Here is a 116744-nt window from a genome sequence, read left to right as displayed (position 1 = left end):
CAAAACAAAAACACAAAGAGTCCAAAAAACAGAAAAAGTCCCGGTAGGACGTGACATATTTTCTGTGTTTTACAGGAAAACTGAAATACTGCCACACACATGACTTAAATGCATCACTCGCCTCCCGCTGCTGCCATATTTAATACTATACTAATATACTATACTAGTATCTGCAGTACAAAGTATGGAAGAGGCACATTTAACTATGGATGGTTAGTGACGTCTCTTCTGAGCTGGTGTAAGGAGACCATGTGATACATGTCGTCATGTTTTTGTATGGTGAGATATTAAAATTTGATTCATTGTCCCGTCCCTAACATATGCTGGTTATATGACAGGGTTAGTGATGGACTGGTGCTGTGTGATCATAACATCACTGGTTTGATTCCTGATGCTTCACGTCCGTCATTGCTCACGTTTTCTGTATTTCTGTCTTTTCCTGCTGTTCACTACTCAAAAAAGCCAAAATGCCATAAAAGAAAACACTTGTTTGAGTTTTTCTTGCTGCAACTTATGATTTGTGTGGCTGATTCCCTTTTTTTTAATATTTAATGAATTTAAAACATGCTTCACATCACTTAATTTATATATTTACATGAAAATAAACATTTTCCGCTTCATTATTCTCCTGATCCTGCCTGCTGATGGGAGGACGGTCGAGAGCCTTCCTCTCATTTCTGACATCACATGGCTCAATGAGGCTGCGACGGTGGCGGCGTTTAATGAGGGCGAAGGGGTGAACACGCATTTACACGATGGATTCATTAGAGACATATTGCAACATTTGGTAAATGAAGCCCGACCGGTGCAGTGTTGCTCTGCTGAATTCGAGTATGAGTGTGTGTCCGATGTGGCCTCAGGTCTCCAATTACAGACCAAACTTCTCATCTGGAACAGAGGCCGAAACACCTGCTCACAACATCTGCTGAGCTCACTGCAGGAAGTGTGTGTGTGTGTGAGTTTAAAAGTGTGTGAATGTGAATTTGGTGAACGTGTACAGTAGACTGCCTTGTGTGTCTCAGGTTTGTAAGTCGCTGCTCTGGAAGGACAACAGGACAGTTTCTGGCAACATAAACATATTTTAAAGGAGACTCACTTCATCAATTTATCTTCAAATGATTGTATCACTTAATAGTACTGATATATTGTATATATCAGTCTGAAGAAGGGTTTAATAATGATTTGGGATGCATGATATTGGAATTTTTGCTGATATCCGATATGCCGATTGCCGATATATGCACATATTTATTTCCAGCTGGCTGAGGAGATTATTATGTATGCAAGCATAGATTGTACTAAGTATGATCAAGAAAGACAATATATGAAGGAAGAATTTAGGAAGCTTTAAAACTTTAATGAACCTGCCAAGTGGGAGCAGCAGTAGAGTTTCCTTTGAGTTTAATGTGTGGATTAATGTGTAGGATTTAATCTCTGGTTCACAATCCGGAGCAGAAGGTGGCGGTAATGCACCTGATACGCTGGTTGCCAACTGCTGTTATAAACCAAACAGAGTGGTACATCCTGTCAGCTGAGGTGTTTCCTATCTGTGCAGCCAAATTTAGCAGCTCCTCAACGGACTGTTTCACCCTGACGGTCCCGGTGTTTCCTCCACAGGCTGCACTTCAGTCAGCTGCCCATCAGACCCGCTGCTTCTTCCCACTTTAACCTGAATAACAAACTGGGGCTAACATTAGCTGAGAGGCTAGCAGAGGCTAGCTGGCTGTGCTTCCCTTCGGTCATGCTGCGGCTAATGCTCCGCTAGCCTCTCAGCTAACGTTAGCCTCGGCTCTCTATGAGGATACAACCGGAGCACCGAGCCCCAGTTTGTTGTTCGGGTTAAAGTGGGAAGAAGCAGCTGGTCTGACAGGCAGCTGACTGAAGTGGAGCCTGTGGAGGAAACACCTGGACTGTCAGGACCGATGCCATTTTATTTCATTTTAGAGCTTTTATTGGCCGATACCAATGACATGCCGATAATATCATGCATCCCTAATTATGATGTTTTGTATATATGGTATTTATACTGGTTTGACAGTCACATGACCTGCTTTTGTAACACTTTGTAAGTGCTAGAGAACTGAAGCCATGATGTTGTCGTGGAAATTGTCTGAAAACACTAAACACACATATGAAATAATACACAAAACACTGCTGGGTTGAAGATGAACAATTATTATTGTACAATAAGGAGACAGAACACACAGAGATTTGCATCAGTTCGTCTCTGTGAACAACAAGCAAACTTTATCTCTTATAGCTGAAGAAGGAACAAAGAAATGATCTGTGATTGGTCAAATCATACAAACTTATAGATTACAGCCAATGGTAAACAGTCACGAGATACATTTACATGCACATGTATGTTAACTAGGAGCCACATCACCTAAAGACACAAATCAAGGAAGAGCCTCAAGCCATATGTGACCTTCGACCCCTAAACATGTGCTGTTTACTACAAGACAAGGAATGGTAGCTTATCTAGGCCTGAGCCAGGATGGAAAGTGAGGAGTTTGGGCCTCCTAAGGCACATTTCTGCTCTCAGTAACATGCACACATTAGCAAAAGAGCAAAGTGATCACCCATACACGTTAAAATGATAAAACAATCCTTTGGTCTTTGATTACCTTTATAACGTCACTTCCTGTCGACCCTTTGTTCCACTAGCTTCTGTAACTCAACACAGTCTCTCTGTCAGCGTTTCTTTCATCGGTCTTTCAAAAAATTGTTTTGATAGGGAGGACAGATGGTTTGAAAGAGGAGTGAAGGAGGAGATCTGTGTCCAAGTAGAGAAGCCATCTCAACAGAGGAGGAGGAGGTCTACGACACCACTTACCCCCACTGACAACGCTGTCCTCTCATCTCTTCACTTAACAACCATTCACATTGACTCTAATGATCCAGTGACTCCAACGACTGTCTTTACAACAGACAGGAGCACTAACGAACCGAGTGACCTTGATAATAACCCCACAGAGGTTAAATACCCGGGACTCCCCACCAGTCAGAACAGAAGAAGCTCCTTGGATGAGAGGCAGGACGTCTACAGCTTCTCTTGATTCAGTCCTCCTTGGATAACAAGGACCTGGATGACTGAGAATCTTCACACACAGAGTTTATTTTCCATATTCTCAGGCGGCTCAGCTCCAACACAGCAGCTGCTATCAGAACAAAAAGTTAAGTTTTCATTGTACACACAGAAAAAAACTACAACTCCCATTGAAAGAACTACAAGTGCAGCAGCGCGAGTACTTAGGTCACTGCTACTTTGTTTTGCTTTCTTCTAAAGTCATTGTTCATGTTTCTAGTTGTAATCTGTGTTGTGTAAAGACGTGTATCTCCTGCTCTTCCTGCTCCCTCTTCTTCCTCTCTCAACCCAACCGGTCGAGGCAAATGGCGTCCACCTAGAGTCCAGTTCTGCTTGAGGTTTTTCCTCATCGCTGTCGCCAAGTGCTGCTCATGGAGGAATGTTTGGTGTCTGTAAGTTAAAGAGTTCAGTCTAGACCTGCTCTGTGTGGAAAGTGCCCTGATATAACTTGTTATGATTTGACGCTATCAATAAATAAAATTGATTTGACTTGAATTGAAATGATTACAGACATGTCTGAACTCCACTCGCTCATGGACTCGTCTCCTCTGTCTGTGACGTTTAGCCTGCAAACCTCTAGGACTTATGGGAAATAGTGTTCCTTAAAGGCAGCTAAAAACCATAAATGTTGAAAAAACAATATCAGATAGATTGATAGTTTTTCCTGAAAACTCCCGTCCTTACATAAAGATATGAAGTGAACCAAACATCACACTGAATGGTTTTGTTCTGCTTGATTTTTACTTATTAGTGTAGTTACGGGGGCGTCGCTAGGCCTATTTTAGGGGGCTTTTGTTGATCACAACGCAATTTTATATCCCTCAATTCCTCAACCTCTAGATGGATGCACAAAATTTCTTCCGAAGGCCGGTCAGGTGGGAATATTTTGCCAGTTCAGTAAATCTGAGTTTAATAAAATAACATGTTACTGAAACCAGGTGAGGAGAGGAAGAGGAGGAGGAGGATGGAGGAGACTGACAGAGATGAAGGAGCAGGTTTGATGGAGGTTTAGTGATCAAGAAGAAAGCGAGCAGGAGTTGTTTAAGCTTTCAGTTAAAATTAATATTGAATTTTATGACATAGGCCTATTACTCATACAAGGCATAAACTAGCCTAAATGATTTTATGACATTTTAGTTTTAGTTCAAACATCAGTCTTTATATGAATAACATACTGAGGACCTGCAACTTATCTAAGAGAGAGGAGACAACATTCATCGACTTCAGTACCTTTGATTGATCTGTGCCTGTTGTTAGTGGATGGAAAGCATTTAAGTCATATTAGATCTGTGCCTATTACAGACTATGAAGAGACAGATCTATTGTGTTGATTTTACACCTATTGCTACTATAAAAATTCATGACAAACAGACATTCTGGGGCCATTTACTCCCCCCAGCACCCCCTGGTAAAGGCTCAGCCCCCCTGCCCCCCCTAACCATAAATCTCTATTGACGCCCCTGATAGTTAGAAATGTCTGTGGGATTATTATTGAGGTTTTCTTACTGCTAGAACAGAATCCAGAAGTTCCCGTTTGGCTCTTCATATCCTAATAAATGTGAGACAAAGTTTACTAAAAAGTTTTCTAAAAAGTTGACTTTTCTGGGACTGATGGATTTTAAAAAGAAAGTTGGGAACTGAAAGCAAACAACTGAATAGATTTTTTTTTTTTTAATTGTTCAGACCACAAATTCAAGCCAGGACTTAAATCAATGGAAAAATAATTACAATTTAATTGCTCAAAACAATCACAATGATTCACCCTCCTCCTGTGTGGATCGTGTCAACACTTTATTGAAACTATTATCTTTCCAGTCTGGTCATTGACGGTTAGTTTGCTCACAGTGGTGTCTTTTCTAGTCTGTGTGACTTCATCATTACCAGCCTGGATTACAGTTATCAACCCAAACTCTCCAGAGACCCAACAGTCAATAAAAGAGACAGGACAATAACCAGCGCAGAGTAAATATGATAGATACATCACTGCTCTTCCTCTGTGAGCCTAATCACTGCTGAGAGAGACAGAGCGTTAGCCTCCCCTTTATCGAGCTGATGGAGAGGAGAAGAAAGAGAGCGAGCAGTTATTGCCATTGATCTGAGGAGGAGGAGGAGGAGGAGATCTCTGGGTTGGGTTGGTTTTGGTTGGAGCCACATTGATCCTGCCTCAGCTCTGACACTAATAATTGGCCTATTCCCGACCCCGGTCCCCTGACGCCTCCGTCCGTCACTTCCTCCTGCTCGACACTGAACACAGGCCACCGCTCCTGTCAGCCGGCGAGGGACCAGGAGGGAACCTGGATAAACCCGTCAGAGTAGAGATGAGTCCTGGAAACATACGAGCTCCAAGCTTTGGTCCAGACTGAAATATCTCAACAACTATTACAAACAGGATGAATCCTACTGACATTAGTAACCCTTTTCCTCCAGCGCCACCAGCACGTCAAATATTATAATAGATATTCAGTTCTGTGTTTAGATTCTTCTCCATAATGCAAAACCATCAGGGAGGCGTCTGATCATCTGCAGCAGGACAACGAGCCCAAACATCCAGCCAGAGTCATAAAGAACTATCTTCATCAACAAGAAGAACAAGGAGTCCTGATCTCAACATCATGAAGTCAGTCTGGGATTAACATGAAGAGACAGAAGCAGCAGAAGAAGAACTGTGGCAACTTCTCCAAGATGCAGGAACAACCGACCTGCCGAGTAGATGAAACACTGAGGAGAACTGCTGCTGTTTTAAAGACAAACTCACAGCAGATATTGATTTACTTTCACTTTCTGCTGTTTACTGAACTTTGTTTCGAGTTAACTGATCACTAAAAACTATTCATAACATTATTTTAGTGCCTAAAACTTTTGCACAGTTCTGTATCTCAACATCTACCAAATGGATCAGCTCAGATCAGACCTTCATGGTTCCCAGTCGATGTTTTCTACTGACTCTGCTGATCCTCTGACTTTTCCTCTTGAGCCGCCATAAAGTTGACTTTTTAGTTCTTTGATGAAACTATTGGATGGATTGCTGTGAAATTTAATTCACACATTCATGTCCCCCAGAGGATAAACTATAATAACTTCCCTCATCTGGTCAACATCTAATTTGTCCAGCACTTTAGTTTCTGACCAAATATAAAAAACTACTGACATCAGCCTCAACTGTACTTTGTGATTAGTGTTAAACAAATGTTAGCATGCTAACATGCTAAACTAAGATGATTAACAGTATATCTGCTGAACATCAAACAAGTTAACTTTAAAATTATGATACTGTTAACATGCTGATGTTAGCATTTGCTCAAAGTGGCGCATCACAGAGCTGCTAGCATGACTGTAGCTTCTCAGTCTTGTGATGTTATTTTCTAAATGTTTTTGGAGGATTGTTTCTTGGATGTATTAGAGTTTTGCGCATCTACTGTGCAAAACTAACGACGTTCCCATCATTCTCGGCTGTACTTTGTGATGCTGACCTGATGTGACCCGCTAGCTATCAAATCAATAGCATCATCATTATGAGCTCGTTAGCATGCTTTAGCTCAAGCACAGCCTCGCTGCAGACTGAAGACTGAATGTGACGCAAGCAACAAAATCAATTTAATTACTTTGTTTTCTATTGTTTGGAAATTAGTCAGACGTTAGCTTGCTGTTAGGAGACGGTGTTAGATTCATGTTTCTGCCATGAATTCTTGTCACCACTGGAATCCAGTTTACCTGCTGTGAATCCAGGCTGACTGCAGCTCTTTTCTTGTGTGAGGAGGCAAAATTTCCTTTCAGGTCGTCAGACTCAAATCTCAAAGGATCTTTCATGAATTAGCATATTGTACTGTAGCCGCAGGGTTAACCCTGAAGTTAGTAGTTGATTTTACTGCAGCAGTGTGTGTGTATGAAACAGTGAACGGTGGAAGAAAACATTCAGAATGCCAATATATATATATATAAATGTAAGAGTGGTAACCCTTGAGCATGCATCACAGTGATTAAACTGTAGAGAAGATAGAAGAGGGGAAGTAAACAACAGGATTTATTCCTTAAATCTCTAAAAATTGGTTTGAAAACAGGCTGAAAAAGCTTCTTCTGCTCAACAACAACACATCAGCTGCTTTCTGCTTTAGTGAGCGTGGCGGTGGAATCGGGAGGCTTTTCTCTTCCAGGAGATGATTATCACAGTACCTCCGTTGTTTTTGCAGATATTGGAGATGGAGGTGGATATGAGGAAATGCTTGACTTCACAATTTATATTTATTTATTTATTTTTTTTATATACTCTGTTTTGTGAAAGAAAACTGGGAGAACGAGGCCATTATTCACACAATACATCGACAAGACAATTCAATTTCCAGGCTTGTGGTAATAAATGTCAGAGCAGGAAACTGTTGACGGAGGATTGTTTAATCTGGTTTGTTCTTTTGTGAAGAAGTGAGTGTGTGTGTGTGTGTGTGTGTGTATTAAATATATTGTGGGGACTCACCTCTAATATATAAAGCTGGTTCCCACAAGGTTAACCGTTACATTTCAGCTACTAAATATATTACACTTGATATTAGGTGTTTTGTAGCTTTCAATCATATTTTCTGATCTTCATCAGCAGATGGATGTTTGCCAGTTGTTATGGAATAATAAATGTTTAAAGATCCCCCTCAGATATGTTTTAAAGGGTGGATCCATTATTTTTTGTTTGTTTGTTTGTCCCAGTAGTGTTCCATATGTATTCAAAAACTAAGATTCAAATGTTGGTTGAGGTATTTATGTTTTAGTGTCAAAATGACGTTTTCCTGAGTCTTCTAAAAGCTTTTCCCCACATGACTTTCTGCATGATGACGTTACTACATATAAACTGATATAAACCCACCAGTCCTCCCAGTGAGTAACCACAGAGACAGACGGAGAAATCACTGCTGCTGCTGTTCAAAGTTTAAATTAACTCTGAGTTCTCTTCCCGCCAGTAAACGGCTCCGGATCAGAGCAGAATCCAGTGTGACCTGCAGGTGTTATTCAACCTGAGGCTCCGGCTCTACTCCCAGCTCATCTCAGCGCTGCGACATCGCTCCCAGTATATCTGGACAACTTTTCGTGCTCTAGTGAGCGGGCGTGTTGGAAAGACACTGTCAGTGAACTGCATGTATGTTGTTGGGAGGCCGTCAGTGCTCAATAACTAGTGTCTGATATATTTTTATATTCTCAGTGTTTGTTCACTGGAGGCTTCAAACTGTTGCATACTGGACCACGATTGGCTGCAAACCTGTTGTGATGTCACAAATCCTGCTTGTAGTTTTACGCTTTAAACTGATATTTACAGTGAGCTCAAAGAAACTTTCCTCCTTCAGCAGATGAATATAAAACTCAGCGGAGAGAAAAGAAGAAGAAGAACATCCAGCTGAAGGAATGAAGGAGTGGAGGGAGGCTTTCATTTTATTTTTTTACAAGCACTTAATTGACTTCTCATCCATGGTAGCTTCAAAGTTGAGCTTCAAAATGATTCCTCGACATTGTAAATGACAATTAAAGGCTTAAGAGTTGGTTGTGTGTGTGTGTGTGTGTGTGTGTGTGTGTGTGTGTGCTCTTGTACATTCAGTATATCTTTGGTAAAACCAATTTGACTTGTAAACTTTGAGTCTTACATGTGAGGTCAAGTGAGGTAAAGTATAGATGAATAAACATTCATTGTTTCATATTCAAATAATACTAAGTATTGTATCCAAAGCCTGATACGTCTTATTCCTCTGTGCTGTAGAGCTTTGTCGCACCGGTTGACTTGTTCCTTCATCACCATGAACACACACACACACACACACACACACATCCTGCTGCCAGAAACACTCACTAGAGCACCGAACGTGGATTCATCTGCAGCTGAAAATAATCCCCAACAAATTCACTGTTTCCTCCTGTTTGTTAAAAACTAGAGTGACCAGTAGTTTTAGGAAATTACTGACTCTACTCTATATTTAAAGATCTTCAGTAGGAACCAGTGGGTTTGGAGCTGAGAGCCACAGAGTAGTGAAAAGGTCTTTTCATGGGATTTGTTGACAATAAGAAAAAAATATAGAAAAACATCAGATTTATCCTTTAATGTAGACATAACTTTTGCTCTGTTAGATCCGTGAAATGATTCTTTATCTGTGTGGAGGCTTTAATGAATGAACGTTCAGTCTGTCTGGTGACACGTTGTACATATGGGGTTGCTTGGCCTACATGCGGAGAGGCTGACTAATAATTGATAAGCTGTCGCTAAGACCCCGGAGGTGAAGAAGTGGATGTATTCCCGCTGTGATGAAGATGAGGAGCTGCAGGGCTGCTCCACTTACAGACACACACACACATACACAACCCTGAAGATCAGCACTGTGTCACTGAAGGTTTACAGTCTGTACATACGGTGGATAATAAAGACATGTTGAAGGTCTGGGGTTCATTTAGAGCTGCAACAATTAGCAGCTGTTTTGATAATAAAGCATAAAGTTGTTTTTTTTAAGCAAATGTGCCAAAAAGTTTGCTGGTTTCAGCTCAAATGTGATGATTTGATGCTTTTTTTTGTCGTTCGTTATAGTAAATTGATTATCTTTAGGTTTTGTAGTGTTGCTGAGACAAAATTAGACATTTAACAGCTTCACCCTGGAGTGTGACATCAAAAAACGATTACTCAATGAATCGACAAAGTGATCAGCAGATGAATCAATAATGACAATAATTGTTAGTTGCAGCCTTTGATTCATTGAATAGTGACGGTTGTTTCATGCCATCAAGCTTCTCTTTGGTTCACAACATGTTTGGCTTATTATACTCTATTAGCACATTATTTGTGTTTAAAGGAATATTACAACATTTTAGGAAATCCTTGCTTGTCTTACTGGGAATTAGATGAGAAACATTAATATCAGTTACATCTGTGTGTGTGTGCAGAACAAACAAAGACAGTAATAAACATTGTTTCCTTTAGATTTATTAAAGCGACTATAATTGATATTTTTTTTATAATGTCAGTGTGTAATGTGTTGGTTATGAACCTACAGAGAATTATCAGTGACTCTGCAGCTCCTCTCGGCTTTACGGAGCTTTATAGTGAGTTTCAGCTCATTGTTTATCTGTCCGGCTGCAACTTTACTGTTCTGGTTCACTCTCAGCGTCTCATAGCGTCGTTTTCAGAGAAAAATCTGTAAAAAGTCACTGTACACTACCTGCTCAGCACCAAACAGACACAGTTAGCTGTAGACTAGCTGGTGAACATAGTGGAGCATTTAGCAGCTGAAGAGTCAGATATTTCCCTCAGGAGTTGGTGGAGAGTAAAAATCACAGAATCATCAGTGAAACTGGAAACAACAAATAATGTTTTATCATCAGATTATATCTTAGTCTGAACCAAAGTGGTGAATTGCCGTCACACCTCACCTCTGTGGCTAAAAAGTGTTATTTGTCTTATTTACATGTTGTATATCTAATATATTGAAGTGGTTCTGTTTACAGAGCTTTGCTAGCTCATTGTGCTACATATCACAACCTCTTGACTTTGTACTACATCATACATTTCTCAAAGAACTTCAGCTCACAGTCAGGAGGTTGTGATATGTAGCGCAACAAGCTAGCAAAGCTCAGTGGCGGGTTACTATCTTATCACCGGCTGTTGCTAAACGAGTTACTGTAACCACTGTTCTAATAGATGAAGGAACATGTCACCTGGTGCAGCAGTGTGACTCACTGATGTGTTTTTAATAAGAAATATCAGGCTTTGATACACACACACACACACACACAATACTGGTTAGTAGATCAGTTCATTGTTGGTTTAGATCCAAACATGAAATTTGTTGACAAGAAGAAAAATAAAGAAAATTGCTGCCAAATCCTTTACAAGCTCAGATATTTTCCAAGTCTATCTTAATACAATATAACACATTCTATATGTGCATCAGCACCCAGATACTGGCCTACAGGTGACCCCTCTTTACAGGACTGCACTCTGAAAGACCTAAACCCTGACCTGCTGTTTTTACAGAGCAGCTACAGATGAGAGCTGCAGGGTTACATATCTGAAAAGGGCTTGAGATACTTTACCTCAGCAGGGTCTTTGTCACATCTGCACAGAGTGGAGGTCTTCTGGGGGCGGAGGGGGGGGGGCAGGTTTAATGGCCGCCTCTTTGTTGAGTGGATCAAAGCGAGTATTAGAAGCAGCGAGGACACAAACTGACGCAGGTTTCCTGTATTTGGGTTCGAGTTGAGGTTGTTTTTCCAGTCTTTTGCCCACTTTCAGCTTTTATTCTGTGTCTCAGCTCTTCATATATATTCAGGATTCCTGATTGAAGAAAGATTTTATAGTCTCTGGTGTCACCGTATCATCAACTGATGCTGATGTAGAGGAAGTCAGTTGCAACACAAACCTTTTCTCTTGTAATACTGAAGTCAGACACATGCTGTGAATCAGTTTTGCCAGAATTTGCCAGAGTGTTTTGGCACGTCCTTTTGATAACGATCCCGTGGATGAAGGTACAGCATTACTGCGCAGAGAATTAAATATTCATCAGGAGATGGTTATCAGACCGCGTGTAGATGTTCTAGCATTTCCAAGACAATTATCTTTTTGAGCGGTACCGTTTCACGTCACAGTCCATCGTCTACATACAAAACCTAATCCGTCCTTACATTTGCAACATTACTAATCGTAGCCATGCTCTCACATCACAGCAGATATTGTGTGTTTGTAGAAGTGAAAATATGATGAGCGTGTGGAACTGTACGAAGTAATACACAAAACATTAAGGGTTGCACAACACCAATGGATAGACGAAAACAATCTCCTTTAAAAAAGGAGTTGTTTTCGAAAGTTCTGGTTATAATCTCTGGGAAAACAAAACTTTTACCAGATCGGCTTGACCTACGCCGGTCATTGACCCATCTAAAAAGCATTAGGCCACCAGACAAACAGGAGACACCTGGAAATATTAGGAAAGGGGGGAGCAAAGTACACCACACACACACACACACAGCAGAAATTAAGAAATCTCCAAATGATGCAGAGACATCTACTCCCATTGGTCAAAGTCCAAGTGATCATTTTTCTCACGAAAGTGCCAAAAAAACACAGGCAGGAAGTCACGTCTGCTTTTGGTATAAATAGGTGTGAAGTTGAAGGAGAGATGCATTGATGGTTTTCTGAGTTTTGTATGTTCGTGTGTAATGAAATAAACTCCAGTTGCTCATCTCTCTGGTCTCAGCGTTTGGTGTGCACATCTTTAATATAGCCCGATTTGAAACCCTTATATGTTGCGCTGCGTTTCTTTGCAAATGGAAACAGCTTTTACTCATCTTTGTTGTTTTCCCTGGACATAAACCTGTCAGAGCCATCAGGGAGGAGTTCCACAGGATTGCAGGTGAATGATGTAGAGATCTGTTAAATTAATTTTAAATTACATTCTGTTAATGACATTGTGCTGCAACCTCAGACTGGGATTAGTCATTTTAATTTCTTTTATGATTTCCCAGTGTGATTGGCTGCACACATTCCCATCACGGCTCCCTCACATGATATATGAAGCTGATTATGTGAACAGGAAGTCCGGTCACAGCCGCAGCGGTGTTGCTCTTCTTTTTGAAAACGTGTTCAAACTCGCTGTATGAGCGCATTAAGATCTCTAATTCTAGTGGGGTGAAAAACGCAGCCCTCTTCTTCCCCGTTGCCGTGGTGACTCGTCGAATCGGGGGCTCCATTGATGCTGGCTTTTTATAGCTGTGGTACACACACTTAACTCCAGGTGAAACTACTCCGGGTTAATTAAACTGACTCAAATCAGCTGTTGTGGAACCAGAAACTCACAGTAGATCAACTCAGAGTTTGTTGAACCTGCTTCATGAAACGGACCCCTGATGTGACCTGAAAACAAACAACAAACAACCAAAGAACAAGGAATAAATGTTTGTGCACCATCCATTGTTGTGGATTATTTTTAATTTAGGCTGATGTTCTGTATTAGATTAATAGAGTAACTTGCCTTGAGTGAAGCTTTACTGGTCTGTTTATTCAACTGATTATCTTTGCTCTAACTGTCCCTGCTGTTGATGAAACAGAGGAACATGATTTAGCGTTGGCGTGCACGTGATGGGTGACGGTTTAAACATCTTAAATTCCAGCTCAATGTTATTCACAACAGAAAATGTTGATGATGCTTTAAGGTTTGACTCATCGGACCAATTTCATACAATCACAACATTCAACATGATAAATTGATTTGAGACTAACATGGTCATTTGCTTTGAGGATTAACTGAAGCATTAATCAGCTTATATGTCAGAAATATTTAGTAGTTAGTTGTTTTGTAGTCGATTTATCCAACTGTTACTTTTGTTACGTGTCTGTGTTTCTTTCGTCCCGACAGAGACAGAAAACTAACGATGTGCATCGTCAGTTTCCATCCTAATTGCATCCGACTCATTTATCCAAGATTTTAGAAAGTGGTTGGTATCAGTAGAGGACGTGTATGTTGTTCAGAATAAATTATGATTACTCTAAATAAATGCATCTCTGTGCAAAGAGGGAAATACAAAAAAAGTTATAATTTCATCCCGGCTCCTCTACTGTATGTTGAATCTATTTTAAATAAAAAAGCTGCAAACTCACAAACTTTTTCCAGATTTTTCTGAGATTCCCAAAGATTCCCACCCAGAGTAAATCCAATATTATCTCTGCTCTTAGCTACTTCCTGTCTGATGTGCTCCTGCGGCTCGCTGGTGGCCAAAAATAATCCACAGATTAATTGATAATGAAAATAATCATTAGTTGCAGGCTTATATGATATATAATACTGTTTTCTACTTCTTGCAACTGTTATTAAGCTGCTCATTGGAAACCATGTTGTGCTTATTGCTTCTACAAAACAATTATTATTAAATATAGATACAGTATGTATTCTATGTTTAAATGTATGTTACATCAAGTTGGTGAATAAGAGCATCAATCAGCTTTGTTTTCTGACAAAAGTGGAGAAAACAGCTGACGACGAAGAACATTTCTAAACAAAAGCAACAGTTCACTTTTAAACACACTGCGGAGCAACTGATGTGTCCAATTAATTCTTTGTAATTTGCATTTAAACAGGACAAGAACTATCAGGGGGACGTCTGTAGTCATCCAGAGTAATTTAGTTTGTACTGGACGTCTCTTACTTGGACCAATTACACACATGGAAGCTTCTCACAGGCTTAAAACCACTGATCTTGGTCAATATTATACATTCCTGGATTATCACAAGGTGAAGTCCAAGTAATCACAAAACATTGTTTCATTCAATGAAAACACTGCAGAGCTTGAAGTCGATGTCACGCTGCAGAAAAATCAAAATACTCCAGACAAAGTGATAAAAAAGGGCAAATTTATTTAAAGCACTTACATAGAAAAATATGATTGATTTGAGTCAACAATAATAAATAGAGTGCCTGACTTTCCCCAGGCCCTGTCGGTACAACAGTACAATCAATATCCAGTTTCACAATACAGCAAAGGCACTAGCATTTACCACAATCAACAACAAGTCAATGGAGGCGGCGTGGATGGCGGCGGGGAGGGAGCAGGGCTCTTCACAGCACGCTCGCTCGCTCCTCACCAAACAACCTGTCTGAGCCCGCGGCCGTCACATAAACCCGTCACTCGAGATCCGACGCCTTCGACCGGCGTTTAGTGCCCCTGCTTTTTCTCTTTGTGGACGTTATTCTTAGATTATAGAGTCAATTCTTCTTTACTTGCCTTTTTTTGTCCAAATGCAGGTAAGGATCAAAAAATAAAAAGGAACACTGTGATGGATAACAATTTAACAGAAATGGAAGTGAGGAGGTTAAAGAAAAGATGAAAAAACAAAACTTTAATCTTAAACTCTGCTGGCTGCTGCGCCAGAAGGCTGCAGTGTTCATTAAATACGTTTACAACCAGCAGTGGAGATTATTAGAGGAAAAGACATCAGAAACATCATGAATCTTCCTCTGGAAATATTGAATTTACACTGAAATAAGTGTAAATCTGGCCAATAGTTTTTCAGATTGGTTGTCGTGGGACATAGTTTTAGACCAAAATCATTAGGTTTCATTCTTTAGGGACCATTAAAATCCACATTAAACATGTAACAGAGATAACAATGATAATCCATTAATCCTTCAGTCCATCGACAGAAAATCTTCAAGTCATTAAGTCGTTTTCGGACAAATGTTTGATGGTTCCAGCTTCTCAAATGTGATGATTTGCTGCTTTTCTTTGTCATGTATAATAATAAATTGAATATATTAACATTTTAAACTGCCAGACAAACAAAAACAAGCGACCTGAATAACGGGGAACACCATTTTTTCAGGGGTTTTTTTTTTAGTTTTGCCTATAAAATGTTAAATTATAAAGGTCAAATTGAAAGTTCAGTGTTTTGTCAATTAAAGTTGGACTTTACAACAAAAAAAATAAATAATAAAAGTGTGTATGGGGTTCAGTAGATGGCACATATATCCAGTGAATCAGACATATTATAGATGTAATGGCACAGAATACCAGAAACTAAAGAAAAGCTCCTTCCCTTCGCTCAGAGCTGAAAGCTTCATCAGTGTCAGTGTTGGTCGCGTGAGTTGGTCCCAATCAGTGATGATTTCATCTGTAATTAGTTAATAGATTTTTTTTTGCTTCGTTCAGGAGGGATGAATGACGGCAGAAAATAGAATAACGTACATGTGGTGCAACAAGTTTTACATGCAGGCAAATATATGATTGAGACAAAAAGCGAGAAAATGACATCGACGACGAGCAGAAAGCGTGTTGAAGCCATCACACACACACACACACACACACACACGCGCTGACATACCGATCACATCCCTGAAGCCCAAAAAACCAATCTGAACTAACTCGACTGGGACATGATGGATTTTCTTTGAAAGAGGTCAGAAAATATAGAAAGAAAAAAAATAAACTGATTGTTATGTAAAGTCGTAATCAAATGTTTGTTATTCATTGGTTCTGATTGACACTGAAAGAAAAAAAAAAAGGAAATTAAAATATTAAATATCTTAGTAAATACTGTGGAAAGTGATAAGGCTTAAATCTTTCTCCAGTTCGACTTCTTCTCTTTTTTAAATTTAGGTCCCCCCCCCCTCCCAGAATGGCACGGGTCTCCTCGTTTCATGTCCTTGAGCTAAGTGTCCCGTTATCCATGCGGACGGATTGGTTCATGTCTTCTGGAAAAAGCCCTGATTGTCAGAACAACTTATAAGAATATGGTTGTTATTTCCCGGCCTTAAAGCTAGTCCCGTCAGCATCCGTCAGCCCAGAATCCTGCCGTCTCTCTCTGTCCTGTCCTCGTCCTCCGCCACCTTCAGGTGGAGTCGACTGGTGAATTAATGCACAGGAGCCCGAGAATGTCCAAAAAAAGGGGGGCTGTAAAGCTTTACCGTCATATTCGCACTCGGACGCCGATGGCGGCCACAGCGGAGCGCCGCGTCAGTACATGTCCCGAGCTCTCGGGGGGGTCTCGCTAGCTCTCAGCAGCTCCTGTTTTTTTTTTTTTTTTTAGATGTTCCTCTGCGCGGTGAGATACTTGAGAGCGGCCGAGCCATACTTCCTGGACAGGTCCTGGTGGAACTCGTCCTTCAGGGTGTTCAGGCAGTTGCGGTAGCTGGAGCTGGAGCGGAACTTGGAGATGTCAAAGCTGGGAGCGTGCGGCATGTGGATCATGAACGCGTTCGGGAGGACCATCAGGTCGTACTCCTGAGAGAGAAGAGAAACAGGTTTGAGACAACAGAGAATGGAAATACTGAAAGCAGGAGACTGTTGGACTGTCGACGGACTGCTACGACCTGCAAGTCATGTGACCTTGTTCCTGATTTACATCTTTAGAAACATTAAGAATCATCAACTATGTACATCAAACTCATTCATCTCAACCTTTGTTCCTCAGGTCAGAGAGCTTCAGTGTTTATCAGGCAAAACTACAGATTAAGATAAAATAAGATGTAACGTTAGGGTTAGGGCATTAGGGTTAGGCGTCAGGGCGTTAGGGTTAGGGCATTAGGGGTTAAGGTTAGGGCATTAGGGTTAGGGCGTTAGGGTTAGGGTCAGGGTTTGGGCATTAGGGTTAAGGTTAGGGTGTTAGGGTTAAGGCGTCAGGGCGTTAGGGTTAGGGTTAGGGCATTAGAGTTAGGGCGTTGGGGTTAGGGCATCAGGGCATTAGGGTTAGGGTGTCAGGGCGTTAGGGTTAGGGCATTAGAGTTAGGGTGTCAGGGTTAGGGCGTCAGGGTGTTAGGGTTAGGGCATTAGGGTTAGGGCATCAGGGCATTAGGGTTAGGGCATCAGGGCGTTAGGGTTAGGGTTAAGGCATTAGGGTTAGGGGGTCAGGATCCTACAATCATCAATTCCACAATGATTCCACTTGAAATAACTGTAAACTCAGACTCAAAGGTTCAATCATATGGACCCTGCAGTAGTAATGAGTCATTTTAATTTTATTTTAATTACTTTGTGTACTTGTATATATGGATGTTTACAATCTTATCTTTTGTTTTCTGTCTCTTTTCCATCATTTTAATATTTTTTCTCTTTTTCTAATTGAGTGAGATTCAAGCCTCTTTGAGGGTTTTTTTTGCACATCATCACATTTTTCTTTTGTTTCTTTCTATATCAAGTTGTTTCTTTTGCATATGTGTAAACAAAGCACTCCCGCTAGTGAGCTAATCTGCTGGCATGTTTACTGTTGGGGGTTTGACGGTGTTGTTTTTGTTTGATGTGTAATATGAAATAATAAGAATTTGAGGGAAAATTCTGTGATAATAAAACTTTAAGATGAAAACATTTGAAGGATCCTTTAAATATTTATTCATTATGGATATTATGTCACATTTTGGAGGGAAGTTAGTCTGTTTTTCTCATGTTTATATTCATATGTTTGCTCATCAATAAGGTTTAAAGTTGTTTTTTTTTCAAATGCTGAATTATCTCCATTTTAAAGCAGCAATGACTTAACAGCTACATGTATCAGAAAACTACATGTTGCTCCTTACTGTCTATATTTAGTGCTAATTTTAACGGAATTTCCAGAATATCAACAAAAGAAACTTTGTATTAATGCTGCATTTGGATCCTGTCATGGTGCACTGGTACCTGTGCATCCAGCTCCATGATATGGGACACCTTGTTCCAGCCAAAGCCCACAAAGCGCTGGTCGTACTCCGGACAGTCTCGTCTCACCACAACGTAAGGCTCGAAGTCCGGCTCCCACTCCACCTTATATGGTGTGGTGGCTGTTCGCCATTTGGCATAGTTGGTAGGAGCGTGACCTTTGGGCCACACGTGATACCTGGAGACGCAGGTGAAGAAAACAAAGAAGATCATTGGTTGGATAAATGCCTTATATCAGGAACTAGGAGATAGGAGAAGCTAATTAAAGAGGATGTGTTGTGTTGATGTTGGATTGGTGTTCTGGTACCTGAAGGTGTAGAGAGTCCCCATGTCCAGCATGGAGAGCAGCTCGGCTTTGGATTTGGGGAAGGACAGACGGTAACGAAGCGTCTCGAAAGCTGGAACCACCAGAGCCTTCTTAGTGTGAGCCATGTCCAGCTGCACCACCGACTTCCTGCACGAAGGAAACAACACGAGGACGTCACCAGACAGAAGTTTCTCTGTATGTACTTGACTGTTAATCCCATGAGATGAGCGTTTTGTTTGTTGTGTTTATGTGGTTATAGTGTGTTTATTTAAATGCATGTATTTGTGGTGAACTGCTGGTGAGATGCAGCTAAAAAAAGGATGTTTGTTCTGTTTTACCAACAGACTCAAGTAAAACTGAAAAAGATGAACATGGTTCTCACACTTTAATGTTACATGCAATTTTATCTTAAGTGCAATATAGGTTTTACATAATAACATTGATCACAGTGTCTAAAATTCTGAGAAAATGTAGTTTATCTGGGAGCTGCAACGATTATCTTCATTATCAATTAATCTGTTGATCATTTTCTCAACTAATCAATTAGTCGGTTGGTCTTTAAAATATCATAAAATGGTGAAAAATGTCAGTTTCCAAAACCCAAGATGCAACTTAAAATGTCTCGTTTTGTTGATATTCAGTTTATTGTCATAGATGATCACATTTAATCAACTATAATCAGAGAACTTTAGCATTTTTTCTTGAATAATGACTCAGAATAGTTGTTGATTTATTTTCTGCCGATCGATTAATTAATATTGATTTAGGTCTTACCTGAGGTAATCGTAGAGACCGTACATGGGCAGGAAGTCCACATCAGTCAGGAACACGTACGGCGTGTTGGCGTTCTTCAGGGCCACGTTCCTCACCAGGTTGACCGGGTAGAACTGACCCTCCTTGTAGACGATGTGGTATCCGACGTTCTTGCGGTTCTTGAGGACCTCGGAGGCCTGAGCGTAGCGCAGGAACTGCTGAGCCTCGGCGTCCGACATGTAGAGCGCCAGGCTGATGGGACCTTCCCAGTGTTTACAGATGGCCTCCAGCATCTGCAGCCTGCGAATAAGACGACACGGAGGGAGAGAGAGATGAGAAAGCTGCGTTTATATTTTATCAGATAACGTGTTTCAGGGTTTTATAGGGTACCTGTCCATGGAGAGCTGAGCCACCAGCGTGATGTCGGTGTCGTCCTCGGTGGGCGTGTACTCGTACTGCAGGAAGTACAGGTGCACTCGGTGGACGGTGAGACGCTCGCGGCGGAAGTCGTAACACTGATCGTCCTCGTCCAGATCCTCCAGAGCCGCCTGCAGCTGGAGACACGACGCAAAAACAGACACGACGGTGCACAAACTTTATAACAAAGAAAACATTTCAACATTTGTTTCTTTGTGTTTTTAGAGACTTTTGTTCTCTTTTTCTCCTGGAGTTCATGTTTTTCTCTTCAGTCCAGTTAAAAGTTTCTTCCAGACAGACTCGACTATAAAAACAAAAAATCTTGTTTGAAGATTTGACAAAATGTGGGCTGAGTTACCACGGCAACCGCAGTCTCTCTGTACTTTTTTACTTCATAATCAATTTGAAAATGTCACTAACAGTATTTTGGCAGATATGCAGTTTCTGTTGTAATATATTATTATATAAATGTTGATCATTTAATTTCAACTTAAAATGTGTCGACTTTGATAATAAAGAAAACAAACAATTAAAGCTGCAACGATCAGCTGATGATCAATTAGTCAGTTGACAGAAGATTAATCTCAAACTAGTTTAATTTTAGTCATTTTTCAAGCACAAATGTCAAATATTTATTAATTCCAGCTTTTCAAATGTGCAGATTTAATTATTTTATGACTGTTATGATCCCTCAGACTTCTTCTCTGTTTATTAAACTGCACTCAGAGGATGAAGATCTTTGTCCAGGACACTGACGTTGTTTCTGTAGATTTGAGTAATTTGCATTTAAAGCGTCTTTGTGCCACGTTTGAAGAACTGCATCATCATGAAATTGTTTGCAGGTTCTAGTTGTTCTTGTGCATCTTCATGTTTATTCTTAGACGGGTGAATTATGAAGAGGATTATGTTCTTTGTTTTTTTTTTTGCTCTGTGGTTTTTTCTTGTTGGATCCTCTGTTCTGTTCTGTTTCGCCTGAATCTCCATTAAAGAGACGTTCTTCAGTTCATTCTGGCTGCTTTCGTCCTGCATCTCCTGTTTCTCTCCTGACAAAAGCTGGATAAACTGAATATTTGGTGGTTTGGACCGAAGAGAGAACATCACTTTTTTTTTACAAGTTTTCTAACATTTTTTAGACAAAACAATGAATTTATTTAACTGAGAAAACAATGAAGATTATTGGCTATGAAAATAATTTATGTATTTTGATTCATTAATTTATTTTTATCTCTGAAAAGTCAATATTGGCTTCAGAAGTTAAACACATCCTTTAACCTCTTCCTGTAACGCCCGCTGGCAGTTTCTCATTAACCAAAAACGACTATTGTACAAATACGGGTCTCAAAATTATAACTAATAAGCTTCAAATATGTGAAATTAGAAGTTGCTGCTCTGAGCGTCTCACCTGGACGGTCTCTGGACTGGCCTGACTCGGGCAGCCGAACAGCTCTCGTCTCAGCAGGTTTCCGTCGTATTCCAAGAAGGTCAGATAGAGATTCCTGAAAAACTCCACGTGCTTGTTCTTCACTCGCAGCTTCTTGGGAGAGTTCCAGTGGATCACCTGAAACCACCACAGGGACGTAAGTCAAAGTTTTAAAAGACAAATAATTATATGGACAATAAACTTAAAGAAACTATCTGGACTCTGCAGTTTTTATGTTGTAAAACAAGAGAAATGTGATGTTTTCTGTGAAGCTTATTGCCTTTATTTATTAGTTGTTGTAATTGCTATATAATAATCAATTAGGGGCCGGACTGTTAGAGCTGAAACCTGCTACACATCTGTATTTCCATTGTGGGAAACTTTTTACTTTTCCTCGACATTTTAGAAGAAAGTTTTGTACTTTATTCTCCGCTTTGTTTTTATTACTTTGTTTTATCTCTAACATTTTATTGTCTTTTGCTTCATTTATCTTGAGTATAGTTGCTTTTCTGATTCCAGTTTGACGTGAGATAACTGTTGTGTGTAGCCTGAAGACATCTATGCATCAGATTTATCTCACTCCTAGAAGAAAAAAACATACAATCAAACTCATATCATCCCTGAATTGAATTGTATAAATTGTCTTTAAGCAGCGTTTAAAGTTTTAAAGGTTTTGAAGACGTGTCAGAGTCTGATATCGAGATACCAAACTGTCCTCAACTGTTCTGTCTGGAAGGACAGAGGGTTGCTAACTGGTATCACAGATGCTAAAACTGGCAAGTCTTCCGTTCCCTCACACTGGAAAAATCTAGATATTATTCTTAGTGGTTAGAACAGAAATTCTTCGAGCTCCGTTTTTAGCCTTTATTTTCAAACAGTCTCCACTGAGTCTGCTGAATCAGCTGTTAGCAGCTCCTGTCTGCAGTGGAACATGATGTAGAGACAAACTATCGCTGATTTACTGCAAGAAAACTTCAATGTGATGATTCTCAGACAAGTTCTGCAGCATCTCTGGCTTCTAAGTGGATTTATGGAGGTTTAGCAAGCAAGCAAAGTTTATTTATACAGCACCTTTCACAAACACCGGTTATAAAGTGCTTCACACAAGTAGAGCAGATAAAATGGACAAATTAAGATAAAATAGCACATAGTACCCAAACGCCTGTCTGAACAAATGGGTTTTTAGCTGCTTTTTTAAAGGAGTCTACATTATCCAAAGGACTGTTCCAAAGCTTAGGGGCTGCTGACTGGAAGGCATCATCCCCCCGGGTCTGAAAATGTGTACGAGGTACATTTAGAAAGCCCTGAGCGGAGGATCTAAGAGCTCCACTAGTGGTGTAGGGGTGCAGAAGGTCACTAATGTACTGCGGAGCCATGTAGGGCTGCTATAAGTGAGCAGCAAGATTTTACAATGAATTCTAAAATTTACTGGAAGCCAGTACAGTGAGGTTAAAATAGGAGTTGTATGTGACCATCTGTTGGATTGTTTATTGTTGGACATGAGAGATAATGATATCTTTGAGACTTCTCTTCACTTCACACAGTATCTTTACCTTCAGCTCTCCGACGGCCTCCTGGGAGGTTTTGTCCTGCTGAATTAATCTCCTCATGGTAAATATTCTGTTCCTCACCTCCCCCTGTCATGTTAATGCTGTCTGAAAGGGGCTTTAGTGCCAACAGTTACAGGTGTTGGTGGTTTAATCTCAGAATGATCTAGTCGGTGTTCCTCAGAGTGAGCGAGCATGTCAGGGTTCCTCTCTGCTTCTCCTCAGCAGTAGATCATTGACTGACTGTGTGTGTGTGATCGTACCTTGAGGTCGGACACCTCGGTGTAGCACTGTTCAGAGCGAGTGTGATCAGACAGCTGGACGTTCCAGAAGCAGGGCAGCTGGTGAACCAGGACCGGGTTCTGCTTGATGAAGGCGTTGAAGATGTCCTGCACACAGTGAACAGACGACACACACAGGTTACACTCAAAGCAGTTTGTGGTGCAGTGAGGATATAATAAAAACAGTCTCTCAGTCCTTGGATACACAGACATGGTTCATTGTCGGAGATGTTTCTCAGATTTCTTGAAAGCATGAGTCACCGCGGCATTAAGGTCTCGTCCTGGTTGGGAATGTAGCGGTTCAGCTCTTGAAGGCATCGGAAAGATGAACTATATTATCTCTTTGTGTCTCTTTGTTGGTTCCCTTAGCAACATCGGCTTTTATTTTGCAATCTGTAGGATTGTCCACAAAGGCAGCCTCTCTGTGAACAGGCTGCATTGTGTCTTTTACAACACAATCAAGGTCGCCGGTCGAAGCTCAACACAACACTTTACTGGATGTACGACTGTAAACAGACTAAAAGCAGTGAATCACAGAAATATCACATGTTTCTAGAGACGATGTTGATGCATCAACACTTTTTAACTGTAACAACAGTTATGGAAGTTACTTCTTCTGTAGTCAGATGATTCCTGACTGAAATCTAAATGTTGTAGATTTTAGACTGTACTTTATTTATCTTGTAGAAAATAAGATTATTTTCATGCAAATTATTTTCTTGATTAATTAAGTAAAAAACTCAGAAAAAATAGTTTCTTAGAGCCAAATGTGACGTCTTCAAATGTCTTGTTTTGTCCGTTTGTCAGTTTACTGTCATGAAATCTTCACATATGAGAAGAAGCTGCAACCAGCAAATGTTTGCCATTTTTACTTCAGGAGGAAATATTCTGCTTTTTGTGGTTTTCTGTTATTTATATCCTCTTATGATGCTGGATTCAAGTTTCAAAACTTGAAGTGAATATATGTAGAAATGCTGCCTGCAAGTTAAAAGTCAGGGCTTCAACCTGCTCTTTGTTTCTGATAGTTTTTCTACCTTGTCGACAAGCTGATGTTGGCTTGTGGCTCATGTCCATAAACTGCTGTCCGTTCAGTAACCTTGGTTGCTAAGGTGGTTGCTAAGGTGTTTCCATGTGTTGTTCAGCTCCAACATGTACAGCTGGATTTGAGAAGTTGACATTTAGAGTAAAGAAGGAGAAAAAGAAGTGAAATCCTGCTACTATAGTTTGTTTACGTAGCCTCCGGAGCCGGAGGAAGCTTCCTGAAGCTGACCAATCAGAACAGAGTGGGCTCATCAGGAGGCGGGGCCTTAAAGAGACAGGAGCTAAAACGGCCTGTTTCAGACAGAGGCTGAACTGAGGGGCTGCATAAAGGACCAGTAGAAGATAAATAAGGAGTTTTTAACTGGAAATCATGCAAAAATATTCCAGTAGAGCACCAGAATATAAATATCGAGCTGGAAATATGCAGAATATGTTTCCTCTTTAAGGTCCTCATATTCATTTATCAAAACAGTTGCAGATACATTTTCTGTTTATCTATAAAATGCCAATCACAGGCACATTTATAAAGTTAATTAATTACTTCATTACTTGAATCACTTCATCATCAGTCTGCTGTAGAGATTCATGATCCAAACAGGATGATTTGTAATGTTTTTGTTGACTCTATTAAACGTCTTCTCTCTGTTTCCTCTGGCAGATTATTTGACAACTCTAACAGCAGACCAAACACAGGAAACATATTTCAGCATCTTCGGTGCGTTGGAGGTGTTCCTGACCTGATCAGCCAACGACGTACTGAGCATGCTCATTAGCTCGCGCTCCGCCGTCAGTCGCCACATCTGCTCCCAACCGATTCGCCGCAATCTCTCCAAGTAGAGAAGGATGACTCCTGCAACATATTTCAAATTAAATGTTATTGGTGTCTTCAGGTAGATTTAAAAATAAGTCCAGTTTCATGATGTATTTTACCAGCTGCAGAAATTCAAACATCATCAGTCAGAATAAACAGTTACCTGTGTTGAAGCCTCGTCCCAGTGCAGGCCAGGGTTTGTGGTTTTTCCACAAGTTCCCCAGATACCAGTCGCTCTGGTTCTCCACCAGACCAATCACCTGTTTATCTGTCAACAAAACAACAACAGTCAGTAAAAATGTTTCAGTCATTTTTCTTTAACATGTTGGATGAATTTTTGCCTGCAGAGTTTCATGAAAAATTCTGAAAACGATTCTAAAAACGATGAGCTCATGTTTAAACATCATTTTTTTTACCATCAAATAAATAAACAGATTGTTGGTTTTATTTACACATATTAGACAACAACAGGTTAATAAATATCCAAATAAAATCATCCTCTGATAATGAATACTGAATGAAAAGAGTATGTCTTCAGTTTGTCTCATAATCTACTTTACAGATTTACAGATTTAAATTAAGAAATAGCAGCAATATTTTATTTTTTATTCCTATTCCTTTTTTCAAGATTAGACCCTTTTTATATTCTTTTTTTACAACTCTAGCAAATTTCATTCAATCTTTATCCAAATTGTTGCATATCTGGATGACCCCAAAAATATGTATTTGTCAGTGGATCTCTCGCTTGTCAAGTTTGACATAAACCACCTTGAGCACATTGTGCAACTGCAGCCATGTTTAATTGACATGAATGAATATAACTCAGCAACATGATCAACTTAAATGGCCTTTGTGGTCATGAATGTGCAACAGTTTTGCACAATTTATCCAACTGAAATGAAATTGTATTGTTTTTGTCACTACAGCAACATATCTGCTCTGTAAATCACTTTTTCTTTTGTTTGTTTTGTTTTTGGTTTCATGATGGCGTCTCCTAGTCTTGCATTCATTCGTTGGAATATCCTTCTGTTATCACTCTACATAGCTGGAGTCATTATTTTGAGACAGCAGGTCAAATCTTTTCATAAAGCGATAACGTGACGCTCTATCATCGGCAGAGCAGACGGTCACACCGAGCCTGATTGCATCCTGCTACACAACAACAACCCACATTAGCTTTCCTGCTAAAGTCTCCTTCTTATCTAACTTACAAACATGAACACGTCTTGTCCTGCAGCTTGTTGAACGAGCCACCAAACAAACATTCACCGCTAACGTCGGTTAGCAGCTAGATAGCTAATTAGCTGTTCAGCTGCAGCACATTAAACAGCATGTAAACATACCTGCAAATGTCACTTCAGACCTGTTAGATGCTGGTTTGGTTCTTATTCTTCAACAACACTGCAATAAACAGTCTGTCTGTGACTTGTAGCTACAGCAGTTTGTTTACAGTGTAACACCGATAGCCTGCTAGCTGCTGTCAATCAAACACAGACACCAACACGTCCCTCCAGCTGCTGTCATTCAAACACAAACACCAACACGTCCCTCCAGCTGCTGTCAATCAAACACAGACACCAACACGCCCTTCCAGCTGTTGTCAATCAAACACCGACACCAACACGTCCCTCCAGCTGCTGTCAATCAAACACAGACACCAACACGTCCCTCCAGCTGCTGTCAATCAAACACAGACACCAACACGTCCCTCCAGCTGCTGTCAATCAAACACAGACACCAACACGTCCCTCCAGCTGCTGTCAATCAAACACAGACACCAACACGTCCCTCCAGCTGCTGTCAATCAAACACAGGCACCAACACGCCCCTCCAGCTGCTGTCAATCAAACACAGACACCAACACGTCCCTCCAGCTGCTGTCAATCAAACACAGACACCAACACGCCCCTCCAGCTGCTGTCAATCAAACACAGACACCAACACGCCCCTCCAGCTGCTGTCAATCAAACACAGACACCAACATGCCCCTCCAGCTGCTGTCTTTTTTTCTTACTTAAATAATAAAAAACTATTAACAATACATTTTAAAACCACTTTGACATTATTTTTGACTCTAAAAGGAATGACTAAATGTGATTTCAGCTGGACTTTAACACTTTATTCACAGAGCTCATGTTGACTGACAGGATTTAGTTGATAAGGTATAAAATTCAAAAGGTCTTACCTGTGAATTTCCTAAAAATTCCCCACAGCTCTGCGATGTCAGTGGCGAAGGTGATGTCCGTGTCCAGGACGATGACCTTTGACAGGTCGGAGGGCAAAGCTTTGGTTAGCGTCAGCTTCATCAAGCCGTAAATACCTGAGTAGTGCTTGTTGGGTATCCACGACACCTCGGACTGAAACGAGAAGGCAAATTGTCGGTTAGTTGGTTTCATTTCTTAATTATATTCCTTTAAAAACAGGTAAACCAGGACTTAATGGAAATATCCACCAGTGTTCATTATGTATGAGCATCGTTCTGCACGTGGGTTAACACAAAGCTACATTCAGCATATTTTGTCAAAGGCTCAATGTGTTTTTTTTTTTTTTTATCTGCACATAGTGTGTGTTAATTAATTCTCTTGATTCAGTGTAATTGGATCTGCATAAGTGCATCATCTGCAAATATAATCGGCTTAGAGTCTGGGCTGTTTTTCTGCACTTTAATGTGAGTTAATGGAAAGAGAAGCGAGCGACTGCAGGTCGAAGCATCTGACAGCACAAAGGACTCATTGTTCAGCACAAAGACTGTGAGGGAGGAGAATGTGATGATGTGAAGGAGAGGGATGCAGGTTGGAGTCACACACACATACACACACACCGATTCATGCTCGTTCTTTACATTCCCGTCACTCTGAGAGCACATTCATCAACTTGGAAGTTAAAATAAATTATTTTGCTGTTTTGTGCTGAAGTGTCACTTGACTTTTGGAGAAAAAAGGGGGTTTCACCAACTCGTCCAATTCAATCAAGTGTTGTTGCTGTCGAGTGAAAAAACCTTGTAACCACCTTTTGTGTTGATTGTCGAGGTTTAATTTCAAGGAACAGCGTGTACAATGAAAAACCGGTGAGGTAAACACGTAACTGCCCCGTGGTCAAGATGTACAAGGTTATAAGATACAAGGTTTCACCAGGAAACGTGAAAGAAAATTTTACTGTTGTCAGGTAAACCTTTTTTTACACACATATTGGCTATTTTTCTGACTTTTTAAGTGTTAACTGAACACACTAGTGAAAGAAGCTTTGGTTCTTTCAATTTTTTCAACAGGACTTTTTGGCAAAATTCAAAGCATTACTTTAGTGCATTATGTCCTTTATATTTATTGGCCTGAGATAAATCCTGTAATATTTGCTATCAAGACATCTTTCTGTTTTTACATCTCAGCGTGGCGTTTTCAGAGACTATAAGAAACATTATACATAAATCCTTTATGTATCAGTTTTATACCACACATATTTTTATGTGAACTCAGCCTGCAAACTCAAGCGGAATGAAAAAGGTGACAAATGCTTGTTATTGTTGCTTAGACATCTGCAGAGTCAGACCTCTTCTCTTCTCTCTGCTGTAGGTGAGGACGGCTGGCTGTTAAACTCCGCTGACGGCAAGACGCAGCTTTGCATCACTAAATGACGCCTGTAGCACATATCGATTCAGGAAATCTCACTGAGATCAAGATTTCTTTTGCAAGAGAGACGTGAGAACAGGTTGCACACACACACAGGATCACAATAAGACGGTTCATTCACACTAAACTATCATCACACACACTAACAATCAAACATTATGAAGAATATCAGCTAATAAAACTAGAAAGTCCCTCAGTGTCTTTAACTTCAAGCTCTTTTGCAGCTCATTCCAGTAGTGATGTGCACAGTACTTAAAACCAGTCTGTCCCTTTTAAAGCCAACCTGCTCTGTGATCTGTTGTCATGGTTATCAGCTCTGAGCTCAACTAAGGATATTAAATATCTTGGCAACTTACATAGCAAAGCCTTATAAATGAAGACGCAGGTCTGCTGCTGCCTTCTAGATGACCCTCCTACCTTTTCATTAACTATAAAGATAAATGTAGCAGTAGATGACGTGTCTCATCATACCACTGCTGTGTGGGACTTTACATAAGAAACAATAAGTGTTTGTTTCCTAAAGAAAACAGACAGGAGGGAACTTTGCTTCTTGACGCGCTGCTTTCTGTACGTCGCTGCTGTCGCTGGAGCAAACAAGCTAACATTAGCTCAGTTTAACAGCGACTGAAAACACAAAGACTCATCTCAGTTTGTATCACAAACATGTGTTTGGTTCAACTAAACGCCATATTTGAAACTGAAGACGACAAATTCTGCCAAAAGATGGAGTTTGCAGCTATGTGAAAATGTGTTTTTCTTCTTGCTCCTACAGTTTGATGTTTGAGCTTCTCTGTGCAGAATGATGTATTTGTAGAGTTTGTTTTCATGTTCCGCTGCTGAAAGTTTCTCTGAACTCACTAAAAAATCAGATTTTTCTGATCAGACACTGAGGATGGACTTTAAAGTGAAGCAGGAGACATCTCGTGTCCAGACGTTAAACTTCTGAAATGAAATTTATTTGCATATTCATAGATTCTGGAATTATTGATGAAGGAGAGAGAAGAAGAAGGAGGAGATGTGATTTCAAGGATTTTAACGTGATAATTATACATATCAGACACATTTCTGCATTATTGTTCCAAGCAGAGTATTTTTATGTCTTAATAAATGTCTTTAAACTTGGTTGTCAGTCTGAAAACGAAGCTAAACTGATGATTGACCCTGCGGTGACATCCAGGTAACACTCAGGCAGCGTTAAGAAGCCTCTGATCGCTGCTAATGTGACATATTGTGATCTGACAGGCGCATAAAGAGACGGGCTGTGACCTCCTGTCTCGTCATTAGCGATGCGTCTGAACCGTGCAGTTTTTGTATTGATGTCTTTCACGCTTTGACGCTCCGTAAACCTGCTCTGAGGTGAATCTCTTCTGTTAGAGGAGCTTTATAAATACGTTTAACTCCACTCGTCTCTGTATCCACAGACGGCAGAGATCCTTTCATATGTTAAATAAGGTGTTTGACTTTGACTCACCTTGTCCAAACGGGAGAGCAGGAAGCAGGGATAATGTAAAGGAGTTTGGACGAGGACTGACGTGAGAGAGTCTGATGCTCTGGTGTTTGGGACGATGAGTGTGCTCTTACCTTGAGTTCATCTGCATCGTAGAAGCTGACTTGCACCGACGGGACCATCCAAGACTGGAACAGAGAACTCAGGATACGATTGGCTACTGTGTCGGTGATGAAATGAAAGTGAAGAGGGTTTCTCCTGAAAAATGGGAAGAAAAACCAAACAGACGTCAAGGTCAAGAAGGTCCTGCTGGGAAGAAAAGCTGGTTATGTTTTGCTGACGCGGCTCTTTTTCTGACTCTCGTGGCTTTTGGTTGCAGTTCAGTTCATATTTTAAGCTGATTTTGGCTGGTTGCACCTGCTCCAAGTAGACAGGATCAGTCCTTTATGCAAGTGTCCCAAAATGACATGTTTACATCCAGTGACAGCGTCCTCTAGTGTAGTAATTATGACGAGAGCAAAGGAGGAAATCAGATGGCATTATAGAGCAACAGAGTCCACGTAGAGAGGAGGTCGGGGTGGATGGATGGATGGGTCAACCAAACGGCAGTCAATCATTGTTTTCAATGAGTCATTCTAATCTTGATCTCTAAATTCAGACTCTCTAATAAGTGTGCTGGTGGTCATTTTGGAAATTATTGCTCCGTTAATAATATTTGAAGACTTATAGTAGCTTTAATGTCCGCTATGTGGGTGTTGATTGACAGCTGTGATTGACAGTTGGCTCCGGGACTCACACTGAGTTGGACTGTTGTTGCAATATTTCACTAAGTTTAATGTTACTTGATTACGATATCTTCCCTGTTAGCACAATTTAGCTAAACTAGCTAACGTTAGCCTGAGCGTGCAGTGCTCAGTGATTCCAGTAAGCTAACGTTAGCTTGGGTCTGAGGTAGCGTTACGTGTTTCCAGAGTGTGAAAGGCAACACATCTGGAAGGTCTTGGCTCCAAACAACGACAATAAGCTGCAACTCTGGACTTCAAACTGGCTCCAGTGAAACCAGTGGGTGATGTCACACCTCGCTACGTCCATCTTTATATACAGGATATGGAATCAACAAAACATCGGACTTTAACACGAGAGATCGCTGCTCATTTCACGTTTCCCACTGAGAGTCAACAGTTTTTTTGTTTTTTTTAAACATGAACACCACATGAACCACAAGGTTACTGATGTAACCATGACAACAAAGTTCCCTTAACCCTAATAATGTACTTATTTGATATTTTGTCCTTGGGTAAACACTTTTAGGCAAGACAATAAAGCTTTAGAGACAGAAGGAGCCGTCGTACAAACTCTCAATTAGCTGACAAGGTGTGATGAGAGAACGCTAGAAGTTGTGTTTTTGTAAGAAACAGCTGGAAATACACAAGTGCATAAAAAACACCTTAAAAAGAAGAAAGAAATGCAACAATCAACAAAGTGCTAAAAGGTTAAAGTGTTGACGTGTTCATGGAAGAGCCATGATCTTTCCCAGACTTTAACCAGAGCGCTGTCACGTCATAAAACATATTTATTTGGTCTTATTTTAAAGCCTCATCCTTTAAAATGAGCCTCGTCTGTGATGGAGTCAAAGAGAAAACTGGGCAGAAACATAAAACCTCTACTGACAACCAATAAAAACACCTGACTGGTCTAAATCAACACCGTGTTGCGTTCACTGACATGAACATTTTGCTTTGTGAAGTCTGGATAAAAAGTCGGAAACGTCTCCTTTAATGTATTTTTCTGTACTTGCATGAGTTTGATCTTTACTTTAGGACCTTCCTGTAAAAAGACTCGAAGCCGCTGACAGTCGCAAACAAAAAGACCCAAAACAACACAAACACATGAGGGAGAGACAGACATGGACTCTGAGCCTCACTGAGCTACAAACAACGTTAAAAAAAGCATTAAAATATCTCAGATAAAAGGACATTCAGCTTCGCTCTGAAGAGGAAACAGTCAGAATTTCATTTGCAATTACAATGGAAAGATTACTATTGAAATGAGTTAAAAATATGTCTAAAAGAAAAAAAATCCATCCAATTCATCCTCAAACCAGCAGCACATTTAATACGCTGGAGGGAAATATACTGTGGGGGGAAAAAAATAACTTAAATTGATGTTGGGAGGTTTAAAAGCATCTATAAAGGGAACAAAAGCACATGAGCAGAGTCGACTGAGGTCAGTAGAAATCCAGACAAACAGTAAGAAAACACTGAAATCCTCTCAACGTTTAAATGGAGCTTTAAAAAACAGGAAAACAGTCATGAAGAGAACAGCTGAATCCTCACAGTATACAACTTTAAATATGACTGTAATGTCCCGAAGAGGAAGAAGTTCTCACCTGTGAAAGAGGACGGACTTGACCAGCGTGACCACGTCTCTGCTGGCGTTGTGACCGGCACAAACGCACGCTACATGGATCAGCTGCGGAAACACGAGACAAGAAAGAGAGTTTCACTTCACTTCATCTACACATTTACACTCCTGGTGGTGCTGACAAGTTTCATCAGGAGCTCACAGCGTGCTCCTCTCTGCAAATCTGTCTTTTTTTTTTTAGCAGCTTCTAATGACAAGATGTGACCAAAATCTTCAACACTTTAACTGTGCATTTTGTCAGTTTCATCACTTTTACCCTCAAAAATCTGAAGCTTAACAACTGAGACTATACTGGTCAGGAGATGCGAGCGGTTACGCCGACAACTTCACATAACAGCAGGACTGAATCCTGGACGTTCGCTCGCCTCTCAGATGTGAAATTTCACATTTTACCTCCTCAAATATGTATGATTTTCAACGTCACTGTGCTTTTCCAGCAGCAAAGTCTTTGAAAAGTTGGAGCTGAAAAAGGCCTGAAACCACATCAAAGAGCAAAGTGTGTGTGTGTTTCCTCGGATTTTTGGTCCCTTGTCAACTTCCTCCTGCTTCCCCTTTTTCATGGATTAGTTTGTGTGAACTGTTGTGATGCGCTGAGGTCACATACAGATAAACACAACATGATCTCTCCTATCAGCACTGTTAAAGTATATCTAAAATATTATTATATTATATTGATGCATTTTCTAATGATTTTTTAAGTGTGTGAGTCTTTCCCAGGGACTGCAGATGGAAATTAAAGCTGTGAGCAGTGTTGGTCGGGACCTCGCACTCTGGCAGCGTCGGGATCAGATCATTTTATTTATTTCTTACAAGTGTGGTGTGCTTTTATTTTGAAAGTTTGATTGACATGTGTACTGTCAGGTGTGTAGAGACAATAAGTAACTGCAGCTGGACACAGAAAAATACTCATATATTTGAATGGAGAGTGTGAGTGAACCCACACCTTTTTGAACATTTACTGCTTCCACATAGTTTTAGATACAAACTTCATTTGAACTTTAAATGAGTCACGAGACTTTGACCTCCAAATCTTGAATTTACATGTTTTTTCTATCTTTTATTGTTTTTGAGATATTAGAGTGTGAGTTTTAAAGTCTTTTCTTGCTCCTCCTGTGATTTTATAATGAGTGTGTATTGCGGAATGTTTCACAGCACTGAGGGAGTGACATCACCAGGAGCAGTTGGAGAGGAGGATTTTAGAGTACGCTTCTTGTGAAATCTCCTCATAAATCTCATGACTTTGGCCAAATCTTACATTAAAAATCATATTTTAGTAGGAAATTTCGCTGCAAATCCATTGATACAGGTTTGAAAGTGGTCAGACTTATAGTTTAGATGTCAGCAGCCTCTGTTTGACACAAAGTTCATGCCCATAGATTGCCTCCCCATTGGTTTACATTGTAAGGTGTGATGTGGCACTGCAACTTTCAGGGCTTATAAAATCCAAACCGTTCAAGTTATTTCAAAGTTTTTAACAACTTTTTTCCAGCACAGTATCATAAGTCACCTATTAAAGTTTGAAGCCGATACCATTAACACCCTCGGAGGAGATAGCGTTTGTTCGGGGTCCAAAATTGGGGCAAAGTCTTATTTTGAAATTGAGATTGCAGACTTCCTGTTGGATTTAGGTCAGGGGTGTCAGTGTATGATTTGTAGGTCTTGATGAGTTTTTTTACAGTAGTCCTCTGCCTTTTGGGCTCGGTCCCTAATTAGCTGTACTGTAGATAAATCTGTAATGTAATAAATGATGACAAAGACAAAAGCAGCATGTCGATGTTTAGTAGCAATAATCCAAACATTTGCTAATTAGCACTAAAACATAAAGTCCAGCTGAGGCTGATGGCCTTCAGTATCTGCTGTATATTTCATGACGGTGGATGAAATAATTTACAACCGATGCTAAAAGCTCAACACTCTGGTTTCCCTGACGACGTTCAGATCTCATTAACAGCACGATGTCTCTTATTTATCTGATGTATACGTTGTAGCAGTGATGCTCTTCAATAACACATCGATGCTCAGATGAATATTACATCTGATTTCACCTTCTTTTACATTTTTTTTTAATTTATTATTATTTTCTTGTAGAAGAGGGCTGCTGTATCTTAATGTCTTATACTGAGAGTAAATAGGTCAGAGGATCAGTGGAGTCATTAGGATTCATCCTCTGGGGAGATATTTCACTCTGGACCAGAGTGACTGACAGTCCAACCGGCTGCTAGTTTGGCTGAAGACTGAAGTATATTATAATGAAGTAAAAATGGCAGAATCCAGATTAAAATGTTGAGTTTGTTGATTGCTCAAAATTAAAAAGGACGATCTGCTCGCAGCTGGACAAAGTTTGAAAAAAAGTTTGAAAATAGTTTGCAGCTGCTTCATCTGCAGCTCAGAAAACAAAGAAATCTCAGTATTTGTAAAGCTTTCAAATTCTTGTCCAACATTGTATTTTAAATTAAATTAATTTATTAAACGCTTAAGGCTGAAATACCTGCAGGATCAGACATTTTCCTGCTGTGGGTTAACACCTTAAAATCATAAAGATACATGATAATGTGACTCAGAAACATCATCGTTTGCATATACATGTGTTGTGATATGATGTCATTGATGAGATATTTTATATATTAGATCCGTCAAACACGTACAAATCATGTAAGAAACAAAAAGTTCATTTTTGTGGATTTTTAAACTACTGTGTTTGTTTGTTTCTATATTTAATTTCACTGGGAAAACACACGTTAATCAACATCACTGTGAATGTTCACGTTTCAAACAGCTGTGTCTCAGCCAGATGTTGATTTAACCATTAAAACAAAAGTAAAGCAAATGTGATTTCTGCTACTACACAGTTCTCCTGTTTGTGGGAAACAGAAAGTGTGAAATAATAAAGTGATAAATCTACTATAATGAATAATGTAACAACACGTGAAGACTCAGCCTGTATCAGCCACCAGCAGCTGCTGTCTGCACTGTAACCATGGATACAGACAATCATCACATGAAGACTTTTCATAGTGAAGAAAAGCTAAAATGTTTATGATTATGAGACAAAATCTGAACTCCATCTTTACCCTTCTTACACTGTAAAGAGTAAAAACGTATTTCCTGTTCTGACCTCACACTTCTGGACGGTGGGCGAGCGGGGACACTCGGTGTGGTTGTTCTTCTCCTCCGCCGTGTTGTCCCCGTCCTCCGGCCCCGTGTCTGCGGACGCCCCCCACTGCTGGTTGCCGTAGTTACCGTCCGGCGGCTGGGCGGCGGTGCCCTGCGATTGGCTGAGCTGCAGCCGGATCTGCCGGTTCTCTTCCTCCACCTCTCGGACCCGAGACTCCAGGACGGCTCGCTCCAGGACCCGAGACGCCGGCGTGTCGGCCAGACAGGGAGCCAGGAGCAGAGAGCGACCATCTGAGGAGGGAAGAAGAAGAAGAGTTCTGTTACTCGTTAACGTTCTGACTGACGGGACGACAGGAAGTAAACCATCACTTCACAAACCGCACGGTGACATCACACACAGCGAGGTCGTGTTTTTGTACTTTATGGTACAAACATGCTGCTGTCCTCTGTTTCTGACGGACCGGGGGGGTTAATATTCCCAGAATGCCTCGGGGGGGGCGCCGTGTGTTGTTACAAAGATGTTCCAGCAGTAAAAGTCTCATTCATGCTTCTTATAGACGAAGTTAGTAAAGAAAAAAAACAAAACTAAAAGCTTGTGGACATAAAACTTTGGGGGTTTAGAAGTTAACGACTCCTAAACTGCATTTCAGCAAGAAACGTCCAATCACAGAGCTGCTGACGGCGGACTGGAGGTGAGTTCAGTCTGTAGAGAAAACTGAACACAGTCTGCAGCTTAAATCAGTTCACTGTTAATGTCTGAGTCAACTCTGTGTGAAGTGTTTCGTATTCGCTACTGACCGTCTCCTTCTCCAGAGAGGCTCATGGGTATCGTAGTATTTTGAGCAGCGATCGACAGAACGAGTCAAACAACGAGGTTTCACAGCGTTTAACACTCTCAGCTTTCAGTTTCTACAGAAATCAGAAAGTTTCAGAGAGAAAAAAAAACAAAGAAAAAACTAATTAATGCTCAAATTAATAATTTATGCTCACAAATGACTAATTTTGTTAAATTACTTAATTAGTGTTGCAGAATTATTTGCATGAATAATGTGCATCAAGTAACAGAACATATTTCTAAAAGTGTTGCTGACATTTAACAATATGTTTAAAGCAGCTGTGATTAATATTTTCATAATAATAATAACGTATGAAGTCACAGTGTGTGATGTGTTATTGGCTCATAGTGATGAATCTACAGAGAATCATCAGTGACTCTGCAGCTTTACGGAGCTTTATAGTGAGTTTCAGCTCGTTGTTTATCTGTCCGGCCGCAACTTTACTGTTCTGGTTCACTCTCAGCGTCTCATAGCGTCGTTTTCGGCCGCAGCAGGCAGCTGTTTGCAGAGAAAAAGCTGTAAAAAGTCACTGTTCACTACCTGCTCAGCACCAAACGACAGACAGACTCTCTCTCTCCCTTTAGCTCTTATTTTCCTCCTTTGTCTTCATCTATCTCTCTGTCTTTCTCACCTCTTTCTCCTCACTGTCTCATTTTCCTTCTCTCTCTCTCTCTCTCTCTCTCTCTCTCTCTAACCCCCCCCGCCGCCCCCGCCCCCGCCGGAGGAGCGGCAGCTGGCCCACAGCTGAAGTGAGGCATTCTGGGAATGTTCACACCCTCGTCTGAGGCAAAGTGAAAGGAGAAGAGAGTAAGAAGAGAGAAAAGCACCTCCAAAATCTGCCTCCTCCTTCTGGTGTTTATATCAGTGGTTCTCAAAGTGGGGTCCACGGACCCTCAGGGGTCCTTGAGGGGGTTCCAGGTATAGTAATATGATCATATACTGTATATAACGCAGCAGTGTGAATCTGCATTTGTTGTCTTTTTATCTTCTCACTCTGAATTATTATTATAATCACTTTTTAAACCTTGTAAACCTGATTTTTTTCTTATATTCGTGCCACTAAAACACATCTTTAGTGTTTAAGAGCAAGAAGGCGAGGAGGAGACGGAGACGGAGGAGACAGAGGAGACGGAGGGAACTCGAGACCTGAATCTGATCTACAGTCAGACATTTAGCAACAGAGACGTCGGTTATTTCTGCAGCTCAGAGCACAAAACACTCCAGAAAGTGTCTCCGTCTCTCTGTGAGCTGCTGAAATAGATACAGAGCAGCATGAAAACTCATCAGTCATCCATGTTGGAGTGGACTGCTCTTCTACAGCTCCATTTACCCTCCAAGAATCACTGTTAACCTCAACATGAGCGTCAGATATTCATATCTCTCTGATATCTTTAAACACAAGTAATGTCATTTGAGATGCATTGTGGGTATTGTAGGTTTTGACGAGGAAGAGGAGGAATGTGTCTCTCTGGTTCTGCTGCATCCATTTTTAAAAACTGTCCATCATGAGTCCGACAGCGTTATGACAGCAGTGTTAAATCACACAGTAATACAGTCATAATGTCTCAACTACAACAAATCAGAGCGATTATGAGACTTTAAATTAAACATTAAAGTTTAAATCTGCCCTGAAAGAAGAAACAATCATCTCAGCTAAGCAGCTTCTCACGCTGAGCCTCGTTTTCATCAGTTCAAATGAAAAAAAAAAGCAGATGGCAGCAGATCAAATTAACCTTAATCCTTTAAGTAAGTTGACAACAAGCCAGAACGAAACGTGTCTGTTGTTGCTTTGTTTGTCTGACCAAAGCTGGTTTATGAGTGAAGATGATCCACTCTGTTGTTGTTTCTGTAGTTCCAACAACGTCCAACTTTCATATTATATCATATCAATCATTTAAGTGTCAGATACATATTAGCTGCTGTATAAATATAAATATTGGCAGATACTCATTATCATCTACATCAGGACATTCATAATAAAAACTGTTTTACACGACAAGATACATATTCAGCAGTTTTTGTTTGGTGGATCAGCATTAAAACAACCTCAAAGACTCAGACTGGGCCAGTGTGGCATCAAAAACACCAGTATAATATGCTGGTCAGAGTTACCAGTTTGGTTTTGGCGTAATTCATCTCATATCCTGTTAGTCTGCATTAGTCGTTATACAGTAACCCTGCAGCTCAGGCTGGTGTGTGTGTGTGTGTGTGTGTGTGTGTGTGTGTGTGTGTGTGTCTTATAAAAGCTATTCCAGGAAGCAGCAGGCAGCGTTGTGGCAAAAAAGAACATTTCTCTGCGCTGACCCCGGCTGTTGTGATCCAAACAAAAGTGCTGACTGTGTCTCGGTGTTGTGGGGCCGCGGTGGTGTCTCTCTGGTGGGACGTCAGAATGAGGAATCAGACCGAACAGAAAATGAGCTCCGTGTGTTTAAAAATTAAACTTAATAGTCAGATTGAAAAGGAAATTGAGCTGACTTGCATAAAACGTCTGGTTAACTGATGTTTTCTGTTCTCCGTCTGACCCAAACCACAGCTACAGCCTTTTATTATGAATCTGCTTCACATCGATTTTGGGGGTAAATGTTTCCCCGCTAACATGCACATCTGCACGTTCTGCACATCTGCACATCTGCACGTCTGCGTCTACTCACTCTCCAGGTTTCCAGCCAGCAGGTAGAGCCAGGTGAGCAGGACGATGGCCGTGAGAGACGCCGCCAGCAGCTTCAGGCGTCCACGGCACAGCAGGTTCATGATGGGACGGCGGCGGCGTTGAGGGCTCTGAGGGTCAGGGGAGAGGAGGAGGAGGAGGAGGAGGAGGAGGAGGAGGAAGGGGTGGAGGGGGGGAGGAGGAGGGGGTTCAGGTAGGGCTCAGTCCCTCGTCGGGCCCCTGCAGCATCTTTTCGCCTGAGGAGGAACAAAGGATGATAGTTTAAAATCGCTAAACCGTGAAAAACTAACCAAACAAACAAGTAACTTTTGTCTGTTATTGAGTCCAAAGTCTCATTAAAAATAATCATGAAGCTGCCGGCGCTGCTTCCAGAACAAATCAACTTGATTAATTTTCTAGAGCCAAGCGTCTGTTTGTCTTTTCACAGATCCAAAATGTTGAAACAGACCCGAACAAACCAGATGAGCATCATTTCAAAACAAAATGAATAAGTAAAAGTGCTGTTGAACTGATCCAATATTCACATTTATATCCAACTAATTTAAGACAGTAAACACATTCTGAAGGAAACATTCACATAAATGAAGCTTCACTCACTCGAAAAAACATCTGCAAACATCATTTCAATTGTAATTAACCCTTTAACATCACATTTTTTATAGAGTTTTCGCCTATATTTGGCAAAAAGCTTATAACAGAAGAACTGATGAATGTATCAGGCTTCATCTTCTACTTTCTGGAAATGTGTTTGTTTAGCATGTGGCTAAAACACAAACAAAACTACATCAGTTAAAATAAGGCTCAAAAAAGTGTTTTTGGTCCTCGTCTATAATGAGTCATATTTGAATAACATGCTTTATGCCAGAACTATGCAGACATATCACCATAAACCTTCTACATCTTGTCAACCTGTATAATATTCCAGACCTCGAGGCCGAACCTTAAACCTTAAGGGAGTTTTTAGTTTGTGGTGTCACTGGTGTCCCTGAACCTCTCCAAACATCTCAAATTGTGGTGGATTTTAAGAGATTAAGTTTGTCACCGTAATGTAACTGAGTAAACAATTAAAAAGTAAACATCATTTCCAGGAGACAGTTTGAAGAGAAATGAATCCTGACAGGCAGAAACACACAAACATGAAGGAAAAGTTATTTCCTTCAGGAACAAACTGATTTCCCTCCTCTGGGTCATTCATCTACGAGCAGCCTAAAGTCAAAATAACATGAACACCTTTGCAACAACATTCAATCCAACGAAACGTCTTCTGCAGGTTCAAAAATAACCAGCAGCTTTCTACACAAACTGTAAATCCAGAACATTTTCACTCTGCAGCTCTACGGTGATTTTTAGCCTCTTTTAGATGCTAGCTTTGGTTTTGCGGCACATTTCCTGTCAGGTTCACACTGTTCATACCTGAGAGCCCAGCTGGTGAAGAAAGTAGAACATTTAAACAGCTAAAGAGCAAAAGAGAAATTTTAAATGTGTGTGCTGGATGTATAAATAAGCAGCTGTTTGCTAACATGTTAGCTAAATCAACTTTATAAGGTGATAAAATGTTGTTTTGACCCTTATTAATAGTGTGTTATAGTGTCAGTCAAAAATATATAGAAAACTGTGCTTTAATCTCCATATAATTAATAATAAAGTTAAATTTCACATAGCAGACATCATTTTTCTAAATGAGTAATTTCAAACTAAACACTGACAGAACTTTTGTTTTGTTTGTCCATCTGACAGATCTGGCTGCATAAAATATATCAAATTAAATTAAATAATTTTTAATAAGAAAGAGTTTCAGTCCAGTGAGAACAAACTGTTTCAGCCTAACGAGGAGGGAATCGATAACGTCACAGTTGATACATATTAACATGAAAAACCTGAAAAGGGGAAAATCCTGAACAAGCTGTAGCAGCTTTCTACACGCCACCGCCGCCGCCGCCATCAGTCCATCTCCCTCCATGTGTGTGTGTGTGTGTGTGTGTGCGTGTGTGTGTGTGTGTGTGCTAAGCCTGATCAGAGCGGGAGGTTGGTCTTTGTTTTACTGTGAGATTCATTAATCCCAATTTAATTAGACAGAAGCCTGAAGGAAACGAGTCCAGAGACGAGACGCCAGCAGATAACAGCAGAGTTAGTTTACACTGAATCCACATCGAGTCTCATTTGGTTTCTGTTGACTTGTTGGATAAATATGAAGCTGGCAGTCTGCAGTCTGAGAGTAAAACCGCTGAGACGCAACAAAACTCTGACAAATGTTCAAGATTAATGATGGATTCACCAAACTGGAACCTCCAGAATAACAAAAACCAGACTTTCTCTCTGACGAAACAACAACACAATATAAAACATGTGAAAAAACAACAATTTCACCTGTAATATCACACATGAAGCACATTATCCTTATGAAATATGATCAAGTGAATAAATTACATGTTCATTGTAAGTGATAATTAGTAGAAACTATGGAGCTTTTTCCCTATCTTTATTCAAGAGTGTGGTATATCAATTTGAGAGCATAATTGATTGATTTCATGTTCAAATATTGTTTTCCATGTGTTTGTTTGTTTCTTTCTTTATTATTACGCCACTTAAACCCATAATTTGACCCCTAAACATGCTCAAAAACTCACCAAATTTGGCACGCACATCAGGTCTGGTGAAAAATTTGATAAAATGTAAAAATTAACCCGTTCGTCTCATCAAGACCCACAAATCATACGCTGACACCCCTGACCTAAATCCAACAGGAAGTCCGCAGTTAGCCTTTCAAAATAAGACTTTGCCCCAATTTTGGCCCCCGAACAAACGCTATCTCCTCCAAGGGTGTTAAAAACTTTGTAATAACTCGAACGGTTTGGATTTTATAAGTCCTGAAGGTTGCAGTGCCACATCACCCTTACAATGTAAACCAATGGGGAGGCAATCTATGGGCATGAACTTTGTGTCAAACAGAGGCTTCTGACGTCTAAACTATAAGTCTGACCACTTTCAAACCTGTATCAATGGATTCGCCACGAAATTTCCTACTAAAATATAATTTTTAATGTAAGATTTGGCCAAAGTCATGGGATTTATGAGGATATTTCATAAGAAGCGTACTCTAAAATCCTCCTCTCCAACTGCTCCTGGTGATGTCACTCCCTCAGTGCTTTGAAACATTCCGCAATACACACTCATTATAAAATCACAGGAGGAGCAAGAAAAGACTTTAAAACTCACACTCTAATATCTCAAAAACAATAAAAGATAGAAAACACATGTAAATTCAAGATTTGTAGGTCAAAGTCTCGTGACTCATTTAAAGTTCAAATGAAGTTTGTATCTAAAACTATGTGGAAGCAGTAAATGTTCAAAAAGATGTGGGTTCGCTCACACTCTCCATTCAAATATATGAGTATTTTTCTGTGTCCAGCTGCAGTTACTTATTGTCTCTACACACCTGACAGTACACATATCAATCAAACTTTCAAAATAAAAGCACACCACACTTGTAAGATGTATCCCTCATTTTTAAAAAGCAAAATGATCTGATCCCGACGGGCCAGAGTGCGACGTCACGACCAACGCTGCTTGCAGCTTTAATTAAATGTACTTCCCTTGCTTTATTTATGACTTTCAGAATAAAAGGACGCTTCATTTATACCTGTGATTTTAACTACAGTAGCTGCATACAGTATTATAGTAGCCGCATGGCACAGCGCCCGCCTGTTGGTGTGCTGGAGGAGAAAACAATGTCACCTTCATCATAAACGTTTCTATGGTTACCCCCGTGTGAGAAGGCGAGATGAAATTTGAACGTGAAATCAATAAATTATGCTCTCAAATTGATATAGTTAGTTAGTTTCCAGTCATAACAGATGAAAGTCTGTAGTTATTAGAGTTTAGTTTGTTGTGTTGAGTTTATTTCCTGCTTCATTTAAACTAAAAGTCGATATGACTCATTGTGAATTTATGACTAGAAACTTTTCATCATTATATACATCATTATATACTGAATTATATGACTTCCTGTGGACAAATTTCACATCTTTGCATGCATGTCTGACCTGCACTGAAAAATAGACTGTCAGTGTTACCGTGCAACCAGCTGGAAGGAATTAATTGGAAATGTACCAACTGGACAACCGGTCCACAGTATTTCACTTTTAATTAGTAGCAGATTATGTTGTTCTTTTTCAGGAAACCTCAGAGGAAATGATTAAGAAATACTTGGCGAGCTTTACTCATTTTTTCTATATGAGTAGTGTTTTAAAACTTTCTAAATAAGAAGCAACAACCTTGTGAGACCTTCAGTGTTTCACAGATACTTGATGAACTTTAGATGATGTGTCTTGTTTTATTTTAAGAGCGGTTTGAAGAAGACGTTGCCGAGGAGACGTCTGATGGAAAACAGCGAGACGAGAAAGAGAGACGTTTCTTTTTTTTTTTGAAGTGAAAGACAAAAACACGGTCGACCTTCAGAGTTGAAATGAAACGGTGTGAGAGGACGTGATGACAGACGGAGAGGTGAGACTCCAGTCAGGAGGGAAACCTTTCAAAACAGGAACAATTCAAACTAAATAAAGAACGTAACGGATCTTCTTCTTGTTTAAGAGAATCACATCATGTTGGTCTGTAGACGGAGAGCGTTTCGAGCCGTCGGTCCTTCGGCTGCAGGATGGATGTGAACGTGGATCTTCTATATAATGATTTGACTCTGGAGGACACAGACCTGCGTCATACGTCTCTGTCAGGACTTTCTGCCGTCGCGGCTATTTTCTCTCGTCAGCAGCAGCTGAATCAGCTTCATGTTGAAACACAGACCCTCGTCTTCCTCTCGCCGTCTGAACACAAACTAACTGTTATCATCATACTTACAATGTTCACCTTACATTTCACCAATTAGTTTCTAAAACTGAACTACAGCTGCAACTAATCATTATTTTCTCTATTAGTTGTTTAGTTTATATGTTGAAAAATTGTGTATAAATGGCTTTTACTGTCCTTGATTCATTGTTTTGTCCGACCAACGATGTAAAACCTAAAGATTTTTAATTTACTGTCAAATATGATGAAGAAAAGCAGCAAACTGTCTCATCTGAGAGGCTGACAGCAGAGTAGATTTGCCTTTTTTTGGCATATTTGGTTTGAAAAATGACAGAAACGATTATTTAACTTTATTTAAATGTTAAAAAAATCTAATTTCATGATATTTTCTGCCAAAAACAAAAGTTGTAAATCAAATAACTTCATCTCTCAGGTCTCATCTACGAGCTTCTTTAAAGTTTTACTTGATGAAAAACTGAGTTTGGAAAATCGTATTCATTTAGTTTGCAGTAAAATAACAAAAATCAGCTGGTTTAATAAATAAAATAGGTTTATTTCTTGTGCTGTTGTGGCCGTCACTTATTCCACAGACTGAATATTCTTCCTGTTTCTAATATAAATGTTTATTTCATGTGTATTTTTATCTGCAAGTGTCTCTTATTTATTAGATGTTGATTATGTTGAGAGGAAACATATTTCAGCCGTCATTACACTTCTAGAAAAACACATTTCCTGTTGAAACGTCGTCGTATAAAAACATTTATGAGAACCTGACAGCTGATCTATTAAACCAGCAGTAAACTGTATGATGTTAAAGCTTCAGATGTTTGTGTTTATGTCAGTCTGATCAGACCTTTAAGATGCTTCAACTGCATCTAAACTTTTGACCTTTTTGTAACTTTTAAGTTTTCAAACTTTCTACTTGAACATTTTATCCTGGAGGAGAAAATAACAGCTGATTGATTATTTACCAGAACTTAATCAAACTAAATGTTGAAAGTTTCTGGTTTTGAACGTGGATCAAACTGCAGGAAACAAAACACGACATTTAAACTTTCCAAGAACATAGAAATGATTTATAAGTTAATTAGTGAGGTTGATGTGTTCGCTGTACGTCGTTAAGAGCGACGAAAGGAGCTGAGAGAGGAAGAAAAGAGAGAGGAGAGGAAAGATAGAAAGAAGGGAAAGAGTCAGGATGAAGGGATGTAAGAGGAGAGCAAAGAAAAGATGGGAAAAAGGAGAAGAAGAGATGAGAGAAGAGGAGAGGAAGAAAGAAAAGTAAAGAAAGGATGAAGGAGAAGAAGAAAGGATGGAAAGAGGAAAGAAAGGGAAAGCTAATTAATGAAGAGGAGGAGAGGAAGAAATGAAAGAAAAAAGGTTAAAGAGAGGAAAATAAATTATATGAAAAAATAGGAGAAGAAATGATAGAGGAGAGAAGGAAAGAAAAGAAGGAATGATTGGAAAGGAGGAGAGGAAATGATAGTAGAAAAAAATAGAAGAAGGAGGTATTTTGAGAGGAATGAGGAGGAAAGACAAATAAAAACGAGAGGAAATGATAGAGATAGAAACTAGAGGAAGAAACGACAGGAAAGAGGAGGAGAAGAAACTATAGAGAGATGAAAAGAACAGAGGAAGGAGGAGAAGAGAGGAAGAGGAGAACTGGGAGGTAGAAAGGAAAGTGGTTGAAGAGACGAGAGGAAAAGAAAGAAGAGAGGAAAACAGGATGAAAATAGAGGAGAGGAAAAGAAAGAAGAGAGAAAAACAGGATGAAAATAGAGGAGAGGACAAGGAGGGAGAACAGGAAGGAAAAGAGAGAGAGAGGTAAGAAGACGAGAGGAGAGATAGAGTAAATAAGGTGAGGTGTGGAGGTGTTTTGGCCTCTGAGGATATAAAAGTGAGGGACAGCGAGACTAAAGAGGAGTTTTAATAGGCGACTTTCTGTCGATTCTGCACAAAACGCACTTCTGGAGTCTAATTACAGCCGTAAAAAAAACAAAGAGGAGGCTCGGCCGGCGACTCCGTCATCTAATCAGAGCTGAGAACAGCTCCGGAGAGAGACGGCGGCGGAGGAGGAGGAGGCTGCGTGGGCGTCGCCGGGGACGACGAACAACCAACACATCATAACTTGATCTAATGGCTGTAAATTAAAGGATAACACAGCAGCGAGCACAGAGAGCCAACACTCTGAAACACTTTCAGTCTTTACTGACCTCCACAGCAACTGTTCACCGTCATCCAGCCGCAAACTAATCACAGCTCAAGTTTCTGAATTCTGTTTTCTGTAAAGAGGAAATTAATATATCTGGAAAACAGGCAGTGACAACATATTTATTTGTTTTTTTTTCCATCTTGCAGTAAAATATCTGCTGGTACTAAATATTAATCTGTTTTATGGTTAATTTAGACACTGGCAGCATTTAGTTAAAGAGGACATATTCTGCATATTTCCAGCTCTATATTTATATTCTGGGGCTCTACTGGAATATCTTTGCATGATTTCCAGTTAAAAACTCCTTATTTATCTTCTACTGGTCCTTTATGCAGCCCCTCAGTTCAGCCTCTGTCTGAAACAGGCCGTTTTAGCTCCTGTCTCTTTAAGGCCCCGCCCTCCTGATGAGCCCACTCTGTTCTGATTGGTCAGCTTAGCATCAACCTCAGCAACAAAGGCTATGAATGGATGGCCGTTTATGGTCGTGCACTACGAGCCGAAATCAGCTCGTCAGCAAGGCAGAAAAAACCGTCACAAACAAAGCGTCCAGATCAGGTCGAAGCCCTGACTCTTGACTTGCAGGCAGCATTTCTACAAACGTTCATCTCAAGTTTTGGAGCTTTGACCATGTTTAACATCCGACATCATAACAGGATATAAACCACTAAAAGCAGAACATGTCTCCTCTTGGTTAGAGAGAGATCATCTGTCTTTGTTTAATACAGAAAAAGTCTGAAGTGACTTGAAGCACAAGACAAAACAAATAAATTAACATTTAACCTAAATCACCATCAGGTTTCACTAAAACATGAACACACACAGGATGTGAATCTCACTGTCTGCTCTCAACATCCTGCGTCTTAAATGTAGCACTTAAATAAATAATAAATAAATGCTTTTTATGGTTTGTTGTTGTGCTGTTGTATGTTTTTTTGTCTGGGACTACAGATGCAAATTAGCTTCAAGCTAACTCTGGTGCAGTGCATCTTTAATGTTTCAAACTGCACTCTGTCCCAATCAATACATCAATAAATTAATAATAATGTAATTTCTATGAGACATCGTTGTTCATGGGTCATCAGAGTCAGCAGGATCCATCCTGAAGGAAACATGACCGTCTGTGGAGACGTTTCTGTCTGTAAACGGTGGACCGACAGATCAATATTTACATCGATAATCAGCTGACAATCAAGACAACCGATGCTGACTCAAGTGACATCATTAGAGGCGTCAGACTTCACACGACACCTGGAAACACTCAACATTGATGGAGTTCACCTTTAAACAAATGTTCCTTAAAATGCTGAGCAACAACTCGGATGCTTCGACAGACTCTTTTTTTCTGGAGCTTTGGTGACATTTAGTGACCTTTTTCTGATTGGTTTAAACTGATTTCAGCTGGATTTAATGTTCCCAGGAAGTTCAAAATTGTTTATAAAAAGTGTTCCCTGCTGCCAGAGGACATAGTTTACGGTAAAAAAAAAAAAAAAAAAAAAAGGTCCTGGTGGTGGTGAGATTAGCTCAGAATAAGCTTTAACAGGCTGAAAGTGAAAAAGGGAAAACGGGAGAGTAAATCCCTGATAAGCAGATAATTTCCTTGGTTCCTGGTTTGTACCTGCAGGGAGTCTCTCTCTCTCTCTCCTCTCAGTGAATCCTGTCAGTCAGGGCTGCAGGGGGAAAACGTGCTCTATGATAATGCAATTAAGAGCTGAAAGCACCGCTGCGGTCCGTTCGGCTGCTGCTCCCCGTTCAGACTGAAGGGCTTTTTAGCACCGAGCTAATCACAGAGGGGACAGTCCTGATTAAGGGGAATAATCAGCCGGCGCTTCCTGCATTAGAGCGCAGAGATAAGAGTGGAGACGGGTAATCAACTCTACTCGCTCTCTCTGTTGACCTCACTGTCTCTCTAACACACACACACACACACACACACACACACACACTCCACAGCACACTTTCAAATCTGTTCATTTTGTGAAATTGTCCTAAGCAGATTAGCGTCTGGAGATCTCCTGGTTTCTGCGGTTAAATCTGAACGAAGCTGAAGTTCTGGTGATGGGTTTCGATAGCTGGGTTCCCCTGTTCAGATCCATTAAAGGATAAGTCTGGCAATTTTCTATATTGTTAACAAATCTCATGTTTGGATCTGCTGCAGCTATAATAAAGTTCATCCTGTAACTAGAATAAGAAGTGAGTGAGGTTGTTGTGAGGTTAATGTATTGTGTGTTTCAGAGTGAAGACTCTCCTGATCAGCTGATCATCTCACGTCAGTCTCTCAATCTGAATCTGGAGCTTCAGGTATTTGGGTCGAGCCAGATACGAGCTCACAGATACAGATTTAATCAACGTTTCATGATGCTGCTCATCTTGTTTTCAGGTTCTGAGCATGAATAAAGGCTGCAACTAAAAACTGTCCAGTTTCTCCAAGCTGATTAAACATCTCTGAGATGTGGTTATTTAAGCCTTTAGCTGAAATAAACTCACTTAAATGACCACACAGTTGTCCAAAACTTCACCAACAGGTTCAATCAACAATGAACTGAATATCCTCAACCTGACGGATTATTAAAAGAGTTCCTTTAAGGGTTTGATGCTTCATATTCTGCATGAATAACCATCTAAAAACACAGCTGTTTGTGACCTGCTGGGTTTACAGTTAAACTTTGATCATGACTGGACAGGATCCTGATCTCTGGCGCCTGATGTCTGGATACAGATATTAATATTATCTACATGACTAAGCAGTTAAAGTTAGTCATAAAGAGCAAACAGAAACTGTCTCCTTAACAACAGTGACTAAGCACCTTAAACTCAAGACTTTAAACTTCAGGATCTGTCTCGTCTCTCGTCAGTGGTTTTTTTTTTTATCACCTTCAGGATTGTTTGTTCGGTGTTAAAACTCAGAGAAACTGTCTGATCTTCATCATCTGCCCTCCAGAGATTATGATGATGATGATGTTTATCATGTTTCAGCATCTTCTGCTTTCACTCATCGCTTCATGACTCTCATCTAAAAGGTCCGTCAGCTTCTGCAGCAGCTTCTGGAAAAATACTCTGCATGATCGGCCAAGAGACACATGATGAAGACCGTTACTGCAAACAGGAAGCTGCACCGTCGCTGATATTAAACCAAATTATGAGTTTAAAATGTTAGAACGCAGTGAAGAGAATAAAATCTAATTACAAGTAGAAAAGAGTAGAAGAGACAGCAGGAGATAATAACTGATCAACTAATGTTTCCTACATCGCAGTGGAAGCAAGAGACATACAAAAGATCCAAACCGGTCATACCAGTTCTTCATACTGGTCCCAATATGATACCAGAACAATACACTCTGAAGAGGGAAGTGTGTTTCTCCAACTGTAGATTCTCATTTTAATGTTTTCTTTTAAAGGTGAACTCGCCTTTTGTCTGCTGGAGGCTACATTAGCCGCTACTAGCATCACACGCCAACAATATCTGACTGAACTGTCAGCAGATGAGTTGCATTGTGGGTAATGTAGGCGCCGGGTTTTGACAAGGAAAAAGAGTTCGACTTCATTTCTGAGTTATTATTTTTTTCTGTAAGTTAGGTGGATGGTTATAAATACTACAATACTCATGAGTTCAGCCGCTGTTGCCATGGAGACGAGGTCAGTCAGAGACGTAAGAAAGTTTTGAGAACAAAACATCTCTAAAGTTGTTTAATTCTTCCAAAACTTCCCCAGAATCAGATTTAAACTGCTGAATATTTTATCAGGTTTCTACAAAGTGTAATATTAAGCTTTCTGTGATTGAATGTTTCTGACTGAAATGCATCCTGGGAGTCATAGTTGACTTCTCTACTTCTGCTTTTTTGGTTCTTTAGAACCAGATATTTTCTAACACAGTTGTTCATCTTTTGTACTGATGATTCAGAAGAGTTTCATCCAAAACTTGAGGAGAAATAAACCGACTTTTCTACAAAAACTTTTGTTATTTCACAAAATAAGCAAAACTTCTCAAAAACAGGGATGCAAGATATTGGATTTTTTGCTGATATCCGATATGCCGATATTTCCAACTCATTATGGCCGATTGCTGATATATGCACATATTTTTTTCCAGCTGGCTGAGGAGACTATTATACATGCAAGCATAGATTGCATGTATAATTTTTCTTTTTTCAAACAGAGTGGTACATCCTGTCAGCCAAAGTGTTTCCTATCATAGCAGTTTCTCGACGGACTGTTTCACCCTGACGGTCCCGGTGTTTCCTCCGCAGGCTGTACTTCACTCAGCCGCCCGTCAGACCCGCTGCTTCTTCCCACTTTAACCAGACTAACAAACGGGGTCTCGGTGCTCCGGTTGGATCCTCATAGAGAGCCGAGGCTAACGTTAGCTTAGAGGCTAGTGGAAGGCTAGCTGGCTGTGCTTCTCTCTGGTAAGCTAACGTTAGCCCCGGCTCTCCATGTGGATCCAACCGGAGCACCGAGCCCCGGTTTGGTATTCAGATTAAAATGGCGGCTGAGTGAAGTGCAGCTCGCGGAGGAAACACCGGGACCGTCGGGGTGACACAGTCTGTCGAGGGAAGCAGAGTCAGGCGGCGGAGGAGAAGGCGACATATCGGCCTCTTGTAATCGGCAGAATTCGCAGATGCCGATATTTAGAACTTTTATCGGCCGATACCGATGACGTGCCGATAATATCGTGCATCTTTACTCAAAAACGCACGAGAATGTTGTCAAAAGTAAAAAGTAAAATAAAGTCTGAAATGCAGAAAATTATGATTTTTTTTTTTTATCAGAAAATATCTGAACTTAAATAAATGAAGAAGAATCTCTACTCTTTAGTTTCTGATAGTCGATGCTTTGGAAACATTTCAGTCAATACTCGACCAGTACTGAGGTTCAATAGCATCTCATCAATACGGCCTCCACTGTGTGATGAAATATGAACCACGATACATATTTCATCACACAGATTCACAAGTCAAATAGAGCTGATCCTTCTCTCTCACCGTCCGACATTTCTTTCCTCTTTGAACATTTCGTGTCGTCAGTTGCTTTTTTTTCCCTTTTTCTTCTGACAGGAAGTAGAGTGTGTGTATGTGTGTGTGTGTGTGTGTGTGTGTGTGTGTGTGTGTCAGGTCGACTGTAAGGTTCGCTCCACCTGTTCGCTTCTGTGTTTTAATTTGATTCCTTTAGGTCACAGAAACACGCTCCACGTAATCTGCTGCACCGTCGTCGGCGTGTCGGCCTGCTCTGTGAGGTCGACGGTATTTCTTTGTGATTTATCAGAGTAAGCTGAGGTGGGATTAGTGGGTTTGTGACCGGGGTCGACCTCTTCATTTCATTTCCCTGCAGTCGCACAGATACAGGCAGGAATTCACAATGATACTCTCTGTTCTCTCTCTCTCTGGGAACATATTCCATATTTTACGGTGCTGTTATTACTGGAGTAGCAGAGAACAGAGGACGCGTTATTTTTAAACATATTATTGTCTTGAAAACAGCACATATACAGTTATATAGAGCACAGTGTAAGAATACTGAATGATGATACTTTTAAATAGAGCTGTGTGGTTTATAATAATAATAATAATAATAATAATCAAGCCACAGTGATTGTACAAATACAATGAAATATCATTTGGAGAAAGCCTATAGATGCCTAATTAAGAATAAATTACCATAAAAAATACAAATCACTGTACATACTAGGTGTGTGCCCGAATACAAATACATTATTCGGCAAAGCACAAATAATATATATATTTTTTCACAAATATTTGTTTCATACAGATATTTGTATGAGACCCCGGTGTGGGGACCTCCTTCATAAGATAGTTTATTTATGAACACTTATTGTAACACTTTAATTTTCTAAAATTAAAAGCCTCTGTCCACTTTTATTCAAATACAAATACAAATAATTTTGCTGCCTCAACAAATACAGATACAAATACAAATACTGGGCTTTCTGCACATCCCTAGTACATACACAGAATAAAAAAGTAAAATGCGAGTGGATCTAGTAATGCAGCAGTTTGGAGAGATATTATTGCACAGAACAGATTATATTTAAGGGGGGGGGGGGGGGGGGGGAGTGAAATAAATTAATGTTCATGCTCTTTTATTGAAAATCACTGGGAGGATGGTCTATATATAGAGTCACAGGATTGTAGAATAATCTTCCAGATTCTATGTGAAACATGAATTTTAAGGCTTTAAGAGGCTTAAAGTGAAGTCAAACTTTCACATCATGATGTAAAAGTAACAGTTGAATAAAACAGCTTTATTGTTACTGACTGTTTTTATGTTGACGACTGTTAATTGATAAAAAATGATGTAATCACTGATCTGTTGGCCTGATCATTAGAACAGCAGTTTATAGGCTGATGCTAATTAATATTTGATCTATACTTTAATAATATATACTACACTATAAATACTTGCACTACTTACTGCATCTTATCAATGTATCTTAGTCACTGCAGCACTATGAAAGTACAATCTGATTTCTCATTTCCATATTATTTTTAAAAACTATTTTAAGTGCAAAACATGGTTTCAATTAGGATACAAGGCTCTGACTGTTGTCATCAATATTTATCTCCAAACTCCACATGACCCTGACTCTCTTATAAAGAACAATGATGTGATGCTGCACCCAAAATATTTGAATGTTTTGACTGAATCACTGAACGTCTCATAGTTGGATACTTGGTCTGCTGCCAGACTGATACAATAGAGACCAATAGAATCTGTATTTGTGTTGTTAAAAACTTAATAACAAGTCTAATTTTCATTGGAACTACTTTCTATCTAAGAAATAGTCCAAATATAAATAGTCTCACTGGAGAAGCTCCACCGTCCGTGATGTCAAACCTAATTACAGAAGTAAAAATCTAATTTAAATCAGAAGACGAGTAGTGAGACTAAATTACTGTTACATCTAATATTTCCTACAAATCCTGACACTTCACACGCCGGCCGACGCGGGCGTGTGAAGTGTCAACGCTTTCAAAGTTAGCGGTTAGTTTGCTCGTTAGCGAACGTCATGTAAAATCTTATAATAATAAAAAAAGAAGAAGAATGCAAGAGACTAAAATGAATCATCTTGTTTTTCATTTTTCATTCCAGCAAATCACTACAGACTAAATCTCATCCTCATGCTATTTGTTGTTTTGGAGGAACATTAAGTGTTTGAAATATACATAAAGTATATAGACGGACAGAGGAGGAGCGCCGCAGAGGCACAGAGGCGTCTATCTATGAAACTTCTGCAACAACAGAGACTAACTAAAGCAGTGATTAATTATAATTTAAAAAAAACTCAGCAGCAAATCTAGTTTTCAGTGGAACTACTTTCTACCAAAGTCAAAATGAGTCCAATTTATTGTGATTTTTCAATGAGCATCACAAGCAGCAATAAACTGACCTTGGAGGGAGCTGCAGCGAGGTATCACTACTGGAGGTCAGCTGACACGCAGCAAAACATTTGATATTGATAAATATTTTCATCAATACTGGACGTTGCATATAGGAGATAACTCACTTCCTGTGTCCACTATGTGATGCTAGAAAACAGGCTCTAAATGTTGCTGCGTATCAGATGTAAGACACTTTAAATTTCATGTAAATCAAAGGAAGTTTGTAACACGATGCTTCCCGTTGCCAGTAGGTGGCGCTATGACTCCGACTCAACATGTAGAAATCCTCAAGTTACGACAGCTTCCTGTTTCACGGTAAAACATGCCGTCGTCCGCCTCACCATGGCAACACTGTTCACAGTTTAAACATCGTTAAGGTCTGTTATTAGAGCAGATGTGCCATACTTATCGAAATACTTATTGGTTCAAACATGGGTGCAAAGTTTTGTGAGTGTTTGTGCATCATAAAGGCCTCAAACATGTGTCTGCAAAATGAAAATCAAAGCACAAAATCCAACATGGCTGACTTCCTGTTGGGCTAAAAAAAAATTTTTTTAAAAATGTATTATGTCCAGAATGATGAAAGCAATGGTTCCACCAAATTTCATGAACATCAAAGCAACTTTATCCCAACATGACCCTGCGTTTGGGGGCCAGTTCTGACAGATATGCCAATTTTTGTGAGTTTTCAAGCATCCCAACCCTCTCAAAAATGCAACAGTGTGGGAGAATAATAATAATAATCTCTGCAGCTCCTCACACTTTCAGTACCAGGGACCGTTGGGCCTCTGCTGCTGCTCATGCTCCTGCCCTAAATATCTAAAACCTGGACAAATAAAACTCAAACTAGTGGAGACGTGTCTGCAAGACATCAGGATGCACATCAATAAAAAAAAAGCAGCAGCAGCTCCTCAGCACACTGAAGCAGACAGGTGTAAAGATGCCTTGTAATATCGTCTCAAAGGCAAACGGATAAATAAAAGTCAGCGGCTGCATGAGAGATATGAAAAAAAAAAAAGCTTTGATGAATCAACAGAGAGAGAAACTGAGACGAGAGGAGAAACACAAAGTCAAACAGAGGAGGATTTAATCTGCACTACAAACGCCGTGCTGACTGAGAGAGGAAGACACGCCGGAATATACCGCAGCCGCCGCCGCACACTCCTCCAACACGCACTGATAAATAAGTTTCATCCACTCCTCCTACACCTCTCAAACACTTTCTCTTTCTCCTCTCAAATCCTGCAGTTTTAATAAATCAAAAAGCTTAAAGACACATAAACGCCGTCTCACACGAGCCAAAAGAAAAGTGACCTTTGCCCAGGTCGTCCTACCTGGATACGTGCTTTCAGTGTGATCTAAACATGTGGAGTCCAAGTTCAGCTTCCTCATCCCCTCCTTCCTCTAATCCTCCTCTTTCTCTCTCTCACACACACACAAGCTCTCCAACAATAAACTCCACGGCTCTTTTCTTTCTGTCTCTGAAGACTTTTGTCCCAATTCTTCAACCTCCGTCGCTGCTTCATGCCCTCCTTTCCTTCCCTTTCCTTCCCTTTCCTTCCCCTCTGCTTGCTCTCCTCCCACTGCTCTTCCTCCTCCTCCTCCTCGTGCACAAACACACCATAAATCGCCTCCACCTCTGAGGGGAAAGGCTCTGATTTCAGCCCCCCCCTCTCCTCTCCCTCCCACTCCCCCCCCTCCTCTCCGGGCTTCTGCTGAAACGCTCCGTCAGGCAGATGGGAGGAGAAAGGTGGAAAGAGGAGAAATAAAAGGGAGAAAAGGAGCGGTGTCACCTTACATACTGTCAGAAAGAAAAGAGAGGAGCTTTGTGTGGGGTTTTTCTTTAGCTGTGGAATGTAAAAGACCAGTAAAGAGAAGAGTGTAGCTTCAGTTGTGCAGCAGAGCTACAAAAACACTTTCATCCAATGAAACATCACCTGCGAGGGACCAACTATGTAAAGACAAATAGTTTTGGACTAAATGCTTTTATATTATTTTGGCTACAACTCGTTTAAAACTCAGCAGCAACAATTTTAACCAAAACTAGGAAGATAATACACCAGTATTAACGTCATTTAACTGGATACCTGTAATGTTGAGGATACATTTTAAAAGTTTTTAAAGCCCAGAAAGCTTCAGCACCTTCATATCTGTCAGATTGTTTGTTGGATTATGTTCCAAACTGTTTGCTTAGGCCGCTTATAGAGGTGTTCCTGAATACAAATATGTTATTCGGCAAAGCACAAATAGTGGGTTTTTTATGAATATTTGTTTCACACAAATATTTTAAAAATTATTTGTTTTCGGGAAGAAAAATAAAGGTCTATCAGCAGGTCTCAATGAGGGGAGTCACATCCACCTGCTACATGACGCACATTTCCTTATTTGGACATCAGTCCTGGAGTTTGGTGTGTTCCCCAGAGATAAAGATGAACTACTGACACACTCAGAGTTCGTTGAAGTTCTTCTACATGTTACATGCTGTGCTGTCTCTGTGTTATGGGTGTATAAATAGGTAGAGGTCTGTCTGCAATCAGCTGATGAGTAAAGTTTTATCTCAGTAATCACGCAGTCGTCTATGATCTGGGAGACTCCAGTTAGAGACCCGGTGTAGGGACCTCCTTCATAAGGTAGTTTATTCATGAACACTTATTGTAAGACTTTAATTTTCTAAAATTAAAAGCGTAATAAAAACAAAAACAGGATTTTTAAGCCTCTTTCCACTTTTATTTGAATACAAATACAAATAATTTTGCTGCCTCAACAAATACAGATACTGGACTCTCTGCACATCTCTAGTAGCTTAATGCTGCTTGTTTAATGTGCAACAAATAAAATGCAAAAAGTTATGTTGAGGCAGCTTTTTGGAACAAACTCTTGCTTTTAATGAACTCAACCTTTTTTTGTTTTTAATAACTTTTCTTGTAAAGCACTTTGACCTGTGTTTTATGATATGAAAGGTGCTATATAAATAAAGTTTATAATTATTATTATTACAGTAGTTATAGTACTGTAATACTGTAAATTCTCCAACAGCAAGAGAAAAATACCAAACATTTGATGGTTGCAGCTTCTCAAACGTTACATGATTCTGGACTGTTGATCAGGAAAAACAGAACATTTGAGGGTTTTTTTTTCTTTATTTGCTGACATTTTATAGACAAAAAGATCTGCAGTTTAATTGATAATAAAAATAATTGTGAGCCCTACTTTATTGATCTCAGTAACGAGAGAGAGATCCAGGTCTCTCTTCCTCCGTGTTGACCTGCTGTCTTTATAAATTCAGTCTATTTCCACATCTCTAATCCCATCAGTGAGCTACGGCAGGAGTCATGTCAGCTCTTCTTCTTCATCTTTTATCCCCTGAATAACGTGAAGCTACCGTGAATGAAACTCAACACTTCTTCCAGATCTCTCAAATTAAAAGTCTTTTATTCTCCTTTAATTGTGCGCTTTAATTTGAAGAAACATCAGGAAGTGTTAACTTAACAACCGATCGGGAGAGCAGCAAAGAAGAAACAAGTTGAGTTCATAAGTTCATGTTTCTGTTAAATGTACATTATACTACATTTATCATGTGAGCCGTTGCCATGGTTTCCCTGTTTTAATAGAGACCTGCCTTTATTTGTTCCTGCTGGACACGCCCAGCTGTATTATCTGTCTTTGAATAAAAGGTTTAATGTGATATTTACAGTAAGTTAACTTTCAGACTAAAGGAAAGACTTCTGCTGAATCAGTCATTCTTTAAACTCCATCACTCCCAGCAACATGATTTCCAGTCGACACAGTAACTTTAGTACCTGACTCACTCTGCTCTCTGTGCCTGGAGGCATGAAGCTAAGCTCCATATTAACAAACCAGCGCTCTAGTTACAGACTACACAGGCCGACAACCAGTCGCAGCATGCCTGAGCTAACCCAGCTCAGCTGATACATGCTTCATCATCATCATCAGCGGCGGGGAGGCTTCGGAGGAGGTCGACTGCACCGACCGCCGCCGCAGCAGCAGCAGCAGCAGCTCTTATCTCTTCTCTGGAAACGAAGCGCACACACACACTCTATCTGAAGTCATAGCCTGAGGGGGAAACTCTACACCGCCGCACGAGCAACGCCAGGAACGTCTGTAATCACCTTCTGTAATGTAAACTGTGTGCGGAGCTCCGGGGCCCAGTTCTACCTGACTGGAGATGATTCCAGGTTATTTCAGTGATGGACGTAGATCACACCCTCGATTAACTCTCTCACTGCAAGTACAGAGAGAGTACCCCCCCCCCCCCCCCCCCCCTCCTCTCTTTAAACCAGCCTCTTTTCCATTAGCCTCCATCAGATACAGTCTCTCATCACTCTTTCTGCAAAGCTGGAACATGATAGCTGAGGTAATTATCTGCTGCTACACTTTTACACTTTTACAGGAAAAGTTTGTGACAATTTATATTTTTTAAAACAAATCCTATGAAAAGAAAAACCAACAGAGACAAGTTGATCCTGATAACTGTTGTCGTCCAAAAACCTTTTAAAATCATCCTGCTGACGGAAATACTCAGAGCACGTAACATGGATTCATCCGCCGCTGAAAATAGTCCCCAACAAATACACACTCTTTCCTCCTGTTTCAGTAACATTTGCTAAAACGTTTGCTAAAGCTTTTTTACACATGAAACTATGTATTTGTGAGCTGTTTGTAAAGATCGTCAGTAGGAAACAACGAGCTCGGAGCTGAGAGACACAGACAGTGACGGACAAACAACAAATAAATCTAGAAAAATCTAGAATAACACCACCTTCTTCTTTAAAGAACTGGTTTTGCATATTTTAGCTCATGTAGTTACAACGAGTCACATGAACTGTTTTGTAAACGATGCCGATGCTACAAACTCTGAATGTATTTGTGCTCTTTCTGCTGCAGACTTTAGTCCTTATATTATAGTTAAAAAAAGAGACTTTTCAATGTCTAAACTAAAACTGCATCAACACACAGTGATGATTTTATACATAATACAACATAATACTGACTTGATGTTCACTATGATGTGATGATACACAACTAAATCAAAATCAAGTCTGTGAATGAATTTTATACTGAAAGGAAACAAATAGTTTCCTGCAATGACAGAAGAATCACTAAAGAAACAATGTGCACAAAAAAACTCAACTAAATCAGTACAGCAGCTTCTGAAAGTTTGTAGTTAAGCTTAAACTTGTAAAAAAAGAAGCTTGTAAAGTCCTTTAACAAAGATGAAACAATAACACAACGTCGCACGAGTCTCAGCGTTCACCAACAGTTAACAAAATAATCTCTCTCGTATTTTTCACTTTTTTTTATATCCAGGAGAGAAATAAAGAGACAGAAGCTCTGCGGTGTGAAACATTATTTCTCCTCTGAGACGAAAACAGGTTTTAACAACTGAGGTCAGCAGGTCAGCAGCACTTTCAGCAATTTACTGCCAGAAGAACAACATCTTTTTTTTTTTATTGCCTGCCGTCCTCCGGCTGTGAGAGTATCAGGTGACCGTCCTTCAGACGACTTGACAACTTAACACCAACACTTCCCTCCTTGTTACGGGGTCAGAGGTCAAGTTTACTGGTCCACAGTGGGAGGGGGGGGGGGGGGGGGGAGGTGAAAGGATGGTGGCTTGAGTGGAAAACACAAACAGTCTGGAGGAGGAGGAGGAGGAGGAGGAGGAGGAGGTGGTGGACAGTGGAGGGTAAGGGGTGAGGAGTTGGGTTTCCTCCTCGCACCTGCTGCTCCTCCTCCCTCCTCCTCCTCCTCCTCCTCCTCCGTCTGCCTTCCAGGGAAGTCTGAACTCTTATCTCCTTCCTCACTACGACACTCCCTCCTGCTAAAAATGAACCGTCCAGCTTGAGTTTCAGCACATAGACTGAGCCGAGTCTTCATCTGCTTTTAAAGTCAAAGGCCAATTTATGCCTGTTTTATCTCCAAACTGAGCAACCTTTACACATATATTTGATTAAAAAAGCTTCAATAAAAGTGAGAATATTTACCTGACCATCACTTTTATACCAGATATAATACTCTGGGTCTGATGTAAGAACATTTTCTTCTCCTGAACCTCTTCCTGAGTTTTTTCTGTGAGGTTTATTCGCACAAATGTCACCTGTTCACGAGGAGCTGAACACAACGACACCCTTAAAATGTCCATATAAGTCGTTATATATAAGTTCTACCCTGTTTGTTGACGCGTTTCATTCACAAAAACCTGCTGCCGTCAGAAACCAGCAGACACGTTTATCAGCGTCAATATTTGAATTAGAGGAGCTGAAACAAACAAAGCGCTCCGTGACTAATATGAGTGGAAGGTCATGTGACCGTCACAGAGATATTAGAGGAGAGAATATTACAGCGGACGGTAGGTGATGTTACACTGTCAGCTGCAACACAACATGATACAGAACAGACTCACTCCTGCAGAAACACCCCTGAGGCAGCTGCTTACTGCTGACAGAAATATCAGCACATAGATAAACCCCCCCCCCCCCCCCCCTCCTCTCAGTAAACTGGCAGCATGACGATGATGATGATGATGATAATATGGTGCATTAAACTCTTCATTCATTCAGATTAAGACGTTATAATTCAAACAAGTGTTTCTCTCGGTTTTTGTTTGTACGTCTTAAATTAGGGATGCAGGATATTATCGGCACGTCATCGGTATCGGCCGATAAAAGCTCTAAAATTAAATATTATCGGCATCAGCGAATTCTGCCGATTACAAGAGGCTGATTTGTTGCCTTTCCCTCCACCGCCTGACTGTGTTTCCCTCCATGGACTGTTTCACCCTGACGGTCCCGGTGTTTCCTCCGCAGGCTGCTCTTCACTCGGTGCTCCGGTTGGATCCACATGGAGAGCCGGGGCTAACGTTAGCTCAGAGGCTAGTGGAGCGTTAGCCGCAGCATGACAGGAGGGAAGCACAGCCAGCTAGCCTCTGCTAGCCTCCAAGCTAACGTTAGCTCTGACTCTCCATGTGGATCCACTCTGTTTGAAAAAAACAAACTTTTTGGTTTATAACGGCAGTTGGAAACCAGCGTATTAGGTGCATTACCGCCACCTTCTGCTGGACCAGAGATTAAATCCTACACATTAATCCTGTCTGTCTAATAAACTCAATGAAAACTCTACTGCTGCTCCCACTTGGCAGGTTCATTAAAGTTTTAATGCTGAGCTCCTGAACTCCAGTCTTCCTGAGTTCTTCCTTCATATATTGTCTTTCTTGATCATATTTAGTACAATCTATGCTGCACGTATAATAGTCTCCTCAGCCAGCTGGAAAAAATATGTGCATATATCAGCATCGGCCACAATGAGTTGGAAATATCGGCAAAAAATCCAATATCGTGCCTCCCTGTCTTAAATCAATGAATCTGTTCATATCGGTGCTTCTTGCATGAAACCCTGTGATGCACCTGCTTCATATCCAGGTTTGGAAACATTAAATGTTTTTTAGCAACAGAAAAAACCCCTCAGATATTGTTAAATATGAAGTAAACAACCAGCGAAGATGTTCCCACCCTCAAGGTCTTCAACTTAAAATTCATCTTTATAAAAAAATACATAAACACAAACCATCTACTGATCAAACAGCACCATTATAACCATTATAACCATTATAACCAATAGAAATTATGCCAAGAAAATGAAAAAAAAAACCCCCACAGAATTTTCCCTTTTAAAGAAAACAACAGCTGAACTACTTTAAATTCAGAGAGCAGAGGATCAGTATGTGATAGCGGCGCTGCAGAGAGGATCTCTCTCCATCTCTCTCAGTGTAAACATGTGCTGCCCTCTGGCTTTGTGCTGCCCACCCACACCGACTGTATAAATAATATGACAATCGACTCGCAGTTTTACAGATTCACACACACACACACACACACACAAGAGCTCCTCTGTTTCCCTGAGCTCTGGCTGCCTACACGCTGCAGATTCATATACAGCAAAGTCTCTGCTTGAGGACAGTAAAGGAGGGTCAAAGTTTCCACTGAGAATCTATTATAAGCCATCAGCTGCTGTATATATATATTCACCTGCTGCTCCTGAGCAATAACACAGGTTTATATGATCCCACAGAGAAAAACATACCATAATATAACTGAGGGAGGTTTTACAGGAACGTCGATCGATGACGGTGACTCAACCGTTTCTTGGCCCCCTTGGTTGCTGAGATTCTTGCCTTTAAAAAAAAAAGCTAAAAGTTTCTTTGCACAAACTTGAAATTAAAACATTTCTCCCAGTGGAAGAAGAAGAGAAACATAAAGAATGCTTGTGTCATATGGGAGGTTGTCCGTGGCCTCTTTTTTACTGCTTTTCTTCTGCAGAAGTTTATTGAAACGTAACGTTGACAAAGGATCTTTTGTTTCCGCCGCTCTCAGCGTCGCTCTGAGGACGAGTTCCTGGAGGTGAAACTTAATCCAGGTTCCAGGTGTGTTCAGGGGTTGGTGGAGTGCTAGACAACAACAGTAACCTACATTTGACCTCTCTATCTCCATCCAACAAGTCCTTTAAATGAAACAACCAGATACGTGTTTGATCATGTGACTCCAGAACGACACATAGCAGCGTTTTCTAATCCGGCGTCTCTATCAGCATTAATCAGCAGGATGACATCACCTGTCTGTTACACATCACTGTTAATCTATAATGATGTTTTAAGGTTTGTTAATGTTAGAGAAACATGTGGTGGGTTAAAGTTACTACTTCCTTAAAGTTAGGCCACCTTCGTCGTCATGGCAACAACAATAATAACCACGTGGGTTAAAGGTTAGATATCAGCTATCACCAAGTCACACTCTAAAACTCTTCATGCACATAAAAATAATCAGGAAAGTATTGATCAAAGTCTGACAAACTCTCAAAGAGATTTAGCATTTCACTCCCGTAAAACACCGTCAGACTCACAATGATAGATTAAGATATATCGTCTTTTTTATTCCATGTGTTCTTCCTTGTCAAAAATCTGACAACTACATTAACCATAATGCAACTGGATCACTGACAGTTAGATGGGAGATTGGAGTGTGTGATGCTAGTAGCTGTTAGCCTCCAGCAGAGACGAGGAGCTACAGACGTCTGCTAACTTCTCTCTAACTCCAGATTTATTTACCGACGCTGACTCAAGTGACATCATCAGTAACACTGATCACTTATTATTCCACACATTCTTCCTTGTCAAAAATCTGACAACTACATTACCCATAATGCAACTTAACCACTGACAGTTAGGTGGGAGATTATGGTGTTTTATGCTAGTAGCGGCTAATGTAGCGTGGAGCTGCTAGCCTCCAGATTGTTTTACTTTTTAAACTTTGTAGTCTTCAGCCCCAACCGACGCTGACTCGAGTGACATCATCAGTGACATCATCAAAAGGCTTTATATGACTTTTTACACCTGAAACATGCACTCTGGTCTAATATCAGTGGAGTTTTTCATGCTCGACCAGCTACTATACAAAACTATTCATCACTTAATTAAAATACAATTACGACATGCTAGCTAGCAGCTAATTTAACACTCTGAGCTAACAGGGATTATTATTGTTATTCCTTCTTGGTGTACTGAACATTTTCCGTGCATCACTTTTGCACTTTATGTAGTTTAAGGCAGAAATAACTCATGTTGATCTTCTTATAAACTCTCAGTCTTTAGAATAAAGACCTATGGAGGCCATTATAGGTCTCCAGCTGCTGGAAATTACTTTTAATGCCAGTACTGTGAGCGCCACATCATGACGTTGTCCCTTTTTCTCAGTAAATTAAATTAAATTGGATTAAATACTGTTTCATTTTTGTACATTTCAGATAATATTGTAAAATCATTCTTTGTTTCTATTAACAAAAGGGGATCCAGTTTTCCCTCCTGGGATCAATAAGGTTTGATCTTATCTTTAAACTGTGCTACTAGCTCAACATTCAGCTTCAGCTAAAGAACACTAACAACATACTAAAGTATTTGTTTAGTGATACAGATGAAGATGAGTCTGAGATGTCATCGTATATACATCAGACAGGTCAGACATCACTGGGATTAAGTGAGAAAATATGTTTTTGCTGCTGAAACTATAAACTGTGTGTAACTACAGTATCCTCGGTGTATTTTCGGTAGAATCAGCAGCGTAAGCAGCGACCTGGAGGCGATCGCAGCTCGATGGTCTGGTTGGAGCTGCAGCTGAAACTCAGCGGAGGAAGAACGAAAGCCTGCAGGCGGCAAAACTTTCCCGCTGCTCCTTCCCTGACCTGAACTCAGAAAACACGCTCCATCTGCGGCTCGGGGGGGGGTCAAACCGTCCGCCCACACACTCAGACCTCTCCTCCTTATTACACGGACGGTGACATCTTTGATTACACGTCTCCTAAAAGTCCAAACAAAAAAAACTTTTCCAAGACTAAAATCAAAGCACCACTTTTATTCTTTCTTTTTTGCTTTGTTGGTGATGTTTCGCTGCTTGTGTGAAAAAAAAAAAGGTCGGAGAGGGTGAACAGAGTTTCTGTTGCTGTGGAGAAACATGTGATGCAATAAATGTGCAATATTGATTCTGTTTTAGTCCAGACAACATCATCTGTATCTTCTGTTGTTCCAACACTTCACTGATGCTTAGAATGAAATATTTAAACCCAAAAACACCACGTTGGAAACATTTAAGATGTCGTCTTCTGCAATATTTTATACATATTTCCCTGAAATATTTGCTTTGGAAACAAGTTATAACAAGGAACTTTCATTTCCTGTTGATTTTGGCCCCTGTGGACTCTTTTTTTCTTTTTCTCTCATCTTTTTTAAAATGAGTTGGGAAGCCGACAACATGTCTAACTTCACTTTTAACGTTATTAAATGCGAAGAAACGTCTTCTTCTCATCCTCATCCTCCCTCATGTTACACTGCTACATGTCATGTAAACATCAGCTGTAAATCATTTCGTCTGATTTCAGAGAGAGAATCTGACCCGGTGGCAACATTTAGAATAAATATGGAGAAATATCGTCTCTCTGATGGTCTCGTTTGCTTATGTAGGTCATAAAGAGGCTTCAGTATTAAAATAAGACTGTTTCATAACCAGTTAAAAACTGATGTTGCACTATAATATAATCATTATTTTAACCACCAGTCAGTTAAAATGGGTCATATTTACAAATTTAACAAGGGCTGCAACTAAAGATGATCTTCATCATCATCATCGATTCATCTTCTGATTATTTTCTTGATTAATTGTTTGGTTTATAAAACTTTGGAAAATGCATCACATTCCCTAAAGCTCAGAGTGTTTCTGATCAGGTTATTGGAGTATCACCAGGTCTGTGTGTTAACATGTATGTTCATTTACCTCATACATGATGACGCTAATGCTAATAACAGATCAGCCCCGTCTGGTGTCACTGTATAGATTGAACAGAGGAGCACAAGCATTTCCCATTAAGGCTCATCTGACGTCATGTTGTGATGTTCAACTACAATAACTAAAAGCTGTAAAACATCTTTTCACTTGTAGTTCTAAATAAAAGGAATTTAATAAAACTAAATGACAAAGTGAGAGAAAGTGAGAGGAAGACCATCTCAATAAAACACATGTATACATGTTCATAGTGAGTTATCGTATGTATTGACAAGTCTTTAGGTGTATTAACACAACATAACTACGTATTTATGTGCAAACGTTAACGTTCATGCACTTTGAGCTCTGAACACTGTGGCACATAAACACCTGATCATTTCCTGTCATGTGCTTATAGCAGTTAGTCAGTAAAACAAGAGTTATGACAGTAAAGTAATCAAAGATAAATCCAGCAGAGTTCAGACAGACAGAAAGCAGACTGTGTTCATTCTTAACTGTTGACTCAGTCACTACAGAGCTAAGTGACTGAGACGATCAGGAAGTAAAACACACCTGCAGACAGACCATCAGACACCTGGATACTGTTGTGATCATGTAGGTTTCTTATATATAACCAGGATACTAAACACGCTCAGTGTAACATCTTAAAATATTCAACTTCATTATAATATAAGATCAAGAAAAGCAGCAACATCTGAGAACCTGAAACCATCAAATATCAATGATTTATTGATTATCAAACTAGTCGTCAATTAATTTTCCATTGATGGACAAACTGTCATAAACTGACAGTTTATTTCACTCTCAGTCTCATCAGAAGAACAGCAGGATCATGATTTGTTGTTACACTGACAATTATTGTGGAAGTTCATTTCAAGTTTAATTTTAGCACTAATGAAAAAAATGAAATGAGAGTTCAAATTGAACTTGTGACTTTTTTAATTGGATCAGATGTGATGGACACATAGAAATAATGGAGTTTGCTTTTGTCGGTCTTGGACTTCCACACATGTGAGGACAAAACCAGAACCGGGTCGTTTTCAGCAATGTGGTGTAAACGTGACCGCACATTGGACAGAAGAAGTGTGAAGATTCATCCAAACCTACAGCAGCATAGTGTCAGAGTTTTTTTACATGCATGTAAAACACACACACACACACACACACACACACACACACACACACACACACACACACACACACGCTTCAACTGCCCTGTTAACCCTCTCTGCAGCCTCTTCCTGTCCCTCATCTTAATAAGCTGCTCTCGGCAGATCTGTGCTGTCACTGCTGTCAGTCGTCAACGCTAACAAGAGCAGACAGCAGCATAACACGCTCTGCATAACACACACACACACACACACACACACACACACACACACACACACACTCTGCATAACACACACACACACAATGAGCAGCACCCGTCTGCAGCAGCAGAACCACGTCCAGCACAGCAGGCTGCAGCCGTGTGCTGTGAAAGCTACACGAGACACTGATACCTACAACAACACCGTCACCGTCGCCCGGGTAACACTTTCATCCCGAGAAAAACAACCGTTGATTCAGCAAACGAACTAAACCAGATATGTTTACATTCAGGTGACGGCGCCCTCCAGAAACCGTAGTAATTATGCAAAACAAGAAATACTGTGATGATGTCATCAAGCCACAAAGTCCACAGAAGAAGAAGAAGAAGAAGAAGCAGGAGGAGGAGGAGGAGGAGGAGGAGGAGGAGGTCGGGTTGATGGATGATTCAAGATTAACTTTATCATCATTTAGACTAAAATCAAATTGCATAAATAAATGCAACATTAGTAAAAAGTTTTGTAGAGTAGAAAAGTCAAAGTCTGGCCTCCTCATACCTTTCAAAATAAAACTTCCTTATAAACAAAACCTGCATTCAGTCAGCAGACGTGCAGGTTGACTGTTGTGTGTTGGTGTGAATGTGTGAACGGTTTTATCACTAACTGATGAGTCGAGAAACTGGATCAGAAGTCGGTTTGTTGTCGGAGGAAAAGCTGATTTAACAAAACTTCATCCAGTAAGTTTCCAGTCTTTGGATTTCTTCAAGTATCCAGCTGAGACAGAATGACTGCAGCTGCTGACGTTTGGCTGACAATCGACTCCAGTTAGCAGCTTCTGGAAATAATCCTGTTTATTTCTCTTCCAGTTTACAACACAGAACTTTACACTGAATATAAGACACAGTGTGAGATAAAACACACGCATGATGGACAATCATCAATCACGTCACACTGAGATGAATCTGAATCTAACACTCAGCGTGTGATGTGTTGTAAACTAAAAATGGCGTCGAACCAGAAAGCAGGAAGCGAGTGCTGATTTGATTCAAGGCCGACACCTGTTACGCCGCTGAGCACAAACTCACATCTAAAAATAAAAGCTTGTTTTGCCATCCTGAGTTACAACAGAATAATCTACGTGTGAAAGATCATTTTTGTCCTCGTGAATGTGAGAATGTGTTTTTAAAGACGTGTTTAAATCGTATTTATTAATCATTTCTTTCAAAATGTCTTTTTTTAATCTCATTTCTGTTTCTCTTTTATCATTTATTGTTACTTAAATGTTCATGAGAAACACTTTGGTTTGACAAAAACCTTTAAATAAATGAACAATAAGAGTTAAAAACTACAAAATATCATAACTGAGACATAAAATTTGATCCAATCTGATGTTTTTTAGTCAGAAGTTCAAACATTAACTCAGACTTGAACTTTTTTCCTGATGCATCTTCCTCCTTCACGTCCGCAGCAGTCTGCATGATCTGCATCCTCCGCTTTCGTGCTTGATGCGCTGTGATGCTGCGAGACCCCGTCGGGGGGCCTCGGCTAATGTGATGAGTCACATGCTGCTATTTCTGTCCGGGACGAGTTTCGGGCCGCAGTGACAAGAGGATCCTTCCTTCCTTCCTGCTCTCAGCCTGACGGAGGCCTGAGGTCTGCTCAGGACATTCACGTCTGAATCGAAGCTTTACCAGCTGGAGTTTACTGTAATTCATCTGACATACAGATCTAAAGGACTTTATTACTCTTATTGTGAAACTTCTACTTCTAAAACACCTCTGAGAACGTAATGCACATAAAAAACTGAAGGAGTTTTTTATTATTTCCCAAAAAGACAAAGTTTTTTGAAACATAATGTTGCTTTTATCTGCTGGGATTCAGCTTCTCTGCATCATCACACCTCTCTGAGCTGATGAGCACGATCACGAGATGTGAAGATTGTAACGCATCTGCATCTATTTTAAACAATTTTAGCACCAATTATGCAGCAGCAGCAGCAGCAGCAGCAGCAACACACATATTCAGAAGAAGCTGTGAAGCTGTTATTTCACCTCAGTCACCTCGAGGCTGCTGATTTACAGAAATCCTGTCCTGCTTCAGTGAATCACAAAGTGCTGAGAGGTGAGAGGAGAGAGGAGAGAGGAGAGAGGAGAGAGGAGAGAGGAGGCCGCTCTGTGCTGGGAAAAAAAAGGCTTCAGGATATGATGTTGAGATTGTGGCGATTCCTCGGTTCAAATGTCAGATACCAGGAGGGCGAGAGAGGCACACAAAGAGAGAGAGAGAGAGAGAGAGAGAGGAGACTGTGGGGAGAGGAAGAGGAGGAGGAGGAGGAGGTGGAGGTAAATGATAAAGTATAGTTGTGAGTTCATTTCCCCCGTGGAGCCTCGGCTCCATTTCTTCACAGTCAGAGATTCATCTCTCTGACAGCAGGAGGAGGAGGAGGAGGAGGAGGAGGAGGAAGGTGTATGTGTGTGTGTGTGGGGGGGGGGGGGGGGGGGGGCAGTGATAGTAGAAGCAGTGAGGAAGAGGAGTGGCAGACATCCATTAATAAGAGCTTTTCACTGTACGAATCACATGTTGTCTCTCTCCATCTTCATTCGTCACTTTTTTCCTCCCCCTCCCCCCCCCCTCCTTCAATCTTCTCCCCTCATTTCTCCAGCAGTCACAACAGATGTAGTCGACGGCTCCGCGGGAGGGTCTCATCATTTACTCTCTGTGAAGAAGAGGACAGCAATGCACCATGGGAGGGAGGGTGGGGATGGGGCGCCGCCGCTGGCAACCTTAAAGGAATTTTTCACAACCAGGACTTTGTGTTCTTGTCGTTCCAGTCGGTTCCCGTCGACCTGAACCGAATCTGCTGTTAAGATTTAGAGACGCGGCGACGTCGCATAGAGAGCCGAGGTCATGACATCACTTAAGTTAAAAATAATTAACACTGACGCTCTTCATACTGTTTGGACACATGTGGTCAGTCCCTAATATGGGGCCTTATTTCACCTCTAAACCCTGACAGAGGCCCCCCGGGGGCCAAAAACCCGCCCCTCTCCTGGGAACATGAGCTAATTAAACATCCCAGCCTTCCAGCGGTCCAGACGACCCTATCAGCACATCACATGACCTCTGATGTTTGTTATCTGCCCAATCAGAGGCAGGTTGCAGCGGAGGGGTCGGAGGTCAGGGGATTAGGAGAGTAACCCGCGGCCATGTCAGCTCACCTTTGTCTAGATCCTGTGGTGGGGGGGATGGATACTTTTGTGTGTGTGTGTGTGTGTGTGTGTGTGTGTGTCGGCTGTCACCTTATAAAAGCTCATTACAAGTCTTACAGGTCGTCTACAGCCGCGAGCAGAGAACATCAATCAGTCAGAGACGTCGCATTGCTGCACACACAGCAGGTGCAGGGTTACACACACACACACACACACACACACACACACACACACACACACACACACACACACACCAAGGGTCTGATGGTTTGAATTAACTCTCTAAAGCTCAAAGAATCAATATATTTTTATATTATATTAACAAATCCAATGATTAATATTAAAGTGAAGTGGAAGAGATACTGAGGGGAATACAATCAAAGCACAGAAGTGTCAGATCATGTACAATACTCGTGTTGCCGCGGTGAAATTAATGAGATTCAAGTTAATCTCACGCATTGAGTATAGATCTGGTTTACACTATTGTCCGTCTTCCGTCCCGCCTCCGCTCCACAGACACAAACGCATCGTCTTCTGTTTTATGTCTTCTTGTAAAGTCGTGTTTAATTGTGTTACTGTCAGTTTATCAGTTCACATAAACACCCTGTATGTATCTACCAGGCTTGTGCATTTTTTAAATATTACAGAAGGTAGATCCCAGGCAGAAATCAATGCTGTGTTTATTCCTTCACCTAAACATCTAGATGTCTTTAAATCAGCCATGTATATACAGCAGATGTATATAATACAGGAGGGAGGGGAGATGGAGGTTACTGGTTCATGCAGGCACCACATGTCGTTTAATTTATCAAGTGGAAAATTCTTCTAAGACGTGTTTGTGTAAAACATCTCTTCAAAAAAAAAAACACCTCCAGAAGCCGCCTACACCAGGGATCTAAACATCAGGCTTTAAATGAGGATTTTACACACACACACACACACACACACACACACACACACAGGTAGACGCAGCTAATTCAACCAACAGTTTTATATCTTATGATGGAGCTGACAGCACGCCGGTGGATCCTCTCGTTGCTGCAGAGACTTCAGAGACTTCAGAGGCCGTTTCTTTCTTTTTTTTATTTTTTTTATTCCCAAACTCGAAATAATCTCCTTCCTGAAGGAGGACGGATCACACGACGCTGCTTCTTTTATCTCATCAGGACCAAAAAAAAACACCGCCTCATACTTGTGCTTCCACATCTCCAAACACAAGCCTCAGAAAATTACTTCTTTTCATGCATTCGTCACACAAACACGTTTCCGCGGGCTCTGAACAGACGCAGAACGTAGATTGTGTTTTTAAAATTGAATGAGGGGTAATATAAAGCGTTTTGTGTCGAGGGAGCGTGTAACAAAGCGTAGAGGGGGGGATGCGTGAGACGGAGTTGATACCGAATGGAAACTGAATCTCAGCTCCTCTTTGATACCAGACGTCGCTGCTGAGACGTCCATGTAGTTGTGACAAAAGTCCAGGTTTACTCCATGTTGTTTGGCTTATAACATGATTCAATTAATTGGTAATTAGTTATAAATTAGCAGCAGTCTCAACTCTAGTTTTAGTAAATATTGAGCTCATTGTTGTAAAGTTTTATCAGACTGAGGGAAGAAGTACTGTGAAGCTGCAACCAGCTATTGTTTTCTTTAATAATCTATTGATTGTTCAGTGTAAACAATGCCGATCATTATTCCCTGAAGCCCAAGCGAACAACCCTTACTGGGAAAACTAGTAAATGTTCACATATGAGAAGCTGCTAGCAGAGAAGTTTTGGCATTTTTGTTTAAAAATGATTTAAATTATCAATCAATTAGTTTTCTCTCAGTCGTCTAATGTAGAGCTGCAACCATTAGTTTATCAATAGAAACTTAATCGCCTACTTTTTATAATCGCTTCATCATTTTGAGTTATTTAAAGAAAATAGTACCAACATGTCTCTGAGGTCTGTTTCAGCTGTTTGTTCTGTCTGCTGATTAACTCTGATACGTTTGAACAAATCTGTTAAACCTTCCTGCAAATATCACAGTTGGTGACATTTTCATTAACAAGCACCGTCTGACTCTGTGTTCATATTAACCTGCATCTGTATCTGAGTATCTGTTCAGTAAATCACTTGTCCTGTTTTCTCCTTTGAGAAAAAAATCTGAAACCAAAAGGGAGAAATGATGATGGTTCCCCCCCAGTTTTACATTAATTCACTGTTGTCCATCTTCGTCCTTTTTCTGATACAGCAAAACAAATCTTTTCATGAAGCGATAACGTGTTGTTCTGTCATCGGCAGAGCAGACGGTCACACTGAGCCTGATTGCATCCTGCTACACAACAACAACCACATTAGCTTTCCTGCTAAAGTCTCCTTCTTATCTAAACTTACAAACATGAACACATGTCTCGTCCTACAGCTTAGCTTGTTGAAAGAGCCACCAAACAAACATTCAACGGGAAAAAGTGCACCGCTATGCTGTGGTAAAATCTTCAGATAAGGCCAATAACTCTTCAGGTTACTCACGACTCAACACAAAACTCAAAAACTCATAAGAAAGAGACTCAAAAAAATACTGCAAGCTAAAAATACACTGGAAGCTGGTGTGGAGGAGCTCAATGTGAATAGGTTCACTGTGCATAAAAAAGATACAGAGCAAACCGAGGCCTTTTTGTCCCGGGACGAAGAAAAAACCTGATGCAAAATCATAAAACCTCATATTATATACTTTTCATAACCCCTCCTATTGTGGGGCTTAGTTTCTAGTCTCCACCTCATTTTTTAAATTATATTCAGACATCTAGTCATTATTTCTGAGATCCATAAGTGACCTTGACGCTTTGGTGATAATACAAGTGTGACTTATCTTAAAAATTACTGTCTTAGCAACTTCCACCCTTTTCTCACACTAAAGATGGACCTGACGGCCTTTAATCATTTCACACAGAAAAACAAAATGCTATATCACAGATTAGCCTTATTGCTAATTCCCATGGGAACTGTCTCTTATTGGAATAAGGCTATCTTTGCACTCTCACTGGCATATTCGTTAGATCATGGAAAGACAATTTTCCACCACAGCTAACGTCAGTTAGCAGGCTAGGTAGCTAACTAGCTGCTCAGCAGATTAAACAGCACTTAACATTCCTACAAACGTCACTTCGGACCTGTTAGATGCTGGTTTGGTTGTTAGCAACATGCTGTCTGTCCATGACTCGTAGCTACAGCAGTTTGTTTAATTTGTCTCCGTTCATACGATGCACCACCAGCCGCTAATGTCAGTTAGCGGCTAGACAGCTAATTAGCTGCTCAGCACATTAAACAGCATGTAAACATTCCTGCAAACGTTCTTCATCCTAATAAAACAAAACTATTAACAAAATGTTTAAAAGGGACGATTAAATGTGATTCCAGTTTGACTTTAATATGTCGATTTAGGAGTTGTTATTTCCAGAAGTTGACTTACAACAACCTGCGCAGCTGAGTTGAGTTTTATCACCATTTTTCTGTTATTATTATTCGTCTGGTTCTGTTACAGGAAGATCACGTCTTCGTTCGTAATCCTGCCAACAAAGCTCTGATTGGCTCAGATATTTTCAACAACTGTCACCAAGCACGACACATGACCTGTTTCAATCACTGAGGAAGAGGAGGAGGAGGCCAGAAAGAATCCATGTACTGCTTATATTTAGCAAGTATCAGTCCATGTCTTTGAGCGTTAAAAACAGCTGCATGTGTTGCAGTATTCATTTGTCCGTAGTATATTGCTTTAGAGAGCTTACTCCTCTCCTGCTAGCTACTGTGCTAAATTTGTACCCAAAATGCTTCAAGGAGACATTAATAATTTCCACTGCGGCTTCCAAAACTCCTCAAGCAGAAAAGGAAGACTGAGAAAACCTTTTGGGAGGAAAAATGAGCTTAAATTCCTTACATTCAGATTAACACAGAAGCATCATTATCAGATGCATTTAACATGTTAAACTCTGACGATGCAGCACTGAAATCTCATTTTCATGTCACATAAATAATTCCCTCCTGTGTTGATTCCTCTGAGCCTCAGACACACACTGATACCTGTTATTGTCTTGATATGGCTGATTCTTTACACTTCACATGCTGTCATATTCCTCTGCAAACAATAAAACCATCCACACACTCCCACGCACACACATTCACAGCGGCAGATTTCCTGAGCAGAAGAGAAAGAAGCGAAGAGAGGAGAAAAGTGTGAAGCGAGGAGAAAAAAAAAAAGAAAAATCGTTTGTTCCTCACCAGATTGGCAGATGTAAATCCCAGCGTGGGAAAAAACTGATGGGAAGTGACGGAGAAGCTCCTCAGTCAGAACAGAAACCTCAGAGAGAAAATCCAATCTGTAAAGAAACATATATATAAACAGGTGAGAGATGACAGATGACAGGACTGCAGAGATTACACATCAGCAGAAAATAAAATAAAAATCTATTCAAAATGACAGAGAAAGAAAGATGGAGATTTATGTGTGAGAGAGAGAGAATATCAAACAACAGAAGATCAATGGAGCGATCAATCAAACGGCAGACAGAGATACTCAACGCTGTCGTCAATAAAGTTATAATCTACAGACTCTTAAAAAATTTTTGTTTTGTTTTTGTTCATTAGCCTTCATCACTGTAGAGTTTCCGCATCGTGCTTCGACTGTCAAACACTGATGATGGAAATGTTTCGAATATTCGTCGTCTATATGTGTGAATCTGGCGGCTGTTCCTGTGATGTCAGAGAGGAAGTGAAGACATTTCTACAGCCAGCAGAGGAGCGTGTGTGTTAATCACAGTGGACAGATGAAGGTCGTCTGTGTGAATGTCTTCAGTCTTTAAACATGAGTGTGAAATTGTGAAAAAACCGACATGAATGAAGCTTCTGTGTGACCTCCGCAGTCTGGATGTGAACGTGTTTGTGTGAAGTCGCTTATTAAACCAGCAGGAATCACTTTCAATTATCACGCTGAATAAAAAGAAATGAATCATTTCATAAAAATCTCATACATGATACTGTAAAGGTGGAATTTCAGCCCAAAAAACGTGACGCTAACACCAAGCTAATGTGATGCAAGCACCAAGCTAACATGACGCAAGCACCAAGCTAATGTTATGCTAGCACCAAGCTAACATGACACAAGCACCAAGCTAACGTGACGCTAGCACCAAGCTAACGTGACGCTAGCACCAGGCTAACGTTACACTAGCACCAAGCATTTGATGACAATATTTTAAACCTAATACGCGGCTCTACAGGACAGACATTACAGCAGCTTGTCTGTTTTTACCAACAACATAAATTTGCAACCATTAGACGATTAGTTGATCGACAGAAAGTCAATCAGCGACTATTTTGATAATAAATTCATTCATTTTAGTGATTTCTCAAGAAAAATGCCAAAACATTTGATGGTTTCAGTTTCTTAGATGTGAGACTTTGCTCCTTTTTTATAACATAGCAGTTATTTAAATATATTTGTGTTTTAGATGTTTTGTTGGATAAAACAAGACATCAGATAATCATGTCGGGTTGCAGGAAACTGATGTTTTAGAGACAAAGAGACTTCTTACCAATTAAAATAATCAATAATGAAAATAACTGTTAGTTGCAGCCGTAGTCTAAATCGTTGTAACTACCGCATCACTTCCTGTCAGCAGGTCACAGATAATCACAGCGTTAGAGTCGACATGTTGAATGTTTCATTTACTCTGCATGAAACAGAGAAATGTAAAATATAAGTTAATTAGATTAAACTGGTTTTCTGCTGGGAACAGTGAGTGGAAAAGCTTTGCTGAACTGGAGTCACAGTCAGATTTACAAATATAAAAGCATCACTGATTATTACAGTAACGAGTCAGAGTTTATTAGAGTTGACTTTTGGGAGGCGAAACGCTGCGGTGAGGCTCTGGAGGGACGGGGGGACGGGGGGACGGGGGGGGGGGGCAGAGAGGCAGATGGGAGGAGGAAAAATAACCTCAACAAAAAGAGAAGTCTTGTCTTTATTTCATCCTCCCTGGCGCTCGCTGCCCTCCGTCCAGATGGCGGCTCGTCTCCGCCGCCGTACAGAACAGAGGGAGGGCGACACGACGCCTGTCAGAAACCACCACGAAATTCTGCCCCCGGAGCCCCGATCCAGAGCCAGAGCCTGTGACAAACCGCCACCCTGCATGCCGACAGTCTAATCTGCATCCCCATCAAGGAGGATGCGGGGGGGGGGGGGGGGGTGGGGGAGGGAGGGAGGAGGGGAGGAGGAGGGGGGGCCGGAGTCATCCTGAACCGCAGGAGGTCTCTGGCTGTTTTTACTGCCGCTGATAGCGGGAGTGCTGCTGTTGTTTGTGTGCTAACAGCCCTCTGATGGCTCCAGGAGCACAGCCAGATTGGATTGTAGTGTGAAACAACAGCAGCCATTAAATCTGCTCCATACGACCCCGGGGGAGGGAGGGAGGGAGGAGGAGGAGGAGGAGGAGGAGGAGGAGGAGGAGGAGGAGGAGGAGGAGGGAGCCCTGCCCGGTGTGAGTGAGGGGGAATTTCTTTCTCTTTTCTTCCTCAAAGTTGACAGTAAACAGAATCAGGAGAGCTTCAGATTCTTTTACAGGCACTTCAGTAATCTGATTATTTCATTCTCACAGCGGTGAAACGATTTCTGAAAGGAGAAATCTGTTTTTTTTTTTATTATCATGTTATAAGATTAGGAGAAGCTCAGTTTAACACAGACAGATTTCTGCAGGATAAGTTGATTATGTGGTCATGTAGCGCCACTGAAATGGATTCTTAAAGCTTCTTCTTCTTTTTTTTTTTTTTTTAAAGCGAACACGTGCATGAAAGAAAAAAAAACGTCCCCCATGCCAGCAGAGAAGAAGTGGGATGATGAGCGTTGTTCTTGGCTGCGTGCCGTCCTCCAAACAAATAAATCTCAAGTCTGTTTTAAACTGCGACTGCATCTAAAGTCCCTGAGAAACAAAGAAACAGACCTCAGCACTGACAGCAGCATGTATGAATCCCTTTATGTTCATCTGATGGCAGTTTAATATGTTCTCATGAGTCACTTTCATGTAAAACTCATGATTCAGGTCTGACGAACATTTCTGTAACACTTTGAACTCAGCAGACAGACAGATGTATTAGTTGTCTCCAAAGGAAGATAATAAAAATACAAAAATATATATTTCTGATCTGCAGTTACGTTATGAAGCGTCTTCAGTGCTCCACATATCTGAACAAACACCAAGCTGAAGACTTTTATATTTGCTGCCTTTTATTAAACCAAATTTAGGAGTATTTATTCATATCTCACACTGCATTATATCATTTTTATTGTCTTATTCAACTTTTTATAATGTCTTGCATACTGCTGTGATTTTTAATGAGATATTTTTGTTTTTGCATTACTAGATCTTAATTTGACCTGGGAGAGAAAGTAATTGACTAAATAATGCAACACTGAAACAACGGTTTATCTGTAAATGTCCCCATATACTGTACTCGATCGTCTCTGATGCACGAACAAGATAAAATCTGCTTCATGTGATCTAACAGGAATGAAACTGTGACAATAAACGATGAAACTGATGTGAAAATGTTTCATTCATTAAGAATTCAACAGTAAAATAAGTTCCATCAATAAACAAGAAACTGTTTTCTTCAGCCTGGTCTGATCTTGTCATTTTGTTATGATTGATTGACAGGAAGTGACGTGTTTCAGGCGACGTCATGTGACTTAGTTTATTTTATGAGGAGATTTTGGCTCGTTAAGAGGCGGCAGGTTGGACGACTTGATTTAACATAAAGTTAAATGTTAAATTGCGGCGACTTAATCACCGTCACAAACACACAAACATGAGTCACTTTGGGCTGGAAGCCAATTAGCAGCTGTCTTTATGCTGCGGAGGACGTCTGGCTGTCAAACGCTTTGATGTGCGATTTCTCAAAGCGACACGACTGACGGGACGAGTCACCTGATCAAAGTGCAGGTGCAGCACATTTGAAAAAAGGTGCAAAATAATTGAGAACGTCAAGAGGAAGGAGTCACGAGTCCAAACCAGAACAAAAAGACGACAGACACAATCTGTTTATAAAGCTGCTAATGACTATTTAAGCTAATATCATCCTCTTCTAGAGAGTAGAACGTCTCCTCCCTGCACATCAGCTTCAGTCCAGACTTTATTTTGTTCTGCACGGCTGTCAAACGCAGTTTCCAGACTACAAAACCTACTTATTAGTACAAAATGCCTCCGTTATAGACAGTGATAATTAGGATTAGTGTCTCCTTCTAGTGCCACATTTAAGGTTTGACAGTTTAAAGGCTGAGAAACGCAGCCGTTAGTTGTTTAGTTGCATCACAGTGAACTTCCTGTCGTTTATATGAGGACAGAAACTCCAGGATAGAGGTCAGAGGTCAGCTGTGGGTTGAACGGATGGGAAAAGTTCATAGTGACAAAAACAAGACGTGACACTCATCGGTTGCCTTGGCAGCCACCTTAGCAACAACCTTAGCAACCAAGGTGACGGAACGGAGGGCTGTTTATGGGCAAAAAGATTGATTGAAGCCGTGACTTTTGACTCGCAAGAGATTCGATCACGTTTAACATCCTTTTAACTTTTCCCTGTTGCACCCAAAAGGCTCTCAGGTTATAGATGATGGGATGGATTTGCGGTTTGAATCCTCCTCGGTGCAGCTGGAACAGCCGAGGACGCCGCCGCCACCGCCACCGCCGCCGCTGCTACCGGGTGGAAAACCGAGAGGGAGGAGTCGAGATGAAAAAAGATTTTCAGATGAGTTCGGGGACTTTGGGAGAGATTCTGGCTCTGGTTGGAGGTTAAAAGCTTCTGTTTTCTTCTTGGCACACAGCGGTGAATGAGGCGATGGAGGAGGAGGGATTAACGAGGAGGTGAGACTTTAGGAATCTGATATGAAACTGATGTTTCACAAATATTTGATGTGGTAAAAAGTCGCAGCTGTCAGAGGAGACAGTGACAGTAAAAAAGGCTCCTCTGGTGACGAGGGCGGATCAGAGCTGCTGAGTGTTTGTGATTTATGGTCATTTATTCATCTCATTTTCACACTTTTACAATGATTAGTGAATTAGACAAGAAATTAACTGGCAATTATTCTGATTCTCTGATTCCAGCTTCTTAAATGTGAATATTTTCTGGTTCTTTTAGTCGTTTATGACAGTAAACTGAATATGTTTGGGTTTTGGATGAATCTTAAAGGATAAAGCTGCTGATTTTCTGTTTATCTTCTTGTCAACAAGTTTGGATCCGAACCAACAATGAACTGATCTACTAACAAGTATCGTGTGTGTATCTAAAGTCTGATATATCTGATTAAAAACACATCAGTGAGTCACACCGCTGCACTGGGTCACATGTTCCTTCATCATGAAGAGTTTGATCACATTAGTTTGTTTAGAAACGGCTCCAAAGACTAATAACAGCATCATGTTTTCAGTCTCCGGAGAGTAGTTCTGTGTAAGGCAGACGCTACTGAGCATGTGCAGAACACGGTTCTGTTTACAGCTTCGTTAGCTTGTTGTGCTACATTTAACAACCTCTTGACTTTGTTCTGAAGTTCTTGATAAATTTACAATGTTGTCCAAAGTCAAGATGCTGTGAGATGTTCTGTATCTCGGCTGAAGTGAATTTTCTTTTGTCTCAAAGTGACTCAGATCAGATTTTTTTCACAGAAGTGTGAACAAAACAAATCTGATATTTTCCATATCAGATGGGCCGCTTGCATACGTGGTCCTAGATCTGATCCATATCTGATCTCTGGCTGTTCGGTCGCTGTCAGATTGATCAGACTGGACTTCTCTGCACATACCGCCTGCTGTCATCAATCAGTGTCGGCACCTCACAGCTGATCAATCAATTAGTTGCCAAACTACTGAATTAAAATATTTGGTTAAAATATAATTTGGAGTCGAAATTTTTCTGATTCCAGCTTCTTAAATGTGAATATTACTGAATATCTTTGAGTTGTGGACAAAACAAGACATGTGACCTTGGACTTTGAGAAATGGTGATTGTGACATTTCTCACTGTTTTCTGACATTTAATGGACCAAACAGCTGATGGATCAATTGAAAATAATCGACAAATTAATCAATAATGAAAATAATCATTAGTTGCAGCTCTAACTTTATCAAGAACTTCAGTACAAAGTCAAGAGGTTGTTAAATGTAGCACAACAAGCTAACGAAGCTGTAAACAGAACCGTGTTCTGCACATGCTCAGTAGCGTCTGCATTACACAGAACTACTCTCCAGAGACTGAAAACATGATGCTGTTATTAGTCTTTGGAGCCGTTTCTAAACAAACTAATGTGATCAAACTCTTCATGATGAAGGAACATGTGACCCAGTGCAGCGATGAGACTCACTGACATGTATTTAATAAGATACACACACGATACTTGTTAGTAGATCAGTTCAGACTTTACTTTAATCTTTGTGAAACAGTGATGGACATTTTTCATCATTTTCTGGCATTTTATAAACCAAACAACTAATCGAGAAAATAACTGACAGATTAATCGATAATGAAAGTAATTGTAAGTTGAAGCCCTAATTTTGTGCAAACAAACATCCCAACTAAACAGCAGCAACACACACACACACACACACACACACACACACACACACACACACACACACTCAGATATCCACTCTGCATGCACGATTAACCCATCGACTCTGCTGCCTCAGTAACTGGTGTTGCTGGCTGAGTATTTTGGATTGAGCAGCGGAGAATAATGAGGTTATCACAGCGTCGCTTCATGCTTCATTACACCCTCATCCCCCCCCTCCAGCTCCCAGACACACCAACGCTACACCGCAGCTCCACCCGCAGCTTCACCCGCAGCTCCACCCGCAGCTCCACCCTGGACTCACGACTGACAACTTCACAGTTCTTCTCTTGTTTACTCTGCTGAAGGAGCTAAATAAATGTCAGGAGGTGATTACAGACAAACCGAAGCAGCTCGTCACACAGCGCCGTGAAATCTGACACACACACTCTGACTGTGTACACAGGCTGAACACACACACACACACACACACACACACACACAGCCGCTCTGGCATTTACACACAGATTAACCTCGTCAATCATCGCTCTGACTTCCTGTTCTGTAGATCAGCAGGTTCACCTTCGCTTTGTCACAACAACAACAACAACAACAACAACAACAACAACAAGATGATCCAGTGAGGCTGGACTCATGACTCAGAGTGAACGTGTGCAAACAGGAAGCTTTATGTAAACAACATGTTCCTGCTTCCAGAAGTTAAAATCACATTAATGTTTCTATTGATAACGTTCTAAACTCTGCTGGTTATAAATCATCAGAACAAAAGATGAACAATTGTGTTAGAAAATATCTGGTTCATCAGTAAAAAGTTGAAGATATAAGACTGTGAACATAAAGACTTCAGGTTAGAGGTTAACTACGACTCCCAAGATGCATTTCAGCAAGAAACAGTCAATCATCAAGCTTACAATTCGGACCTGTGAGCAGCTAACTGTGACGAAGAGAAGATAAAGATTTTACATCTACATTGTGAGACGGTTTTAATTTCTGCATCATGTTTGAGTGGCTTCATCTCCGTAGCAACAGCAGCTGAGGATCATGGGTATTGTAGTCATCTTAGCTGTCCGTCAAAATCACAGACGAAATGTGATTTCTCAGAAACAAAGTTGAAATAAGAGAAACTGTAACTGTAGATTCTCCAGCGTGATGAGTTGCTGCTTTTTCTGTTTATTTCGCTGTAAACTGAATGTTTTTGCTTTTAAACTACGTTCATATAAAACTAAACTGCAACAGCAAAAACACTTTGCTGGAAATATAACGCTGCTGAATCAGGTTTTCTCTCAACATAATGAGAAAACGTTCAGTATTTGGTGTATCTGGTTGTGTTGACACTCTTGGTTCAGGTCTCGGTTTAATACAGAAAACGTTTGCAGTGACTTGAAGCTCAAAGTGTTTATTGATATTTAAGCAGCAGCATCTTTCACTGAACTGAAGCAAAGAACACACACAGGACTCGACCTCCTCCCTCCGACTTCATAGAGATATATAAATGTAGCTTCAATTATGTGAAAAAATAACAACATAATTGGGGAAACGATTTAGTCGTATATGAACGTTGCAGAGTTGGTATCTGGGAAACTGGATTTAACCACAAACTGCTGTTAGAAACAATCATAGAAAAACATTTTCTCTTTCTTTAAGCACAAACTGCTGGAAAAAAAAACTTTAATGACATAAAAATCATTTTCAGATCTCAGTTTCCTTCTTCAGCAGAGAAACTCTGAGTGTTTTTATTTCACATCACTCCTCGTTTTCTGTCAGACGTTTAAAATCTTATCATTTAAACATTTAACGGCTGTATTAATCCTTTAATATACAGTTTCCTCTTTACACTCAGTGAAATATTCAAACAAGACTCAACATTTAATTGAAACATTCAAGATGTGTTTTGCATCATTTCAAACTGCTGATTTGATATCTTGACTGTAAACGTTTGATTGATAAATGGTCCATAACTCGTAATTCATTTGTAATTCAAAAACCAAAAAAAAAGGTAAATCTGTTATTTGTTTCAAACCATAGCAACGGTCGCTGAGGATCATGGGTAGGCTAATGTAGCTAATGTAGCCGCTTCCGCTATCGTACAAAACTGACAAAAATACTTGATTTCTAAACTAAAACTGAACACTCTTCTGAATTTGGTTTTATGGATTTTCGTTAGGAAACAAAAAACGAATAGATCACATGATTCTGTTTTTGGTTTCAAACGCAAGAACGAATCGGCTGAACGTCCGCAGACCTGCTGGATGTTCAATACACGAAGGAAAAACGATAAAACGAATCAGCAAAAACCAAAAACGGGCCGCGTTTGATCGGTTTATCGTTATTTGATTCTGACACCAAAAAACAAATAACAGATTTACCGTTTTTTAGTTTTTGAATTACAAATGAATTACGAATTATCCGATGATACCTGGACCACTAACGTGACGTCAGCATGACTCTGCAGACTGTCAACAACTATTGATCAGAACAAACACTCATCAGGATGACGCGTCAGAACTTTTATTGTCTGACTTTTAATACGGAGCCACCAGCAGGTCAAATCATCCCGTCGAGTTTTAACACATTTTTGATGTTTTTTATTGTTAAACTGTCAGTTTTTTTCAGTGTCACTGGTTTCCAGTTTCAACTTTCAGTGTTTTGGCCTACATTACCCAGCATGCCTTGCGGCCCCACAAAGGTATCCGAGGAGGATGTATTATGTAGATTTTGAGACAGACTGTTGTAATTTAGGACTTTTAATATGTCACTTTATTAAGATTTAATATTTCTTCAGGTGAACAGTAATCATGTAGATTCATATTAAATATCTGGTCAGCTGTTTGTAAATCTGCTGCGACGTTTCGGAGCCGCCGGTCGTCTCGCAGCAGCGTCTTCGTCCCCGAGAGAAAATGATCTGATGATCTGAGTCGTGCAGCTCTTTGCTGATTCACCGCTGACTCTGACGTCTCTGCAGTGTTTTATATATATGATGATAAATGAAATAAACTGAAGCTGCAACATCAGTTTGTCTGGATGTAAAGTGAAGCTTTATATAAATATAAATGTATTAAAATCAACAGATCAGTTTGTATTAAGTTACAGAACAGTTTGGATGTTTATTACAGCTGCATCATATGGATTCTGTCTTATTTATCAACATGATTAACAGCTTTTCAATGTTTTAGATATAAAAGTCTTAACCGTTATCTTTGCTTTTTATCTCTCCGTCACGCCGACGGCAGACTTTTATCACGTTAGCTTAAACCGTCCCGACGCACCTCGTCTTCGTCTTCGCGGGTTCATTAGCTGCACGTCGCTTCCCGGATCGACAACGTTGGCGCTTTTCTATCGGCGTGACGAGGATAACGAGGAAGCTTCAACCGCCGTACGGATTACAGTCACGAATCACAAGACACACACCTCCCATCATCACACACACACACACACACACACACACACACACACACACACACACACACACGCAGCATGTAGGTAGAGAGGTGAGCTGATGTCACTTCCCACACAGCAAGCTATAAAAATATAAAGAGGAGTACACTTGTAGATACAGAGAGAGAGAGAGAGAGAGTTTTTGATTGTGAGTAGATGAGCAGAGTGAATCCTGATGTACGTGACTCTGCTGCACATGAAAAGATGATTTATTGGCCATAATTATTATTATACACACACACACACACACACACAGCTTGTATGACGTATGTTCAGAACATCAGATGCAGGGATCCCTAAACAAATCAAATCCAATCAACTGCCAGTCACCTCATAATCATCATGACAGGTTTCTAAATCTAAATGTGTTCCTCAGCAGACGTCAGCAGCAGGATTTCACTACTTTCACTGCTTCTTTACTCCTAATGTCAACTTCTAAAATACGTCCTCACATGTTTGAGACTTGAGACGATGCGAAGACATGGAGAAACCTTAGCAACAGCCTTAGCAACCGAGGCTACTTACTGGTCTGCACGATGAGCCGACGTCAGCTTATCGGCAAGGTAGAAAAAACCATCACAAAGTGTTGAGAGCAGGTTGAAGCCCTGGTTTTTGACTTGCAGGGAGAACTTGTTTAACATCTCACATCGTAACAGGATGCAAATAACAGAAAATCACAAAAAAAACCTAACATGTCTCCTTTCAAAGAGCAGCTCAGACGATGGAAAACCACGTAGTAATATAACATTAAAGATAAAACAGAAGTTCGTATAATTGGCACAAAGAGAAGAACTTTCATGCAGGATTGGAAATTTGTCTCTACAGATTAAAGCAGAAGTTAAAAACTTGGGTGTTATTAAATTAAAAACAGCTTTTTATCATTTAAGAAACATAACCAGAGTCAGTCAGACCCTTCCTGCACAAGAAACTCACTCATGCTTTTGTTTTATACTGTACTTTAAAACCATCGATCAGCTGCAACTCGATCAAAACTCAGCAGCAAGAATTTGAAACAAAACTATGAAAAAGGAACATTTTACACCAGTATTAGTGTCACTGGATACCTGTAACGCTGAGGAACTTTTACTTGTTTTTAAAGCCCAAAAAGCTCTCGAGCTCCTTCATACCTCTCAGATTGTTTGTCAGAATATGTTCCGAACTGGTTGATCAGGTCGCTGAACGCCGGCTTGTTAAATGTGCAAACAAATAAAATACATAAAAGTGATGATGAGGAAGCTTTCTGCAGCTGCCACATATCAGACAAGAAGCAGCTCAAAACTTATATTTAAGGTCTTGCTTTTAATTAACTCAACCTTTTATTTGCCTTTTAGCTTATTTACTTCCTGTCATGATTTTACTTCTTATTATCACTGTAGTTTTTTTTATTGTTTATTGTTTTTATCTTTTAATATTATAAAATATCTTTTTTTTTTGCCTGTTTGTTTGTCTGTAAAGCTCTTTGAGCTGCGTTTTATGTTATGAAAGGTGCTATATAAATAAAGTTTATTATTATTATCATGTATAGTACTATAGTATTAGTACTATAGTATTAGTACTATGAGGGTGTTGCTGGTTCCAGCAGCCTGCTGTGAGTCTATAAATGAAGGAAGCAGCAGGAGGTCTGCAGGCTTTAAGCTGAGGTGAGATGCTTTTAGAGACTCTCATGTAAATGTTCTCAGTGGGTTCTCCGCCTCCTAAAGCTTCAGTCCCACATGTAGCTGAAGGAGCGGAGAACACCCACAGAGAGGTGACGCTCTTCTCTCCCACCGCCCTCAAATATTTAACAGTCTCTCTTCACGCCGCTGCTCCTCCCTGACTCAGCATCCTCTCAGCTGCTGTGAGACGGCGTTACATGAAAGATGGCGGCACTCAGCCCTTAATATCTGCTGCTCAGTGCTCTTTGTGTCTCTTAAAGGACCAATCAGTGATCAATTAAGCACCAATTACAAGTATATTCACATATTTAACTGCAGTGTGTTAAAGCTGCATTAACTGATCTTTACCTTCTGAAGAAGAAGAAGGCGGGAAATTCTGATTTATGGAAAACTTCAAGTAGATTCTCAAATATGAAACGAGATCAAAGACGTTTTTCTGTTAATTCAGAATTAATACAACGTTGTGATAATCAGAGTCAGTGCTGTCAAACTGTCATTATTTATTTATCTATTACATAATTGATTGTATGATTTATTGTATGATGTATGATGGGCTGTATAACATAAGTAAAATATATGAAATGTCACGATGACAATAAATAAATTATGTTGAACTTGTTAGTAAACAGTTGTTTATTTCCACATTAATCTGCTCATAACTGAACATATAAATATGTTATATATATATATAAATATGACTCATGTAAACAAACTATTGTAAATTAAACATGAATAAGTTAGATTGATGATTGAGTTGTTGTTTAGTCGTCGTTTTCATCCTGCTGACTTTGTTTTATCAGTTTAAGATTTTTAAAATCTTTTTTTTTTAACAACAAATCAAACTTTAAATCACCGCCGACTGTTTTCTAAATATAATAATAAATAATTAAATCTCTAACAGCTGCAGGTTTCAGTTTGCTGTGAGAATAAACTCAATGATCCATCACAGTCGTCCTTCAGTTGAATTTAATTAAATTAGTTTATTATAAAGCGATGCTGCAGTGATGCTCGGAGGTGCGTTCGAGGACGTTCGCACGTCTCAGATTTCATGTTTAGTCGCTGAAAATCTTTTATTTCACAAATAAAATCCAGAGAACATGAAGAGCTAACATTAATCTGGCATTTAAAAAAACACACTTCTGCTGACTGTGATTGATTAAATGTCTCTAAAAACGACCTTCAGATGGTAAAAACTCTGCACCAAACGGCGTCACATGTGCAGACACACGAGTGATGTGAGGCTGTTTCTTCTTGGCAGGTTTGTAAAGCAGCGAGCACAGAAGCTTTTTTTTTTGGAGAAATCCTCAAAGTTTGACTGTGAAGCCTTCAGCTCCCCCTCGGGGCCTGCTTCCTGTCCACAAACCGCCCGGCACACAAGAAGAAGAAGAAGAAGAAGAAGAAGAAGAACAGACAGGATTATAACGGCACATCCGAGCCGTCAGAGATGAATCTCACAAATCCTTCAACATCACAGTTTTACACGTCGGTCTCGTGTCTGAGAGTCTTTATTATGTAAAAGTTATGACGTCAGTGTGACGAAGCTGCTTGTTTCCCTTTTAAACAATCAAATCACCGTAAATACAACACAGTCGATCAACAGAAAATTAATCAGCTACTATTTTGATAATCAAATAATCATTTCAGTCAATTTAATGCAAAAATGCCAAAACGTTCTCTGGTTTCAGCTTTTTAAAATGTGGTGATTTGAGGTTTTTGTGTCTCCTACATGATAATAAAATGAATATTTTTGGATTTTGGACTGTTGGTCAGACGTGTGAAGACATCTTAGGGGATGTCTGAGGAAATAATGTGAATGTATAATTTATCTCTGCCTTCAAAAACAGTTAAAATCACTCATAAAAGAAGCAGCTTTCTGATCTGACAGCACTAAAGCAGCATCTGTGTCATCAAACCTACGTCCTCCTCTGCTCCTGACGGACTGACATGACTGATGCTGCTGTTCTTCTTGGGAGGACAGACTAGTTTTTATAAGATTTAATATAGAATACTAACTGAGAACTGGTGTATAACGGCTCTTAATATGTATTTGTACATTATTCAGACTTATTAGATAGATTAATGTCATTCTTGTCATCTGGTGCAGGTTGAAAGTTTTCAGGGTTTGTATCTGCAGCATCTCCAGAACCTTCTCACTGTCAGACTCGACCAAATTATCTCACATCTCATGTTTTTCTTCTTCTTCTGTTATAAAACACAAAACCATGAGAGAGATAAACCGTCCACACAGACGATCCTATAAGTCAGTTCAAAACTTCACCTTCGCATGTCAAGAGAAGAAGAAGAGCTCGCCGCCACAAAAGGCTCTTCATCTCTCACACACACACACACACACATCTGCTGACACGCCGTCGTCTGCAGCCGGTCCATCATCATCATCGGCTGTCACGCCGGACGCGGCGGTCAGGAGCAGAGACGTCAATCACGGAGGAAAATAAAGGCACGCCGGGAGCAAAGTTCAGCTCTCAGAGACGAGACAGATACAGGAAGAGAGGATGACAAGTGTTCTCTCGGGGGTTCGATCCGCTACTTCAACGTGCAGCGCAGGAGTTTCACATAAAAATGAACGTCTGTTACATTCACGCCGTCGCCAAACGAGTCCACCGGAGTATAAAATCTGGTGTCAGGTTTGACATTCATGCACTGGCTGGATGAATTCATACTGAACATACTGAGCTCTATGGACAGAGTTTGAACACTAGAGACGTCCACCGGCCGAGTCGGCTAACTTCCGTTAGCTTTCTGCTAACTTGAATGGAGATAAATCAGTTTAATTGTGCAGCTCTTCTAGACTTTCCAGATGTTTTCAGACTGATTGGATCAAATTTTAACGGTGAAACAAGTCATTTTGTGGAGGTTATATGATGCTCAAACAAATGAATTTATCTTCTATCACTAACACAGTTGAAACGTCAGGAAGCCGCACTTTCAAAATAAAACCACATTCAGAGCAAATCAGGCCATGCTGTGTAAACTCCAGTCCTCCCATTCATTAGAATGGGGACAGTGTGTTTAGGCTGCAGAAGGTTTTGACCACAGCTGTGCAGCACCGGCGGTGAGAAAAGTGACCTGACGTCACGCTGTGGTGACCAATCACTGATCAGAGCTGTACAACCCTGCCGTGAGGGAGGATGAAGACGTTACTAGGACGACGGGGAGGACGTTTCTCCTCGTTTGATGATGTTAAAAGTAAAGTTAGACGTTGCTGTTATGCTTCCTGACTCATCACTGTTCACTGGTAACATCTACAGTCTCTTTATGCTCCTTTAAGGTTCGTCTTCCTGCAGAGTAAACACGTCGTTTCTCTCGTTATCACCTGATCAGCGCAGGATTTACTGAGTCAAATGATTCATCTTTCAGAGGAAACTCTACACACACAAACACATCAGTGAATCACTTCATCAGCAAACATCTGCTGCTGTTTCTCTTCTCAGATAAATCAAAACTAAACGCTGAAATAATCAGACGTTTCTGTTACAGTCGACTAACAGGAAGTTAGACGAGTGCGGTAGATTACAGAGTAGAGAGACGGAGTGATGCACAGCAGACATAAAGATGATCACAGAGCTCTCGCATCAACCAGATGTTTCTGCAACACAATACATATACTGATGTTTCTGCATGTTCAGCTCTGCAGAAACTTTGAAGACAGAAAAAGATCTTTTGTAACAGAAGATGCTCTCAAATTAACAATCTGATTTCTCTGACAAGATCTCTCTCTCTCTCTCTCTCTCTCTCTCTCTCTTTCTCTTTCTCTCTCTCTCTCTCTCTCTCTCTTCGACAAGAAAAGACTGAGGGTTGAGATGTCCGGAGCGTCTCCTGAAGGCATCACAAACAGCTACAGAGCAGCTTGACTTCATTTATGTTTTTCCTGTTTCATGTCAGACTCAAACTATGAAGCTTCTGCTGTTCGACACGCCGCAGAGATACGATACGAGATTATTGTTCTTCTCCTTCTCAGGAGCACACATCCAAGACTTTGACTTGATTTAGTTGTTGTTAGTCATGACTGGACGCACACACACACACACACACACACACACACACACACACACACACAGTCAAAGGCGACTAGATCTGCAGTTCTTCAAAGAAAAGATCAAATAAAACAGACGAAGAATCAAACAGCAAAAACATCAGAAAAAGACGTCGAGATTAAAGCTGCGATCAGTTTATTTTATTGATTAATTGATTAATAATAAAGGTGAGCAGCTGCAGAGATCTGCTAACCTTTTCAAACGTGTCGGTCTTGTGACATCACTCGAGGCGGCGGCGGCTTCCTCCGGAGACACTAAAGGCTTTAAACTATTTACACAGAGAAACACGCCGAGGTGGAAAACCAGTGGAGTTTAACTGGATCCTTCGGTATCAGAGATCCAGGATCAGTCGGTGTCTCCTGATCTTTTTTGATACTTTCTTCACTACAGATGTGTTTTTGTCTTCATCGGTTTGACTCCCGACTGTAAATAATCAAAGCTCGTCTGTTTCAGGACAGTTAATTTAAATCAAGACGTTTCTGTTTGTCTTTCATTAACTGTCATTTAAATCCGTTTTATTCTGTTTGACCTTATTTTGTCTTCTATTAATTATTCGACTCCTTTTAAATCCTGTTTCTACGTATGTTTGTATTTCATTGTGTTTCTTTTCTTAATACTTTCATGTTTTATGTAAAACACTTTGAATCATCTTGTTGCTGAAAGCTGCTAAACAAATAAACTTACTTTTGCCTGATGATAAATAATATATGAAGTAGAGCTGCAACAATTATTTCCATTATTGATAAATCAGTCAATGTATCAATGAGTCGATTAGTTGTTTGGTCTAAAAAATGTGAAAAAAATTCAGTTTTCTGTCATAAAGACTAAAGAAAGCAGGAAATATTCACATTTGAGGATCTGGAATCAGAGAAAATGACTTGAAACGATTAATCGATCATCAAAATACTCGGCAGCTAATCAACTAATCTAATCGTTGCAGCTCTAATGTGAAGAACAAATCTATGAAAACATCCTGAAGATGCTTTTCTGCTGCAGTTCCAGCAGTAAAATCAAAGATGAGAACAGGTCTGAGCTCCGGGTTCAGGTCTTACCTGGATGAAGCCTCAGCAGTAAAATCTCTTCCTCAGTCAAACAGCTCGTCACACTGACAAACAGGATCCTGCTCACAGCCCGACAACAGCTGATCTGAATACGAAGAGGCCGACGACGACCAGAGGACAAAAGAAGCAGCCAGGAGAGAGCCGACACCTTCTGAGGCTAAAACACCTCAACCCCCCCCCCTCAAACTGACACCTCCCCTCCCTGATCCTCCATTCACATCGCCCTGCAGGAGTCCCCCCCCCCCCCCCCCCCCCCCCCCCGCCCTGCAGGGCTAACACCCCCGTCAGCCCGACACAGACCATTAAGACCCAAACACCCCCGAATACTCAGCTCACTGAACACCACCAGAAACACCAGCAGGAGCACAGAACGCTTTATTCTTATAAAGATGTTATAATAATATGACAGATTTATGATGCACAACTTCTTTTAAGTAGAAAAGTATTTTACTGACTGAAAACAGTTGCAACAGGAGTCGTTTCTGTCTGAATCCCTGCAACTCTACATTCTACATTTGGCCATTTTGAATATTTCATGTATTTTTGTCCTACTTCTCCTCTGTTCCTCTCTGAAGTCTCTTAATAGCTTCAAATACGAGCGTGTTGCACATTTTCTTTTTCAGAAAAACCAAAACTATTAAAAAAAAAAAACACAAATACATATTTGATGTGAATAATTCAACTCAAGATTTATGATGAATTATAAATATATGTAGAAATGTTATTACTAAAAAAGCATTTTATTGTCCTTTTAGAACAACTGATCACTGAACCGAGGTGCATTATGGGAAATGTAGGATCCAGTGTTTTTGGAGCTGAACTCACACAAGAGTTAAAGTTTACGTCGACATGAAGCCCTCCTATCGGGCTTGTGTGGAGGACAGATGAGCCACCAAAACCACCGAAGAAGAAACGGTACACTATTTCTGTGCCACATCAAGATAGAAGTAAAGTGGAAACATGAGCAAATATTCCTGTGGAAAGTTTTGATTCTCTGTTATTGTTTTTGTGTTGGAGGATCCATCTGCAGCTCACACACACACACACACACACACACACACACACATACACACACATATACACACTTACACCAGAAATAGGAACGCAGAGAGAAAAGCAGCAGGGTCGTCTATAAAAAGGCATCAAATCAGAGTTGGACTCCCACATGCAGCTGGGAGTTGAGGGCGATCAGCAGCAGCAGCATCTCTTCTCTCCGCTCTGCTTCACGTCACATCAGACTGAAGAGAAGAAGAACGCAGGTCAGGTTTCATCCTGATGCTGCGATTCAATCAGCGACTGACGGACATGTGAGCGCCGACCGTGACACACAAATCACAAAACACTTGGATCCTACAGTTCCCATAATGCAACTCCATATCATTTTGTCATTAGACTCCCTCCCTTCATGGTGAACAACCTCATCTTTCAAACTCCACATCTCAGGTTTGTCACTCAGGACTTTCCGAGTTCAAGCTTCAGGAGCTCGAGAAGGTTTTAGGAGCTTTAAACTCCTAAAGTTTTAACTGTGATCTCAATTTGTGTTTGTTCTGATATTAAACTCTCTTGTTGATCTGTTGTCTCAGAAATGTCTGATTATAGGTGATGTAGGTTTGTTGAGGTATATCAGTAGTAGGAGCCTGAACAGATGATCTTCACATGTCTTAGATGAAGCCCCTTTTTCTCTTCATACATAAGTTTGTATTTTTATCTTGTAAAGTTTGAGCTTTTAGTTTATTTTTTTATCATTAATATTGAATTCTTAACTCTGAAATTCTCCTTTCTGGACACCATATAGATAATTAAACATTGTACAGTGCAGCCGACTGTTCTCTGTGTGTATGACAATACAGATTTGACTTAATTTGAGGGTTTTCTGACTGAACAAAGCTCCTCCAGAGATACAGAAGTCATGATAAAACTGCTCCACACGCTGAACAGTCCTAACGATGACAAGTGAACTGATCTTCATGTGTAAACTTGGTGAAATGTCCCTTTAAAAAACAGCCAGCCTGCTTTATTATTCCCTGTTTTATAACCCAGCACATGTTGCAATCATAAAACATTACAGTCATAATGTGGACTCGAATCAAAAACCAAACATTTGCTTTAAAACGAGCACTCAGACTAAATTAAAACACATAAAACCACTCTGAGAGACAAAGAAGCCTTTCAATATTTCATTTCCATCTTTGTTTGGCCTTTCTCCCGAGCTCCCATAAGTCTCTGTAATGTGGCTCGGCCTTTAAAAAAAAAAAAAAAAAAAAAATCACAAAAACGCACTTAACACAATTTCACGATTGAATAAACGACAATAAAACTCACGTCAGCAGACGTTTTCACGACAGGGTCTAAATCAAAGCAGAGGATTGTGCAGCAGAAGCAGCGATAAAGCAGCAGAGTTCGACTCACACTTGTTAACGTTCAGACGTCAGAACCGGCCGACATAAATCTGACAAACAGCTCCGACGGCCCGACAAACAAGCAGCTAAAACACAAACACAGCAAACAGATAATGACCCGAAAATCAATCAGAGCTCCGGAGGGATTATTAGCATGCAGCCCGGCTGCCGTCTGGATTTAGTTCAGATGTTGTGAAAAGAGGACGACGTTTGGAAAAGTAAACACAGAAATCTGTTTCCTCTCATAGAAAAGATTAACTGTTTACCTTCAATCTGGCACAAATCCTCTGTAGAGTATCGTTTTATTGAACATTTACTAAAATAAGTGCAGAGCACATACGCACATCTTTTCATGTCCAAAAAAAACCTGTAGCTTGTTTCTACATTTAGAACATTTCAATCCCTAATTGGTATCAAACTGATTCAGTTGTGTGTCGTTGAATAAATAGTCGCAGTTCCTCCCACGGGTGCAGCTACAAGCACAAAGATCAGTGCCAGACTCCATAAAATATGAGTAACACTATGCAAACTAAGACTGCAGGTGATTTATCACAAAAGCAATAAATACAAGGAATTAAATCAACAAATTACAAAGAAAATCACTGATAAAACCATCAAAGTATGAAGTTGAACATGAATATATTATCAACAATCAGCTGGATAAAGTGGATTCAAATGTGACTTTAAAGGTAAAAAGAAACCTGATAACGTGTCAGTCTCACTCTGGACCAGCTGCAAATATCTCAACTACTATTGGATGGATTGTTATGAATTTTTCTACATATATTCATAATCCCCAGAGGATGAATCCTGCCGACTCTGGCGCCATCGTGAGGTTGACAGATTTGTTTCTTGGTGACGTATCTTAACAACTATTGGATAGATTACAGTTTTCCTCATTCACACAAACTAGAGTCTCAAGTTTATGGGTGAAGAAAACATCGACTTCATGTGGACAAAGCTCTTTATGAACAACGATAGCGTGGATGAAAATGGTTTTCATCAACCATAAAAAGATGTTTCTATGATGCAAATTTGTTTTCCTTCTTATTCTGACACTAAAAACCAGAGCTGTGTCTCAAATACTTCTGTTAGTACACTTTCATGTAGTTCACTATGTACTTACTGGTGTAGTGTGTGAATTTTGACAGGGTAGTGTCGTCTCAGATCAAACACAGCCGTTGTGCACTTACCGGAAATGACGATCGCAAATTAGCGTTAGCTAGTGTTAGCATTCGCGTTATCATTCGCGCTACCAAATCATTACAGGCTGCTAAATTAACCCAAAAACATACTGATGGCTTATATCTGACAACAGTTTAGTGGTGCTTAGTGTTAAAGAACACATGTATAACTTACATTTATATAATGTGGCGATGTTCACCGTAGTTACAATGTACTCGGCCGCCATTTCCAGTTTGAAAAGTGGTCCCTCCCCTTCCGCTACGTAGCCAAGATGGCGACCATTGAGGGCGAGAAGTGTTCATAGTTCCACACTTAACTTTTTGACCGTTTTGTGTGAACGCACTTATGTACTCAAAATGTTAAGTGTAAGTACAGAAGTATGAGATTTGAGACGCAGCATTGGATTCAGATCCGGCGACTACATGTATATAAGTTTAGTCAACAATAACACTTTTGGTTTCAGTTACAAGTTAATAAATTAAACGTGTTTTGTGCTTCAAGTCACTGCTGAATTTTTTGTATTTATCCAAGATGGCCGTCTTTCCCTGATCCATTTACCAGACTGTAGCTGCTATTAGCTGATATCACAGGAGAATAAATTCAATATGTTGTCAGTGAACATTAAACTGATACATTCTGTCATTATGTTGATAAAAAAACAACATATTAGCAGTTATAAATAAACTGTAGCTGTTTGTGGGTGTATGTAGCTTTGTATGGTGTGTTTTTTTTGTTTGTTTGTTTTGTTTTGTTTTGTTTTTTTTGCTTTTTACTGTTTGTTGTTGTTGTGCTGTTGTATGTTTTTTTGTCTGGGACTACAGATGCAAATTGAGCTTCAAGCTAACTCTGATGCAGTGCATCTTTAATGTTTCAAACTGCACACTGTCCCAGTCAATAAATAAATAAATCAAATAAATATAAATGTAACTTCTAGCAGCCACAGTTAGTTTTGATTTATAAAGTGTTTTCAGCAGTGGACGGAGCTTAAAATCAGATTCCAGTCCAAGCAGGTTGAAGGTCGACACTTTCAAACCTGGTTGAGCTTCGTGCAGTCAGATGGGACGGAGGGAAAAATGAGAGGTGAAGGTGTAAAGTCCACCTGCATCAGAGTCTGTATCGATTTTATTTTTAAACATCTTATTGAACAGCGGAGCAGCAGAGAGGAGATACAGCAGCACGACGCTGTACAGGATGTCACGGTTAAACCTTCTGGCAACGGTTTCCATTAAAGAGTAAAGTCAGTGTGTGTGTGTGTGTGTGTGTGTGTGAAAGCAGAGAGGCATGGCTGGCTAATGTTTCTTTCTGCTTGGTCAAACACATTATTTATTTCTCATTGTGTGTGTGTGGCCACAGGCCGTAAAATATATCTGTAATTACCCACACAGCCGTCAGGTGGGGTTAATGGAGACGCCATTAGCAGGAAGAGAGAGCAGAGCAGCGGTGGCGGGGAGAAGACGCAGGGACACGACGACACGAGAGGTAAAAGAGGAAGAAGAAGAGGAGAAGAAGGCAGCTGTGGATATTAAGTCAGTCATTAATTCAGCCTGTTATGAATCTGTCTGCCGTCCTGCTCGCTGCTCAGAGACGGGTCAGCAATTAAAACCGGATCTAATTAAATTAAAAGGAGAATATGATGGAAAAAGGGTAAAGAAGTCAGTGTTTTTCTGTATCTTATCCATTAGTGACAGATTTTAATGAAATGACCAAAAACATGTTCTCTCAACACTTCCTGGAAAAAGTTTGTATTGCCAGAAATAACGCCAAATATCCATCCATCTGGAAACCGACAGCGTTTGGGAGCCTCTGTGCAGCGCTGTATTGAAACTGTGTTGTTGCTCTGGAAACTATTGGTAACGTAGCTCCATTAAGGAATAGGGCAGTGCGTAATATGTGTGCGTAGCTGGGAAAGAGCGAGCGGCAGAAAAGTGGCGGTGAATGCGAGCAGAGCAGAGGAAAAGATCCGCAGGAAGTTGTCAGTCTGGCGGTAAATGTTCAGTACAGATTAGAGCAGGTCAGTTAATAAATGCTGCAGCTTGTCAAGACCAGGAAAAGTCTGTTGTTTCCCAGACTGGTGGAGAAGTGAAGGGTGTTAGCTCCAAAGTTAGCAACGATAGGTTAGCCTGATGTGAGGACGTTAAACAGAGAAACAGCAAACTGTCAGCTGATGAAAAGAAGTTTTCGCCGTTTCATCAATACTAGAAATACAACTGCAGTAAGTAACTCACTATCACTGTTCTCATTCATACTTAAGATGCTACAAATTATATCCAGCTACAGAGAAAAGCCCGAAAAGCCGCCAGTTAGAGCGGAGGTACGGAGAGTCGTCGCTATGGAGACGATACAGCGTCTCGTGTAGTGACATCGGTGTGAACGGGCAGGTTTTTCAGAGCGGCTCGTTGCAAGTAGCTCAAAGTTTCAACTCGTCTTGTTGTGAATCTTTGGTTTGAGACAGGAGATAAAACAGCCTGTTTCAGACAGAGGCTGAACTGAGGGGCTGCATAAAGACCAGTAGAAGATAAATAAGGAGTTTTTAACTGGAAATCATGTGAAGATATTCCAGTAGAGCCTCAGAATATAAATATAGAGAACCTTGTCTAAACATAACCATAAAACATTTACAACAACAACGGAGGAATAAGATATATCAGGCTTTGACACACACATAATACTTGTTAATAGATCAGCAGAAAATTATAGAATATCAGTCTCATCATTTAAAGGAAGTGGAGAAATGTGGATTTTTATTCTTCTTAAAAGTCAAGCCTTTTACTGTATATTAATAAAATAAGAATCCTCAAAGATAATAGTGCTGTAAATTACAATTCATGGTTAAGAGAGGCAGAATAAAGAGGGTTATTACATTATCAGCTATGTGAGAGCTGCAGAAGACATTCAGGCTACTCAGCGGAGCCTGTAACATTAATATTATACAGCGCATGCATTTGAAATATTGATCAAACATATTTTAAAGTCCACTTTCCATTTCAGCAGACAATAGAAGAAGCTCATTAAAGACCAGAGTCAAGTGTAAGTTAAAAACGCTGCTGCAGGTCGTCAGTGTGACAGAAGAAGAAAGAAATGAAGAAGAATCGAGTATCAGGAGTCAAAAGGAAAAGAGGAACAGAAAGAATGAAATAGAAAAGGTCGTTATTTTAGTTTTTATCATCCCAGAATTGGATGAAGTGCTAAAAGAAAAACAACATCCTCTTTAAAAATGTAAGATCTGTTTTGTTGTCTCCGCTAGAGAAGCTTTTTGTAAAAGTCGGAGGAGCTTTGAGGTCAGCAGATCTCTGACTTTGTGTTTATGGAGGCTTAAAAGCTTTGGATTATAAACCTGATCCAAACTATTCACTTCCCTCTAAGTGATCAATAAAATATTGAACTGAAGCTACAATCAACTGGAAGCCAAATGGCAGTTATATAATCTCTTTCTGGTAATAATAGCAGACTCACCTACTCAGCCTGGAAACATTACAGCACGCTGATGTACAAGTGCATCTCACACACACACACACACACACACACACACACACACACACACACACATATTCATCATGGACAGTGGAGGAGGCAGCAATGTGAGAATTGTGAAGAAAATCCTTTTTACACTCGAATGTCTTGAATGTTTCCTTGAACAAAACCAAACATATTCTCAGAGAAATGTAACGCCTCCTCAATTCCACTTTTTTTTATCAACATGAGGAGAATAAAAACCCTCAAACATGTTCATCCAGAAGATATCTGGAAAACTTTAACTTTGAGTATTTGATTTGTTTTTCCTCCATCTGCTCGCTGCAACTAAAGAAAGACTTTTATGGTTTTGTTTAGACGACACACAGCTTTGAGGGGAAGATCGTCGTCTTGGTTTAATACAGAAACTGACACCGTTGTTTGGTTGGTTAGGTTTAGGGGTTAGGGGTTGGGTAGGATTAGGATTAGGGGTTAGGGATCTGGGGTTGGGGTTAGGGTTTTTTTTGTCATTTATATTTGTTACAATGTTGACTAACTATGTTAAAGAAGTTCCAAAACTTGAGGTGCACGTATGTAAAAATGCTGCCTGCAAGTCAAAAGTCAGGGCTTCAACCTGCTTCCTCCTCGGTGTGACGTCATGTTGTTCACACATGTCGTAACCGGTTCGGGGTCAAACATGTAGAGATGTATTTGAGAAGTTTATATTTTGAGTAAAAAGAAGTGAAATCCTGCTACTATAGTTTGTTTACGCAGCTACCGGAGCCGGAGGAAGCGTCCCAAAGCTGACCAATCAGAACAGAGTGGGCTCATCAGGAGGCGGGGCCTTAAAGAGACAGGAGCTAAAACAGCCTGTTTCAGACAGAGGCTGAACTGAGGGGCTGCATAAAGGACCAGTAGAAGCTAAATAAGGAGTTTTTAACTGGAAATCATGTGAAGATATTCCAGTAGAGCCCCAGGACTGATGCTTTGCTGAAGCACGGTGCAAAACATGAGATCTTTTATGTTGTTATGAGAAGTGTAAGCGAGGAGAAGACATCACCTGCAGCAGACCTGTATCTCTGCGAGCAGCAGGATGTTGACTGCAGCTCACTTAGTGTCACTAACGAGAAGGAAGTTCTGTTTCTTCCATACAGAACCTTTAATGAGAAAAGTACAATTATCTGAGTGAAAGAGCAGAAATTCTGTTGATTTTAGAAGGACAGATAAAACTCAAGGTTGTGGATTTTCATTTTCACAAATGAAAATATGCTAAAAAAATGAACTCTTCAATTATGCACACACCTGAACCTCCCGAGATATTTCTGCAGAATAATTATGGAACATCTGTTGTTTTTCTCTTTGTCTCGCTCTTCAGTTTTTTATTTTTTTTTAAATTTCTTTCTCTACAACCTCCTCTACCTCTACCTGCAACACCTCGTCCTCCTCATCTTCTCTTTCTTCATGATTAATTACCAACTCAGCCGTCTGTCGCCACGGTAACAGGTCACACAGCATTACGGACCGATCACAGTAGCCGTCGACGGTGAAGTGTAATCACGTGTATACCAACAATTCTGTAATTATTCGCTCGGTTTCACTGCAGAATGAGTCACCGCATGTTGAAGGAAGAGTGATTACCTTTGTTTATCACAACTGGGCCTTTTCTACACATGACTGGATCTCAACCAGTACATCAGGTGGGATGATAAAGGACTGGTGGACACACTACTTAGTTAAAATGATGTGGACATCCAGTTATATTAATATCAGCCACAAGAGGGGGCTGTGAGTCAACTACCTGCTTGAGGCTGAAGTCCTTTAAAGTGTCACTAGATGCTCCGACTGACTTCCATCCAAAAAGTCTTAACTTCTGTCTACAAATATGAAGTCATTCTGGTCTCAATCTCTAAATGTAGACCCTCTAATAAGTGTGCTGGTGGTCATTTTGGAAATTATTGCTCCATTAATAAGATTTGAAGACTTATTTGCTTATTTTGATTACCATACCCTCCCTGTATGCACAATATAGCTAAAGTAGCTAACGTTAGTGTCCCAGTAAGCTAACGTTAGCTTGGGTCTGAGGTAGCATGAGAGGAAACACCCAGCACTCCTTATCTGAAAGGTCCTGGCTCCAAACGGGGAAAGATGGCGCCGACCATGAGCTGCAATTCTGGACTTCAACCCTCCTGTTGTCTTCCTATCGACCATGCAACTTTTATCCTCACGGGTCAATCTTGACTCGGGAGGATAAAAGTCCACAGATGCTATAAATTTTAATAAAACACCCAAAGTTCAATGAAAGTAGTGATCATTACTTTAACTTGTAAAGTGTGTGGTATGGAACCATCCATGTGATTTTCAGGCAATTAGATGAAAGAAATCCATATTTCTGATATAAAAACATTTGAAAACGGGTCAAAGTTGACCCGAAGACAACAGGAGGGTCAATCAGACTGACTGTGGTTCTCTCACCCAAAACTGGGAAAAGCTTTTCTTCATGGAGCTGGTTTTGTGCATCGACGTGCTGAAACATTAAAGGGACACAAACTGTTGGAACAAAGTTGGAAGCACATCGTTGTCTGACTGGAACTAATTTAACACAATTTAAGGAATTCTCATCAAAACTGTTTATTTTTTATTTTGAATATCTGGCAACATTTTGCTGCCTAAGTTTTTTAAAAAAGGATTATTTCAGTAATAAGCAACAAAGGCCGAAATATTCACAGTTTTATTCTCTAGCACACGTAAAAACTCCAAAAACACCGGGTCCTACATTTCCCATAATGCAACCCAGCGTGGCACATCTGCCGCCATGCCTGGTAAAAACTCAACACTTCAACCTCGAGTTTCTAACAAAGACTTTCTGATAAAAAATTTGCAGTTAATAAATGTGTGATTAATCCTTAATCACAGTCCTTCGTTACTTAGAACAGGAGAAAACAACAGCCGACATGATTTACATCAAATTTTTTTGAATGTGTAGAAAGAAATAACATTTACGAACGGTGATTTTTGAATTTCTGAATAAATACTGATCAAATTTAACCTGGAACAGATGAAATGTTGTGTATATTCTGGGTCACTTTAGGACAGATCATAAAATTAGAGGCTAACAGAAGTGTTTTTCGGTGTTTTTAGGTGTTTTTCTGTGTTTTTCTGTGTTTTTCGGGTGTTTTAGCTGCTCTCAAACAGTATGTCAAGGTTAATAAGTAAAATCTGTTTCCCTTTAGTCTCTCAAACATCAGTATCAGTCTGCTTGTTCTCCTCCCAGCTCCAGCTCAGTCTCTCTACGCTCCGATACCACTCTGACATGCGTCACTGGTTCCCTCCACTAACCCCACTAACCGCAGCATTAACATAAAGTGCTCGAGGTGAAGTGTGAAATGGATCTGCGGCGGCCGGCAGCCAAATTCAGGCGAGTCATCAGGAATTCCAACCACACACACACACACACACTTGAGGGATTTCTGAACGAATGCAAATGGAAATTCTCATTTCCTAAATCAGATTTTACACTTCCTGGACGGGGGTTTTAGGTGCGGAGTCAGTCGAGGCAGCGACAGCCAAGCCGAGCTCCGCTGCTGCTGCTGCTGCTGCTGCTGCTGCGACTGACTCAGAGCTTTGGTGCTGGCTCCTTCCAGCGCGGCGCTTTGGCACACCTTCTAACAAGTGATGAATATTTAAATATTGCACTGTGAACGCATCGAGGGGAAGCGTTCACCTCTGTTATTAGAAAGAGGATGAAGAAGAGAGGGAAAGAAACATCTATATTTTTAAAAGATTTCCTACAAGTTTCTTTGTGAGCTCTCCTCTGTGAGAGTCAAATAAACCCACGATGCATTTCATCTGCCAAATGGTGAACCGTGCAGAGTCTCTTGATGAGGGATGAGGAAGAGGAGGGGAAGGAAGCAGCAGCAGCAGCAGCAGCAGCAGCAACAACAGAGTGTTAAAGAAGTAACAGCTGTTACAAACAGAAGCCCAGAGATTAACAGTGTGAGAGTATCTGGACGTTATTTATGGCTCTCTGTGTGAGCAGATTAGATGCAGTTGTTAAATCCGCGGCTGTAACTAACAATTATTTTCATTATCCATTAATCTGTTGATCTTTTTGGTCTGTTCTGTTCTGTAACATGTCAGAAAATGGTGAAACATGTTCCTAAAAGATTCAGTTCACTGTCACAGAGACTAAATAAACATTAATCAATTATCAAAATAGATGATCATTAATTTATTAGTTGTAGCTCTAGTGAAGTCTAGAATAGTGGCGTTCAGTATCAGGTATCAGTGTGAACATGATACCTGAGATATAATATATAACTACAGCTGCTCTAATCTAGAGCTGCAACAACTGGTTGATTAATAATTTACTACTATATTGATAATTGATTAATATTTTAGTCAGTCCTTTGTGAGGATTTGCTGCTTTTCTTTGTCTTTATATGAGAATAAATGTAATATATTTGGATTGTTGGTTAATATGAAAACATCACCTGAGCTTTAAGGAAACAGTGACGGATATTTTTCACTGTTTTCTGTCATTTCAAACACTGAACGCTGAAGTGAAACAGTCATCTGCAGATTAAAAGATAATTAATTGATCATTTGTCTTTCATTGTATAATAAACAGTGAAGGAAATGAAATGTGAAATTAATGTGATGAGAGATTTGTCACCACAGTTTGAGAGATTTTAATTAATTTTCAGCTCATTGTTTTGTTTCCATCCAACAGACTCTGATATTTGCTGCTGTTCTTTACCTGCCTGCAGGAAACAACACACACACACCGAGTTAGAGAGCAGCTGCTGAACAAAGAGGAACTTTTAGCAGCTAAAGGGACAAACATGTTCCTTCAGGAGCAGGAGGAGATCAAACCAGAGCTAAAGGAGAGTTTGCCGTATTGATTCTAACCTCTTCTAGTCCACCTCTGTGCCTCTTTACAGCAAAAACGCCAACAATGAAACAACCAAATTAAAACGTCTGCAGCTCCTGAACCACAGCGGACGTCTGTATAAATAAGGTTTCAACAGAAAGGGAACTGAAAGTGTCAGAAACTCTCAAGGTGATGCAGAAACAGAACAGAAGGTCCTCTCGCTTTCAAATAAAAACATTGTTTCAGTCTAAATATCTTCCTGTGTGTTTGTCTGTGAAGGTGGAGAACAGTATGAGACTATAAACTAAACACCGACGAACACAGTGTGACAATTCAACACCTGTGTTTCTACATGAAAAAGGTTCAGATTGATTTCCAGAAAGGACATTTGGAGACTTTTTGCAAACACGACGTCTTCCTGATTACAGAAAAAGTGACAAAGGATGTGCAAAAAAGACAGAAAGCCAACTAGTGACACTGGTATCTGAGCACAGTTAATGTTAAATGTTGAACCTGAACTATGAAATACAGTAAATAAAACTGACAACATCTGTTTAAATCAGGATCTAATAACAGAATAAGTAAAGAGGACTCATTATCTGAAACATTAGACTTCAGACTGTCCTGTTGTTTCAGCGAGTCCCCAGAAAACAACATTAATTAATGTTGGAGTGACGGCGCCCTCTAGCAGCTGTAGTAACTATGACGATCATCAGGTGACGTTCTTCGAGGTGAATCTACAGAACGTCAGACTGTAACGTGAGAGATCACACGGTTCACTTCCTGTTTCCTAAACCGAGTCAACGCTGTTTGTTTTGTTCTATTTGTTGCACATTTCCAGCCCGTAATAGTGTGCAGAGTCTTTATAAAGATCAACTGTTGAGGTCATTCGGCCACATTTACACTGATGTTCATACATTTAAATGTTGACTCGTGCATTTGTGTCCCCAGTAAATAACAAACAACATATTCAGTCCTGTTGATTTGATGACAGCTGTGGTTACCGTTGGTAACTGCAGGTGCATTTTATTATGAAACACAGCAGACACGTCAGGAACCAACATCCTGAGAGGAAAGAGGTTTGAAATAATGAAAGTTTTAAAGGGAACAGATTGTAGAAAGTGAGATTTCTTTTTTTTTAATTATAAAGCAGGTCTATGTGCCATAAATACTGTGAAAGAATCAAACCACCGTTACCCTCCAACATGACCCCCCCCCCCCCCCCCCCCGAAAGAAACTAAATATGTTTATTTATCTAATTTATGTGTAGCCATGCGCAGCTGTAACAAGGTGTTTTTGACCATAAAAACATGCAAATGTTTGTGAATCGACCACGAAAAGTGGTAAAAGGGCATCAAACGACCTCTTTAACAATTGAAAATTTAATAAAACTTGAAGCTTCCTCTCGGTTTCATATTAAAAAGCTTTCCAAAAAGATCAGAGAGGAATAATCCCTTCCCTCCAGGGTGAGATGTACATTGATCTCTGAGAATTTAAAAACTGTCTCAGCTTCATGAGTTTGCATCTTCGCCCCCCCCCCCCCCCCACCCCCCCCCCCCCCGCCCCCCCTCCTCGTCTTTTCAGGCTTTTATTATAAAACATCTGCGGGGAATGTTGAGTTCAAATGACAGCAGCTTAAAAAAAAAAAAGCCTGATTAAGTGCAATCAATAAGAGTGAAGAAGTCTTTCTGTTAAAAACCGATGATGACGATGTCCAGATGGATTTACCATCGTAGGAGTCATTACAGTAACGGCTGCGCTTTTGTTTTATGAACCAGTTTTTAGGCTCGAAGAAAAAATGAATTAGACCTCATTTGTACGTTTCTTTGTCTGTCTGTGGTGTCTGGATTTAGAGCGAAGTGAGACGTCACCACATGTTTAGTTTCTCTGCTCTGAAACAGAAACCAGAATCGTGGTGCTTGTTGTTGTTGTTGTTGTTGTTGCTGTGTTTCCATTTGTCACCTTTAAACTTTTAGTTTCACTGGTTTTTAATCTTTCTGTTTCTAAGAAGCTTGTTTAACCCTTTAAGCTTCAGTTCTCAGCATTAACTAACTGTTATTCAGAGTTTCCAGCAGGTGTTTGTTGGCAGGTGACACTGGGACGATAATTTGAAAGTGGCTAGCTGAGATTAGCATGCTGGAGCTAACGGTCAAAACAGGTTAAATTAAAACAGAATCATGCTTGACTTCACACGTTCACATGTACAGCGACGTTGTTAAAGCTCTGAACTTTACCGCTCTGATCAAAGACTTTGCCACAACGTGTGAAAGCAGGAGGCAGAACGGACTTTAACACCTGCAGTTATTGATTGATTGATTGATTGATTGATGCAATATTCTCATGGTTGCTGGTAAGCTGACAGACGGATGAACGCAGGCTCGTATGAGTGTTGTTTCTGGACGTTGTTGCTCTATTTTATTGTGGCTATTTAGACTTTATGGCACTTGAACTTATTAGGCAAAGGGCTCTTTCATCTGTGTGTGTGTGTGTGTGTAAGTGTGCATATGTGGGCATTTGGGTGATGCAATTTCTGATTGGTAGGCTATATGTTTGCTTCACTATGAGCTTATAATAATAATGATTAAATGATTGAATTATTTGTATTTGGAGCTGCAACAGTCATAAAATTAACCTGCAGTGGTGAGTGGTTGTTGATGCGTTATTGGATGTAAAGTAAACGCAGCTGATGTTTGTGCAGGTTGGACGAGGAGATAGTTGAGTGGTGATGGTGGAGGAGGAGGAGGTGGGGGTGGTGGTGGGTTGGGTGGGGGGCGTGCCCACCCATAAAAACCAAATGCCCAGTCAGTTATTTCCCTCTGGCGCTGGGACTGACTGACAGTATGTGCAGTGTAATGTGTGTGTGTGTGTGTGTGTGTGTGTGTGTGTGTGTGTGTGTGTGTGTGTGGTGGGAAAACAGTAAAGTACGGAGCAGAGTTGTGACGCTGCAGTCCACATTTATCAGATAGTTTCAGCTGAACGTCTGATTTATTAGGATTTATTTTGCACCTGAGGTCACCAGTTATGACCTTAAAGTTTATCCAACTTAAAGCGTTTTAAAATATATGTTTTAAACTTTGATTTATTCCTGATTTACATACTTATAACTCATATCATGAATATATATATATATATATTCTGAGAAGAGATTTTTATATTTCTAATAGCCGCTGTGTGTGTGTGTGTGTGTGTGTGTGTGTGTGTGAGTGTGTGTGTGTGTGCACTGAGGGGGGTTTCTGAGCATGGCTCAGTGGATAAGAATGCAGCTCAATTAGACCTTATCCAAGACACAGGTCACATGGACCTGACACACACACACACACACACACACACACACACATTTATCATCAGAGACATGCACATAATCCATCAAAAGCAGAATTACAGACTTTCTCTGCTTAAGAGCCGAGAGATTTAAAGTGCTCTCTGATCCGCTGAGTCAAATCTGAGAGTCGAACACAAACAAGCTGCTTCTGTATGAAAGTGAAAATCTCCCTCACCTGTGTCACTGGAGGTGTTACTCCCACTGTTGTTCTGAGCAGGGAATCACTCCATATACTAATCCAGGGGATTTGTAAACCATTCAAAAATCCATCCAGAATCAGGGCAAACCCTCTGCAGGAGGAGGTGGTGGTGGCATTGTTTCCAATCCAGAAGGTGTGTGTGATGAGAGAGAGAGAGAGAGAGAGAGAGAGAGAGAGAGGACACACACTCACATTAACAGCTCTGCAAAACTGTCCTGCACACACACACACACACAACCACACATGTAGAGAGGGACAAGGCAGAGAGGGGAAAGCCGGGTTGCTGGCTGGAGGAGCAGAGACACGGCGTGAGGCTGCAGAGCTCCAGAGGAAGAGGCAAGAGTCCGGACAGAGATCACCCCCAGGACGGTGCACCCTGGCTGGGTCGGAGCAGTGAGGACGCTGCTGCTGCTGCTGCTGCTGCTGCCGTCTGTGGTTCCTGCATGAGCCGGTCGGTGTTTACTGTGAGGTGGACACACACACACACTCTGCTCTCTCTGCTGAGATCCTCCTGAAGAATGAGGCAGTCTGCAGCAGCACCACCCCCCCCCCCCACTGGGACAAGCCCCGCCCCTCCCACAGCGGCTCAGCCAATAGCAGAGGGCGGCTGGTTCTTACTCCCTGCCCCCTCTCTCTCTCTCTCTCTCTCTCTCTCTCTCTCTCTCTCTCTCTCTCTCTCTCTCTCTCTGTCTTTCTCTGGCTCAAACACACACACACACACAAACACACACACACACACGCTTACTTGTACTTCTGGGGACATTGCATAGACTTACATAGACCTTAACCCTAACCACTACTTGCCTAATCATAACCTAAAATCTATATCAATACTGGGTTTATATATAATACCTTTTAATTTAGTGCTGGTGCCGAGTAGAGGGGAATAAAAATACAGTCCTGATATGTTATAATTCCCTTTGGGGACTTATTTCTCTCCTTCACCCTAACCTGAACCACTGACCCAAAAATCAATTTTCTCCCAACTTTTCCCCCCAAATTGGACAAGAAGTCCCCAATTAACCGCTCTTTAATCTGAAATTTGTCCCAGGAAGTAGCCTGTGACACACACACACACACCTCTCTGAGAGAGACAGCATGGCGACACAGACAAAGACTCAGCTTCACACCAGGAGCCGATCACACATATTCAACCTCTAATAGGAGGCGACGTTCACTCAGTCAGCTGCAAACACGTTTAACTGAACTACATACATTAACATTAACATGAAGAACTTGAAGCATTTTTAAAGATACAGTGAAAAGAAAAACATCAAATCTCTGTGTGTCTCTGTGTTAATAACCATTTTAATAACCATTTTTGGCCAAATAAAAGACATTCCTCCTTTTCCAACAGCTGTTTTATTGGTAAAATAACAACCTCGTCCTTGAAGCTTTTTCTCTCGTAAAAGTGAAATACTTGAACATAAATTGGCATTTTTTTTTTTTTTTTAGACTTTCATCTTTTTGAGCCGCTGATCGTCTCTGACAGTATTAATTCTCTGCTGTTTGACAGATGAGTCAGACCTCAAGAATAATACGTTCATGAGATCAGATGTTATTTTCGGTCGGAGAGAGCATCGCTGTGACTGGATGTTCTACAGGCAGAATGATTCCATATAAAGTCAATAGAAAGACACGATATGATGTGAGTTTAAAATGTTTCAACTGGAATGAATCTGCTTCATAAAGATATAGATAAAGGAGGGAAACTGAACACAAACACACAGAAACTCTCCGTCAGTAGAATAAAATAAACAAACAGTCAAATATGTACGAATGAGGCTTCTCATTCTGTCTGAATGCACCTTAACAGCAGCTCCTACAGTGTTGCGTTATTGGTTGTTTGTAGCCTTTATGTTGCTAAGCTAGTTGTCAGTTTACTGTTAGAGTCAATCAGCACTAAAAGTGTTTTGCTTTTATGGTATTTTTCACTTTTACAAGAGTAAAAGGCTTCCAGGACTCTTCTTCTTCTTCTCTTTGGATATTTATTGTATTTCAGGGAAACTTGTGAAAGTTTCGTATCCTAAAAAGGTTTTTTTTTACAGAAACAGCTGTTAGAAAAGGCGGGATCGTCTTAATGCTGTTTTTATTTTCTATTTGTTTTTTTCAGTAGCGTACGTCTACATTAAGTTAAATTCTAAAAGGTAAAAAGGACAACACGCGTCCACAGCAGGTGTTTGTCTACACAGGAAGTGTTTCAGTCGTATTTTTCAGTTGTTCGTCTCTACAGCGTCTCACTATGTGCACATAAACACAACCTGAAGGATGTTTTCACACTTCAAGTCTTCAGATCTGTGTTTCTGGAAAATTCCTGCAGTTTCAAAAGTACTAAAACTACTAAACAGTGTTTGCAGAGAACAATTTAGGCAAAAAATGAACAGTTTCAAATGTTAAACGTTCACAAATCTTTTTATTTTTGATGTGAATGTTTGAATTTTGAAGCTTTTCCCAGTTTGAGTATATATCTATATATATAGTTCATGTATCATTTATAGTTGGAACATGAATGGTTTCAACTTTGTGACTGAAATCACCTTTAAATGATCTCTAACAGACATGTTGACACATGAGAGTCAATTATTTACATTCTAAGATAATGTTTGAGTTTAGAAGAACCACACAGAGAAATGTTCATGTTTATTATCTCTATAGATTCTTCAGGTGTAGAAACAGAAACATTATGAGGAGAATATAGTGAGAAAGTTGATCCTCTAATTCAGAGTTATTTAACTCAGGTCACTGAGATTAGTGACGTCTTTTTCCGTCTATAAAGCAGGTCGAGAGTTTTCCAAGACAAACAGAAAACCTGCAGAAACACGAGACTGTAGACAAACAGTCCAAAGTCCAGAGAAACCACACAGTCATGTTTAACACACTTTAGATCTTTAAATCTTCTCTTTATGAAGCACAAGATGCTTTATTATATTCTCATAAACTCTCTCTTCCAGCTTTGAATCATCCTGTCTGTATGAAGAAGCTGCGGTTTGTGTTTTTAGGGCAGAAAAGTTCCTGAAACTGTAGATCAGATCCTCACTGATACTCACAGTGGTGGAAGAAGAACTGAGATCTTTTATTGAAGTAAAAGTAGCAAAACCACAATGAAAAATACTCCATTACAAAATCTTTCTTGAGTAAAAGTACACAAGTACTGGCAGCAAAATGTACTTCAAAGTAAAAGTACTTGTTATACAAAATGTTCAGTGTTCAGCGTCAAACAAAACCATAAAACTTATTTCTTTAGGTTCGTTTTTAAACTGCTCTCATAACTATATTTTTGCATTTTCTGTTTTTACTTGATTTTTAAAAAAATATTCTTTAATCTTGTTTTTCTTTTATTGTTTGCGTCTTTTGACTCTTGTGTTTTATTGATGTAAAACACTCAAATACCAGTTATATAAATATATTATTGGAATATTAATACTGATTCATTGACATTAGCAGCATTTTACTGTTGTCAAGGTAAATCTAATGTTAACAGCTTATATATATATATATACTTATATACAGCTTATATTTAACTGATCATATGTTTTATGTATAGAATAGTATAAAATAGTGCGGTCTCTGCGATCAGCTGACAGACGTTCCTGAGGAGGAGAAATGTCGTTTTATTCCCATATTGTATGTTGTTAGCTTGCTTGCTAACGTTAGCCACAGGATCTGCAATCTGCGGCTACGCTAACGCTAGTGTGACATAAAGGTTATTTATGTGTATCTGCCTGCTCAATTATTACATTATTTGATTTATATGAAATCAATTTTGTATCATTACAGATACCCCCCCATTCAATTTAATGCATTACTGATCTGAGTAAAAGCACAAGAAGAAATATGGGTATAATATATATATATATATATATATTATATAGTATATGGTATATGTATATATAAACAGTGGGTTTGCGCTGCGTTCTTCAGTTGGTAGTTACACACAGAGTGAAGCAAAATCACTGTTTGTTTTCATTTATTCTTTCACAATAAAACAATATCTCTCTTTTTTGTGTGATTCGTCGGTGCAGTTTTCACGTAATTGGCCCGACACTGTTTAAATCCCACTAAGAATCTGTTTAAAGAGCATCATTATATGTCAATATATTGAAGAAAAGTTTGTCGCCGGTGTCACTGATTCTTTGGGTCAAACACAACTCTGCGTTCAACATGCTGAATCAGCTGAACGGGTGCAGATAAGGCCGATAACAGCCGACAGCGGCGTGCACGGTGTGAAAAAACTACAGGTGACGGTCGGCCACAGATGCTCGACGACGGCCAAGGTTGTTAGTCCATCATGGTCAGCAGCGGAGGACGGAGGAAAAAAAAACCTCTGAGGTCCCGCTGAGAGAGAAAAGCTTCTACTGAAAGACAAAAGTTAAAAAAAAAAAAAAAAAACAGCTGTGAGAGCAGATAAACGAGAGAGAGACGATGGAAGACGGCGACGGCGAGAGAGTTTACAAACTAGATGAGAAAAAAAAGAAGGTGAAGCAAAAACCCGCAGATCATAAATAATTCAGAGACAAGTTGTTTTTATAAGAGCATGAAGAAGAGAAAAAATCAGGCGAGGACAAGTTTCACTGAGCTGCACTTCACACACACACACACACACACACACACACACACACAAATATTCAAGGTGAGGCTGAAGATCCAGGAGAGGCTTCATATGCAAATAGCCCATATGTGCTGCCTGTCACAGCAGCAGCCTCACAGGTACAGTGGACACACACACACACACACAAGGTGAGGGGTGTGTGTGTGTGTGTGTGTGTTGGTGTGACAGCTGATGGTTGAGATAGTGTGTTAGTGGGGTGGGGTCAGAGGTCAGACGAGACGCCTAAAGGACAGCTGGACGAGCGTCCTGAGAAGCCGGTTAATGTACACTACACACACACACACACACACACACACACACGCAGGTTTACAATATAATTAACCTTCGTTGACCCACCTTCTGCTTTCTGCAGCAGTGCTCTTTCCTCTTTCAGTTTTAAACTTGATGCTTATTTTTTTTTCGGGTTCCTACATTCTCTCGGTATTTATTTAAAATATTAAAGACCCCCTGCAGACATGTTACGACATTAAAAGACTCAGCGTTTTTCAACTAAAAAGTTCAACTACCTTGTTAAAAAATTCTAAAAATAACATCTAGTCCCTCTCCTTAATTAAAAAAACCCAGAATCTCTGAATATGTAAATAATGTTGATTTAAAGTTTTCCTGCTGGACACAAGACGTCGTCTCCTTCACTATGAAGTTCATCTCAGTGTTTCTGCTCTGGAGGCTTCAAGTCCCCACATCACACTTGTTTAAACTGAATACTGGACCACGATTGGCTCCAAACTAGTTGTGATGTCACAACTCCTGCAGGTACATCTTTCCAGCTCTATATTTATATTCTGGGGCTCTACTGGAATATCTTCGCATGATTTCCAGTTAAAAACTCCTTATTTATCTTCTACTGGTCCTTTATACAGCCCCTCAGTTCAGCCTCTGTCTGAAACAGGCCGTTTTAGCTCCTGTCTCTTTAAGGCCCCGCCTCCTGATGAGCCCACTCTGTTCTGATTGGTCAGCTTCAGGAAGCTTCCTCCGGCTCCGGAGGCTACGTAAACAAACTATAGTAGCAGGATTTCACTTCTTTTTCTCCTTCTTTACTCCAAATGTCAACTTCTCAAATCCATCCGTACATGTTGGAGCTGAATCACATCTGAAATATGACCTTAGCACCTTAGCAACCACCTTAGCAACCAAGGCTACAGGACGGCCGGCCGTTTATGAGCATGTGCATCAGCTTGTCAGCAAGGTATAAAAAACTGTCACAAACGAGGCGTTCAGAGCAGGTTGAAGCCCTGACTTTTGACTTGCAGGCAACATTTCTACATATGTTCACCGCAAGTTTTGGAACTTTGACAGAACAGAAAATTAGAAAAAGCAGACTATTTCCCCTTTAATTAACATATTTGGCCAGTTTAAAAACTGTTGATACTAAACATATTAGTACAATGAACACATTTCTCTATTTTCTCCTCCAAAACATCTAAACATTCAATCAAATATCTGCTAGTAGTGACTTTAGCAATATTAATTATGATTATTAGAAGTGGAGTCAATATGACAAGATATGGAATGAAGTCAATGTGTTTCCACCAAGTAAGCAAAAAACTTAAATCTGTAAATACTGAAACTACAAACTGCTGATTTCAGCTCAGATTTTTATATTAATGGCTTTTAAAACAGATTTTTGCCTGTTATGTTTTAAAGATCTTATTTTTTAAACCAAAAACCCAAAACTAATGATCCCTGAGCATGTGCAAGAACGTCTCTTTGTGTCTCGTCAGTTTATGTCTCTTTGTCTTCTCGTTCTGTGGCGGCGAAAACGTCTCCATGGTTACCGTAAAGTTCCACGACTACGAGGACGAGTCGTCACATCGCATGTTCACAGTATATTTGTATGTACGGTGGAGTCAGTGTGGCTGCTGCTGCTGCCGCTGCCGCTGCAGACAGAGCTTTAATATTTGATGAGCTGCCAGATGGCACAGTAGAGCCTTTAATAACCGTCTTTAATATAGGTAGTCAAGCATGCCTCTGTGTGTGTGTGTGTGTGTGTGTGTGTGTGTGTTCTGATGGTAGGGTTCCTGCGATCAAAGAACAAACTCCGATGGCAGACACGCGTCAAGAGCCAGACGCACACATCAATTATTCAGTATTCTCTCTCTCTCTCTCACACACACACATTAAAATTTGGTGGTTATTCTGAGACAAAGACTGAGGGGGGATGTTAGATTTGACAGCCAGTTTAGTCTTTTCACACTTCTTTTAAACTTTACATTAAACTTTGATGTAATGAGTATAATCCTCATCATTTTTAATTCTTTATTTAAGTTTTACACATATTAAAGTCCAGCTGATACTAAATGGCGTCTCTTACAGCAACATATCTGCTCTGTAAATCATTTGTCATGTTTTTTCCTTTGAGAAGAAAAAAAATCAGAAACCAAAAATGAGAAATTTATAGTTTCTCCGCCCTCTAGTTTTACATTATTTTGATTAAATACTGCTCCATCATCCACTTACATTATTATTTATGCTGTATTATTTCCATACAGCAAGTCAAATCTTTGCATAAAGCGTTAACGTGTCGTTATATCATCGGCAGAGCAGAAGGTCACACTGAGCCTGATTGCATCCTGCAACACAACAACAACCCACGTTAGCTTTCCTGCTAAAGTCTCTTTCTTATCTAAACTTACAAACATGAACACACACGTCTCGTCCTGCAGATTAGCTTGTTGAACGAACCACCGAACAAACATTCACAAGGGAAAAGTGCACCGCTAACGTTAGCAGGCTAGATAGCTAATCAGCTGCAGCACATTAAACAGCATGTAAACAAACCTGCAAACGTGACTTCAGACCTGTTAGCTGCTGCCAGTCAAACACACACATGTTGACATTATTTCTGACTACAAAGAGGAATCATTAAATGTGTTTCAGTTGGACTATAAGAATAAGAATCTGCTGCTTGATTGAGGTAAACTGATATATAAATAAATATAAATAACTAAGAACAATGAAACTTGAGCAAGACTGTATATTTTATGCCTGTTGTAGCCTAGTTACAGACCTCTGAATCATCACCCACATCTCCAATTTGTTCTTTTGCTTCTCTGTGTGAGTTCATCTGACATTAACTATATATATATATATATATATATATATATATATATATATATATGTATGTATATATATACATGTATATATATACATATATACATATATACATATATATATATAGGTTTATTTAGGCTCAGACAGGATCCATCAAACAATGAATTTATACTCTATTAGCACCAGAATGCTAAAACCGAATAAGCCATTAAAGATAGATGTGGGGTTGTTAGTATTGAATTAGAAGCATTTTAAATTAAATCATAAAATTAAAATCCAAACATGGGAAACATAAAATGGGATAAGAGGAAATTAAGTTATCTGCCTCTGACGGATGTGTGCTGTTTCTCACTGCCAAAAACCATCCATGTAAACGCATCATTAAAGACCTATTTTCACAAATAATGATGTAAACATGACAGAATAAACAGATCACTGCACGAGTATCAAGAGAGTCACACTTGAAACAAGTTGGTTTGTATCAAAAACACCAACTGCCACACATTTATGTGACTAATAGTGTAAAAAATGTGAATTTAGGATTCAAATCTGTCTCTGTATATGTCTCCAAGACCAGTCAGTCCAACAGCAGAAGACAGTTTGTGTACTTACAAAATGATTAACCTTAGTGTGTGTGTGTGTGTGTGTGTGTGTGTGTGTGTGTGTTCGGTGTTTTTCAGGAGAGGAGCGATGAGATCGGAGCTCCAGCAGCCTGCAGCATCACGAAACATCACGTAATCCTCTCCTTCATGATTGCATATCAACTAATCCCAGAGTCTCTAACCAGCACAGATACAGAGGCAGCATCAGACAGATGAGGAAGAGTTTCAACCAGTTCAGATACAAAAACCAGTGCCCCCAGTGCTCCCAGTTCTCCCAGTGCTTCATGGAAGCCAGAAAGTTTGTGAAAAAAAGAGCACAAAATGCAAATGTTGTGTTCTATGATGAAGAGTGAGAGGAATCTGTTTCTCAACATCAAGAAGTTTAACATCAAAGCGTGAGGTCAGTGGAGAGGCTTCCTTTAATTTAAACTACAGACTGTTGAAGCTCAGAAACTGCAGAAACCGACACAAAAATGGAGAGAAACTGTTCTGTTCATGGATATTTACCACTAAACAGCAAAATATGTGAGGTTTGCCCTGAAGGTTGCACCAGAGGAAAGGTGTTGTTACCTAAAACTGAAGGCTTTATCCTCTGTACGCTGCGTTTTAGGATGTCAGACTTTCATTTTCTGAGGTCAGAGAATCATTAAAGTCATCAGGATGAGACAAGATCACCTTCATTGATCTTTATATTCAGAATACAGGAAGTTACATGTGCATCAGAAAAGTAACGTCAGAATAGAAAATAGAAGAAGGAATAATAAAATATCATCAATATCATCATTTTAATATTTGTAAATGTTTCTCATTGTTCCAAGAGGTGAAAGAAACACAGCTTTTACTCATTTTAAAGTGACACCTGTATTTTGTTCTTCTTCACGGTTTCCATGCGAGGCTACTGAAAACTAGCTTCGACTGTCTCCGCTGATCATGTGATCAGGTCACAGCTGATGATCCTTCAGTAGCGTTAGCATGTTATCTACTGTACTGACACGGTTCAACTCTGTCTCTTGGAAATTACACTGATATAATTCTTTTTTTTTTGGCATTTTTGGACAGTGAGCAGTGAAGATGCAGACAGGAAACAAGGAGAGAGAGAGAGAGAGAGAGAGGTGGGTAGGACATGCAACGAACGTCCCTGGTTGGAAGTGAACCAGTGGGTGACATCATGGAGGCTACGTCCATATTTTTATGTATTATGTTTGCCAACGCTAATATCACTGAGGAAACAATGTCGCAGTGAATATTATATAGTTTAAGGTGGCGGGTTGCACAGTCTGAGATGATTTAGATAAATGTCCTGAGTAGAGCTGTTAAAGTTATTCCATTGATTAGTCAATTAAAGAGTTTTAATTTTATCATCAACTATTTTGATAATCAAATAATCGTTTTAGTTCATTGATTTTGTGATGTTGGTCAGACAAAACGAGACATCAGAAGACGTCACATTTGACATAATTATAACATTTTATGGACAAAATCATTAATTGATTCATTCAGAAAACAATCAGCGGATTAATGGATAATGAAATTAATTGCAGCCCAAGTTGTGAGTCTGTGTTCTTCTTCTCTGTCAGTGTGTGACGCAGTGAGGCTTGAGGAGGAGGAGGAGGAAGAGTTGAAGAAGAACACTTCATCTCACAGCTACAGAAACCACTGCTGCTGATGACAGTTCGCCAATATTCTCTTATTATTCAATTTATACGGCCACTTTTTCCTGCTGCCTCTATATTGGCTGTGTGGCCTCTGATCCGTTTCATAGAAAAGTCAGAGCGCTGCGTGTGTGTGCGTGTGTGTGTGTGTGTGTGTGTGTGCGTGTGTGTGTGTGTGTGTGTGCGATGATGTTTAAGTGTATGCGTCGTGCCTTTCAGTGGTGGCACGGTGACATTTTCTGAGCTGGCGGAGCAGTAGAGGTGAACGGTTACTCGGCTGTGACTCACCAAAGTGTAGTTGTAATAAAGATCTGCAGGACGGCTGGAATCTGCTCCGACCTCCATTACTGTGTGATTGTTGGAGCCCTGGGAGCCGCTCCAGTAGCATTATCCCCCCTGACGTAAAAAACCAGAAGGTCAACCAGGAAGGAAAGTCTAACAAAGATGTAACAAACTTTCGTACAGTTTAAAAGGCACCATGTGATGCTACTTTATATACTTCCACTCCACTACATCTCAGAGGGAAATATTGTACTTTCTACTCCACTACGTTTATTTGACAGCTTTAGTTACTTTTCAGATGGAGGTTTGACACAATGGATAATATAACAAGCTTTTAAAATACAACACATTGTTAAAGATGAAACCAGTGGTTTCCAACCTTTTTGTCTTTTGACGTCTTACAAAAAGCAGTGTGTAGTCGGGGTCACATTTCACATGTCTATGAGTTGTTAACAGCTCCACCAAATAGTGATTTTTCCCTCTAAACTTCTCACATGCTTTCATTTCAATAAATGTTCAAATGATCCAATATTTCAGCAAAAATCAAAGATTAGAGAAAAAGTCCAAAAACTGAAAACAGATTTGTGTATCAGAACTTTGTTTTTTCTTCTTTCCTCTCCCATTAATCATCTCACCACCCCTCAGATTTATCTGCTGACCCTTTGGAGGGGCCCGACCCCTAGGTTGGGAACCACTGGACTAAACTAGCTAACTGTATATAAAGTAGTGTAAACTAGCTCCACCTCCAGCAGCTACAACAGTAACATGCTGCTCTAACACTGATGCTTCACTATTAATAATCTAAAGTCATATATAATAATATATCAGTCAGAGGGACCAAACCACTACTTTTACTGCAATACTTTAACTACATCAAGCTCATAATACTTATGTACTTTTACTGCAATACTTTAACTACATCAAGCTCATAATACTTATGTACTTTTACTGCAATACTTTAACTACATCAAGCTCATAATACTTATGTACTTTTGCTGCAATACTTTAACTACATCAAGCTCATAATACTTATGTACTTTTACTGCAATACTTTAACTACATCAAGCTCATAATACTTATGTACTTTTGCTGCAATACTTTAACTACATCAAGCTCATAATACTTATGTACTTTTACTGCAATACTTTAACTACATCAA

The 116744-nt window shown here is 40.1% G+C and overlaps 1 protein-coding gene across 3 annotated transcripts; it reads right to left on the bottom strand.

The window, feature by feature from the left end:
* Nucleotides 1-14431: 14431 nt before the first annotated feature.
* On the bottom strand, nucleotides 14432-105883 carry large2 (LARGE xylosyl- and glucuronyltransferase 2). Of its 3 annotated transcripts, XM_042420371.1 has the most exons (16): nucleotides 105366-105883; nucleotides 73428-73525; nucleotides 38894-39146; nucleotides 35408-35697; nucleotides 32258-32340; nucleotides 30003-30126; nucleotides 26981-27152; nucleotides 24959-25063; nucleotides 24722-24834; nucleotides 22926-23051; nucleotides 21098-21253; nucleotides 19669-19832; nucleotides 19300-19578; nucleotides 18526-18672; nucleotides 18201-18396; nucleotides 14432-16811 (listed from the first exon to the last, which is right to left on the bottom strand). In XM_042420371.1, exons 3-16 carry the CDS (start codon nucleotides 38991-38993, stop codon nucleotides 16614-16616), a joined length of 2253 nt encoding a protein of 750 aa, XP_042276305.1. In that variant the 5' UTR covers nucleotides 38994-39146; nucleotides 73428-73525; nucleotides 105366-105883; the 3' UTR covers nucleotides 14432-16613. The 3 variants fall into 3 exon arrangements, with proteins under 3 accessions (XP_042276305.1, XP_042276324.1, XP_042276314.1); XM_042420390.1 differs by lacking the exon at nucleotides 73428-73525; XM_042420380.1 differs by lacking the exons at nucleotides 73428-73525; nucleotides 105366-105883 and adding an exon at nucleotides 54651-54862.
* Nucleotides 105884-116744: the final 10861 nt, after the last annotated feature.

This window comes from Thunnus maccoyii, chromosome 1 (genome assembly GCF_910596095.1).
Source record: "Thunnus maccoyii chromosome 1, fThuMac1.1, whole genome shotgun sequence".
Classification (NCBI taxonomy): Eukaryota; Metazoa; Chordata; class Actinopteri; order Scombriformes; family Scombridae; genus Thunnus; species Thunnus maccoyii.
The sequence above is the reverse complement of the archived record's forward strand: the minus strand, read 5'-3'. Positions and strand labels throughout refer to the sequence as shown.

What these genes read in the sequence shown, in the direction of transcription:
- large2 (XM_042420371.1), bottom strand. Translation starts at nt 38,993, where the DNA reads ATGAACCTGCTGTGCCGTGGACGCCTGAAGCTGCTGGCGGCGTCTCTC. An exon ending in AAGTCCGTCCTCTTTCACAG is followed by an intron (nt 30,127 to 32,257) that starts GTGAGAACTTCT and finishes CCCATTTTTCAG; the next exon opens with GAGAAACCCTCTTCACTTTC. An exon ending in AATTTTTAGGAAATTCACAG is followed by an intron (nt 25,064 to 26,980) that starts GTAAGACCTTTT and finishes TTTTGTTGACAG; the next exon opens with ATAAACAGGTGATTGGTCTG.